This window comes from Triticum aestivum, chromosome 2D (genome assembly GCF_018294505.1).
Source record: "Triticum aestivum cultivar Chinese Spring chromosome 2D, IWGSC CS RefSeq v2.1, whole genome shotgun sequence".
Taxonomy (NCBI): Eukaryota; Viridiplantae; Streptophyta; class Magnoliopsida; order Poales; family Poaceae; genus Triticum; species Triticum aestivum.
In genome coordinates, this window is record NC_057799.1 from 653,407,676 (window position 1) to 653,551,854 (window position 144,179).

Consider the following 144,179-nt stretch of genomic DNA (forward strand, 5'->3'; position numbering starts at 1 on the left):
TGGCATAGATGGTATGTCTCATGAGTTTAATTTTGCTAATTTAGTAGACAACCTCGTGAAAGGGAACCACCTAGTAAGGATGAAATTATTGGTCTTGCTTCCATTGCTGTTCCTCCAACTGATCCGTTAGAACAATATTTGCTAGACCATGAAAACGATATGTTTATGAAGGAAAGGGAAGAAATAGATGAAGTGTTCCTTAAACAGGAACCTATGCTGAAACATAACCTTCCCGTTGAAATTCTTGGGGACCCCCCTCCACCCAAGGGAGATCCCATGTTTGAACTCAAACCATTACCTGATAATCTTAAGTATGCTTATCTTGATGAAAAAGAAATATATCCTATTATTATTAGTGCTAACCTTTCAGAGAAAGAAGAAGAAAGATTATTGAAAACTCTGAAGAAGCACCGAGCAGCTATTGGATATACTCTGGATGATCTTCAGGGCATTAGTCCCACATTATGTCAACACAAAATTTCAGTGGAGAAAGATGCCAAACCAATTAGAGATCCTCAAAGACGATTAAATTCCAAGATCAAGGAAGTGGTAAGAAAGGAGATACTAAAGCTCCTTGAGGCAGGTATTATTTATCCCGTTGCGGATAGTGAATGGGTAAGCCCTGTCCATTGTGTTCCTAAAAAGGGAGGTATTACCGTTGTTCCTAATGATAAAGATGAATTGATCCCGCAAAGAATTATTACAGGTTATAGGATGGTAATTGATTTCCGTAAGTTAAATAAAGCTACGAAGAAAGATCATTACCCTTTACCTTTTATTGATCAAATGCTAGAAAGGCTATCCAAACACACACATTTTTGCTTTCTAGATGGTTATTCTGGTTTCTCTCAGATACCTGTATCAGTGAAGGATCAATCTAAAACTACTTTTACTTGCCCTTTTGGTACTTTTGCTTATAGACGTATGCCTTTTGGTTTATGTAATGCACCTGCTACCTTTCAAAGATGCATGCTGGCTATATTCTCTGATTTTTGTGAAAAGATTTGTGAGGTATTAATGGATGACTTCTCCGTCTATGGATCCTCTTTTGATGATTGTTTGAGCAACCTTGATCGAGTTTTGCAGAGATGCGAAGACACTGGTCTCGTCCTGAATTGGGAAAAGTGTCACTTTATGGTTAATGAAGGCATTGTCTTGGGGCACAAGATCTCCGAGAGAGGTATTGAAGTTGATAAAGCCAAAGTTGATGCTATTGAAAAGATGCCATGTCCCAAGGACATAAAAGGTATAAGAAGTTTCCTTGGTCACTCCAGTTTTTATAGGAGGTTCATTAAGGACTTTTCTAAAATCTCTAGGCCTCTGACTAATTTATTGCAAAAAGATATTCCTTTTGTCTTTGATGATGATTGTGTAGAAGCATTTGAAGTACTTAAGAAAGCTTTGATCACTGCACCTATTGTTCAGCCGCCTGATTGGAATTTACCTTTTGAAATTATGTGCGATGCTAGTGATTATGCTGTAGGTGCTGTTTTAGGGCAAAGAGTCGATAAGAAATTGAATGTTATCCAGTATGCTAGTAAGACTCTTGATACTGCCCAGAGAAATTATGCTACTACTGAAAAAGATTTCTTAGCAGTTGTGTTTGCATGTGATAAGTTTAGACCTTATATTGTTGATTCCAAAGTTACTATTCACATTGATCATGCTGCTATTTAAATATCTTATGGAAAAGAAAGATGCTAAGCCTAGACTCATTAGATGGGTTCTCTTGCTCCAAGAATTTGATTTGCATATTATTGATAGAAAGGGAGCTGAGAACCCCGTTGTAGACAACTTGTCTAGGTTAGAGAATGTTCTTGATGACCCACTGCCTATTAATGATAGCTTTCCTGATGAACAATTAGCGGTTGTCAATGCTTCTCGTACTGCTCCTTGGTATGCTGATTATGCTAATTACATTGTTGCTAAATATATACCGCCTAGTTTCACATACCAGCAAAAGAAAAAGTTCTTTTATGATTTAAGACATTACTTCTGGGATGACCCACACCTTTATAAAGAGGGAGTAGATGGTGTTATTAGACATTGTGTTCCTGAGCATGAACAGGAACAGATCCTACACAAGTGTCACTCTGAATCCTATGGAGGACACCACGCGGGAGATAGAACTGCACACAAGGTACTACAATCTGGTTTTTATTGGCCTACTCTCTTCAAAGATGCTGGTAAGTTAGTCTTATCTTGTGATGAATGTCAAAGAATAGGTAACATTACTAGACGTCAAGAAATGCCTATGAATTATTCTGTTGTTATTGAACCGTTTGATGTTTGGGGCTTTGATTATATGGGACCTTTTCCTGCCTCCAATGGTTATACACATCTTTTAGTTGCTAGTTGATTACGTTACAAAGTGGGTAGAAGCTATTCCAACTAGTAGTGCTGATCATAACACTTCTATTAAAATGCTTAAAGGAGTTATTTTTTCGAGGTTTGGAGTCCCTAGATATCTTATGACTGATGGTGGTTCACATTTTATTCATGGTGCTTTCCGTAAGATGCTTGCTAAGTATGATGTAAATCATAGAATAGCATCTCCTTATCATCCGCAGTCTAGTGGTCAAGTAGAGTTGAGCAATAGAGAGCTCAAATTAATTTTGCAAAAGATTGTGAATAGATCTAGAAAGAATTGGTCCAAAAAACTTGATGATGCATTATGGGCCTATAGAACTGCATACAAAAATCCTATGGGTATGTCTCCATATAAGATGGTTTATGGAAAAGCGTGTCATTTACCTCTTGAACTTGAACACAAGGATAATTGGGCAATTAAAGAGCTCAATTATGACTTCAAACTTGCTGGTGAGAAGAGGTTGTTTGATATTAGCTCACTTGATGAATGGGGAACCCAAGCCTATCAGAATGCCAAGCTTTTCGAAGAAAAAGTCAAACGCTGGCATGATAAGAGGATACAGAAGCGTGAGTTTAACGTAGGAGATTATGTGTTATTATTCAACTCTCGTTTAAGATTTTTTGCAGGAAAACTTCTCTCAAAATGGGAAGTGATACGTCCATTTTACATCATGCTTTTATGTCAATATTTATTGCATTATGGGCTGTTATTTCACGTTATGTCACAATACTTATGGCTATTCTCTCTTATTTTACAAGGTTTACATGAAGAGGGAGAATGCCGGCAGCTGGAATTCTGGGCTGGAAAAGGAGCAAATATTGAAGGACTATTCTGCGCAACTCCAAAAGTCCTGAAACTCCACGGAATACCTTAAATAAATAAAGAAAAATCATCACCAAAGATGAAGGCCAGGGGGCCCACACCCTGCTCACGAGGGTGGGGGGCGCGCCCCCCTACCTCGTGGGCCCCCTGGTGGCTCTCCGACGTCCATCTTCTCCTATATGAAGTCTTTCAATGAGAAAAAATAGAAGAGAACCTTTCGGGACGAGACTCCGCCGCCACGAGGCGGAACCTTGGCGGAACCAATCTAGGGCTCCGGCAGAGCCGTTCTGCCGGGGACACTTCCCTCCGGGAGGGGGAAATCATCACCATCGTCATCACCAACGCTCCTCTCATTGGGAGAGGGCAATCTCCATCAACATCTTCACCAGCACCATCTCATCTCCAAACCCTAGTTCATCTCTTGTATCCAATTCTTTTCTCCAAGTCCGGGATTGGTGCTAGTAGGTTGCTAGTAGTGTTGATTACTCCTTGTAGTTGATGCTAGTTGGTTTATTTGGTGGAACATTATATGTTTAGATCCTTTATGCACATTATTACCCCTCTGATTATGAACATGAATATGCTTTGTGAGTAGTTACGTTTGTTCCTGAGGACAAGGGAGAAGTCTTGCTATTAGTAGTCATGTGAATTTGGTATTCGTTCGATATTTTGATAAGATGTATGTTGTCTAACCTCTAGTGGTGTTATGTGAACGTCGACTACATAACACTTCACCATTATTTGGGCCTAGAGGAAGGCATTGGGAAGTAATAAGTAGATGATGGGTTGCTAGAGTGACAGAAGCTTAAACCCTAGTTTATGCGTTGCTTCGTAAGGGGCTGATTTGGATCCATATGTTTCATGCTATGGTTAGGTTTACCTTAATACTTTTGTTGTAGTTGCGGATGCTTGCAATAGCGGTTAATCATAAGTGGGATGCTTGTCCAAGTAAGGGAAGTACCCAAGCACCGGTCCACCCACATATCAAATTATCAAAGTACCGAACGCGAATCATATGAGCGTGATGAAAACTAGCTTGACGATATTCCCATGTGTCCTCGGGAGCGCTTTTCCTATCATAAGAGTTTGTCCAGGCTTGTCCTTTGCTACAAAAAGGATTGGGCCACCTTGCTGCACTTTATTTACTTTTTTTACTTGTCGCTCGTTACAATTTATCCTATCACAAAACTATCTGTTACCACTCATTTCAGTACTTGCAGAGAATACCTTGCTGAAACCCGCTTATCATTTCCTTCTGCTCCTCGTTGGGTTCGACACTCTTACTTATCGAAAGGACTATGATAGATGCCCTATACTTGTGGGTCATCAAGACTCTTTTCTGGCGCCGTTGCCGGGGAGTGAAGCGCCTTTGCTAGGTGGAATTTGGTTAGGAAAATTTTATTTAGTGTGCTGAAATCTTCTGTCACTTGTTACTATGGAAAGTAATTTTCTGAGGGGCTTGTTCGGTGTATCTTCACCCCGTCCAGTTGAGCCAAGAGTTGCTCCTCAACCTACTGAACCTACTGAACCTATTGAAAATGAAACTCCTTTTGAAATTCCTTCGGGTATGATGGAAAAACTGCTAGCTAATACTTTTACAGGAGATGGAACAAAGCACCCTGACGAGCATCTACGCTATGTGGATGATATTTGTGGACTATTTAAGCTTGTAGGTATACCCGATGATGTTGTTAATAAGAAGGCTTTCCCTTTATCTTTGGAGGGAGACGCATTGACATGGTATAGGCTATGTGATGATACGAGATCATGGAACTATAAAAGAGTGAAATTGGAATTTCATCAAAAGTATTACCCTATGCATCTTGTTCATCGTGATCGCGCTTATATATATAATTTTTGGCCTTGCGAAGGAGAAAGCATCGCTCAAGCTTGGGGGAGGCTTAAATCAATGTTATATTCATGCCCCAATCATGAGCTCTCAAAAGTGACAATTCTCCAGAATTTTTATGCTCGGCTTTCTGATAACAATCGCACCATGCTCGATACTTCTTGTGCTGGCTGTTTTATGATGAAGCCTATCGAATTCAGATGGAATTTATTGGATAGAATTAAATGCAACTCTGAAGATTGGGACCTCGACGAAGGTAAGGAGTCAGGTATGACACCTAAGTTTGATTGTGTTAAATCTTTTATGGATACCGATATTTTCCGTAAGTTTAGCACTAAATATGGACTTGACTCTGAGATAGTAGCTTCTTTCTGTGAATCTTTTGCTACTTATGTTGATCTCCCCAAGGAGAAGTGGTTCAAATATCATCCTCCCATAGAAGTAAAAGTAGCTGCACCTATTAAAGTTGAAGAAAAGACCGTCACTTACAATGATCCTATTGTTCCCACTTCTTATGTTGAGAAACCACCTTTCCCTGTTAGAATGAAGGATCATGCTAAAGCTTCAACTGTTGTTCGTAAAAGCAATACTAGAACTTATACACCTCCTGAGCAAGTCAAAGTAGAACCCAATATTGCTATTGTTAAAGATCTCTTGTCTGATAATATTGACGGGCATGTTATTCAATTCTCTGGTGAAACTGCTAGAATCGCTAAACCCTGTGATAGAGATAAACATAGACCTGTGGTAGGCGTGCCCGTTATTTCTGTTAAAATAGGAGATCATTGTTATCATGGCTTATGTGATATGGGTGCTAGTGCTAGTGCAATACCTCATTCCTTATACAAAGAAATTATGCATGAGATTGCACCTGCTGAGTTAGAAGAAATTGATGTTACAATTAAACTTGCCAATAGAGATACTATTTCACCAGTGGGAATTGTTAGAGATGTTGAAGTCTTGTGTGGGAAAACCAAATATCCCGCTGATTTTCTTGTTCTTGGTTCTCCACAAGATAGCTTTTGTCCCATTATATTTGGTAGACCCTTCTTGAATACTGTTAATGCTACGATAGACTGCAAAAAGAATGTTGTTACTGTTGGCTTGGATGATATGGTTCATGAGTTTAATTTCTCTAAATTCAGTAAACAACATCGTGAGGAAGAATTGCCTAGTAAGGATGAAATTATTGGTCTTGCTTCTATCGCCGTACCTCCTAGTGATCCTTTAGAACACTATTTGCTAGACCATGAAAATGATATGTTCATGAATGAAAGAAGGGAAATAGATGAAGTATTCTTTAAACAGGAACCTATTCTGCAACACAATTTGCCTGTTGAAATCCTAGGGGATCCTCCTCCACCCAAGGGTGATCCCGTGGTTGAGCTTAAACCGTTGCCTGATAATCTTAAATATGCTTATCTTGATGAAAAGAAGATATATCCTGTCATTATTAGTGCTAACCTTTCAGAGCATGAAGAAGAAAGATTATTGAAAACTCTGAAGAAGCATCGTGCCGCTATTGGATATACTCTGGATGATCTTAAGGGCATCAGTCCCACTCTATGTCAACATAAAATAAATTTGGAAGCGGATGCTAAACCAGTTCGTGATCCTCAACGACGTTTGAATCCTAAAATGAAAGAAGTGGTAAGAAAGGAAATACTCAAGCTTCTGGAGGCAGGTATAATTTATCCCGTTGCTGATAGTCAGTGGGTAAGTCCTGTCCATTGTGTCCCTAAGAAGGGAGGTATTACTGTTGTCCCTAATGATAAAGATGAATTGATTCCGCAAAGAATTATCATAGGTTATAGGATGGTAATTGATTTCCGCAAATTAAATAAGGCTACTAAGAAAGATCATTACCCCTTACCTTTTATTGATCAAATGCTAGAAAGATTATGCAAACATACACATTATTGCTTTCTAGATGGTTATTCTGGTTTTTCTCAAATACCTGTGTCGGCTAAAGATCAATCAAAGACTACTTTTACATGCCCTTTTGGTACTTTTGCTTATAGACGTATGCCTTTCGGTTTATGTAATGCACCTGCTACCTTTCAAAGATGCATGATGGCTATATTCTCTGACTTTTGCGAGAAAATTTGTGAGGTTTTCATGGATGACTTTTCCGTCTATGGTTCCTCTTTTGATGATTGCTTGAGCAATCTTGCTCGAGTTTTGCAGAGATGTGAAGAAACTAATCTTGTCTTGAATTGGGAAAAGTGCCACTTTATGGTTAATGAAGGTATTGTCTTGGGGCACAAAGTTTCTGAAAGAGGTATTGAAGTTGATAAAGGCAAGGTTGATGCTATTGAAAAGATGCGATGTCCCAAGGACATCAAAGGTATAAGAAGTTTCCTTGGTCACGCCGGATTTTATAGGAGGTTCATTAAGGACTTCTCAAAAATCTCTCGGCCTCTGACTAATTTATTACAAAAAGATGTACCATTTGTTTTTGATGATGATTGTGTAGAAGCATTTGAAATACTTAAGAAAGTATTAGTCTCTGCACCTGTTGTTCAGCCACCTGATTGGAATTTACCCTTTGAAATTATGTGCGATGCTAGTGATTATGATGTAGGTGCTGTTCTAGGGAAAAGAGTTGATAAGAAATTGAATGTTATCCATTATGCTAGTAAGACTCTAGACAATGCTCAAAGAAATTATGCTACTACCGAAAAGGAACTTTTAGCAATTGTATTTGCTTGTGATAAATTCAGACCCTATATTGTTGATTCTAAAGTAACTATTCACACAGATCATGCTGCTATTAAATATCTTATGGAAAAGAAAGATGTGACACCTAGACTTATTAGATGGGTTCTCCTGTTGCAAGAATTTGATTTGCATATAGTTGATAGAAAAGGAGATGAGAACAACGTTGCAGACAACTTGTCTAGGTTAGAGAATGTTCTTGATGACCCACTACCTATTGATGATAGCTTTCCCGATGAACAATTAAATGTCATAAGTACTTCTCGTAGCACTCCGTGGTATGCTGATTATGCTAATTATATTGTTGCTAAATTTATACCACCTAGCTTCACATACCAACAAAAGAGAAAGTTTTTCTATGACTTGCGACATTACTTTTGGGATGACCCACATCTTTATAAAGAAGGAGTAGATGGTGTTATTAGACGTTGTGTACCTGAGCATGAACGGGAACAAATCCTACGCAAGTGTCACTCCGAAGCTTATGGAGGACACCACGCTGGAGATAGAACTGCACATAAGGTATTGCAATCCGGTTTTTATTGGCCTACTCTCTTCAAGGATGCCCGTAAGTTTGTTTTGTCTTGCGACGAATGTCAAAGAATTGGTAATATTAGTAGACGTCAAGAAATGCCTATGAATTATTCACTTGTTATTGAACCATTTGATGTTTGGGGCTTTGATTATATGGGACCTTTTCCTGCCTCTAATGGATATACACATATTTAGTTGCTGTTGATTACGTTACTAAGTGGGTAGAAGCTATTCCAACTAGTAGTGCTGATCATAACACTTCTATTAAAATGCTTAAGGAAGTTATTTTTCCGAGGTTTGGAGTCCCTAGATACTTAATGACTGATGGTGGTTCACACTTTATTCATGGTGCTTTCCGTAAGATGCTTGCTAAATACGACGTTAATCATAGAATTGCATCTCCATATCACCCGCAGTCTAGTGGTCAGGTAGAATTGAGCAATAGAGAGCTCAAATTAATTTTGCAAAAGACTGTCAATAGGTCTAGAAAGAATTGGTCCAAGAAACTTGATGATGCATTATGGGCCTATAGAACTGCATACAAAAATCCTATGGGTTTGTCTCCGTATAAAATGGTTTATGGAAAAGCATGTCACTTACCTCTCGAACTAGAACATAAGGCATATTGGGCTATTAAAGAGCTCAACTATGATTTCGAACTTGCCAGTGAGAAGAGGTTATTTGATATTAGCTCACTTGATGAATGGAGAACCCAAGCTTATGAAAATGCCAAGTTGTTTAAAGAAAAAGTTAAAAGATGGCATGACAAAAGGATACAAAAGCGGGAGTTTAATGTACGTGATTATGTATTGCTATACAACTCTCATTTAAGATTTTTTGCAGGAAAACTTATCTCCAAATGGGAAGGTCCCTACGTTATCGAGGAGGTCTATCGTTCCGGTGCCATAAAAATCAAAAACTTCGCAGGCACAAATCCGAAGGTGGTAAACGGTCAAAGGATCAAGCACTATATCTGAGGTAATCCTATAGATGTTGAAACTAATATTATTGAAACCGTAACCCCGGAGGAGTACATAAGGGACACTTTCCAGAACATTCTAGACCCCGAAAAGGAATAGGTATGTGGTACGCTAAGTAAACCGACTCCAAAACAATTTTTAAGGCAATATTTCTCCGTTTTGGAATATTTAGAAAAATAGAAAAATGAGTAGCAGTCCGGGGAGGACACGAGGCCTCCACGAGGGTGGAGGGCGCGCCCTGCCCCCCTGGGCGTGCCCCCCTACCTCGTGAGCACCTCGTGTGCCCTCCGGACTCCGTTTCCTTGCACGATACGTATTTTGGTCGGTAAAAATTCATTATATATAATCCCGAAGGTTTTGACTCTCGTATCACGCAAATCTCCCCTGTTCTTGTTTCGAGCTGTTTTTCTGACAGGTCTAGATCATCATGACGACCCCAAGTGCTTCCAAGGACAAGTTCTTCGAGAAGGTGATCAACCCTTACCTCGCGGAGGTGCTGCGACACCCTCAAACCATTGAGATGCGTGATGGGTTGCTGCACATCCGTGATGTTGAGGGACCAAAGGGAACCGGAAGCGTGGAGTTGAAGCTCGAAGCAATGGAGCAACAAGTTTTCAAGTGCCAGGGGATGGTGGAGCGTGGAATCAATGCTACCCACAAGATGCTCGCGGAGTTCACCAACAACTACGAGCCGGATGCCAAGAAGACCGAGGAAGCCATCTTCAAGCTACATGAGAAGATCGAGCACCTCCAAGCCCAAATCTATGATCTGCAAAACCAAAACTGTGAGTATGAATATAGATTCAAAAGGATGAGTTTGGCTGCAGATCTGAGGATTCCGGAGACTCGATCATCCTTCTATGATGGTGAGCCTATGCCATGGAAGGTGGACGACAAGCTTGCATCATCATCAACACCTCCACCGTCAACAACAAAGAAGGAGAAATAATCACATGGGTATGGGCACTCCCCTTGGCAACTGCCAAGCTTGGGGGAGGTGCCCTGGTATCGTATCACCATCACAACTCCTATCTTTACCGTTTTTCTTAGTTCGATCCTATTAGTAGTATCTTAATTTAGTAGAATAAAGTCATGGCATGATCTAGTTTTGAGTTTTGCTTTATGATCCTTCTTTGTAATTGAGTCCGTAAGCTATATAATAAAGATTAGTGTTGAGTCAAGGGCTTGAGTGTTTTGCCATGATCTTGGGTGATTAGAAGAAAAAGAAAAAAAAGAATCAAAGAGTTCATATTGATCTTATTGAAAGTAATGACTTCACATAAAAAGAGTATGATGATTTAAAGTTGTTGGGAGTTGGCAAATATAGCTTTGGTCATCGTTGCAATTAATAGGAGGTAATAAGGAAAGAGAGGTTTCACATATAGATATATTATCATTGACATCTTTTATGATTGGGAGCAGTCATTAAATATGACATGCTAAAGAGTTGAGGTTGGACAAGGAAGACAACATAATGAGTTATGTTTTCTTACATCTGAAATAAAGTATGTTGTCATGGATCCTCTACCGTGTCGAGCTTGCCTTTCCCCCTCATGCTAGCCAAATTCTCAGCACTAAGTAGAAATACTACTTGTGCTTCCAAATACCCTTAAACCAGTTTTGCCATGAGAGTCCACCATATCTACCTATGGATTGAGTAAGATCCTTCAAGTAAGTTGTCATCGGTGCAAGCAATAAAAATTGCTCTTTAAATATGCATGACTTATTAGTGTGGAGAAATAAGCTTTGTACGAACTTGTTGTGGACGCAATAAAAGCGACGGACTGCATAATAAAGGTCCACATGCAAGGGGCAATATAAAGTGACATTCTCTTGCATTAAGATTTTGTGCATCAACCCTAAACGCGCATGACAACCTCTGCTTCCCTCTGCGAAGGGCCTATATTTTATTATCATCCTCTACCTTATGCAAGAGTCATGGTGATCCTCACCTTTCCCTTTTTATTTTTTATCCTTTGGCAAGCTCAGCATGTTGGAAAGAACATGATATATATATCTAATTGGATGTGGGGGAGCATGAATTATTATTGTTGACATTACCCTTGAGGTAAGAGGTTGTGGGGAAAAACTATAAGCCCCTATCTTTCTCTGTGTCCGATTAAAACTCCGTAACCACAAGTATTGCGTGAGTGTTAGCAATTACGAAGGACTAAGTGATAGTTGAGTATGTGGACTTGCTTTTAAGCTCTGACATAGACTCTTTCCGATGTTATGATAAATTGCAATTGTTTCAATGAATAAGGGTATAATTTTTTGGTGCTCAATAAGGTTTCTAATTCATACTTTGGCTTTGTGAAAAGATCATCACTTGAACATGAGTAATCATATGACAAAATCTATATATGTTGCTGTTATGAAATAATCATGATGCCTTCATGTCCGTATTTTATTTTTACCAACGCCTCTACCTCTAAACATGAGGACATATTTATTGTTATCGGCTTTTCTCTTGAGGACAAGCGAGGTCTAAGCTTGGGGGAGTTGATACGTCCATTTTACATCATGCTTTTATGTCAATATTTATTGCATTATGGGCTGTTATTTCACGTTATGTCACAATACTTATGGCTATTCTCTCTTATTTTACAAGGTTTACATGAAGAGGGAGAATGCCGGCAGCTGGAATTCTGGGCTGGAAAAGGAGCAAATATTGAAGGACTATTCTGCGCAACTCCAAAAGTCCTGAAACTCCACGGAATACCTTAAAATAAATGAAGAAAATTCGTCGCTAAAGATGAAGGCCAGGGGGCCCACACCCTGCTCACGAGGGTGAGGGGCGCCCCCCCCTTGGCGCGCCCCCTACCTCATGGGCCCCCTGGTGGCTCTCCGACGTCCATGTTCTCCTATATGAAGTATTTCGATGAGAAAAAAATAGAAGAGAACCTTTCGGGACGAGACTCCGCCGCCACGAGGCGGAACCTTGGCGGAACCAATCTAGGGCTCCGGCAGAGCCGTTCTGCCGGGCACACTTCCCTCCGGGAGGGGGAAATCATCACCATCGTCATCACCAACGCTCCTCTCATTGGGAGAGGGCAATCTCCATCAACATCTTCACCAGCACCATCTCATCTCCAAACCCTAGTTCATCTCTTGTATACAATTCTTGTCTCCAAGTCCGGGATTGGTGCTAGTAGGTTGCTAGTAGTGTTGATTACTCCTTGTAGTTGATGCTAGTTGGTTTATTTGGTGGAAGATTATATGTTCAGATCCTTTATGCTCATTATTACCCCTCTGATTATGAACATGAATATGCTTTGTGAGTAGTTACGTTTGTTCCTGAGGACAAGGGAGAAGTCTTGCTATTAGTAGTCATGTGAATTTGGTATTCGTTCGATATTTTGATAAGATGTATGTTGTCTAACCTCTAGTGGTGTTATGTGAACGTCGACTACATAACACTTCACCATTATTTGGGCCTAGAGGAAGGCATTGGGAAGTGATAAGTAGATGATGGGTTGCTAGAGTGACAGAAGCTTAAACCCTAGTTTATGCGTTACTTCGTAAGGGGCTGATTTGGATCCACATGTTTCATGCTATGGTTAGGTTTACCTTAATACTTTTGTTGTAGTTGCAGATGCTTGCAATAGAGGTTAATCATAAGTGGGATGCTTATCCAAGTAAGGGCAGTACCCAAGCACCGGTCCACCCACATATCAAATTATCAAAGTACCGAACGCGAATCATATGAGCGTGATGAAAACTTGCTTAACGCTATTCCCATGTGTACTCGGGAGCGCTTTACCTATCATAAGAGTTTGTCCAGGCTTGTCCTTTGCTACAAAAAGGATTGGGCCACCTTGCTGCACTTTATTTACTTTTGTTACTTGTCGCTCGTTACAATTTATCCTATCACAAAACTATCTGTTACCACTCATTTCAGTACTTGCAGAGAATACCTTGCTGAAAACCGCTTATCATTTCCTACTGCTCCTCGTTGGGTTCGACACTCTTACTTATCGAAAGGACTACGATAGATCCCCTATACTTGTGGGTCATCAGGAAGGTCCCTACGTTATCGAGGAGGTTTCTCGTTCTGGTGCTATAAAAATCAACAACTTTGAAGGCACAAATCCGAGGGTGGTGAACGGTCAAAGAATTAAACACTATATTGCAGGTAATCCTATCAATGTTGAAACTAATATTATTGAAACCGTAACTCCTGAGGAATACATAAGGGACACTTTCCAGACTCCGAAAAGGCATAGGTATGTGGTACGATAAGTAAACCGACTCCAAAACAACTCCAATGGCAATTTTTATCAGTTTTGGATTATTTAAGAATTTTAGGAAGAAAGAAGTAGTCCGAAAGGGACACGAGGCTCCCACGAGAGAGGAGGCCCCCCCTGTAGGGCGCGCCCCCCTATCTCGTGGGCACCTTGTTGCCTCCCGGACTCCGTTTTCTTGTATGTTATGTATTTTGGTCGGAAAAAATTCATTATATATACTCCCGAAGGTTTTGACCACTGTATCACGCAAATATCCTCTGTTTTCGTTTTGAGCTGTTTCTGTTGCAGAATAAAGAAAGATGTCTTCTCAGGAGTCAGTCGGGGAGAGCCGGGTGTCGCACCCAACGCCAGGTCCAGGAGCAAATAGCGATGCCTATGTCTTTGGACCATCAACGGAGGATGATATGGAGGCTGATTTTAAAAGGATAGATGCCATGGAGGAAGATCAAGAAGTTACCTCTCGTCTTTGAGCAGAATTCACTATGGGGGAACTACCTAGCCTGGCTGTCCTTGCTTCGGTCATCCCTTCCAACTCTAGATTTCTTTCTTATGAAAATATGAAAAAGAGTTTCACTTGTTCTCCAGAAGCTATGCAGCATCCTTGGGTAAAAGGAGCTTTGGCCGTCACGGGCAAGCTCCGTAAAGAAATTATGGATCTCAAACAACAAGTCAATAAGCTCGAGGAGGAGAACCGCATACTGAAGGGCATCATCGCCAAGAAGATCATAACACCAACTGTGAAGAAGGAGAAATAATCACATGGGTATGGGCACTCCCCTTGGCAACTGCCAAGCTTGGGGGAGGTGCCCCGGTATCGTATCACCATCACACTCCTATCTTTACCGCTTTATTTAGTTCGATCCTTTTAGTACTTATCTTGATCTAGTAGTTTGAAGTTTTGATATCAAGTAGTTTCGAGTTTTGCTTTGTGATCTCTTTATGTAATCGAGTTCGTGTGCTATCTATAATAAAGATTAGTGCTGAGTCAAGGGCTTTGCTTTGTTGCTATGATCTTGAGAAAGTAGAAATAATAAAAGAGTTCATATTGATCTTATGGATACTGATAACTTCACACATAGAAAGTATGAGGCATAAAAATTGTTGAGAGTTGATGAACGTAGCCTTGGTCATCGTTGCAATTAATAGGAAGTGATAAGGAAAGAGGGGTTCACATATAAATATATTATCTTGGACATATTTTATGATTGTGAAGCACTCATTAAGTATGACATGCTAAAAGAGTTGATGTTGGACAAGTAAGACAACGTAATGGTTTATGTTTTTCGACATCTCAGTTCAAGTATATTGCCATTGACCTTCCAAACGTGTTGAGCTTGCCTTTCCCCCTCATGCTAGCCAAATTCCTTGCACCAAGTAGAAATACTACTTGTGCTTCCAAATATCCTTAAACCCAGTTTTGCCATGAGAGTCCACCATACCTACCTATAGATTGAGTAAGATCCTTCAAGTAAGTTGTCATCGGTGCAAGCAATAAAAATTGCTCTCTAAATATGTATGACTTATTAGTGCAGAGAAAATAAGCTTTGTACGAACTTGTTGTGGAAGTAATAAAAGCGACAGACTGCATAATAAAGGTCAACATACAAGGGGCAATATAAAGTGACGTTCTTTTGCATTAAGATTTCGTGCATCAACCCTAAATGCGCATGACAACCTCTGCTTCCCTCTGCGAAGGGCCTATCTTTTACTTCATGTTTTTACTTTATGCTTGAGTCACGGTGATCCTCACCTTTCCCTTTTTATTTTATCCTTTGGCAAGCTCCTCGTGCTTGAAAGATCATGATATATATATATATATATCCAATTGGATGTAAGTTAGCATGGGCTATTATTGTTGACATCACCTAAAGGTGAGTACGTTGGGAGGCAACACGATAAGCCCCTATCTTTCTCAGTGTCCGGCTGAAACTCCATAACCACAAGTATTGCGTGAGTGGTAGCAATTATAGGAGACTACGAGATAGTTGAGTATGTGAGCTTGCTGAAATGCTCTATTATTGACTCTTTCTGATGTTACAATAAATTGCAATTGCTTCAATGACTGAGATTATAGTTTGTTAGTTCCCAATGAAGTTTTTGAACCATACTTGACATTGTGAATTACTTATTACTTGAGCATAGGAAATCATATGACAAAATCTATATATGTTGCTGTTATTAGAATGATCATGATGCCCTCATGTCCGTATTTTATTTTTATCGACACCTCTATCTCTAAACATGTGGACATATTTTTTGATTTCGGCTTCCGCTTGAGGACAAGCGAGGTCTAAGCTTGGGGCAGTTGATACGTCCGTTTTGCATCATGCTTTTATATCAGTATTTATTGCATTATGGGCTGTTATTACACATTATATCTCAATACTTATGGCTATTCTCTCTTATTTTACAAGGTTTACCATGAAGAGGGGGAATGCCGGCAGCTGGAATTCTGGCTGGAAAAGGAGCAAACGTTGGAAACCTATTCTGCACAGCTCCAAAAGTCCTGAGACTCCACGAAACAACCTTTTGGATTTATTAAGAATTTCTGAGAAAAAGAAATAGGCCAGGGGGCCCACACTCTGCCTAGGAGATAGGGGGCGCGCCCCCTATAGGGCGCGCCCTCCTATCTCTTGGGCCCCCTGGTGGGCCTCCGGCGTCCATCTTCTGATATATCATCACCTTTACACTGGAAAAAATCGTGGGCAAGCTTACGGGACGAAACTCCGCCGCCACGAGGCGGAACTTTGGCGGAATCAATCTAGGGCTCTAGCAGAGCTGTTCTGCCGGGGACACTTCCCTCCGGGAGGGGGAAATCATCACCAACATCATCACCAACGATCCTCTCATCGGGAGGGGGTCAATCTCCATCAACATCTTCACCAGCACCATCTCCCCTCGAAACCCTAGTTCATCTCTTGTATCCAATCTTGTATCAAAACCACAAATTGGTACCTGTGGGTTGCTAGTAGTGTTGATTACTCCATGTAGTTGATGCTATTTGGTTTACTTGGTGGAAGATCATATGTTCAGATCCTTTATGCATATTATTACTCCTATGATTATGAACATGAATATGCTTTGTGAGTAGTTACGTTTGTTCCTGAGGACGTGGGTGAAGTCTTGCTATTAGTAGTCATGTGAATTTGGTATTCGTTTGATATTTTGATGAGATGTATGTTGTCTTTTCCTCTAGTGGTGTTATGTGAACGTCGACTACATGACACTTCACCATTATTTGGGCCTAGAGGAAGGCATGGGGAAGTAATAAGTAGATGACGGGTTGCTAGAGTGACAGAAGCTTAAACCCTAGTTTATGCGGTGCTTCGTTAGGGGCTGATATGGATCCATACGCTTAATGCTGTGGTTAGGTTTACCTTAATACTTCTTTTTGTAGTTGCGGATGCTTGCAATAGGGGTTAATCATAAGTGGGATGCTTGTCCAAGTTAGGGCAGTACCCAAGTATCGGTCCACCCACATATCAAATTATCAAAGTACCGTACGCGAATCATATGAACGTGATGAAAACTAGCTTGACGATAATTCTCAACGTGTCCTCGGGAGCTCCTTTATCATTATTAGAATTCGTCCAGGCTTATCCTTTGCTACATAAAGGATTGGGCCACCTTGCTGCACGTTACTTACTTTATTTACTTGTTACTCGTTACTATTTATCTTATCAAAAAACTATCTATTACCTACAATTTCAGTGCTTGCAGAGAAAACCTTACTGAAAACCGCTTATCATTTCCTTCTGCTCCTCGTTGGGTTCGACACTCTTACTTATCGAAAAGACTACGATAGATCCTCTACAGTATTGGGTCATCACATTCCTTATGTGTGGAGGCCGGGATTGCGCGATGGTTAACTCCTACCCACCATTCCCCTAGGAGCATGCGTGGTAGTACTTTGCTTCGAGGGCTAATAAACTTTTGCAATAAGTATATGAGTTCTTTATGACTAATGTGAGTCCATGGATTATACGAACTCTCACCCTTCCACCATTTCTAGCCTCTATTATGCAACGCAACTCTCGCCCGTATCATACACCCACCATTTACCTTCCTCAAAACGGCCACCATACCTACATATTATGGCATTTCCATAGCCATTCCGAGATATATTGCCATGCAAATTTCCACCATTCCATTTATTATGACACGCTCCATCATTGTCATATTGCTTTTGCATGATCATGTAGTTGACATCGCATTTGTGGCAAGGCCACCTTCATAAGTCTTTCATACATGTCACTCTTGATTCATTGCATATCCCGGTACACCGCCGGAGGCATTCACATAGAGTCATATTTTGTTCTAAGTATTGAGTTCTAATTCTTGAGTTGTAAATCAATAAAAGTGTGATGATCTTCATTATTAGAGCATTTTCCCAAGTGATAAAAGGATGATGGAGACTATGATTCCCCCACAAGTCGGGATGAGACTCCGGACTTTATAAAAATAAAAGAGGCCAAAGAAGCCCAAATAAAAAAGACGCCAAAGAAGCCCACCAAAAAAAAGATGAGAGAAAAGAGAGAAGGGACAATGTTACTATCTTTTTTCCACACTTGTGCTTCAAAGTAGCACCATGATCTTTATGATAGAGAGTCTCCTATGTTGTCACTTTCATATACTAGTGGGAATTTTTCATTATAGAACTTGGCTTGTATATTCCAATGATGGGCCTCCTCAAAATGCCCTAGGTCTTCGTGAGCAAGAAAGTTGGATGCACACCCACTTAGTTTGTTTTGTTGAGCTTTCATACATTTATAGCTCTAGTGCATCCATTGCATGGCAATCCCTACTCACTCACATTGATATCTATTAATGGGCATCTCCATAGCCCGTTGATATGCCTAGTTGATATGAGACTGTCTTCTCCCTTTTTGTCTTCTTCACAACCACCATCCTATTCCACATATAGTGCTATATCCATGGCTTGCGCTCATGTATTGCGTGAGAGTGGAAAAAGCTGAAGCGCGTTAAAAAGTATGAACCAATTGCTTGGCTTAAACCGGGGTTGTGCATGATGGGAGTATTTTGTGTGATGAAAATGAAGCATAGCCTAACTATATGATTTTGTATGGATAAGCTTTCTTTGGCTATGCTATTTTGATAAGACATGATTACTTGTTAGTATGCTTGAAGTATTACTATTTTTATGTTAATATGAACATTTATCTTGAATCATTTGGATCTGAACAATCATGACACAATAAAGAAAATTACATTGAGAAATATGCTAGGTAGCATTCTACATAAAAAATTCTATTTTTATCATTTACCTACTCGAGTACGAGCAGGAATTAAGCTTGAGGATGCCTGATACGTCTCCAACGTATCTATAATTTTTGATTGTTCCATGCTATTGTATTACCCGTTTTGGATGTTTATGGGCTTTACTTTACACTTTTATATCATTTTCGGGACTAACCTACTAACCGGAGGCCCAGCCTGAATTGTTGTTTTTTTTTCCTATTTCAGTATTTCGAAGAAAAGGAATATCAAACAGAGTCCAAATGGAATGAAACCTTCGGGAGCGATCTTTTTGGAACAAACGCAATCCATGAGACTTGGAGTGGACGTCCAGAAGGAGCCAAGGCGGCCACGATGGTGAAAGGCACGCCCTAGGGGGGTGGGCATGCCCCCACCCTCGTGGGGCCCTCGTGGCTCCCCTGACCGACTTCCTTCACCTATATATACTTACGTACCCCGAAAACATCCAGGAGCACCATGAAACCCTATTTCCACCGCCGCAACCTTCTGTATCCACGAGATCCCACCTTGGGGCCTTTTCCGATGCTCCGTCGGAGGGGGGATCGATCATGGAGGGCTTCTACATCATCGCCAAGGCCTCTTCGATGAGTTGTGAGTAGTTTACCACAGACCTTCGGGTCGATAGTTATTAGCTAGATGGCTTCTTCTCTCTCTTTGAATCTCAATAAAAAGTTCTCCTCGATCTTCTTGGAGATCTATTTGATGCAACTCTTTTTGCGGTGTGTTTGTCGAGATCTGATGAATTGTGGGTTTATGATCAAGTTTATCTATGAGAAATATTTGAATCTCCTCTGAATTCTTTTATGTATGATTAGTTATCTTTGGAAGTCTCTTCGAATTATCAGTTTGGTTTGGCCTACTAGATTGATCTTTCTTGCAATGAGAGAAGTGCTTAGCGTTGGATTCAATCTTGCGGTGTCCTTTCTCAGTGACAGCAGGGGCAGCAAGGCACGTATTGTATTGTTGCCAATGAGGGTAAAAAGATGGGGTTTATATCATATTGCTTGAGTTTATCCCTCTACATCATGTCACCTTGCCTAATGCGTTACTCTGTTCTTATGAACTTAATACTCTAGATGCATGCTGGATAGCGGTCAATGTGTGGAGTAATAGTAGTAGATGCAGAATCGTTTCGGTGTACTTGTCGCGGACGTGATGCCTATATACATGATTATGCCTAGATATTCTCATAACTATGCACTTTTCTATCAATTGCTCGACAGTAATTTGTTCACCCACCGTAATACTTATGATATCTTGAGAGAAGCCACTAGTGAAACCTATGGCCCCCGGGTCTATTTTCCATCATATAAGTTTCCAATCTATCTTTATTTTGCAGTCTTTACTTTCCAATCTATATCATAAAAATACCTAAAATATTTATCTTATCTTATTATCTCTATCAGATCTCACTTTCTCAAGTTCCCGTGAAGGGATTGACAACCCCTTTATCGTGTTGGTTGCGAGGTTCTTGTTTGTTTTTTGTAGGTACGAGGGACTTGCGTGGAGCCTCCTACTGGATTGATACCTTGGTTCTCAAAAACTGAGGGAAATACTTACGCTACTTTGCATCACCCGTTCCTCTTCAAGGGAAAACCAACGCGGTGCCCAAGAGGTAGCATAATGATAGAATGAAATACGACCCTGCTTTTTGCTACTTCACCTATCTGTGTTACTGATAAGGATTATGATTTCTCTGTCGATCCTGAGATAATTACTTTGGTTGAATCTGATCCTTTTTATGGCTATGAATCTGAAACTGTTGTGGCACATCTTACTAAGTTAAATGATATAGCCACCCTATTCACTAATGATGAGAAAACTCGCTACTACTATATCGTTAAGTTATTTCCATTCTCATTAAAGGGTTATGCTAAAACATGGTTTAATTCTCTTGATCCTGGTTGTGTGCGTAGTCCCCAGGATATGATTTATTACTTCTCTGCTAAATATTTCCCCACTCATAAGAAACAAGCTGCCTTAAGGGAAATATATAATTTTGTGCAAATTGAAGAAGAGAGTCTCCCACAAGCTTGGGGGAGGCTTCTCCAATTACTTAATGCTTTACCCGATCATCCTCTCAAGAAAAATGAAATACTTGACATCTTTTATAATGGACTAACCGATGCTTCCAGAGATCACCTGGAGAGTTGTGTTGGTTGTGTTTTCAGGTAAAGAACTGTTGATCAAGCTGAATTGTTATTGAATAATATGTTGACTAATGAAAATAATTGGACACTTCCTGAACCAACTCCTTAGCCAACTCCGAATAAAAGAGGTGTTCTATTTCTCAGTCCTGAAGATATGCAAGAGGCAAAGAAATCTACGAAAGAAAAAGGGTATTAAAGCTGAAGATGTTTAGAATTTACCACCTATTGAAGAAATACATGGTCTTGATAACCCGACACAGGTAGTAAAGGTAAATTCTCTCTATAGATTTGATGAAGGTGATATTCCTCGTTATAAGTCTGCTAGTCAATGCTTGGATGAGTTTGAGAATTTTATTGTTAAACAAGAAAACTTCAATGCTTATGTTGGTAGACAATTGAAACGTAATGCTTATATGATTGAACACTTGAGTGATTATATGTATAGAGTTAAAGGTGAAATTAAACTCATTAGTAAACATGCTTCTATGGTTACCACTCAAGTAGAACAAGTGCTTAAAGCTCAGAATGATTTGCTCAATGAATTAAATGATAAGAAAAATGATAATGCTGTTAAAGTTGTGACTAGAGGTGGTAGAATGAATCAGGAACCTTTGTACCCTGAGTGCCACCCTAAGAGAATTGAGAAAGATTCTCGGAGAAATAATGTCGATGCACCTAGTCCTTCTAAAAAGAAGAAGAAGAAAATGATAGGACTTTGCATGCTTCTAGTGAACCTGTTGTTGACACACCTAACAATCCCAATGATATTTCTATTTTTGATGCTGAAACACAATCTGGTGATGAACATGAACCTAGTGATAATATTAAAGATAATGTTCATGTCGATACTCAGCCTAGGAATAACAATGATGTAGAGATTGAACCTGTTGTTGATCTTGATAACCCACAACCAAAGAATCAATGTTATGATAAAAGAGACTTCGCTGCTAGGAAGCACGGTAAAGAAACAGAATCGTGGGTTCAGAAACCCATGCCTTTTCCTCCTAAACCATCCAAGAAAAAGGATGATGAGGATTTTGAGCGCTTTGCTGAAATGATTAGACCTATCTTTTTATGTATGCGTTTGACTGATATGCTTAAAATGAATCCTTATGCTAAGTACATGAAAGATATTGTTACAAATAAAAGAAAGATACCGGAAGCTGAAATTTCCACCATGCTTGCTAATTACACTTTTAAGGGTGGAATACCAAAGAAACTAGGAGATCCAGGAGTACCAATTATACCATGCTCCATTAAAAGAAACTATGTTAAAACTGCTTTATGTGATCTTGGAGCCGGTGTTAGTGTTATGCCTCTCTCTTTATATCATAGACTTGAATTGAATAAGTTGACACCTACTGAAATATATTTGCAAATGGCCGATAAATCAACCGCTATACCTGTTGGTATTTGTGACGATGTGCCTGTTGTGGTCACGAACGTTACTATCTTAACGGACTTTGTTATTCTTGATATTCCCGAGGATGATAGTATGTCGATTATCCTTGGTAGACCCTTTCTGAATACTGCAGGGGCTGTTATTGATTGCAACAAAGGCAATGTCACTTTTCATGTTAATGGTAATGAGCATACGGTACACTTCCCGAGGAAATAACCTCAAGTTCACAGTATCAATTCTATTGGAAAATTCCATTGATTATTATTGGAGGTTTTGAATTTCCTCTTCCTACTGTCAAGAAGAAATATGATATTCTTATTGTTGTGGACATACATATCAACGTTGAGGTAACATAGTCTTATTCGAAATTTCTCTGGTTCCATGTTATTCGAAAATAGTTTGTTAACAAGGTTTGATCAACCTTGTTAGTGGATTCCTTTTGATGAGCATGAGATGGATGAAGTTAGAAAGCACAACTCTCTGTACCCTCCTTTTACTTTCTGTTATTTAGATTAAATAAAGAAAAAAATAGTATTTTCTGTCTGTTTTCTGATTTATCCGTGTGATAACCCACAAGTATAGGGGATCGCAACAGTTTTCGAGGGTAGAGTATTCAACCCAAATTTATTGATTCGACAAAAGGGGAGCCAAAGAATATTCTCAAGTATTAGCAGTTGAGTTGTCAATTCAACCCCACCTGGATAACTTAGTATCTGCAGCAAAGTATTTAGTAGCAAAGTAGTATGATAGTAATGGTAACAGTGATAAAAGTAACGATAGCAGTTTTGTAGTAGTTGTAATAGTAGCAACGGAAAAGTAAATAAGCGAAGCACAATATATGAAAAGCTCGTAGGCATTGGATCAGTGATGGATAATTATGTCGGATGCAATTCATCATGTAATAGTTATAACATAGGGTGACACAGAACTAGCTCCAGTTCATCAATGTAATGTATGTATGTATTCCGAATATAGTCACACGTGCTTATGGAAAAGAACTTGCATGACATAATTTGTCCTACCCTCCCGTGGCAGCGGGGTCCTAGTGGAAACTAAGGGATATTAAGGCCTCCTTTTAATAGAGTACCAGACCAAAGCATTAACACATAGTGAATACATGAACTCCTCAAACTACGGTCATCACCGAGAAGTATCCCGATTATTTTCACTTCGGGGTTGTCAGACCATAACACATAAAGGTGACTATAGACTTGCAAGATAGGATCAAGAACTCACATATATTCATGAAAACATAATAGGTTCAGATCTGAAATCATGGCACTCGGGCCCTAGTGACAAGCATTAAGCATAGCAAAGTCATAGCAACATCAATCTCAGAACATAGTGGATACTAGGGATCAAACCCTAACAAAACTAACTTGATTACATGGTAAATCTCATCCAACCCATCACCGTCCAGCAAGCCTACGATGGAATTACTCACGCACGGCGGTGAGCATCATGAAATTGGTGATGGACGATGGTTGATGATGACGATAGCGATGAATCCCCCTCTCCGGAGCCCCGAACGGACTCCAGATCAGCCCTCCCGAGAGAGATTAGGGCTTGGCGGCACCTCCGTATCGTAAAATGCGATGAAACTTTCTCTCTGATTTTTTTCTCCGCGAAACAGAAGATATAGAGTTGGAGTTGAGGTCGGTGGAGCATCAGGGGGCCCACGAGACAGGGGGGCGCGCCAGGGGGAGGGGGCGCGCCCCCACCCTCGTGGACAGGGTGTGGGCCCCCTGGCCTTGATTCTTTCGCCAGTACTTTTTATATTTTCCAAAAGTTATCTCTGTGGATTTTCAGGTCATTCCGAGAGCTTTTGTTTTCTGCACAATAAACAACACCATGGCAGTTCTGCTGAAAACAGCGTCAGTCTGGGTTAGTTTCATTCAAATCATGCAAGTTAGAGTCCAAAACAAGGGCAAAAGTGTTTGGAAAAGTAGATACGTTGGAGACGTATCAACTCCCCCAAGCTTAAACCTTTGCTTTTCCTCAAGCAATTCAGTTGATAAACTGAAAGTGATAAAGAAAAACTTTTAGAAACTCTGTTTGCTCTTGTTCTTGTAAATATGTAAAGCCTGCATTCAAGTTTTCAGCAAAGATTATGAAGTAACCATATTCAGAATAACACTTAGGTCTCATATTTACTCATATCAATGGCATAATCGACTAGCGAGCAATAATAATAAATCTCGGATGACAACATTTCTCAAAACAATCATAATATGATATAACAAGATGGTATCTCGCTAGCCCTTTCCGAGACCGCAAAACATAAATGCAGAGCACCTTTAAAGATCAAGGACTGACTAAACATTGTAATTCATGGTAAAAGAGATCCAGTCAAGTCATACCCAATATAAACCAATAGTAATGCATGCAAATGACAGTGTGCTCTCCAGCGGGTGCTTTTTAATAAGAGGGTGATGACTCAACATAAAAGTAAATAGATAGGCCGTTCGCAGAGGGAAGCAGGGATTTGTAGAGGTGCCAGAGCTCGATTTTAAAATAGAGTTGAATAACATTTTGAGTGGTATACTTTCACTGTCAACACAACAACTATGAGATCTCGATATCTTCCATGCTACATACATTATAGGAGGTTCCCAAACATAATGGTAAAGTTTATACTCCCCCACCACCAACAACCACACTCCACTGCCATCCGAAACAACGGGGTATACCGTCCATACCAACAACAGTCCTGGGGGAGTTTTGTTTTAATTATTTTGATTTGCTTTGATCTTTTTGATCATGGGAGTGGGTGATAACCCGCAAGTATACGGGATAGTTGTAGCCTCTTTCGATAAGTAAGAGTGTCGAACCCAACGAGGAGCTAAAGGTAGAACAAATACTCTCTCGAGTCCTATCGGCCACTGATACGACTCTACGCATGCTTGACGTTCGTTTACCTAGAACAAGTATGAAACTAGAAGTACTTTGTAGGTGTTGTTGGATAGCTTTGCAAGATAATAAAGAACACGTAAATATAAACTATGGGCTGTTTAGATAAAGAAACAATAAAGTAAATATAGCGAGTGTGGAAAAGTGGTGGTAGGAGTTGTGAAATTGTCCCTAAGCAATTGACTATGTTACTAGACCGATAATCACTATTGCAATTATATTTGAGGGAGAGGCATAAGCTAACATAATTTCTCTTCTTCGATAATATGCACTTATGATTGGAACTCTAGCAAGCATCCGCAACTACTAAAGATCATTAAGGTAAAACCCAACCATAGCATTAAAGCATTAAGTCCCCTTTATCCCATATGCAAACAACCTACTTACTCGGGTCTGTGCTTCTGTTCACTCACGCCACCCACCATAAGCAAATCACCAACATATTGGAAACCCTACAGCAGGGATACCTCACGCTTGTGCGACACGGAGAGCACCATAGGACAGCACCAATAATAAAACATGCAACTCAAACCAATCATAGCAATTCATCAATCACCACTAGGACAACGAAAATCTACTCAGACATCATAGGATGGCAACACATCATTGGATAATAATATGAAGCATAAAGCACCATGTTCAAGTAGAGGGCACAGCGGGTTGTGGGAGAGTGGACCGCTGAATATAGATGGGGGAAGGTGATGGAGATGTTGGTGAAGATGGCGGAGGTGTTGGTGAAGATCGTGGTCATGGTGATGGCCCCCGGCAGCGTTCCGGCGCCACCGGAAGCAAGGGGGAGAGAGCCCCCTTCTTCTTCTTCTTCCTTGACCTTCTCCCTAGATGGGAGAAGGGTTTCCCCTCTGGTCCTTGGCTCCCATAGCATGGGAGTGGCGAGAGCCCCTCCGAGATTGGATCTATCTCTCTGTTTCCGCGTTCTTGATTCTGCCCCTTCACCGTTTCTTTTATATCCGGAGATCCGTAACTCCGATTGGGGTGAATCTTTCACCCAGATTTTTCTCATAAAATTAGCTTTCTTGCGGCAAAAGAAGAGCATCAACGGCCTTACGGGTGGCCCAGGAGAGTGCCAGGCGCGCCCAGGGGGGTGGGCGCCCCCTATCTCCTGGCCACCTCGGACACTGTTTCGCGTTGATTCTTCCTCCGAAAAATCCCAAATATTCCAAAATAATTCTCCGTCCGTTTTTATCCCGTTTGGATTCCGTTTGATATTGGTTTTCTGTGAAACATAAAACATGGAACAAACAAGAACTGGCACTGGGCACTGGATCAATATGTTAGTCCGAAAAAATAGTATAAAAATTTGCCAAAAGTATATGAAAGTTGTAGAATATTGGCATGGAACAATCAAAAATTATAGAGATGACGGAGATGTATCAGCATCCCCAAGCTTAATTCCTGCTCGTCCTCGAGTAGGTAAATGATAAAAAAAAGTTAATTTTTGATGTAGAATGCTACCTAGCATAATCTTGATCATATATCTAATCATGGAATGAATATTAAGACACGAGTGTTCAAAGCAATAGTCTATCATTTTACATAAAAAACGATAATACTTCAAGCGTACCGATAAAGCAATCATGTCTTTTCAAAACAACATGGCCAAAGCAAGCTCATCCCTACAAAATCATATAGTTTGGCCATGGTTCATTTTCGTCACACAAAATGCTCCCATCATGCACAACCCCGATGACAAGCCGAGCAATTGGTTCATACTTTTTAATGGGCTTCAGCTTTTTCAACCCTCACGCAATATATGAGCGCAAGCCATGGATATAGCACTATAGGTGGAATAGAATATGATGGTGGAGGTTTATATGGAGAAGAGAAAAAAGGGAGAAAGTCTCACATCGACGCGGCTAATCAATGAGCTATGGAGATGCCCATCAATTGATGTCAATGCGAGGAGTAGGGATTGCCATGCAATGGATGCACTTGAGCTATAAGTGTATGAAAGCTCAACGAAAGAAACTAAGTGGGTGTGCATCCAACTTGCTTGCTCATGAAGACCTAGGGCATTTGAGGAAGCCCATCGTTGGAATATACAAGCCAAGTTCTCTAATGAAAATTCCCACTAGTATATGAAAGTGACAACATAGGAGACTCTCTATATGAAGAACATGGTGCTACTTTGAAGCACAAGTGTGGAAAAAGGATAGTAACATTGCCCCTTTTCTTTTTCTTTTTTTCCTTTTCTTTTTTTTTTCTTTTTGGGTGGGCTTCTTTGGCCCCCCCTTTTTAACTTAGGCTTCTTTGGCCTTTCCTTTTTTTCTTTTTTTCTTTTTTTTTCAATGGGCAATGCTCTATAATGATGATCATCACACTTTTATTTACTTACAACCCAATATTACAACTCGATACTAGAACAAAGATATGACTCTATATGAATGCTTCCGGCGGTGTACCGGGATGTGCAATGATCTAGCGTAGCAATGACATCAAACGGACAAGCCAACATCATGCTAGCTATCTTACGATCATGCAAAGCAATATGACAATAAATGCTCAAGTCATGTATATGATGATGATGGAAGTTGCATGGCAATATATCTCGGAATGGCTATGGAAATGCCATGATAGGTAGGTATGGTGGCTGTTTTGAGGAAGATATAATGAGGCTTATGTGTGATAGAGCGTATCATATCACAGGGTTTGGATGTACCGGCAAAGTTTGCACCGACTCTCGAGGTGAGAAAGGGCAATGCACGGTACCGAAGAGGCTAGCAATGATGGAAAGGTAAAAGTGCGTATAATCCATGGACTCACATTAGTCATAAAGAACTCATATAATTATTGCAAAAGTTTATTAGCCCTCGAAGCAAAGTACTACTACGCATGCCCCTAGGGGGATAGATTGGTAGGAAAAGACCATCGCTCGTCCCCGACCGCCACTCATAAGGAAGACAATCAAAGAAACACCCCATGCTTCAAATTTGTCACACAACAGTTACCATATGTGCACGCTATGGGACTTGCAAACCTCAACACAAGTGTCTCTACAATCCACAACCACCTACTAGCATGACTCTAATATCACCATCTTTATATCGCAAAACTATTGCAAGGAATCAAACATATCATATTCAGCGATCTACAAGTTTATGTAGGATTTTATGACTAACCATGTGAATGACCAATTCCTGTCATCTCTCTAAATAGATATAAGTGAAGCAAGAGAGTTTAATTATTTCTACAAAAGATATTCCCATGCTCTAACAAATATAAGTGAAGTAAAAGAGCATTCTACAAATGGCAGTTTTCTATGTGAAGAGAAACAGGCAATCCAAACTTCAAATGATATAAGTGAAGCACATGAAGCATTCTATAAAGCCATACTCAAAAAATTGAAGTGAGGTGCAAAGAGAATTCTATAAATCAACCAAGGACTATCTCATACCAGCATGGTTCATAAAATAAAAATGAAAACTAAATGCAAAAGACGCTCCAAGGTTGCACATATCACATGAATGAAACGAATCCGAAAACATACCGATACTTGTTGAAGAAAGAGGGGATGCCTTCCGTGGCATCCCCAAGCTTAGACGCTTGAGTCTCCTTGAATATTTACTTGGGGTGCCTCGGGCATCCCCAAGATTGAGCTCTTGCCTCTCTTCCTTTTCCACATATCGAGACATCCTCGATTAGACACTTCATCCACACAAAACTACAACAGAAAACTCGGTAAGATCCGTATGTATAATAAAGCAAATCACCACTCTAAGTACTGTAGCAAACCAATTCATATTTTGTTTTTGCATTGTGTATACTGTAATATAACTTTTCCATGGCTTAATCCACTGATATAAATTGATAGATTCATCAAAACAAGCAGACTATGCATCAAAAACAGAATCTGTCAAAAACAGAACAGTCTGTAGCAATCTGAATATTCACCATAATTCTGTTACCCCAAAAATTCTACAAAAATTATGAAAAGTAAACAATTTGTACATAAAGACAGTGCAAAAGGAATCAGAACCAATTGATGTTCCAGCTAAAAATGTAAAATCGCGCACTACAGCCAAAGTTTCTGTCCTGCACCGTACAAACCAACAAGCATTGTAAACATCCTAAAGGCAAACCTTGGCACATTATTTTTATAATACAATGGAATTGTACAAGGGGATAATTATTTTTGATGAAAATTTTCTGTAATCAAGATTCACAAAGTTTCCATGAGCATGAACAAAGTTCAAGGAGCTCTCCCACTTCAACAATGCTTGTCTTTCTCACTTTCACTTTCCTTTTTGAAATTTTTTTGAGTTCCCCTCTTTATTTTTTTGTTTTTAAACTATATAAAATCACTCAACAGAAGTGAATGACTCTCTAAAACTTCCGGGTTGTCTCCCTGGCAGCGCTTTCTTTAAAGCCATTAAGCTAGGCATATAGTGCTCAAGTAATGGATCCACCCGGATCCCAAGGTATATCAAAGCCAATTTTAATTAACAATGATTTGTAATTTAGTAGTGAGCACAAACTAACATATATCATGAAACAACGAAGTCTAACTCTCTTCCTATGCATCGGCATATCATAAAAGAACAATTCATGCACACATAATAAAGGCCAATGCATAGTATAGGCAATTTCTTGCAATTTCATAGTATGGGAAACATAGAGAGGTGGAGAAATAGTTCCTCTCCCATAATAATTGCAAGTAGGAGCAGCAAGCACATGCATATATCTATCAAAATCATCATGTGTAGTAGTAAAACGCAACCCATCAATATAATCCTTAATAAGCACAAACTTCTCCGATATAGTGTAGTCGGGAGAATTCAAAAAGATAATAGGACTATCATGCGTGGGTGCAATAGCAACAATTTCATGTTTAACATAAGGAACTATAGCAAGTTCATCTCCATAAGCATAATTCATATTGGCATCTTGGCCACAAGCATAGCAAGCATCATCAAAAAGGGATATTTCAAGAGAATCAACGGGATCATAACAATCATTATAGCAATCATCCTTCGGTAAGCACGAAGGGGAATTAAACAATATATGAGTTGAAGAGTTACTCTCATTAGAAGGTGGGCACGGGTGATCAATCCGCTCTTCCTCCTTTTGTTCTTCGCTCTCCTCATCATCTTTTTCATCCAATGAGCTCACAGTTTCATCAATTTCTTCTTCCATAGCTTCCTGCAAAGTATTAGTCTCTTCTTGGACAGCGGAGGAGTCCTCAATATATAGTTAACATAGGCATTAGGAGCATAAATATCACAACAATATTCAAGTATGGCAAAATTTTCAGATTTGTAGAGAGTAGCATCATACTTTTCAATCAAAGAAGCAATTTCATAAGAACCCTTAAAGGCAACAAATTCTTCAATTTTTTGAACATCATAGTAATTATAAACACCCTTAGCATACGAAGATACAATTCCATTATCAATAAACTCACATTGGTAGGGAAGGTGTTTCTTATGGTTTTCAGAACAACAAGTAAAATCATAAATTTCACATAAATTCCAAGCATAGCATTGCAAACGATGAATTTGATCCAGTAAAATTTTCCCTTTTTAGGATATACGGTGTCGCACATAACAAGCATGCTCATCTAAAGATTTGCCCTCAACTAAGGTAGTTGGGGTTTCAGCACGAGCACAAAGGGATCGAAGATGATCCAAGTAAAAAGCTTCAGGGGTGTGATAGATTTTGAGTGGTTCTTCAACCACTGGTTCAGTAGGTACAACTAATTTTTTTGGTATTTGCGTCTCCTACCCATAACTAAAGATAGAAAACAACTAAGAGCAGCAAACAAGCACACACGAGAATATTCACCCCACGCTGTGACTCCCCGGCAACGGGGCCAGAAAAAGGTCTTGATAACCCGCAAGTATACGGGATAGTTGTAGCCTCTTTCGATAAGTAAGAGTATCGAACCCAACGAGGAGCTAAAGGTAGAACAAATACTCTCTCGAGTCCTATCGGCCACTGATACGACTCTACGCACGCTTGATGTTCGCTTTACCTAGAACAATTATGAAACTAGAAGTACTTTGTAGGTGTTGTTGGATAGCTTTGCAAGATAATAAAGAACACGTAAATATAAACTATGGGCTGTTTAGATAAAGAAACAATAAAGTAAATATAGCGAGTGTGGAAAAGTGGTGGTAGGAGTTGTGAAATTGTCCCTAAGCAATTGACTATGTTACTAGACCGATAATCACTATTGCAATTCTATTTGAGGGAGAGGCATAAGCTAACATACTTTCTCTTCATGGATCATATGCACTTATTATTGGAACTCTAGCAAGCATCCGCAACTACTAAAGATCATTAAGGTAAAACCCAACCATAGCATTAAAGCATCAAGCCCCCTTTATCCCATATGCAAACAACCTACTTACTCGGGTCTGTGCTTCTGTTCACTCACGCCACCCACCATAGGCAAATCATGAACATATTGCAAACCCTACAGCGGGGATCCCCCACTCTTGCGCGACACGGAGAGCACCATAGGACAGCACTAATAATAAAACATGCAACTCAAACCAATCATAGCAATTCATCAATCAGCGATAGGACAACGAAAATCTACTCAGACATCATAGGATGGCAACACATCATTGGATAATAATATGAAGCATAAAGCACCATCTTCAAGTAGAGGGTACAGCGGGTTGCGGGAGAGTGGACCGCTGAATATAGATGGGGGAAGGTGATGGAGATGTTGGTGAAGAGGGCGGAGGTGTTGGTGAAGATCGTGGTGATGATGATGGCCCCCGGCAGCGTTCCGGCATCACCGGAAGCAAGGGGGAGAGAGCCCCCCTTCTTCTTCTTCTTCCTTCACCTCCTCCATAGATGGGAGAAGGGTTTCCCCTCTGGTCCTTGGCTCCCATGGCGTGGGAGTGGCGAGAGCCCCTCCGAGATTGGATCTATCTCTCTGTTTCTACGTTCCTGATTCTGCCCCTTCACCGTTTCTTTTATATCCGGAGATCCGTAACTCCGATTGGGGTGAATCTTTCGCCTAGATTTTTCTCATAAAATTAGCTTTCTTGCGGAAAAAGAGGAGCGTCAACCGCCTTACGGGTGGCCCAGGAGAGTGCCAGGCGCGCCCAGGGGGGGTGGGCGCCCCCCTATCTCCTGGCCACCTCGGACACTGTTTCGCGTTGATTCTTCCTCCGAAAAATCCCAAATATTCCAAAATAATTCTCCGTCCATTTTTATCCCGTTTGGATTCCGTTTGATATTGGTTTTCTGCGAAACATAAAACATGGAACAAACAGGAACTGGCACTGGGCACTGGATCAATATGTTAGTCCCAAAAATAGTATAAAAAGTTGCCAAAAGTATATGAAAGTTGAATAATATTGGCATGGAACAATCAACAATTATAGATACGACGGAGACGTATCACTGGGCATCCCGGTTACCAGCCATTTTCTCGTGAATGAGGAGCGGAGTCCACTCCTCCTGAGAATAACCCACCTAGCATGGAAGATACAGACATCCCTAGTTGAAACATGAGCTGCTCGAGCATACAAAACAGAATTTCATTTGAAGGTTTGGAGTTTTGCACATACAAATTTACTTGGAACGGCAGGTAAATACCGCATATAGGAAGGTATGGTGGACTCATTGTAATAACTTTGGGGTTCTTTAGGTCAAATTCCTCCTGTTTGTGCTCATCCCACGTACGTACACCGGGCATGCATGTATCTTCTGTACCATGCGTTCAGATCCTTGTACGCACCGCGGTAGAGGATGCAGTCATTAGGGCATGCATGTATCTTCTGCACCTCCAATCCTAGAGGGCATACGACCTTCTTTGCTGCGTATGTACTGTCGGGCAATTCGTTGTCCTTTGGAAGCTTCTTCTTCAATATTTTCAGTAGCTTCTCAAATCCTTTGTCAGGCACAGCATTCTCTGCCTTCCACTGTAGCAATTCCAGTACGGTACCGAGCTTTATGTTGCCATCTTCGTAATTGGGGTACAACCCTTTTTTGTGGTCCTCTAACATGCGATCGAACTTCAGCTTCTCCTTTTGACTTTCGCATTGCGTCCTTGCATCGACAATGACCCGGCGGAGATCATCATCATCGGTCACATCGTCTGGTTCCTCTTGATCTTCAGCAGCTTCGCTCGTTGCAGCATCATCGTGCACATCGTCTGGTTCCTCTTGATCTTCAGTAGCATCACCGTATTCAGGGGGCACATAGTTGTCATCGTACTCTTCTTCTTCGCCGTCTTCCATCATAACCCCTATTTCTCCGTGCCTCGTCCAAACATTATAGTGTGACACGAAACCCTTGTAAAGCAGGTGGGTGTGAAGGATTTTCCGGTCAAAGTAAGACTTCGTATTCCCACATATAGGGCATGGACAACACATAAAACCATTCTGCTTGTTTGCCTCAGCCACTTCGAGAAAATCATGCACGCCCTTAATGTACTCGGAGGTGTGTCTTGAACCATACATCCATTGCTGGTTCATCTGCGTGCATTATATATAATTAAGTGTGTCAAAAATCATTACAGAACATCATGAATAGATAATTAAGTGACCAAATTAATAGAAGTTCATCATCACATTAAAACCAAAGTACATACATAGTTCTCATCTAACAACATAAAGCTCTGCAGAGCATCTAAATTAATTAAAATCATACATTGAAACTATGTAAAACATTTCAATGCGAAAACAAATGCGATCATAATCGCAACCAATGTAACAACTGATCCAACGGCATAATGATACCAAGCCTCGGTATGAATGGCATATTTTCTAATCTTTCTAATCTTCAAGCGCATTGCATCCATCTTGATCTTGTGATCATCGACGACATCCGCAACATGCAACTCCAATATCATCTTCTCCTCCTCAATTTTTCTTATTTTTTCATTCAACAAATTGTTTTCTTCTTCAACTAAATTTAACCTCTCGACAATAGGGTCTGTTGGAATTTCCGGTTCAACAACCTCCTAGATAAATAAAATCTATGTCACGTTGGTCGGCATAATTGTCATAAACAATAAATGAACCAATAGTTATGAAAAGATAATATATACCACATCCGAATCATAGACAGGACGAGGGCCGACGGGGGCGGATACCAAAACCATCGCACTATATAAGATGCAATAATAAAAGTAAGAAAATTATACAAGTATCTATATAAACATACAAGTAAGAATTTTTTTTCCTTTCAGAAAGAAGATAAGAACAAGAGGCTCACCACGGTGGTGCCGGCGACGAGATTGGCGCGGGCGATCGACGGCGGTGAAGACGGGGACGGGACGTGACGGACCACTAAACCTAGACAAATATTGAGGAAAATGGAGCTTGGAGGTCGAGCTTGGAGAGGAGAAAGCTTAAGTAGTGTGGCTCGGGCATTCCATCGAACACCTCGTGTGCATAGGAGGTGAGCTAGAGCACCACAAAACTCTCCCCTTGCCGGCCAGGAAAAACAAAGCAGTGGGAGTGCTCTGCTCGCGGGCGAGGGGTATATATAGGCAACTCATTGAACCGGGACTAAAGGGCAGCCTTTGGTCCCGGTTCATGCCACCAATCGGGACCAATGGTGGTGGGCCAGGAGCGAGGCCCATTGGTCCCGGTTCGTCCCACCAACCGGGACCGAAAGGTCCAGACGAACCGGGACCAATGGCCCACGTGGCCCGGCCGGCCCCCGGGGCTCACGAACCGGGTCCAATGCCCCCATGGGTCCCGGTTCTGGATTGAACCGGGACTAATGGGCTGGCCCGGCCTGGACCATTGCCCCCTTTTCTACTAGTGATGATTCGCTTATAGTGGGTTGGTGAGTGATTGAAACACAAACCCGAGTAAGGGGGTTGTTGCGTATGGGAATAAAGAGGACTTGATCCTTTAATGCTATGGTTGGGTTTTACCTTAATGATCTTTAGTAGTTGCGGACGCTTGCTAGAGTTCCAATCATAAGTGAATATGATCCAAGTAGAGAAAGTATGTTAGCTTATGCCTCTCCCTTGTATGAAATTGCAATGAAGACTATCAGTCTTGTTAACAATTGCCTAGGACAATTCCGCACACCGATCCACCATTATTCCACACTCGCTATTAATATTATTTAGTAATATATTCTAACTTTATTATAACAGCACCTACTTTTATATTTTAGCTCTCCGATATCATACAAAGATATCCTCTTTATACCCACAACACAGTTTTATTTCTTGTTTCTAGTTGGAAGCAAACGTTCGGTGCACGTAGAGTTGTATCAGTGGCAGATAGGGCTTTAGAGAGTATTGATCTTACCTTTGGCTCCTTGTGGGTTCGACACTCCATACTTATCACTTCCACCTTTGGGAATTGCTACGATGATTCCCTGCACTTGGGGATTATCAAGCTCTTTTCTGGCGCCGTTGCCGGGGAGCAATAGCATGGGGTTGATATTCTCGCGTGTGCTTGTTTGCTTTCTTCACTTAGTAGATTTTGTTTTTCCTTTTTGTTTCTGTTTAGTTGTGGGTGAAACATACAAAAACATTTAAAAGGAATGAAAATACCAAAAATTATTTACTTGCCTCTCATGCCTAAAAAAGTTTTTCAAAAAGAGAAGTGATTGGAAAGTTATGCATTGAAGAAGTGAGGGTCGACCTTGAGCAGTTGTGTTCATGCTCACGGAAACAATGTAGAATTTTTCATGGAAGTTTCTCTGTAAATAATTATCCCCTTTTACATATCCATTGTATTATAAAAATAATGTGCCTAGCTTTGGTTTTAGTATGATAAGGTTGCTTGCTTACTATGTGCAGAACAAAAACAGAAACTTTGGCTGTAGTGCATGAATTTACATTTTTTACTGGAAAGTCAAATGGGTCTGAAACTTTTTGCACATTACTTCTGTACAAATTATTCAAACTGTCAAATTTATTTAATAATTTTAGGAGTTACAGAAGTTTACAAAACATTCAGATTACTACAGACTGTCCTGTTCTTGACAGATTCTGTTTTTCGTGTGTTGTTTGTTTATTTTGATGCATCTATGGCTAATATGTAAGGGTATGAACCATAGAGAAGTTGGAATACAGTAGGTTTTACACCAATATAAACAAAGAATGACTTAATTACAGTACCTTAAAGTGGTAGTTTGCTTTATTACACTAACGGATCTTACAAGTTTTTGTTTAAGTTTTTGTGAATGAAGTGTTTGAAGAACGAGGAGTTACCGATGTGAGAAGAATAAAGAAAGACAAGAGTTCAAGCTTGGGGATGCCCAAGGCACCCCAAGTAAATATTTCAAAGGATACTCAAGCATCTAAGCTTGGGGATGCCCCAGTTGGCATCCCATCTTTCTTCTTCAACAAATATCGGTATACCTCGGTTTTTGTTTTGTTCACATGATTTGTGTCCTTTGTGTTTTTATTTTTCTTTAAGAATCATGCTAGTATGAGGTAGCTCTTCATTGATTTATCGAATACTTCATGTGCTTCACTTATATCTTTTAAGTATGATCTCATAGAATTGCTCTTTGTGCTTCACTTAAATCGTTTGAGTATGGTTTTATAGAATGCTTCGTGCCCTTCACTTATATATTTTGAGCTTGGATATTGGCTAGTCTATATTAATTGTAGAATGATCCAGGGACTTCACTTATATATTTTGGAGTATGAATAATACTATAATTTAAAGTGGGTTTGGAAGAGTGTCAACTTTAGGAATTAGTTATCCCACTATCTTGGAGGGTGTTGAATCTTCGTACGATATTTATGAAAGTGGATTTGGAAGAGTGTCAACTTTAGTTAGTATTCCACTATTTCGGAAGAGGTTCCAATTGAGTATGAGAACAAAGTTTCTATCCATGATGCTACTGAAAATTATTATGAGGGAGGAATATGTGCTTGTAGGAGTTGCAATAATATGAAATTTCCTCTCTATGTGCTTAAAGTTTTGAAGTTATACTTGTTTTGCCTTCCTATGCTAGTTGACTTTTGTTCCTATAAATTGTGTGCTCACAAAATCCCTAGGCATAGGAAGTGAGTTAGATTTAAATGTGCTAGTCATATTCTTCATGATGCTCTCTTTGTGTTTCAACTCTTTTCTTTTATGCGAGAATCATTGAAATCATCATGCCCAGCAAAAAGGCATTAAAGAAAAGCGCTTGTTGGGAGACAACCCAATATTTACCCTTACTGTTTTTGTGTGTCTAGATGATTAAGCTACTGTAGTAATCATGTTTTATAGCTTTTGTTTCAATAAAGTGCCAAGTAAGACCTTTGGGAAGACTTGGGTGAGAGTTAATGTGATCTTGCTGCAAAAAAGAGAAACTTTGCGCTCACGAGATTAGCTGTCATTTTTTACAGAAGAGTGCTTTTGAGTTGATTATTTTTGCAGAAGATTAATAGACAAATTACTCACGTACACCAATTTATTTCATAATTTCTGGAGTAGCAGAAGTATGGTTATTGTTCAGATCATTACAGACTGTTCTGTTTCTGACAGATTCTGTTTTCATCACATAGTTTGCTTGTTTTCTAGTTTCTATGGCTTATATTTCGCAATATAAATTGTCGAAATGATATGGTACAGTAGGCATTGTGTGAAAACAATTATGAACCTTGTCTTTTACAGCACCAAAGTGAATGGTTTACTCTTTATCATACTAACCTATCTCACGAAGTTCCATTAAGTTTTGTGTGGTTGAAGTTTTCAAGTTTTGGGTGAGATATCGATAGGAGGAGAATAAGGAGTGGGAAGACCCTAAGCTTGGGGATGTCCAAGGCACCCCAAGATAATATTCAAGGAAGACTCAAGCGCCTAAGCTTGGGGATGCCGCGGAAGGCATCCCCTCTTTCGTCTTCAAAACTATCGGTATACCTTACTCGGAGCTATATTTCTATTCATCACATGATATGTGTTTTGCTTGGAGTGTATTTTCAATTTTGCTTGATGCTTGAATAAAATCGTTGGATCTTAAATAAAAAAGGAACCCTCCCATGGCTAGTTAATTATTTGACTACTCAGTGTCCTTCACTAATATCTTTTGGAGTAGTTTGTCATTTACTCATGTGCTTCATGTATATCCTATGAGTAAATGGGGGAATGAATTGAATGTCATAAATCCGAATTTCTATATGTTTCATATGCTTATAACATGGATAGTAATTACTTCACATATAAAGAGTATGGGGCATAAAAGTTGTTGAGAGTTGGCAAACATAGTTTTGGTCTTCGTTGCAATTAATAGGAAGTAATAAGGAAAGAGAGGTTCACATACAAATATATTATCTTGGACATCTTTTATGATTGGGAGCACTCATTAAGTATGACATGCTAAAAGATTTGACGTTGGACAAGGAAGACAACGTAATGGTTTATGTTTTCTCACATCTCAGTTAAAGTATATTGTCATTGACCTTCCAAACATGTTAAGCTTGCCTTTCTCCCTCATGCTAGCCAAATTCCTTGCACCAAGTAGAGATACTACTTGTGCTTCCAAATATCCTTAAACCCAGTTTTGCCATGAGAGTCCACCATACCTACCTATGGATTGAGTAAGATCCTTCAAGTAAGTTGTCATGTTGCAGGCAATAAAAATTGCTATCTAAATATGTATGACTTATTAGTGCAGAGAAAATAAGCTTTGTACGATCTTGTTGTGGAAGCAATAAAAGCGACGGACTGCATAATAAAGGTCCACATACAAGGGGCAATATAAAGTGACGTTCTTTTGCATTAAGATTTTATGCATCCAACCCTAAACGCACATGACAACCTCTGCTTCCCTCTACGAAGGGCCTATCTTTTACTTTATGTTTTTACTTTATGTTTTTACTTTATGCTTGAGTCAAGGTGATCCTCACCTTTCCCTTTTTCATTTTATCCTTTGGCAAGCTCCTCGTGTTTGAAAGATCATGATATATATATATATCAAATTGGATGTAAGTTAGCATGGGATATTATCGTTGACATCACCTAAAGGTGAATACGTTGGGAGGCAACACAATAAGCCCCTATCTTTCTCAGTGTCCGGCTGAAACTCCATAACCACAAGTATTGCGTGAGTGTTAGCTTGTAGAAGACTACATGATAGTTGAGTATGTGGACTTGCTGAAAAGCTCTATTCTTGACTCTTTCTGGTGTTATGATAAATTGCAATTGCTTCAATGACTAAGATTATAGTTTGTTAGTTCTCAATGAAGTTTCTGAACCATACTTGACATTGTGAATAGATTGTTACTTGATCATGAAAAGTTTTATGAGATAAGCTACCATTATGACACATATTGATGCTAGAAAAGGTGATTGAAATTATCATTGATCAAACTTGTGCACCTGCTAGCATTCACACTTCATAAATTATTTCTTTTATCATTTACCTACTCGAGGACGAGCAGGAATTAAGCTAGGGGATGCTGATACGTCTCCAACGTATCTATAATTTTTGAAGTATTCATGCTATTATATTATCCATCTATGATGTTTTATATGCATTTATATGCCATTTTATACGATTTTTGGGACTAACCTATTAACCTAGAGCCCAGTGTCAGTTTCTGTTTTCTCCTTGTTTTTGAGTTTTACAGAAAAGGAATACCAAACGGAGTCCAATTGACGTGCCAATTTTTGACGATTTTTTATGGAGCATCGGAGTTGGGCCAGAAGAGTCCCGGGCTGCCCACGAGAGTGGGCCCCCCCTAGGGCGCGCCCCCTATCTCGTGGACAGCCCGGAGACCCCCCTGACGTGAAACCTACGCCAAAAATTCCTATAAATACAGAAACCTTCGGGAATTAACCTAGATCAGAAGTTCTGCCGCCGCAAGCCTCTGTAGCCACGAGAAATCAATCTAGGCCCTCTCCGGCAACCTGTCGGAGAGGGCCATCATCAGCGGAGGCCATGGAGGAGGATCTCGGAGGTGCCATCATCGCCATGAAGGCCAAGGACCAGAGGGGGAAAGCCATGACGGAGGAAGCACAAGGGGGAGAACCTCTCCTCTTCTCTCTTGGTGGCACCGGAGTGCCATCGGGAGGGGAATCATCGCCGCGGTGATCGTCTTCATCAACATCACCATCATCATCACCATCCTCATCTCTTTTACGCGGTCCACTCTCTCGCACCCCGCTGTAATGCCTACTTGAACATGGTGCTTTATGCCGCATATTATGCTTCAATGATGTGTTGCCATCCTATGATGTTTTGAGTAGATATCTTTTGTCCTTGGGTTGATTGATGGTCTTGATTGGTACGAGTTGTATGTTTTATTTTGGTGCTGTCCTATGGTGCCCTCCGTGTTGCGCAAGCGTGAGGAATTCCCGCTGTAGGGTGTTGCAATACGTTCATGATTCGCTTATAGTGGGTTGGTGAGTGACTGAAACACAAACCCGAGTAAGGGGGTTGTTGCGTATGGGAATAAAGAGGACTTGATGCTTTAATGCTATGGTTGGGTTTTACCTTAATGATCTTTAGTAGTTGTGGACGCTTGCTAGATTTCCAATCATAAGTGCATATGATCCAAGTAGAGAAAGTATGTTAGCTTATGCCTCTCCCTCATATGAAATTGCAATGACGACTATCGGTCTTGTTAACAATTGCCTAGGACAATTCCGCACACCGATCCACCATTATTCCACACTCGCTATTTATATTATTTAGTAATATATTCTAACTTTATGATAACAGCACCTACTTTTACATTTTAGCTCTCCGATATCATACAAAGTTATCCTCTTTATACCCACAACATAGTTTTATTTCTTGTTTCTAGTTGGAAGCAAATGTTCGGTGCACGTATAGTCGTATCAGTGGCAGATAGGGCTTGAGAGAATATTGATCTTACCTTTGGCTCCTTGTGGGTTCGACACTCCATACTTATCACTTCCACCTTTGGGAATTGCTACGATGATTCCCTGCACTTGGGGATTATCAGGAGGTCACGCCTGATCCGCTGTTGGGGCACTCGGATGCTTTGTTGTTGCCACTCGCTGCTGGCGTCGCGCCCATAGTGGACTGGTCCATGGAGCCTCTACATGCAATGGCCCACCTCGACCCGGCCAATGGCCAGTCCCACGCGGCCAGATGAGGCCGCCCAGGAGCCTCTTGAAGCACCCTCTCATGACATGCTGCACACGGAACCCACCTTGGATGCTGCTCCAGTCCCACAAGCCGCCACGACGCATCACACCGCCCGGCATTAAGCCCAGCATGAGGCCCAGCATGCGGCCCTGAGCGACGACGCAGGATCCGCCTACATCTCGTGCCCACCTGAGCGCTTTGCACCGTCCCCCCCCCCCCCCCCGATCACCATGCGCCGCTCACGGACACGCGTTGTGGCACCCATGGCCTGGACCCTGGGCGGTTTCGTCATCAACGCCACCCTGCCAGTTGATAACCCACAAGTGTAGGGGATCGCAACAGCTTTCGAGGGTAAAGTATTCAACCCAAATTTATTGATTTAATACAAGGGGAGCCAAAGAATATTCTTAAGTATTAGCAGTTGAGTTGTCAATTCAACCACACCTGGATAACTTAGTATCTGCAGCAAAGTATTTAGTAGCAAACTGGTATGATAATAATGGTAACAGTGGCAAAAGTAAAGATAGTAGTTTTCTAGTAATTGTAACAGTAGCAACGAAAAAGTAAATAAGCGAAGCACAATATGTGTAAAGCTCGTAGGCATTGGATCAGTGATGGATAATTATGTGGGATGCGATTCCTCATGTAATAGCTATAACATAGGGTGACACAGAACTAGCTCCAATTCATCAATGTAATGTAGGAATGTATTCCGAATATAGTCATACGTGCTCATGGAAAAGAACTTGCATGACATCTTTTGTCCTACCCTCCCGTGGCAGCGGGGTCCTACTGGAAACTAAGGGATATTAAGGCCTCCTTTTAATAGAGAACCGGAACAAAGCATTAGCACATAGTGAATACATGAACTCCTCAAAATATGGTCATCACCGAGAAGTATCCCGATTATTGTCACTTCGGGGTTGTCAGATCATAACACATAATAGGTGACTATAGACTTGCAAGATAGGATCAAGAACTCACATATATTCATGAAAACATAATAGGTTCAGATCTGAAATCATGGCACTCGGGCCCTAGTGACAAGCATTAAGCATAGCAAAGTGATAGCAACATCAATCTCAGAACATAGTGGATACTAGGGATCAAACCCTAACAAAACTAACTTGATTACATGGTAAATCTCATCCAACCCATCGCCGTCCAGCAAGCCTACGATGGAATTACTCACGCACGGTGGTGAGCATCATGAAATTGGTGGTGTAGGATGGTTGATGATGACGACGGCGACGAATCCCCCTCTCTGGAGCCCCGAACGGACTCCAGATCAGCCCTTCCGTGAGAGATTAGGGTTTGGCGGCGGCTCTGTATCGTAAAACGCGATGAAACTTTCTCTCTGATTTTTTTCTCCGTGAGACAGAATATATAGAGCTGGAGTTGACATCGGCGGAGCTCCAGGGGGCCCACATGAGAGGGCGGCGCACCCAGGGGGGAGGGCACGCCCCCCACCCTCTTGGACAGGGTGTGGGCCCCCTGGTCTTCATCTTTTGCCAGTATTTTTTATATTTTCCAAAACTAATCTCCGTTGATTTTTAGGTCATTCCGAGAAGTTTTGTTTTCTGCACAATAAACAACATCATGGCAGTTGTGCTGAAAAGAGCGTCAGTCCGGGTTAGTTTCATTCAAATCATGCAAGTTAGACTTCAAAACAAGGCAAAAGTGTTTGGAAAAGTAGATACGTTGGAGACGTATCAACTCCCCCAAGCTTAAACTTTTGCTTGTCCTCAAGCAATTCAGTTGATAAACTGAAAGTGATAAGAAAAAAATTTACAAACTCTATTTGCTCTTGCTGTTGTAAATATGTAAAGCCAACATTCAAGTTTCAGCAAGTATTATGAACTAACCATACTCACAATAACACTTAGGTCTCACAATTACTCATATCAATGGCATAATCAGCTAGCGAGCCATAATAATAAAACTCGGATGACAACACTCTCTCAAAACAATCATAATACGATCTAAGAAGATGGTATCTCGCTAGCCCTTTCTGAGACCGCAAAACATAAATGCAGAGCACCTTTAAAGATCAAGGACTGACTAAACATTGTAATTCATGGTAAAAGAGATCCAGTAAAGTCATACCCAATATAAACCAATAGTAATGAATGCAAATGATAGTGTGCTATCCAGTGGGTGATTTTTAATAAGGTGATGACTCAACATAAGTAAATAGATAGGCCCTTCGCAGAGGGAAGCAGGGATTTGTAGAGGTGCCAGAGCTCCATTTTAAAATAGAGATGAATAACATTTTGAGCGGCATACTTTCACTGTCAACGCAACAACTATGAGATGGCTATATCTTCCATACTACATGCATTATAGGCAGTTCCCAAACAGAATGGTAAAAGTTTATAGTCCCCCACCACCAACAAGCATCAATCCATGGCTTGCTCGAAACAACGAGTGCCTCCAACTAACAACAGCCCTAGGGGAGTTTTGTTTAATTATATTGATTTGCTTTGATCTTTTTGGATCATGGGACTGGGCATCCCGGTTACCGGCCCTTTCTCGTGAATGCGGAGCGGAGTCCACTCCTCTTGAGAATAACCCACCTAGCATGGAAGATACAGGCATCCCTAGTTGAAACATGAGCTGCTCGAGCATACAAAACATAATTTCATTTGAAGGTTTGGAATTTGGCACATACAAATTTACTGGAACGGCAGGTAGATACCGCATATAGGAAGGTATGGTGGACACATATGGAACAACTTTGGGGTTTATGGAGTTTGGATGCACAAGCAGTATTCCCGCTTAGTACAGGTGAAGGCTAGCAAAAGACTGGGAAGCGACCAACTGAGAGAGCGACAACAGTCATGAACATGCATTAAAATAAATTCACACCGAGTATAAACATGAGTTGGATATAATCTACCATGAACATAAATATCATGAAGGCTATGTTGATTTGTTTCAACTACATGCGTGAACATGTGCCAAGTCGAGTCACTCAATTTATTCAGAGGAGGATACCATCCCATCATACCACATCATAATCATTTTAATAGCATGTTGGCACGCAAGGTAAACCATTATAACTCATAGCTAATTAAGCATGGCACAAGCAGCTATAATCTCTAAATGTCATTGCAAATATGTTTACTTCATAATAAGCTGAATCAGGAACGATGAACTCATCATATTTACAAAAACAAGAGAGGTCGAGTTCATACCAGCTTCTCTCATCTCAATCCGTCCATCATATATCATCATTATTGCCTTTCACTTGCACGACCGAACGATGTGTATAATAATAATAGTGCACGTGCATTGGACTAAGCTGGAATCTGCAAGCATTCAACTCAAGAGAGAAGACAAAGTAATATGGGCTCTAAGTTAAACAAACAATCATGCATGTGAGAGCCACTAAACATTTTCAATATGGTCTTCTACTCTCGCCCCCCAAAGAAAGGAAAAGAAAATAAAACTATTTACACGGGAAAGCTCCCAACAAGTAAAAGAAGAACGCGAATTTTTTTTGGGGGTTAAGCTAATTTTTTAATTTCTATTACAAGGATGGAAATTAAGCTAACTAATTTTTTTTGGTTTTTCTTAAGGTTTATCAAACACACAAGAAGAAAGCTAGAAAAAGAAAATCAAACTAGCATGGATAATACAATGAAAGAGTATGAGCACCGACAGCTAGAATAGTGTGTTAACATGAATGTAAAGTCGGTGAGAAATACGTACTCCCCCAAGCTTAGGCTTTTGGCCTAAGTTGGTATAATGCCAAGGATAACCTGGCTGATATCCGTAGTTGTAAATGGGGTCGTACTGAGATGCAGCAGCAAATGCCTCCTGAGCTGCGGCGTGCTGGCGAGCCGCCTCCGCTCTCCCCTCGTGTTCAGCTGCCTCCTCCCTGGTAACAACATATCTTCGTTTTGCCTGGTAATCAAAAAGGAAAGGAGTAGGGAGAGTAACAGGGACAAAGCTACGTCTGTCAAAGATTAGTCGATAATGGAGGAACTGTTCATTGCTCAAAAGAAAACGATGTTTGACCATCATGTCATAATCTAAATAAGCAGGAGGCAACACCATATCCCCCTCTCATGGGGCTATACCAAGATAATTAGCAACACGGATCGCATAAATACCTCCAAATAAATCTCCAGACATACCATTATTATGCAACCTACGTGCGACTATTGCCCCCAAGTTGTAATCTTTATTACCTAACACAACACTCTTGAGGACACAAAGATCAGGGACGCACATATGACATGCTTCGTCTTTACCGTTGATGCATCTACCAATGAAGAGAGCAAAATAATGTATAGCAGGAAAATGAATGCTCCCTATGATAGCTTGTGCTATGTCCCTAGATTCTCCCACAGTAATACTAGCAAGAAAGTCTTTATATTCAGATTTGTGGGGTTCATGAACATTGCCCCACTGCGGGAGTTTGCAAGCAGTTGTAAAATCTTCTAATTCCATGGTATAAGATTTATCATAAATATCAAATAGGACACTCTGAGAATTACGCGAAGATTTATATTTAAACCTTCTCACAAATGAATCAGTCAATTGATAGTACTGAGGACACTTATCTTGTAAGAAGTCCTCAAGATCGGCATTACGCACATATGTGTCAAATTCATCCTTGATGCCTGCATTAACCATAAACTCATCTAATGGACACTCACAAGCTCACACTTCAGCATCCCTTTGTAGCTCATCGTCTTGCTCACGCATAGCAAGCCTAGGTCCTCTCTTTGTTGAGGAACCACCTTGGTACATTCTCCTAGACATATTTTTTCTAAAAAAAATCTGAAATTTTTAGTAACTTCAAAATAAGAGTAAATAAAACTAAACAATATTGGTAGCAACTACTCCTACAAGTGCCTAGAGCCTATATCAGGCATTAGAATTACTTGGGACCTCATAAATTTAACATGCAGGCTTAAGAACAGGGTCACCTATGCAGCAAAAATTTGCAATGAATAAAGCACTAGAACAAAAACTAATTGGATCAATGGAGGAGTCACATACCAAGCAACAATCTCCCAAAGCAGTTTTGTGAATGGAGCTCTGAGCAAGGAGATCGAAAATCGGAGCAAAACGAGCTAGAACTCGTGCTTGAGCTGGATGAAGATTTTTTTGGGAAGAAGATGGAGTGTGTGGGTGCAGGAATAAGTGGAGGGGGGCCACCGTGGGCCCACGAGACAAGGGGGCGCGCCCAGGGGGTGTGGTCGCGCCCTCCACCCTCGTGACCTAGTGCTTGCCCCTCCTGCTGTGTTTTCAGTGCCTAAAATTCTCAAATAATCCATAAAAAATCATACTAAATTTGCAGGAGCACTTTTATTTTTGGGATATTTTTTATTGCACGGATAATTCAGAAAACAAACAGATAATACTATTTTTGCTTTATTTATTCTAAATAACAGAAAGTAAAAAGAGGGTACAGAAGGTTGTGCCTTCTAGTTTCATCCATCTCATGATCATCAAAATGAATCCACTAACAAGGTTGATCAAGTCTTGTTAACAAATTCATTCCGAATAACACGGAACCGGAGAAATTTTGAATTACACTAGGTTACCTCAACGGGGATATGAACATCCCCAACAATAAGAATATCATACTTTTTCTTGACTGTAGGAAGAGGAAATTCAAAACTTCCAATAATAATAGTTGGAACTTTTCCAATAGAATTGATGCTATGAACTTGAGATTGTTTCCTCGGAAAGTGTACCGTATGCTCATTACCATTAACATGAAAAGTGACATTGCGTTTGTTGCAATCAATAACAGCCCCTGCAGTATTCAAAAAGGGTCTACCAAGGATAATCGACATACTATCGTCCTCGGGAATATCAAAAATAACAAAGTCCATTAAGATAGTGACATTTGCAACCACAATAGGCACATCCTCACAAATACCGACAGGTATAGCAGTTGATTTATCAGCCATTTGCAAAGATATTTCAGTAGGTGTCAACTTATTCAATTCAAGTCTACGATATAAAGAGAGAGTCATAACACTAACACCGGATCCAAGATCACATAAAGCAGTTTAACATAATTTCTTTTAATGGAGCATGGTATGGTTGGTACCCCTGGATCTCCAAGTTTCTTTGGTATTCCACCCTTAAAAGTGTAATTAGCAAGCATGGTGGAAATTTCAGCTTCCGGTATCTTTCTTTTATTTGTAATGATATCCTTCATATATTTAGCATACGGATTTACTTTAAGCATATCAGTCAAGCGCATACGTAAGAAGATAGGACTAATCATTTCAGCAAAGCGCTCAAAATCCTCATCATTCTTTGTCTTGGATGGTTTAGGAGGAAAGGGCATGGGTTTCTGAACCCATGGTTCTCTTTTCCTACCGTGCTTCCTAGCAACAAAGTCTCTCTTATCATAACGTTGATTCTTTGACAGTGGGTTATCAAGATTAACAGCAGGTACAAGTGTCGGTGTCAAAACCGGCGGATCTCGGGTAGGGGGTCCCGATCTGTGCGTCAAGGCTGATGGTAACAGGAAGCGAGGGACACAGATGTTTACCCAGGTTCGGGCCCTCTCGATGGAGGTAAAACCCTACTTCCTGCTTGATTAATATTGATGATATGGGTAGTACAAGAGTAGATCTACCACGAGATCGTAGAGGCTAAACCCTAAGAGCTAGCCTATGATGGTATGATTGTAAATGTGATCGGCCTTCTAAGGACCAACCTCTTCGGTTTATAGACACCGGAGAGGGCTAGGGTTTACATGGAGTCGGTTACAAGGAAGGAAACATAATATACGGATCGCCAAGCTTGCCTCCCACGCCAAGGAGAGTCCCATCCGGACACGGGCAGAAGTGTCGAGTCTTGTATCTTCACGCTTCAACAGTCCGGACGTTGTACACAGTCCGGTTTTCCGGATACCCCCTAATCCAGGACTCGCTCAGTAGCCCCTGAACCAGGCTTCAATGCCGATGAGTCCGGCGCGCAGTATTGTCTTCGGCATTGCAAGGCGGGTTCCTTTTCTGAATACTCCAAAGTAATCATCAAACACTTAGACCGTGTCCGGATCTGCGAGATGATCTTCATATGCCACCGTAGAGAGAATGATATTTCACAAATGCAATCTGCCACCGTAGAGAGATGATCTTCAATACGGGTATGGGTAATCTAACCACGCCGCTAAGCGCGGCGAGTGGGAGGTGGACGGGTTCCACCAGGCAAGTGGGGAGGCGCAAAAAGCACTTACCGCCTCTATAAAGAGGTCAGGTTTCTTTCTCTTTTACCCAAGCCTTCTCCTCCCGCTAGCTCATTCCCCTTAGTTCGATCCCTAACACCCAAGCACTCTTCTTCTCCATCGAAGAGAGGTTTTCCAAAGATGTCCGGATCCGGAGCAGGAGGCAGATGGATGGCCTCGATTGTCCAGGAGAAGGACATCAAGAAGCTCCGGGGAGCCGGGTATCTGGCCCAAAAGATCGGCCACCGTCTTCCACCGGCGGGACAGGTCGTCCCCACTCCGGAGTCTCACGAGAGAGTCGTGTTCCTTCCCCATTTCGTCCGTGGGCTCGGGTTTCCCCTACACCCATTCGTTCGGGGAGTCATGTATTACTACGGGATCAATTTTCATGATCTTTCCCCCAATTCCTTCCTCAATATCTTGACGTTCATCGTCGTGTGCGAGGCTTTTCTCCGGATCCCACTTCACTTCGGCCTATGGCTGAAAATCTTCAATGTGAAGCCCAAGGTGGTGAGTGGCGAACACGCCGAGTGCGGCGGCGCCATGGTAAGCAAGATGCCCAAGGCTGTTTGGCCGAAAGGTGCTTTCAACGACTCCGTCAAGGAGTGGCAGCAGCAGTGGTTCTATGTCACCGAACCACGCGGCAAAAAATGGGCAGCAGCTCCAGAGTTCAGATCCGAAGCTCCGCTGCGGCTCACATCCTGGCCCGAGAAGGGCCCGAATAGGTCCTCATCCGATGAGCTGTCGCTGCTCCAGACGCGCATTCAGGGTGTGGTCGATAGGGACGTCAAACTCGTCGACGTAGTCCAGGTGATGCTAGTTCGCCTGGTTCTCCCCTGTCAGCGCCGAGCTTGTACTCTGTGGGAGTTCGACCCAGCCGAGCACCAAACCCTTCGGGAGCTTTATGATTCCTCCCACAAGGATATCTGGAAGGTGCTCTTCAAGTCCGGCAAATCGTGGCCGGGCCCCGCCGAGGACCGCGGGTATCAGTTATCCCATTCTCCAAGCTCGGTAAGTCACAACCACACCCTGTCTATTCATGCTTCAACTGGCATGTCATGAGGGAGACATCCTAATCGTGTTTTATCGCGACCTCAGGGATGGATAAAGAAAGTGGAGCGGATACATTGTCCGGCCCCGTTGCCGGAGGAACCGGCCGGACCCCTTCTGTCGAAGATGCTGGTCCCCGCGCCTTACAAGGCGCCAAAGAAGGAGGCCTCCAAGAAGGTCAAGAAGACCCGGAGTGGCCTCCGTCGCCGCGAGGCTTCGGACGCAAAATCTGGAGGCTCAAGCGACGCTCCTTCTTCGGAGGACGAAGAGGACGAAGCAGAGAAAGACGAGCCTCACTCTGGAGGTAGGAGGAAGCGTGCAGCTTCCCCGTCCCTGGAAGCCGAATCGCCCAAGAGGGGGAAAGGTTCCCTTCCAGAGACATCCACCACGGCTGCCGACAGCAGCCCGGAGTGGGATCCCAGGGCCCAGCCCCTGGGGAAGTCGTAAGTATTCAGAATCCGAACTCACGAATGCGTCCGGGATTGTTTTCGGGTTTATCGGTTTTAACTGTTGCCGCGTTTTGCATAGCCCGGCGAGGTCTCACGCTGAACAGTTCTCGTCAGAGGATTCACTGGGCTCAGACGCCTTGGCGAGCGAGACGCCTCCGCGGACCCCTTCCCCAAAGTCCAAGCGCGACACCGAGGTGTCGTCCCGACAGGACCCCGACCGGGGGGGACATATCCCCGTTGCCAGACACGTGGGAGCGGATAAGGCCCCTGGGACCTCTAAGGTTCCAGAGTCGAGCGGACAGCCACCTTCGATGGTGGGGGGCCTGCCTACCCCGTCGGCATCCTCTGTTCGAGCAGAGCTGCCCGGCGGTCTATCGATAGCGTTGAAGAACGCATCTATCGTTGATGAGCACCGCACTCTCATGGGCGCGGTGGTTGAGAAGATTCAGTCCGCCGAGAGTGGGCTGAACGAGTCCTGCTTTGGTCTTATAAAGGCCTTTGAGGTATGTTTCCTAAGAAACCTTTGAGAAATTGTCACAATAGGAGTAGTAGCCCCTGATACGCTGTCCGGCGGAGAAGACGGAGCTGGGCAGGGGATCAAATCTTCCGCTTGCGCAGGAGCTTATGTGAATGACGTATACCCCTTTATGTGAAAACAGGCTTCCGCCAAGAGGACGGCCGCTTATGATGCGGAAGTGTCCGAATTGAAGCGTAAACTTGCACGGGCCAAGGAAGAACTCGGCCTTGTAAAGAAGCAGCTCGAAGGGAAGCAAGGTATGTTGAAGACATTTGTCTTGAAGTTGGCATGAACGAATAGTTGTGCATAAAAAAATATTTGTATTGTATGCTCTAGGAGCGGGTGCCGAATACGAGGCACTTAAAAAAGCTTTGGCGGATGCCAACAAGAAGGCTGAGGCCGAACAGGTGCTCCGTGAAAAACACGAGGCCAGGGTTACCGCAGCTGAGCGAGAGCTCCAGGAAGCTGTGAAGAAGAGCGAGGGCTTGGAGCAGAGTCTAAAAGGGAAAGAATCCGAACTAGCCCAAGCTCTCGAGGCTGCGGAAGGTGCTCGGGAAGAAGCCCGAGGTGCTGCGCGGGACATTCAGGAGGCCCGGAAAGTTGCGGCTGGTACGGCCTTCTGTATCTTAGATCTTTATATGTGATAATGGGAAGAATCCTAAGCGGCAAGCTGAATTCTTATTTTTCCAGGGGCTTTTGCGGATCTTCCTCGCAGCATATCAGATGCCGCCCAATTCTACCGCACTGAGGAGAAGAAGTCTACAGGGAGGGATTTCTGGTCGCAGTATCTGGCGCCGAACTATCTGGTGCCATTTATCGATCAGCTGAAACAGCTGGTCGAACTGGACCAGTCGGCCGAACTAGCCATGGACTTGGTTGCCCGGTTGTGGCCTGCGCAGCCAATTCCAAGCAGTTACTTCGGACTCGTCAAGCGGATTGTGGGCGTCTGTCCTCGGCTTGATGCTATCAAGCGATCAGTCTATATAGAAGGCGCGCGCATGGCATTTACCCGTGCAAAAGTGCATTGGGGAAGGCTTGACGCGGAGAAGCTGATGACTGAGGGACCGCCGGAGGATAAGGAGCACCGCAAGCCTGAGCTTTACTATGAAAGTGTACTGAAAGGGGACCGCCTTGTGGCGGACAAGTGTGCTAAAGACATTATATTTCCCTGAGGGCATTTGTGCTGCTTTTCGTAATATGGGATAATGGCATGTTTATTATATATTGCCTATTTTGTTTGAACATATGTTCTTCCTGTGCGGCTGTTTATTGTATGCAAGTCCTGAGAGTTGGCCAGTCATCGGCTTCTGCCCCCTCATAAAAAGAATACGGGGGTGTTCGGGATATATCTGAGCGCTCTTTGCCCCATAGTTGGGTCCTTTTAAGGAGGTATCTCTTTCCACGAACCAGGCAATCGGACTATAAGGCTTTATTACTCTCACTTAGCCATAGGAATTCGAGTATGGTCGGCGCAGCCCCTAGTGCTCGGAAGGCCGAACTAGGGGCTCTATTGGCGCCTGATCAATAGACCGATCCGTCGCACTCAGTATTTATAATGGCGTTGTGCGGAATAAAACTTTAAGGATTTTATAACCTCTCCAACAGCTGACCTGCTCTCGCTTTATCATGACGGTCGGTTTTCGGCTTTCTCTACTAAGGTGCTCGTCCGGCTGAACCGGGACACAATCGCAGTAGTTCTCCCACCGCTACCTTAGTCGACAGAACGGAACGTAAGGTACCAAAACATGGGAGCCGGGCAAACCCAACCAATGACCCAAGACATGATTCGGAGCTGATGCATATAGTGCTATAAGTTCGGGGTGCCGAGCGACTGCAAAGGTGGTCGGACTTTATTGCCATACTGTGAAGCCCCTGGTGTAACCGGGTGAACGCGAAGCGTGGCTGTCATTTTTTGGTAAAGAGGCATTGGCGATAAACGACGGCCGGTAAGTGGTATTTAAGTCTACGCATTGTAGTAGAATGATATGCCTATGCATATGAGTATGATGCATGAAAAAGAGGTGTTATTTGGCGGAACCTGTGGTGGCCGGACTGGAGGGGGTTGTGAGTGGATCAAGGGCGAATCCGAACTGCCTTCTACCTACATGGTCCTGCCATAGTTTGTCCGGGATGATTCCACGCCGCCAATCATGTTCTGCGTCAATCGTTAGTTTGTAAATGCGAATGCTTGAAGGCGGCTGGGTGTCCTCTTGTTGCTGGTCCCAGGGTCCCTAATCGGGCCCCGGTGTGCCCAGCCGTTATATCGTGAGGTAGTGCGGACTCCGCAATGGGTGTCCGGATAGCTGACCTGAGTGATTTACCACGTGGAATCTAGTCAACGTGGTTTTATCCCGCTAGCATACGGTAAATTACCGCATGGCGGGAAGGTGCCTTACATCTTTTAGGAGATGTTATTCGTGGCTTGATACCCGTGTGGGCTTTATGGAGCCTCCGGACTACTAGGTCTGGAGGTACTACAATTGACTTGCTGTGGTTGATGTGATTATGGGCGATCGGCCGCATTTTTATGCTCTGGGGGGGGGGGGGGGGTTCTCCATTGCCTCGTCGCCATTGGTTTCCTTTGGAGTGTCCACCATATATATATCGTATGAAGAGGTGGCCGTCCACCGCCCTATGAGCGATGGCTCCTTTAGTTCTCCTGCATCGTCGTCCATACCGTCGATGTCTTCGGAGTCGAAGTCAAGCACGTCGGTTGAATCATCGATCGTGGCTATGAAGTGGGTGTTGGGTGGGCAGCGAATTCCTTCGTCGCCTGCCTCCCACCTGAGCCAGACATAGTTCGGTCGGGAGCCTCCTGACAGAGAGAGAGAGAGAGAGACTTTAGTGAGTTCAGCATGTCGCCAAAGGGCGATTATTGAAAGACGTCCACAGCGGTGAACTCCGTTACCGAAGCCCAACCAGGCTCGGCGGGCTCGGGGACGCGCGTACTACAACCGGGTATGATTCCGGGGGTCCGGAGTCACAGGCTTCCTCAGAAGCGAGGCCTGTGTTCGGCTCCATCGCCGATGAGGGTACGCCCTGCGGGGCGGGGTCCAGCCTTCCGTCCTTGGGCAACGCAACCTGCCCCGGATTTAGATCTGAGGCTTCTGCCGGGGTGATATCCCGAGCATCGTCTGACAGCAGATCTAAGCCGTGCTCATCGCGACTGTTCGGCGCTCCTAACGCTGGCCCGAATCCGTCGAAGATCAAGTCCCCGCGAATATCCGTTGTGTAGTTCAAGTTTCCGGACCTGACCTGGTGGCCGGGGGCATAGCTATCGATCTGCTCCAGGTGGCCAAGCGAATTGGCCCGCAGTGCGAAGCCGCCAAACACGAAGATCTGTCCGGGGAGGAAAGTCTCGCCCTAGAGAGCGTCGTTGACGATGATTGAAGGAGGCAACGAGCCTGACAACGACGACAGAGAGGAACTCTCAATGAAAGCACCAATGTCGGTGTCAAAACCGGCGGATCTCGGGTAGGGGGTCCCGATCTGTGCGTCAAGGCTGATGGTAACAGGAAGCAAGGGACAGAGATGTTTACCCAGGTTCGGGCCCTCTCGATGGAGGTAAAACCCTACTTCCTGCTTGATTAATATTGATGATATGGGTAGTACAAGAGTAGATCTACCACGAGATCATAGAGGCTAAACCCTAAGAGCTAGCCTATGATGGTATGATTGTAATTGTGATCGGCCTTCTAAGGACCAACCTCTTCGGTTTATATAGACACCGGAGGGGGCTAGGGTTTACATGGAGTTGGTTACAAGGAAGGAAACATAATATCCGGATCTCCAAGCTTGCCTCCCACGCCAAGGAGAGTCCCATCCGGACACGGGCCGAAGTCTTGAGTCTTGTATCTTCACGCTTTAATAGTCCGGACGTTGTACACAGTCCGGCTGTCCGGATACCCCCTAATGCAGGACTCCCTCAACAAGCTCTACTTCATTAGTTTTGCTAGGTTGAGCATCAACATGAACATTATCATTAACATTATCACTAGGTTCATGTTCATCACCTGATTGTGTTTCAGCATCAGAAATAGAAATATCATTGGGATTCTCAGGTGTGTCTACAACAGGTTCACTAGAAGCATGCAAAGTCCTATCGTCTTTCTTTTTCTTCTTTTTAGAAGAACTAGGTGCCTCTAGATTATTTCTCTGAGAATCCTGCTCGATTCTCTTAGGGTGGCCTTCAGGATACAAAGGTTCCTGAGTCATTCTACCAGTTCTAGTAGCCACTCTAACAGCAAAATCATGTTTATTATTTAATTCATCTAGCAAATCACTTTGAGCTTTAAGTACTTGCTCAGCTTGAGTGGTAACCATAGAAGCATATTTTCTACCGAGTTTAAGTTCACCTGTAACTCTAGCCATATAATGACTCAAGCGTCCTATCTCGAAAGCATGATTCTTTAATTCTCTACCAACATAAGCATTAAAACCTTCTTGCCTAGCCATAAAGTCATCAAATTCATCTAAGCATGGGCTATGAAATTTAGTAGAGGGAATTTCAACTTTATCATATCTATAGAGAGAATTTACCTTTACTACCTGTGTCGGGTTATCAAGACAATGTGTTTCTTCAACAGGCGTTAGATTAAGACCATGTATTTCTTCAATAGGTGGTAAATTCTTAACATCTTTAGCTTTAATGCCTTTTTCTTTCATTGATTTCTTTGCCTCTTGCATATCTTCAGGACTGAGAAATAGAACACCTCTCTTCTTAGGAGTGGGTTTAGGAATAGGCTCAGGAGTTGGCTCAATCGGTTCAGGAATTGCCTCAGGAATTGGCTCAGGAAGAGTGCAATTATTTTCATTAGTCAACATATTATTCAATAGTAATTCAGCTTGGTCGACTATTCTTTCCCTGAAAACACAACCAGCACAACTATCCAAGTAGTCCTTGGAAGCATCGATTAGTCCATTTTAAAAGATATCAAGTGTTTCATTTTTCTTAAGAGGATGATCAGGCAAAGCATTAAGTAATCGGAGAAGCCTCCCCCAAGCTTGTGGGAGACTCTCTTCTTTGATTTGCACAAAATTATATATTTCCCGCAAGGCAGCTTGTTTCTTATGAGCAGGGAAATATTTAGCAGAGAAGTAATAAATCATATCCTGGGGACTATGCACACAACCAGGAGCAAGAGAATTAAACCAAGTCTTAGCATCACCCTTTAATGAGAACGGAAATATCTTAAGGATATAATAATAGCGAGACTTCTCATCATTAGTAAACAGGGTGGATATATTATTTAACTTGGTAAGATGTGCCACAACAGTTTCAGATTCATAGCCATAAAAAGGATCAGATTCAACCAGGGAAATTATTTCAGGATCAACAGAGAATTCATAATCCTTATCATTAATACAGATAGGTGAAGTAGCAAAAGCAGGGTCAGGTTTCATTCTAGCATTAAGGGATTGCTGCTTCCATTTAGCTAATAACTTCTTAAGATCATATATATCTTTGCAAGCAAAAATAGCTTTAGCAGCTTCCTCATTCATAACATAACCCTCAGGAACAACAGTTAATTCATAATCAGGGGGAGAACTTTCATCATCACTATCATCAGTAATAGCATCTTCAATAATTTCATTCTCTCTAACCCTAGCAAGTTGTTCATCAAGAAATTCACCTAATGGCACAGTAGTATCATGCACAGAAGTAGTTTCATCATAAGTATCATGCATAGCAGAAGTGGCATCATCAATAACATGCGACATATCAGAATTCATAGCAATAGCAGGTTTAGGTGTCGCAAGCTTACTCAAAACAGAAGGAGAATCTAGTGCAGAGCTAGATGGCAGTTCCTTACCTCCCCTCGTAGTTGAGGGAAAACTCTTGGCTCTTTCGTCTTTCAAGTTCCACATAGTGATCAGCAGATATAAATCCCAAGTGACTCAAAGAATAGAGCTAAGCTCCCTGGCAACGGCGCCAGAAATTAGTCTTGATAACACACAAGTGTAGGGGATCGCAACAGCTTTCGAGGGTAGAGTATTCAACCCAAATTTATTAATTCGACACAAGGGGAGCCAAAGAATATTCTTGAGTATTAGCAGTTGAGTTATCAATTCAACCACACCTGGATAACTTAGTATCTGTAGCAAAGTATTTAGTAGCAAAGTGGTATGATAGTATTGGTAACAGTGGCAAAAGTAAAGATACCAGTTTTGTAGTAATTGTAACAGTAGCAACGGATATGTAAATAAACGAAGCACAATATGTGAAAAGCTCGTAGGCATTGGATCAGTGATGGATAATTAGGTCGAATGTGATTCCTCATGTAATAGCTATAACATAGGGTTACACAGAACTAGCTCCAATTCATCAATGTAATGTAGGCATGTATTCGAATATAGTCATACGTGCTTATGGAAAAGAACTTGCATGACATCTTTTGTCCTACCCTCCCGTGGCAGCGGGGTCCTACTGGAAACTAAGGGATATTAAGGCCTCCTTTTAATAGAGAACCGGAACAAAGCATTAGCACATAGTGAATACATGAACTCCTCAAAATATGGTCATCACCGAGAAGTATCCCGATTATTGTCACTTCGGGGTTGTCAGATCATAACACATAATAGGTGACTATAGACTTGCAAGATAGTATCAAGAACTCACATATATTCATGAAAACATAATAGGTTCAGATCTGAAATCATGGCACTCGGGACCTAGTGACAAGCATTAAGCATAGCAAAGTCATAGCAACATCAATCTCAGAACATAGTGGATACTAGGGATCAAACCCTAACAAAACTAACTTGATTACATGGTAAATATCATCCAACCCATCACCGTCCAGCAAGCCTACGATGGAATTACTCACGCACAGCCGTGAGCATCATGAAATTGGTGATGGAGGATGGTTGATGATGACGACGGCGACGAATCCCCCTCTCCGGAGCCCCGAACGGACTCCAGATCAGCCCTCCCGGGAGAGATTAGGGCTTGGCGGTGGCTCCGTATCGTAAAACGCGATGAAACATTCTCTTTGATTTTTTTCTCCGTGAGACGGAATATATAGAGTTGGAGTTGAGGTCGGAGGAGCTCCAGGGGGCCCACGAGATAGGGGGGCGCGCCCAGGGGGGAGGGCGCGCCCCCCACCCTCGTGGACAGGGTGTGGGGCCCCTGGTCTTCATCTTTTGCCAGTATTTTTTATATTTTCCAAAACTTATTTCCATGGATTTTCAGGTCATTCCGAGAAGTTCTGTTTTCTGCACAATAAACAACATCAAGGCAGTTCTGCTGAAAACAGCGTCAATCCGGGTTAGTTTCATTGAAATCATGCAAGTTAGAGTCCAAAACAAGGGCAAAAGTGTTAGGAAAAGTAGATACGTTGGAGACGTATCATCATTCCATGGCCGACGCCAACGACGGGTCCTACCTCACTTCATCCCTTGGCGTGGGAGATCAGCCGCACCGCCATTCGCTCGCTCGTTGTAACCGCAAATGTATCCATTGTCTGCTGATGACCCACAAGTATAGGGGTTCTATTGTAGTCCTTTCGATAAGTAAGAGTGTCGAACCCAGCGAGGAGCAGAAGGAAATGACAAGCGGTTTTCAGTAAGGTATTCTCTGCAAGCACTGAAATTGTAGGTAACAGATGGTTATTTGATAATATAATTTGTAACAGGTAACAAGCAATGAAAGTAAATAAAGTGCAGAAAGGTGGCCCAATCCTTTTTGTAGCAAAGGACAAGCCTGGACAAGTTCTTATAATGAGGAAAGTGCTCCCGAGGACACATGGGAATTTTCGTCAAGCTAGTTTTCATCACGCTCATATGATTCGCGTTTGTTACTTTGATCATTTGATATGTGGGTGGACCGGTGCTTGGGTGCCGCCCTTTCTTGGACAAGCATCCCACTTATGATTAACCCCTATTCCAAGCATCCGCAACTACAAAAGAAGTATTAAGGTAAACCAAACCATAGCATGAAACAAGTGGATCCAAATCAGCCCCTTACGCAGCAACTTATAAACTAGGGTTTAAGCTTCTGTCACTCTAGCAACCCATCATCTACTTATTACTTCCCAATGCCTTCCTCTAGACCCAAATAATGGTGAAGTGTCATGTAGTCGACGTTCACATAACACCACTAGAGGAGAGACAACATACATCTCATCAAAATATCGAACGAATACCAAATTCACATGACTACTAATAGCAAGACTTCACCCATGTCCTCAGGAACAAACGTAACTACTCACAAAGCATATTCATGTTCATGATCAGAGGAGTATTAATATGCATTAAGGATCTGAACAAATGATCTTCCACCGGATAACCCAACTAGCATCTACTAAAAGGAGTAATCAACACTACTAGCAACCCACAGGTACCAATCTGAGGTTTTGGTACAAAGATTGGATACAAGAGATGAACTAGGGTTTGAGAGGAGATGGTGCTGGTGAAGATGTTGATGGAGATTGACCCCCTCCCGATGAGAGGATCGTTGGTGATGATTTCCCCCTCCCGGCGGGATGTTTCCCCGGGAGAACAGCTCCGCCGGATCCCTAGATTGGTTCCGCCAAGGCTCCGCCTCATGGCGGCGAAGTTTCGTCCCGAAAGCTTGCTTATGATTATTTTCCAGGGTAAAAGACTTCATATAGCAGAACATGGGCACCGGAGGGCTGCCAGGTGGCCCACAAGGCTGGGGGCGCGTCCTGTAAGGGTGGGCGCGCTCCCCACCCTCGTGGATGGTGGGTGGCCCCCCTCAGGTATTTCTTCCGCTGAATAATTATCATTAATTCCAAAAATGACTTTCTTGGAGTTTTAGGACTTTTGGAGCTGTGCCGAATAGGTCTCCAATATTTGCTCCTTTTCCAGCCCAGAATCCCACTGCCGGCATTCTCCCTCTTCATGTTAAACCTTGTAAAATAAGAGAGAATAGCCATAAGTATTGTGACATAACGTGTAATAATAGCCCATAATGCAATAAATATCGATATAAAAGCATGATGCTAAATGGACGTTGTCGGTGTCAAAACCGGCGGATCTCGGGTAGGGGGTCCCGATCTGTGCGTCTTAGGCTGATGGTAACAGGAAGCAAGGGACACAATGTTTACCCAGGTTCGGGCCCTCTCGATGGAGGTAAAACCCAACTTCCTGCTTGATTGATATTGATGATATGCGTAGTACAAGAGTAGATCTACCACGAGATCGTAGAGGCTAAACCCTAGAAGCTAGCCTATGATGATTATCATTGTGATCGTGATCGTGATCGGCCTTCTAAGGACCAACCTATCCGGTTTATATAGACACCGGAGAGGGCTAGGGTTTACACGGAGTCGGTTACAAGGAAGGAAATACAATATCCAGATTCGCCAAGCCTGTCTTCCACGCCGAGGAGAGTCCCATCCGGACACGGGACGGAGTCTTGAGTCTTGTATCTTCACGCTCCAATAGTCCGGACAAAGTGTATAGTCCGGCTGTCCAGATACCCCCTAATCCAGGAATCCCTCAGTAGCCCCTGAACTAGGCTTCAATGACGATGAGTCCTGCGCGCAGTCTTGTCTTCGACATTGCAAGGCGGGTTCCATCGCCGAATACTCCAAAGTAATTATCGAACACGTAGACCGTGTCCGAATCTGCAAAATGATCCTCACATGCCATCGTAGGGAACATAGAATAAATCTGATCTGCTGGCAATCTTCGTACGTCATGCCCTTGCATCGTGGCCCGGCCCAACACGAACCAGTGTTTCTTGGCCCACCTCGACTCGCGTTGCGAGGCGGTTTTATTTGCATGCCTTGCCAAAGCAGAGATCGTGTTCCTCTTATTACAGGATCTTCCATCAATACGGGCGTGCACAACCCCACGACGACCGTTGGTGTGAATCTGTGTGTTTTTAGATAAGTCTCAAGCGGTCACGCTGAGGACTCTTGATATTCACCCCCTTTATAAAGGGGCCGCGGCCTATACCTCTTTTCAACCGCCCTTGCGCCCTTTCACATCTTGAGTTCTAACACCCGAGACCCAAACTCAAACACCCCAGATCCTCCAATATGTCCGGATCCAACTCTAAGGGTCGGTGGGTGGCCTCCTCGATCAAAGAGGAGGACATTGCGAGGCTTACGGAGGTCGGATATCTGTCTGCCGACATCCAGCACAGGCTTCCAGCTCCAGGGCAGGTCATCCCAACTCCCGAGCCTAATGAGAGCGTCGGATTTGTCCCTCACTTCCTCCGCGGCTTGGGCCTCACCCTTGATCCCTTTGTGAGGGGACTCATGTTCTATTACGGGTTAGATTTTCACGATCTAGCCGCGGACGCTATCCTCCATATCTCGTCGTTCATCATTGTGTGCGAGGCTTTTCTCCACGTCACTCCACACTTTGGCTTATGGCTCAAGACCTTCAATGTGAAGCCGAAGATGATCGAGGGGCGACATGCGGAGTGCGGAGGTGCCATAATAAGTAGGAACGCCGATGCCCCATGGCCAGAGGGTTCTTTCCCAGAGGTATCCGATGTATGGCAGCGGAGGTGGTTTTACGTCACGGCTCCCCGAGGCACAAAGTGGGTGGCCGCCCCCGAGTTCCGCTCGGGTCCTCCGTCACAATTGGCGTCATGGACCGACATAGGATGGAATTGGGGGACCGTTGGTGATGTTCCAAGCAGAGCCGTATCAGGGAGCTTCTTGAGAAGAACATTAACCTTGTCAGCATAATTCAAGTAATGCTAATCCGACGGATGTTGCCGTGCAAATGCCGGCCTCTCCCGATGTGGGAGTTCAATCCAGAGGGTCCGCGGACTATTAAGCACTTCTTCGGCTTGAAGCTCGAAGGGATGTGTAAATTATTCTTCGGACCACAAGTAAAGTGTCCGGACACCACCGAGGATGCGGGCCTAAGCTGCAATCGCCTAGATACCCAAGTAAGTAACCTTAAAACCGGACACTTCCTTTATATTTGTCATAGTCATTATTCTGAAAACCCTCCGTGGCCAGGAATGGCTCAGCAAGGCGGGGAGAATCAGGTGTCCGGCACCACTTCCCGAAGGCTCGCCTAGTCCAACCGTTGCAAAGATGCTTGGCCGGGTGCTCAGCAAAATGCACTCAGGGAAAGATGAAGGGAAGAACAGAGAAACCAAACTTCACACACTGCGCATCCAAACCGGGGGAATTGCTACCTCCCCTAAGGAGGATAGTCGGGAAGGGGAGTCTAAAGCCCTCCCCGCGGGGGAGAAGAGGGCCGCCTCCGAAGACTTGGAGACGGAGGTGCCCAAGCAGGGGAAGAAAGCGTCACCAGGGGGCCCTGCCCCGAAGGGCGTCCTTACCACGTCATGCCCGCCAACGGGCCAACCCTCCACCGAGCTGTAAGCTACTCGCAAATTCGAAGGTACTACTTTTCTCCGAGTACACTAACCATGATCCATTCTTTGTAGTCCGGCTAGCAGCTCTTCTCAACAGAGTTCGTCTTCGGGGGATCTTCCTCCGGAGATGATGGAGAGTGAGACCCCACCAGCCTCTGTGCCTCATGAGGCGGGCGACACCGAGGTGTCGTCACGGAGGAGTCCGGATCTGCCGAAGCCAGAGGCTAATCCTTCAGTCGCCCTGTGCCCGGAGCGTTCGGCTCCCACGGGGGGCGATGAGAAGGGTCCGTCACAGTTCAGTGTCCTGTCGGACATACTGACGGGCCTTCTGGAGCGAGCTGCGCTCTCGGAGGAGCACCGCTCATTAATGAGCACGGTGCTCAAGAAGATTTCATCCGCCACAAGCGGTTTGAATGAAGCATTTACGAGCCTGCTCAGAGGCTTTGAGGTATGTTGTCAAAAATACACGATTTTTGGCTCTGAGGCACGCGCTAGGTGTGCATCATATGCATAGTAGCCCCTAAGACTCTGGTTGCCCGCCCTAGGCGGCAAACGGAGGATCATATTTCGTAAGTAATGATTGCGCTGAACATATGCGCAGGTATCTAAGGGTCCGGCAGCCGACCAGTCCGTTCAAGTTGCCGAACTAAGGAGGCAGATCAGATCTATTGATGTCGATATCACGCTGGTGAACGAGCGGCTGAACGAGTCACAAGGTATGTGCTCTGATTTTCCTTATTATGTTGTATAGGAAAATATGAGAGGGGCATGATATTAATGCAATATGTATGGACTGCAGACGGTGCTGCTGTCATGGAAGCCCTGAGGGCGGAACTTGCCGAGGCCAAGGAACAAGCTCGGGTTAGCAATGCGGCTGCCCTAAAGGCGGCCGAAGAGTTGAGAGCCGAACAGGCTGCTCATCACCGAAGCGAGGAAAAGATAGCCAAAATGGCTGTGGAGTTAAAAAATGCCACCGACCGTTATGAGCTTCTTGAGATGGAGAATCAGGTTAATTCGGCTGACTTGAACAAGGCACTTAATGCGACCAAGGAGATGCGGACCGAAGTCAGGGATGTGCGGGAGGAGCTTCGATAGGCTGGTAAAATCGCGGCTGGGGGCTCCTACTTGCTGCGGATGAAGTTTTTGGATCCGAAGTATACTCCACTGGATGGACGCTGGAGTCCTGCAGACGTGTATGCGGACTTGGCGCAGAGCACCGCTGATGCGGCCAAGTTTTTCGAGGATCAAGGTGATAAAGAAGTGGAGAAGCTGTTCTGGTCGCAATTCAATGCTCCTGCGTGCCCGCTGCCGTTGAGTGAGAAGATGGCTGTCGTGGCGGAACTTCATAGGCTGTCCAGGCTTGCCATGCGATCTGTAATAGACCATCTTTGGCCGAAGAAGCCGAAGCCGGACAGTTATTTTGGTTTGGTGCAACAGTTCCTCGGTGCCGTATCTCAAATTGATGCCATGAGGAGGTCGGCGTGTATAGAGGGTGCACGGATGGCACTTGCCCGCGTTAAAGCATATTGGACAGATATGGAGGCCACCCTCATTGCAACCCAGAATCCAGCGGGAGGCCAAGAACCGGCCGAGCACTACTTGGAGCAGGTAACAGAAGGTGCTCGCTTAATAGAGGCTCAGTGCTCGAAGAATGTCATGTTCGAGTGACAACTCATGTCATTGTAAAAACAATGTTAGTTTGATTATGAGGCTGTATTTATACTTATTGCCCAAAAGTATTATTTGTGCCTCCTGTGCGGCCGTTTTTATGTATATGTGTAATTCTGAAAGTTAGCAGTCGTTGGCTTCAGCCCCCACGCATACAATGCAGGGGTGTTCGCGAAAAATATGCATAATCACACTTGATCCAACGTCTTGGTCCATTAAGGAGGTGATCGCACGTTGAACTAGGCAACCGGACTATATAGCTGTAACACTTTCACTTAGCCATAGGAGTTTGACGGTGGGGCTACTATGTAGCCCCTAGTACTTTTGCGTGCATCTGAATACGGGTGCATGTGTACATGACTGGGAAACGGTCCTTCGTTAATGCGGAGGAATCCTAAAGATTCCGGTAAGTCTTCGAGTGGTTGAACAGTCTCTCGCTGTATCATGACAGTCAGTTTTTGGCTTTCTCTACTGAGGTGCTCATCCGGAATAACCAGGGCACAACCATAGTAGTTCTCCTTTGGCCGCCTTAGCCGATAAGAACGGAACGTAAGGCGGCAAACCCAGGAGCCGGGCAAACCGAACATTTGACCTAAGACATGATTCGGAGCTGATGCATATAAGGCCAAACTCGTGACGCCGAACACTCCCGAAGGTATTCGGACTTTGTAACAGAAAATGGGCTGAAGAGCGCGCTTTCATTATAAACCCTGTATTTCCAGGTACGTGCATCGGTCTGTCGTGGCGAAATGCCAATAACGGCAGTATCCTCTGTGGGTATGGTACCCATGGGATGTGTAAACAACAAGAGGCAATATAAAAGGTTTACACAGGGGCTTAATCTAAAGAGAAACCTTTGAGCAGGGCCCTGCTGCACGTCTGCGCCTTTGTCTCTGTTGTGCCGTTTCCTGGAAGGGTATCGCACGCATTGTGTCTGTAAAAAAGAAAAAACTCGTGTAAAAGAGTACGACGTAAGCGTGCGATGGATGGTAAAAGTGTAAGGCATTGGCCTGTAAATAAGGCCAGGCCAACGGTGGGATTTTATTAAATATTTATGGCCCCTGGTGTCCCCTATGGGATTACATATACGGCGCCCTGGCTCATTTTTATCCGGGCTGCCGGACTCGTCTAACCGTGTCCGTGGTCTTAACGACCAGTCATGCTTTTTGGTATCGGGGGCCGCTTAGAGTCCAGCTGCTAGAGCCGTCGCGTATTCCTCCGCGCGTGAAGAGCGATCTGTGTTTCCGTTAACGGTGATGACGGCACGTGGACCGGGCATCTTGAGTGTAAGGTAGGCATAGTGTGGGACTGCGTTGAAGCGGGCGAAGGCTGCTCTTCCAAGCAATGCGTGATAGCCCCTTTGGAAGGGTGCGATGGTGAAGAGTAGTTCTTCGCTTCTGGAGTTTCCTGGGGTGCCGAATATTAGCTCCAGTACGACGGAGCCCCTGCCGTAGGCTTCAATGCCTGTTATCACCCCTTCAAAGGTGGTGTTGCTTTGGATAATTCTGGATGGGTCTATCCCCATCATGCGGACAGTGTCCTGGTATATTAAATTGAGATTGCTGCCGCCGTCCATGAGGACGTGGGTGAGATGGTATCCGTCGATTATTGGGTCAAGCACCAAGGCCTCTGATCCTCCGCGCCAAATACTAGTCAGGCAGTCCGTGTGATCGAAGGTGATCGGACAAGCTAACCAGTAGTTAGGTGTGGGTACGATGGGCTCTATAGCGTACGCGTCTCTGAGCGCGCGTTCGTGCCTTCTCGTGGATGTGTTAGTCGCGTGGATCATGTTTACTGTTTTAACCTCTGGTGGGAATTTTTTCTGTCCCCCAGTGTTCGGCTGGCAAGGTTCATCCTCGTCTTCACTTGGTGTTTCCCTTCCCTTGTGTTCGGCATTTAATTATCCGGCCTGCTTGAAGACCCAGCACTCTCTCTGCGTGTGGTTTGCAGGTTTTTTCGGGGGTGCCATGAATTTGGCACAGTCTGTCCAGGACTCTATTCAGACCGGACGGTCCCTCTTTACTGCCTTTAAGTGGGTCAGGCAGTCCGTTGTGTTGTCCGGGCTCTCTTCCTTGTTGTGACGTTTGTTTTTATTACGCCATGGCTTCCCGTTGCCATCCCTTATTTCGGATGTGCTTGGGTCGCTGGTGCCTTTACGGGCCAACCAGCTATCTACACCCGCGCAAAAGCGGGTCATAAGGCTTGTTAAGGCCGCCATTGTCCTTGGCTTTTCTTGGCCGAGGTGCCTGGCGAGCCACTCGTCGCGAATGTTGTGTTCGAATGCCGCTAAGGCTTCGACATCCAAACAATCGACAATTTGATTCTTCTTAGTGAGGAATCTGTTCCAAAGCTTGCGGGCGGACTCTCCGGGCTGTTGGATTATGTGACTTAAATCGTCCGCATCCGAAGGCCGGACATAAGTCCCTTGAAAATTGGCCCTGAAAGCGTCCTCGAGTTCCTCCCAACTCCCGATTGAATTTTCGGGGAGGCTTTTCAACCAGTGTCGAGCTGGTCCCTTCAACTTGAGGGGAAGGTATTTGATGGCGTGGAGGTCATCCCCACGAGCCATGTGTATATGCAGGATAAAATCCTCGATCCAGACCCCTGGGTCTATCGTTCCGTCGTATGCCTCTATGTTCACAGGTTTAAAACCCTGTGGAAATTCATGGTCCATTACTTCTTCGGTGAAGCACAGGGGGTGAGCAGCCCCTCTGTATCTGGACGTGCTGTAGCATGCCGTCGGCTGTTGTTGTGTCCGATGTTTATTCCGAACTGATATTCGATCGGTATGATCGTTTTGGTGACCATAGTCCCGCGCCGAGGTGTGTCCTTTAGATCCGTAGATGGATCTAGCCGCGCCGGCTTTCTTATCCAGGTGCTCACGTAAATCGTGCGCGGCGTCGGTAGCTGCTCTGTTGCGGTTATGAAGTGGTTCGTCCGGCCTCCTGGTCGTGTTATTCTTTGGTGGAATGGCCTCGTCGTTGAATTCTGGCAGTAGCTTGCGTTTTTGATAGCTCTTTGTGTGGCGATCGTCGCCGTATCTTTCTTCAGTGTCTAGCACTTTATTCCATCTGCGATTGAGCGTTTCCTGTGCGGCCTTTAGCCGTTGCTTCTGCTTATTTAGACTTCTCGCGGTGGCCATAAGCCTTCTGTGGAGGTTATCTTGTTCCACGCGTTTTTACGGGATGATGAATGCATCATCATCCGGACTGTGTTGTTGTCTTGGGGCGGTTTGATGGACTCTTCCCTCAGGATTACTGTGATCGGGCGTCTGCTCCGAACTGTGTTCGGCATGACCTGGCTCGTCCTGCTCCATCGCTGGGTCCATATGGTCGTTGTTGCCTTGGGAGTTGACTGGGGTGTCAATCTTTCTGGCGCTTTTGTCGCTATTTTTACTGTTGCTGGACATGGAGCGGCGTCTGCGCCGTCGCTTTGGTTTTTGCCCGGGGGTTTTATCTTCCGGATTGTCGCCGTCGTCCTCCTTAGGCGTGTCCACCATATATATATCATACGACGGGGTGGCTGTCCACCGTCCTGTGAGCGGTGGTTCCTGTTCTTCTCCTGCATCGTCGTCCATACCGTCGATGTCATCGGAGTCAAAGTCAAGCACGTCGGTTAGATCATCGACCGTGGCAATGAAGTGGGTGGTGGGTGGGCAACGCATTCCTTCGACGCCTACTTCCCACTCGAGCCGGACATAGTTCGGCCAAGAGCCTTCTGACAAAGAGAGAGACTTTAACGAGTTCAGCATGTCGCCAAAGGGCGAGTGCTGGAAGATATCCGCAGCGGTAAACTCCATTACCGGGGCCCAACCAGGCTCGGCGGGCTCGGGAGTGCGCGGACTGGAACCTACAACCGGATACGAGTCCGGGGGTCCGGAGTCACAGGCTTCCTTGGAGGTGGGGCCTTTGTTCGGCTCTACCACTGATGAGTGTGCGGCCGGCAGGGCGGGGTCCATCCATCCGTCCTTGGGCCACGTAGTCTGCTCCGGATTTAGGTTCGGGGCTACTGCAGGGGTGATATCTCGAGGATTGTCCGACAGTAGGTCTAAGCCGTGCTCATCGTGACTGTCCGGCGCTCTTGGCGCAGGCCCGATTCCATCGAAGATCAAGTCTCCACCGATATCGGCCGTGTAGTTCAGGTTTCCGAACCTGACCTGGTGGCCAGGGGCGTAGCTGTCGATCTGCTCCAGTTGGCCAAGCGAATTGGCCTGCAGCGCGAAGCCGCCGAATACGAAGATCTGTCCGGGGAGAAAAGTCTCACCCTGGACCGTGTTGTTGACGATTGATGGAGCCATCAAGCCTTGCAGCGACGACACGGAGGAACTCTCAATGAAAGCACCAATGTCGGTGTCAAAACCGGCGGATCTCGGGTAGGGGGTCCCGATCTGTGTGTCTTAGGCTGATGGTAACAGGAAGCAAGGGACACAATGTTTACCCAGGTTCGGGCCCTCTCGATGGAGGTAAAACCCTACTTCCTGCTTGATTGATATTGATGATATGAGTAGTACAAGAGTAGATCCACCACGAGATCGTAGAGGCTAAACCCTAGAAGCTAGCCTATGATGATTATCATTCTGATCGTGATCGTGATCGGCCTTCTAAGGACCAACCTCTCCAGTTTATATAGACACCGGAGAGGGCTAGGGTTTACACGGAGTCGGTTACAAGGAAGGAAATACAATATCCGGATTCGCCAAGCTTTTCTTCCACGCCAAGGAGAGTCCCATCCGAACACGGGATGGAGTCTTGAGTCTTGTATCTTCACGCTCTAATAGTCCGGACAAAGTGTATAGTACGGCTGTCGGGATACCCCATAATCCAGGAATCCCTCAGACGTATCAACTCCCCCAAGCTGAGACCTCGCTTGTCCTCAAGCGAAAGCAGATATCGAAGAATATGTCCACATGTTTAGAGATAGAGGTGTCGATAAAAATAAAATACAGACATGAGGGCATCATGATCATTTTTATAATAGCAACATGTATATATTTTGTTATATGATTTCTTATGCTCAAGTAAAAATCTATTCACAATGTAAAGTATGAATCAAAAACTTCATTAAGAACTAACAAACTATAATCTCAGTCATTGAAGCAATTGCAATTTATCATAACATCAGAAAGAGTCAATAATAGAGCTTTTCAGCAAGTCCACATACTCAACTATCATTTAGTCTTCCACAATTGCTAACACTCACACAATACTTATGGTTATGGAGTTTTAATCGGACACAGAGAAAGATAGGAGCTTATTGTGTTGCCTCCCAACCTTTTACCTCGAGTTTAATGTCACCAATAATAGTTCATGCTAACTTACATCCAATTGGATATATATATCAGGATCTTTCCAACACGAGGTGCGTGCCAAAGGATAAAATGTAAAAGGGAAAGGTGAATATCACCTTGACTCTTGCATAATGTAAAAGACATAAGGCAAAAGATAGGCCCTTCGCAGAGGGAAGCAGAGGTTGTCATGTGCTTTTATGGTTGGATGCACGAAATCTTAATGCAAAAGAACGTCACTTTATATTGCCACTTGTGATATGAACCTTTATTATGCAGTCCGTCGCTTTCATTGCTTCCATATCACACGATCGTATAAAGATTATTTTCTCCAGATTAATAAGTCGTACATATTTAGAGAGCAATTTGTATTGCATGCAACATGGCAACTTACTTGAAGGATCTTACTCAATCCATAGGTAGGTATGGTGGACTCTCATGGCAAAACTGGGTTTAAGGATATTTGGAAGCACAAGTAGTATCTCTACTTGGTGCAAGGAATTTGGCTATCATGAGGGGGGAAAGGCAAGGTCAACATGTTGGATGATCCATGACAATATACTTTAACTGAGCTGTGAGAAAACATAAACCATTACGTTGTCTTCCTTGTTCAACGTCAACTCTTTAGCATGTCATACTTTAATGAGTGCTCACAATCATAAAAGATTTCCAAGATAGTATATTTATATCTGAAGCCCTCTCTTTCTTTATTACTTTCTATTAATTGCAACGATGACCAAAACTATGCTTGCCAACTCTCAACAACTTTTAAGCCTCATACTCTCTATATATGAAGTCATTACTATCCATAAGATCTATATGAACTCTTTTATTTCTTTTTTTCTTTTGTGCACTTAAGATCATAGCAAGATAGCAAAGCCCTTGCCTCAACACTAATCTTTATTATATATAGCTCACGGACTCGATTACATAGAGGGATCACAAAGCAAAACTCAAAACTAATTCATACCAAAACTTTATTCTACTAGATCAAGATATTATCAAAAGGATCGAACTAAGAAAAAGGTAAAGATAGGAGTGTGATGGTGATACGATACTGGAGCACCTCCCCCAAGCTTGGCAGTTGCCAAGGGGAGTGCCCATACCCATGTGATTATGTCCTCGGAGGTGGCGATGATGGAGTTGTTGATGATGTGGGCTTGTCATCCGTCTTCCAAGGCACAGGCTCACCATCATAGAAGGATGATCGAGTCTTCGGGATCCTCAAATCTGCAGCCAAACTCATCCTCTTGAATCTATATTAATACTCACAGTTTTGGTTTTGGAGGTCATAGATCTGGGCTTGGAGGTGCTCGATTTTCTCATGAAGCTTGAAGATGGTCTCCTCAATGTTCTTGGCGTCCATCTTGTGGTTGTTGGCGAACTCTGCGATCATCATCTTGTTGGCGTGAAGTCCATGCTCCACCATCCCTTGGCACTTGAAAACTTGTTGTTCCATTGCTTCGAGCTTTGTCTCCACGCTTCCGGTACTCCTTACACTACTAGAAAAAGGCTTACTAGTGGCGCACCAGTTTTGCCTACTAATGGCGCACTACTGGTGCGCCACTAGCATCACGCCACTAGTAATTTTTACTAATGGCGCACCGCTGGTGCGCCATTAGTATCTGGTACTCTAATGGCGCACCGGGCAGTGCGCCATTAGTATAGGCCACGGTGCGCCATTAGTATGCCTCCCAGAGGGCCATATATACCCATGTGCTTTGCCATACTAATGGCGCACTGCAGTGTGATGCGCCATTAGTATCCTTCGGCATACTAATGGCGCACTGCTGGGTGATGCGCCATTAGTACCCTCTGGCATACTAATGGCGCACTGCTCTGGGATGCGCCATTAGTATCCTTTGGCATACTAATGGCGCACGTTGGCGTGATGCGCCATTAGTATGTATATTAGGGATTATTTTTTTCTTTTCTGATTTTTGCACAGATTACAAAATATATTATTGGACAGAAAATAAGCAGCAGGACACAGCAACAGCAGATTCATCGAATACAATAGAAGATTAGTCTCCGAATACAATTCATCATATTAGTCTCCGAATTCAAAAGACCGAACGAAGATAGAACATTACAAGTCTCGAGACCGCGAGTAGCGAGTTTGTCTTCACATTACAAGTCGATATCGATCATCTAAACTACCATCACATAGAAGAGAGATGCGGTCATCACGATGAGCATCATCGCGATGAAACTGGTCTTCATCCGGTTCCTCCAACGCTCCCTCCTCTCTCCCGCTAGATAGCGCGCGTATCTAGATTCCGCCTCCGCCCTAGTGGTGTACCCTTTGTAACTGTTACCGCTGAAACGGTGAACCTGTCTCCGACACTCCTCCCAGTCGTCGTAGACTCCGGGAACCTTACCCTTGTACACGACATACGACGGCATCTCTATGCACTAGCCAAACAACAGACAATACATAAGCAATATATAAGTATGCAACAAAAGGATCGGAAGAGAAAAGCAAGACATTAATAGCACGATTCATGGTCCTACTAACAAATAGCATCGATTACATCTAAGTTGAACGACTGTCCAAACCAAAGAGACATACAAGTTCACTACAGTTTAATTACAACATGAGCTAATGAATGTTTCAGAACTACACATAGCATCACAACTTTCGACTCGACTCATGGGACCGGAGCGTGGATGAAGCCGCCGTCTGTCGTGATGGTCATGAAGTCGCGGGCGTTGTCAGCCTGCATTTGTAGCGTTGTGTCTATCTCGCTGTTGGACGGTTGAAATTTGAGGTAGAACTGCCCCGAGGTACGAAGGACATCTTGATGGATGATTTCTGCAAACTCCGACTGGATGCGAAAGAATTCTTGTCGGATGTCCGCGTCCTGGATTGCCCCCAAGCTTGCGGCCCAATCTTTGAGATTATTTGGTAGCAGAAGGTGATTATGGTCCCGCACGATCGCCCGCATGTGATGGAGGGCGTAGTAGGCATCCTTCTGACCGCCAGGCGGCTGCTTGACGCAGGGGAACGTCGTATTGTGGGTGAACACGTGCCTGCCGTACCTACGAACTGGCCTCTTAAAGGTGCCTCCAGATGCGGCGTAGCCGGGGAGAGCATCATCAAGAACTTTCTTGATATTTGTGTAGTCTATCTTGGAGTCACGGTCCGGGTCGAGATACGTGGCCATGGAATATTTCGGGCTTAAGAGGATGAGTGTGCAATGTGTGTCACTGCACAGAACACGGAATGTTAGAAAAAAAAGAACGATCGAAATCTAAGAAATCATATGTTACGGGGCGGTTAGGAGATGACTTACTCGGGAAAGTAAGGCACGAGGAAGTTATCCTTATCTGGGTTTGCCAGAATGACGCCTTCGAGGTGTGAACTCGCGACTTGCCGGTCCCCAGCGCTGCCCAAGATCTTGGCACGCATGTAGAAGGGGTCGACTATCACAATGTCCGGGGTCTTGTCTCTAATGATCCGCATCTCCATACTCAGCGAAAACAGCCGAACGAAGGTGTAGTGCAGCGGATGAAGGTTAAGCATAGCAAAGATGTCATCAAATCGCAGGACGATCGTACCCCCGACGGCGCTATCCACAAAGCCCTTGCCCTCTGGCACCTTGGCCACGAAAACCGGGTATGCCACATCATTCTCTCTGAGACGCCGCTTCTCCAAAGAAAGAACACTGTCATGCAGACTCCGCATAGCACCGGTTGCAGCATTGAGCATATTTGTCGGTAGCATCGGCCTACCCGCCACATGCACCCTCCTCGAGATATCCTTAGGTGAAGGTGGTCCGTCCTGAGCACGGATCGTACTCGGTGCCGGTTGGCTCGCACTGGCGCCCTTGTTAGTCTTTCGTTTCCGTCCCTTCTTCTTGATCTGCTGTAATGGGATCGAGTTCTGCTCACAGACCGCCTTCTTGAGCGTGTTGGGGCTGATAATATTTGGCACCTCAGCTATCTGAGGCTCGGTGAAGGCGGCAGCTGGAGGCGTCTCCTGAGAACTGAACGCCAGACGACGCCTGTTGCAATTGGGTTTCTCCGCCGTACCAGCTAGATCGCGGTCGTCTTTTTGAGGGTTGGGTTCTTGAGAAGGAGGCCCGCAGAACTCGTCACCGTACCCATGTTCGGCAAAGTACTTATCGACGTTGGTAAATGTACCGTCGTCGTTGTCGTCGTCGTCCGGATCCTGTGCCATATGCATGTTCGGATCCTGTGCCATAGGGATGTCCGGCAGGTCCGGTAGCGTTGCGGCGTTCTTGCCATGGCTTGGCGCTGGCACGACTGGCGGTCTTGTCTGTGGGGTGGTGTCCCCCGCCCCCAAACGAATCTGGCTCTTCGGCCAAAGCAGGGGCCAGCTTACACAGGCGCTGAGGGTCATCACATCATCTTCGTCGGCCCCAGCGGGTCGAATCGGAGGTAACAACTCGTCGCAGCCTGGCAGTACCCGAACCAGTTCAACCCTATAGAAGGTGGGTGGCATCGGATTACCGTGGAACACGCGGTTGCCCGGTTGAACGATTCTGCCCTTGGCGACATCGACCAACTCGCCGCCCACGAAGTGCAGGAGAGTGCAAGGAACATCGGTGGCGCCCTGCGAAAACATGTAGGGCGTCAGGGATGCCCAGTCAAAGGCAAGGAGATGAAGTCATCGGCCGAGAGGCTTAGTTACCGTGATGCCGTTGAGCTCGGCTAATGTCGAGGCACCGCCAACGGCGGGCGTGCGCGTGCAACTGACGGAGGGGCCGCTTGCTGGCGAGGTGCCGGCCGGCGTACACCCAGGTGCATTAAGCTCCAATGCCCGTGCCGGCGCCGGAGACACGAATACCGCCTCCGCCGGACACACCAATGGCGCCGCCTGCGCGTTGTGCGAGTTGCTGGCCGTGAAGTTGGGAACCGGGGGAGGCCCCTGTTGGCCGCCCGCAATCCACGTCGCCAGCCCCTGAATCAAGGTAGGCACAATGGCGGTGAGCGTCGTTCCCAGTTGTTGTTGCACTTGCTCTTGGACAATCTCCGGAATCCGCACCACAATAGTATGACGACCATTTCGTGGACAAGCCTTTGCCGGCCACACGACCAGCTGACGACGGCTTACTGAGCATATCCTTGTTTTTCATTATGTTCAACGCCCTATTTAAAGGGGTGTCAAAAGGGGAGCTCTGAGATGACCCCGCGCTACTGCTTTCAGCCTCCTGCGGAAGGAATGTGAACCATATAGAAATTTGGCTTCATTAACTAGAATGCAACCATATATGTAGCTAATTATGCGGGGGTATATTCCTTACCAGAACTTTCTCAAGCGCCTTGGTCTTCAGATCCGTGGTAAGCTCCTTTGTTACCGGGTCCTCCTTGTACCGGGCCCTGACAAAGTTCCTGGTCTGCTTGTCAGGGAATTTCTCGAAGCGGGGCGGTAGGCCTTGCTCGGCACGCTCCGCGTCCTCCTTGTCCCATATAGGCTCCGCCACTCTATAACCGCCGGGACCGAGTTGGTGGACCCCTAAGTTCAACTGCCGCATTTCTTTCCCCCACTGACTTGATTCGGAGGTTGCACTGCTCTCGCATTTGATCTTGAACTCCTTGTAGTCATCTTCGCTCATCAAAGGATATTTCGCCTTGATCTTCTCATAACTATCACGTTTTTCAATCATTGCCTTCACCGTGCTTCTCCATGTAGACAGGGCCGTGCTCATCCTTGTGAGGGCGGCACTGTTCACTTTATTCCCTGAGAGGCGTGTGTTTGCAAACTCATTGGGGAACTTGTATCGTTCGTGCAGCTTCGTGAAGAGGAGGCAGCGCAAATTCCCTCGGTCCTTATGCCTTAGGTTCTCGGTGTTGATCGAGACGGTGCTCCGGAGAATGCACCCGAGCTGAACCGAGTACCCCTTGACTACATGTTTGGGCGCCGTTGGATGCCCGTCGGAGTTCACTTCAGTAAATTCCTCCTTGACGGTGCCGAGCACGTTCGGGCGCCGGTCCTTCCGTTGCCTCTTCGGTTGGCTGCCATCTGTGCGTGCGCCGCCATCATCAGTGGTGGCATCCTCGGCGGCACCATCAGTGGTGTCATCCCCGACGCCACTAGGGGTTGTGTAGTCAGGATCGGTGTCTTCCGCGGCGTCCTCATAGCGGTGAGGTTCTTCCTCCATCTCCTGGGACAGCTCCCAGAATTGCTTGCCGCCCGAACCGCCGGCCTCATCGTTGTGGGCCATGTTTCGCTCTAAATAGGAAAAAAGTTTGGTCAAAAAGTTGGTTATTGTCAAGGAACAAGATCATGGTCTCATCATTTAGGGTTTGTCGACACCGAGGCATCCTAAAAGCTAAGCTTTTATCATTTAGGGTTTGTCGACGCCGAGGCACCCTAAAAGCCTAAGCGTACATCATTTAGGTTCTCATCGACACCGAGGCATCCTAAAAGCTAAGCTGGGAAGGAGAATTCTAAGTTGGGCCTAATCACTTGGCTCTATTGCCACCTATGGTTTAATGCAGCAAGAATAAAGGGGCACTAGATCCTATTTAATTAAGTACCAAGATACCCCGGCCCGTGCATTAGTCGCAAGTACCCCATATGTCCTATTTTTAGCAAAGTCATGCTAAAATTCACGGAAAATTTTAGCATGACCTTTGCTGAAAATAGGACATATGGAGTACCCGAATTTGCCGGAACGGAAGTTAATCGACATTCCAGCAAACTCAAGGGCCTCTCGGGGTACGTGCAAAATCATCACGACACGATGGTCGGAGACATGACCTTTGCAAAATGGTCGGAGACACGATGGTCTTTCTCAATGTGATCAATTGATGGATCAACACGTAAAACATGTCCAATAAGTATGATTTATAGAGTCAACATCAGTATGAATATATATAAAGTTTTTCTTCATCAGCCAGGCCCATGCAAGTAACTGCATCCAGCAACTATTTCTGCTACTCTGTAACTAACTACACTCTGTATTTATAGAGTCATTTTAGATGAGATCAGATTGAGCTCCAGCTGCAGCTGCAGCTGAGGTATCCATGAGCCATCATGCCAGCCAGCCAGGAAATAAACTTTACTTTCCAAAGGAAAAAAAATACAATGCATATATAGATAGATGAGCATGTTCAGTTTACAAGAATGAATATAAACAAGCAAAGAATGCATGCATGCATATCAAGAGTTGGCATCTACTGCTACTGCTACTGCTTGCCTCTGCTGCTATTGAATATTTATAATTAACTGAAATTGTTCCTTTAATTACAAGTAAATGCAACTTTTCCATTAATTAAAACTAAACTGTTCCTTCATGATATTCTCTCTTCATCTACCCCTGGCTACTTTCTCTCTTCTCTTCTTCAGTTAATTAAATGAATTTTACTGATGTTGTTGTTAACTGAATTTTACTGATGTTGTTGTTGACTTGCTGTTAATGAACAGTGGCTAAAGATATATAAAACTCCATTGCAAATGTGCCATGTCAATACAACAACTCTTAGAAGTGAAGAACAGGTTCTCCAAAATGAGTAGAAAGGGAGCATGCTGACATCTATACAAGCCAATAATGATTTACTACTCAATGGAACAGGGTAAGATAAACACCAGTCAATAAATTTACTACATCAAAAGGAGTAAAACTCAACAATGCAGCACTATCTCTGAACCTAACCTTTGTTTAGTATGGGTATGACAAATCAATGAGTTGGTCATCACAATGTCAAATGCCATTGGAAGACAAGAAATCAGGTCATCACATAACAACAATTGGATGGCCTCGTGAACAACCAAGACATCCTTGAATGGCTGCCAAGTTACTACTAGCAGGCTCAAAAGTCAAGTAAACTGAAGATTGACCTTCTGAAGGTCTAAGTATGGCTGTGCTGTCAGGTTACTACTAGCAGCAACATGGAAGTAGACTTGATGATAACTATTGCACAAATATGTAAGAAAGGAGCAAGTGCATCTACTTATTGGAACAAGCCTGACAGTGGGAAAGCTATAAACTTATAATGACCGCGTTCAGATAAAAGATTGCAACCAAGCAAATCTGGAAAATGTATTATCAACTATAAAATATGGGTTGCAAACCAAACAACTAAGCATACTTTGTCAGATGATAACTATTGCAAACCAAACAAGTAAGCAGAGCACATGTATATACCTGTATCACTGTCTTGGAGCCAACAAACGCCTCAATTTTTCTCCAACCGCGATCGAACCTGTTACGCAGAAACACAAACAGAGAGATACATGTAACTAACGAGGACAGACAGACAAGGTAACAAGAACTCCACAGCTCAATTAAGCCTATGCTTCTTCTTTCACTCTAGTGTACCATTGTGGCAAAGCCATATATGTATGTACAGAGGAACTTTGTTTTGGATGACTGTTTTTCAATGGTTTTTGAATGAAAACATTATGACAGCTTGCAAACACAGGACCATGTCATTATCATGGCAGTCCACTATATATTTTTATGACAAAATACATCATTATCAGGGCACATTATGGCCATTTTCTTACATGATGCCAAGCTAATGACTGACATCTGTTCTTGGCAAATGATGAGTCTCTGGTGCCCCTTGCAAATTGTTGATGCCACATTGTACTTGTACCCCATATGTTTAACCCCAAACACAAAAACATCACCACAAGGACTGAGATAAAAACTAATACTATCATGTACTTGAAGAAACCCTGTTCTTTTCTCTTTCCGTTTTGAACCTGACACACACTGCATCATCACATATTTTCCTAGAAATTCAGTACAGCATGTTGGGGGTGAGGGGCATCACCTCGAATCACCTAGAGGACGCCGGCGGGGAGAGAAACCTAGGGGGAAGGAGGGGAGGAGAGAGGAGGAATCACCTAGAGGACGCCGGCGTCGAGGAGGCTGCGGGCGGCGATCCGGAGGAAGGGGCCCGTGATGTCGTCGGCGTCCTTGGCCGCCTTCTTGACCTTCCGAGCAGAAGAAGGCACGGGTGGTGAGAGGAGGAGGAGGAGAAGCTAGGGGGATGGGGGAAGGGAGGGAGGGGACGTACGTGCTGGGGCGGGGCGGCGAAGGAGCGGCGGGCGCGGGGGCGGCGGCGCGAGGGAGCTGCAGTGGTGGGGGGCGGCGGGGGTGGAGTCCGGCGGGGGTCGGGGCGGCGGCGTCGAGGCAGCGCAAGACCACAGCGGCGGACGACGTGCAGGCGCGGCGGACGGAGGGGGCGGAGCAAGGGGGCGGCGGCGTACGGTTGGGGTCGAGTGGGGGATCTGGCGAGGGAGGGAGAGGGAGGCCACAGTGCGAGGGGAACAAGTACGTCGATTCTAATGGCGCACCTCCCCCTGGTGCGCCATAAGTACGTCGATTCTAATGGCGCACCTCCCCCTGGTGCGCCATTAGAATTTTGTTTTACTTACTAGCCCGACTGGTCAGGTTATATTCCACCTAACCCTATCTCCATCAGAACACGCCCACTAGCCCGACTGGTCAGCACGCAGCACACACACTAGGAGGTCCTGGGTTCGATTCCCAGGCTCCCCAATTTTTGTTTTTATGCATTTAAAATGTTGTTTGATATTTATTTGTGTTTAAATATGTTTTAAACTTGTTTAAATCATAACAGTAATATTTTTTATAAAAACAGTAATGATTTTTTAAAAAATATCATCAAATTTGTTATTTGAAAATATAATCAAATTTGCTTTTTTTGCAAATTTAGTTGCATTCATTTGTGACGGTGGAGCGGGCCGGGGAGGGTGCGGGGGAGAGGGTGCGGGGGTCGTCGGCGACGGCCGGTGGAGCGGGGGAGGGTGCGGTGGGTCGTCGGCGACGGTGGAGTGGGGGAGGGTGCGGGCCGGGGGTCGGCGGCGGCGGCCGGTGGAGCGGGGGAGGGTGCGGTGGGTCGTCGGCGGCGGTGGAGTGGGGGAGGGTGCGGGGGGTCGGCGGCGGCGGCCGGTGGAGCGGGGGAGATGGTGCCCATGAAATACAATCGAGAAATGAAGGCTACAATTTAAATACAATCGATCTTAGCTAGCTATCTGTTCACAATCTTCTTGCCCTTATTTTTCGTAAATGGAGTTCTTCTCTTGAACGGACGTCCTTTAGGTAGGGTGGTCCTGCTTCTTCTTGTGGTGTATGCTAATACTTCATCGTCGTCGTCATGTTCCATCTTCGGGTCGCCGTACTTGTCGAAGTCTTGCTCATTGGCGACTCCATCCATTCCGATGATCTTCCTTTTGCCTCTCCTCACGACAACACGACTGGGCTTTGATGGGTCGGTAATGAAGAAGCATTGGTCCACTTGGGAAGCCAGTACCCATGGCTCATTTTTCGCGGTGACGTTCGCGCCTGCGGTCTTGGATTTGGCTTCGGGTATAACCATGGTGGTGAAATACCGGTCTTCTTTTATGACGCTCTTGGCCCATCTGACACGGAACATCGGGACCTTCTCTCCAGCGTAGCTCAGCTCCCAGATCTCCTCGATCCTTCCGTAGTATCTATCCTTGTCGTTACCGGTGTAGGATTCCATCGTTACCCCGGAGTTCTGATAACCATCGCTCTTCATGTCCTTGTCCTCGGTGTAGAATGTGTAGCCGTTGATATCGTACGCCTCATACGTCATCAGGTTGTGCTCGGCGCCCTGTGACAAGGCGAATATGAGTTGTTCTTCCGCGGAAGAATCCTCATGTAAAGGGTACGACAGAAGCTTCTGCTTGAACCAACGCGTGAAACATGAGTTGTGCTCTTTGATTATATCTCCGTCTGTCCTCTGTTGGCCTCGGTCATTGTACGTCTTCTCAATAAACGTTTTGTGCTCTACCACCCAAGGATCGACCACGTCTATGTGTTGTAGCGCGACTAGGTTTGCTCTTTCAAAGTCGGCGAGTCGACCATCGAAGTCGACATGCATTTCGCGGCGACCCTCACGGTGACCCCATCCAGCGAGCCTGCCGAGGTGCCTGTTGACGGGCAGACCAACGGGGTTCTCGATGCCTAGATAATTCGTGCAGTAGGAGATGCACTCTTCGGTCAGAAAGCCCCTGGCTATGCTTCCCTCTGGACGTGACATGTTGCGAACGTATCCTTTGATGACACCATTCATCCTTTCGAACGGCATCATGCTGTGCAGGAACGTCGGCCCGAGTTGGATGATATCCTCCACGATATGGACCAGCAGATGCACCATAACGTCGAAGAATGCGGGAGGGAAGTACATCTCAAGCTCGCATAGTATCACCACGATCTCTTCCTGTAGCCTTCTGAGTTGCCTCACGCCAACCGACTTCCGAGAGATGACGTCGAAAAAGTTGCATAGGCCAAATAGCGTTTCACGGACGTGCGCGTCCATGATCCCACGGATTGCAACTGGAAGTATCTGCGTCATCAGCACGTGACAGTCGTGAGACTTCATCCCGCTGAACTTCTGCTTCACTGAGTCTAGGTATCTGCTTATCTTCCCCGCGTAACCGTAAGGAAGTTTTACTCCTACGAGGCAGGTGAAAAACTGATCGATCTCCTCCTGACTTAGAGTGAAGCACGCGGGAGGGAAGTCATTTCCGGTCTTCTTGGCCTTTTTGCCTTTGCGACGACTTTCCGTGTCCTGCTTCGCCTCATCATCATCATCATCATTAGCGTGAAGCTCCTCCCTGATGCCCATTGATTTCAAGTCTGCCCTTGCTTTCGGCCCATCTTTGGTCCTCTCTGGCATGTTGAGCAGGGTACCAAGCAGACTCTCGCACACGTTCTTCGTGATATGCATGACATCAAGGCTGTGAGGCACACGGTGGATCTTCCAGTACGGCAAGTCCCAGAAAACAGACCTCGTTTTCCATACCTTCAGCAGTGGCTCTGGCGCCTTTCGCTTCTTTCCCGGCTCTGGCGCCTTTTGCTTCTTTCCCGGCAGTGGGCAATCTTTCCAATTTTTCAACAGCTCGTCTATTTCCTCGCCGCTCCTCGTACGCGGGCGTCTTCGGGGTTCGGTTTCACCATCGAACAGATCCTTGCGTTTCCTCCACGGGTCATCGTCGCGAAGCCACCTTCGATGTCCCATGAACACGGTTTTCGAAGACCCGGGATCTCTATCTAGCTGGCGATACGTTGTGTCATCCATGCACCTGACACATCCAGAAAATCCGTGGACCACCTGCCCCGCGAGATATCCGAAACCGAGATAGTCGTGCACCGTCGTGAGCAGTGCGGCTCTCATAGGGAAATATTCTTTCTCTGCGGCGTCCCACGTATTGGCTGGCGTTTTCCACAGCGTGTCTAGCTCCTCTTCCAGCAGCCCCAGATACAGATTGATGTCGTTCCCTGGTTGTTTCGGCCCTTCAATTAGCATACTCATGTGAATGTACTTCCTCTTCATGCACAACCAGGGGGAAGGTTGTACATCCACACAAACACAGGCCAGGTGCTATGTGTGCTTCTCTGGCTGCCAAACGGATTGACTCCATCGGTGCTCGCGCCCAGCACGATGTTCCTTGGATCGTTCCCAAATTCTGGGTGTTCGAAGTTCAACGCTTGCCACTGGCTCCCATCCTTAGGGTGACTCAGCATCTTGTCTTTTTTATTTATCTCCGGATCATTTGCGTCATCTTCTCGCTTCTTCTCCTCCCTATCCGCGTGCCAACGCAGGAGCTTTGCTACCTTAGGGTCCGCAAAATACCGCTGCAGACGAGGAGTGATCGGAAAGTACCACACCACTTTTCGAGGAGCTTTCTTCCTCTTCTTGTATCGAGTGACGCCGCACACCGGACATATGGTAGACTCCGTGTGCTCGTCCCGATAAATGATGCAATTGTTCATGCACACATGGTATTTCACGTGCGGTAAATCCAGAGGACACACGATTTTCTTCGCCTCCTCGAAACTGGTCGGGCACTTGTTCCCCTTGGGAAGACGTTCGTGCCAGAATGACATGTTCTCGTCGAAGCATGCGTCGGTCATTTTGTGCTTTACCTTCATCTCCAGAGCCATGAGCGTTACTTTCAGGCGGGTATCCTCGGGCCTGCATCCTTCATACAATGGAGTAACCGCGTCTATCTCCAGTTGATCCAGCTTGGCTTTCTCTCGGGCGGCAGCTCTTGCGTTATCCGTCTGCTTGAGAAGCAGCTCTTGAATATGAGGGTCCTGCACCCAGCCCATCGATGGTCCATCGTCGTCTGCTCCGCCGGCATCTTCATCTTCATGATCATGCCCTTCGTCTGCTCCCGCATCTTCCTCATCATCATGTCCGGCATCTTCTACATGATGACTGTGTACAGCATCACCGTCGTGATCATGTCCTGGAGATTCTTCGTCTTCTCGCCCGCCCGAGCCGCGGTGGTTGTCTTGCTGCCCATCCTCATTTCTTGCCCGACCCCCATGGACGACTTCATAGTCATCTTCATCACCTTGCCACCGATAGCCATCCATGAAACCACGCAAGAGCAGGTGGTCCCGCACCTGCCCGGAATCCGGGTCCGCAATAAGGCTCTTCAGCTTGCATCTTCGACACGGACATCTTATCTCCGTCTCGTTCTTTTCAAGCATCTCGGCCTTCGCGGAGCTCAAAAACCTATTCACGATGCCTTCGGTCATCGTGCGGACCATGGTCACCTGCGGGGTAGAGCAAAACGATATTTTAGAACCAAGAAAAAATTTGGCATGACTTTCCCTAAAAATAGGACCAAAAAGAATGCATAGTGCCAAAATTCTCGCCGAAACGGAAATGAATCAACATTCCGGCAAAATATTGGCAACTATCGCATTTCAAATACCGGTACCTGCAAACACAAACATATATGCAACACCACAAACATATGCAACACCACAAACATACATAGATCTAGCTAGGACATAAAAAGTGCATGTGCACGTTGTTGGAGGGAGAACAACATAAAGATAGCTTCCCCCTTACTTACCTATCAAAAAAAGGGGCTTTAACCACGTAATTTGGATGAATTTATGGTGCAAATGAGGTGAGGAGGAGGAGGCAGCCGAGACAAGCTTGGAGGAGGGAGGAGAGAATGAAGTGGGGAAAGTGAGTGGGTAGGTGTGGCTGTCCAAAATATCTAGCTCGTCCCAGGTTACTAATGGCGCACCACCACATAATGCGCCATTAGTAACCCTGGTTACTAATGGCGCACCTGCTGGTGGTGCGCCATTAGTAGTTTTGCAAAAAAACACTAATGGCGCACGGGGGAGCAGTGCGCCATTACTAGCTTAAACTAGTAATGGCGCACTGCCCCAGGTGCGCCATTAGTAGTTTTGCAAAAAAGTAAAAAATAAAAAAATATTGTAGTGGCGCACTATGTTGCTGGTGCGCCATTACTAGTTACAACTAGTAATGGCGCACTATGTCCTGGTGCGCCATTAGTATGTCTGGCAAAATAAAAAAAAATTTGTTACTAATGGCGCACCGCGTGTCTGGTGCGCCATTAGTGTATTTCACACTAATGGCGCACCAGCACACGGTGCGCCACTGCTACATAGCAATGGCGCACCACATGTCTGGTGCGCCATTAGTGGCCATTCCATCTATAGCCCTTTTCCTAGTAGTGTTAGTCCCTCCACATCGCGGATGTGCAGCACCCCCTCATGCATATCAATGGTTTGAGGGTGATGCAGCCCCTCCACGAGGTAGGGGTTGATGACCCTCTCGAAAAACATGTCCTTGGGGGCGCTTGAAGACGTCATGGTGCTCTGGATCTGTCAAAAAAACAGCTCGAAACAAAGATAGTGGATATTTGCGTGATACGGTGGTCAAAACCTTCGGGAGATTATATAATGAATTTTTACCGACCAAAAGAAGTATCATGCAAGAAAACGGAGTCCGGAGAGCGCACGAGGTGCCCACGAGGTAGGGGGAGCGCCCAGTAAGGTAGGACGCGCCCTCCACCCTCGTAGACGCCTCGTGTCCTTCCCGGACTACTTCTTATTTTCCTAGTTTCTTAAATATTCCAAAACGCAGAAAAATTGTTGTTAGAACTGTTTTGGAGTCGGTTTACTTACCGTACCACATACCTATTCCTTTTCGGAGTCTGAAACGTTCTGGAAAGTGTCCCTTATGTATTCCTCCGAGGTTACGGTTTCAATAATATTAGTTTCAACATTTATAGGAATACCTGAGATATAATGTTTGATTCTTTGACCGTTCACCACCTTCGGATTTGTGCCTTCGAAATTGTTGATTTGTATGGCACCGGAAAAATAGACCTCCTCGATAACGTAAGGGACTTCCCATTTAGAGAGAAGTTTTCCTCCAAAAAATCTTAAACAAGAGTTGAATAGCAACACATAATCACCTACGTTAAACTCACGCTTTTGTATCCTTTATGTCATGCCATCTTTTAACTTTTTCTTTAAAAAGCTTGGCATTCTGATATGCTTGGGTTCTCCATTCATCAAGTGAGCTAATGTCAAATAACCTCTTCTCACCGGCAAGTTTGAAATCATAATTGAGCTCTTTAATAGCCCAATATGCCTTATGTTCAAGTTCGAGAGGTAAGTGACATGTTTTTCCATAAACCATTTTATATGGAGACATACCCATAGGATTCTTATATGCAGTTCTATAGGCCCATAATGCATCATCAAGTTTCTTGGACCAATTCTTTCTAGATCTATTAACAGCCTTTTGCAAAATTAATTTGAGCTCTCTATTACTCAATTCTACTTGACCACTAGACTGTGGGTGATATGGAGATGCAATTCTATGGTTAACATCATACTTAGCAAGCATTTTACGAAAAGCACCATGAATAAAATGTGAACCACCATCAGTCATTAAGTATCTAGGGACTCCAAACCTCGGAAAAATAACTTCTTTAAGCATCTTAATAGAGGTGTTATGATCAGCACCACTAGTTGGAATAGCTTCTACCCACTTAGTAACGCAATCAACATCAACTAAAATATGTGTATATCCATTAGAGGCAGGAAACGGTCCCATATACTCAAAACCCCAAACATCAAATGGTTTAATAACTAGAGAATAATTCATAGGCATTTCTTGACGTCTACTAATATTACTAATTCTTTGACATTCATCACAAGACAAGACAAACTTACGGGCATCTTTGAAGAGACTAGGCCAATAAAAACCGGATTGCAATACCTTATGTGCAGTTCTATCTCCAGCGTGGTGTCCTCCATATGCCTCGGAGTGACACTTGCGTAGGATTTGTTCCTGTTCATGCTCAGGTACACAATGTCTAATAACACCATCTACTCCTTTATAAAGGTGTGGATCATCCCAGAAGTAATGTCTTAAATCATAAAAGAACTTTTTCTTTTGTTGGTATGTGAAACTAGGTGGTATAAATTTAGCAACAATCTAATTAGCATAATCAGCAACCAGGGAGCAGTATGAGAATCATTTATGACAACTAATTGTTCATTAGGAAAGCTATCATCAATAGGTAGTGGGTCATCAAGAACATTCTCTAACCTAGACAAGTTGTCTGCAACGGGATTCTCAGCTCCCTTTCTATCAATAATATGCAAATCAAATTCTTGGAGAAAGAGAACCCATCTAATAAGTCTAGGTTTAGCATCTTTCTTTTCCATGAGATATTTAATAGCAGCATGATCAGTGTGAATAGTTAATTTAGAATCAACAATGTAAGGTCTGAACTTATCACAAGCAAATACGACTGCTAAGAATTCTTTTTCAGTAGTAGCATAATTTCTTTGTGCCGTGTCTAGAGTTTTACTAGCATATTGAATAACATTTAATTTCTTATCAACTCTTTGTCCGAGAACAGCACCTACAGCATAATCACTAGCATCACACATAATTTCAAATGGTAAATTCCAATCAGGTGGTTGAACAATAGGTGCGGTAATCAAATCCTTCTTATGTATTTCAAATGCTTCTACACAATCATCATCATAGACAAAAGGAATATCTTTTTGCAATAAATTAGTCAGAGGCCTAGAGATTTTAGAAAAGTCCTTAATGAACCTTCTATAAAAACCGGCATGACCAAGGAAACTTCTTATACCTTTAATGTCCTTGGGACATGACATCTTTTCAGTAGCATCAACTTTAGCTTTATCAACTTCAATACCTCTTTCAGAAATTTTATGCCCCAAGACAATGCCTTCATTAACCATAAAGTGGCACTTCTCCCAATTCAAAAAAAGACTAGTATCTTCGCATCTCTGCAAAACTCGTTCAAGGTTGCTCAAGCAATCATCAAAGGAGGATCCATAAACGGAAAAATCATCCATGAAAACCTCACAAATCTTTTCACAAAAGTCAGAGAATATAGCCATCATGCATCTTTGAAAGGTAGCGGGTGCATTACATAAACAAAAAGGCATATGTCTATAAGCAAAAGTACCGAAAGGGCAAGTAAAAGTAGTCTTTGCTTGACCGTCCGCTGACACAGGTATTTGAGAGAAACCAGAATAACCATCTAGAAAGCAGAAATGTGTATGTTTGGATAGTCTTTCTAGCATTTGATCAATAAAAGGTAATGGGTAATGATCTTTCTTAGTAGCTTTATTTAATTTGCGGAAATAAATTACCATCCTATAACCTGTAATAATTCTTTGCGGGATCAATTCATCTTTATCATTAGGAACGACAGTAATACCCCCCTTCTTAGGGACACAATGGACAGGACTTACCCACAGACTATCAGCAACGGGATAAATTATACCTGCCTCAAGGAGTATTAGTATTTCCTTTCTTACCTCTTCTTTCATCTTATGATTTAACCGTCATTGATGATCTCTAACTGGTTTGGCATCTTCTTCCAAATTTATTTTGTGTTGGCATAGAGTGGGACTAATGCCCTTAAGATCATAAAGAGTATATCCAATAGTAGCACGGTGCTTCTTCAGAGTTTTCAATAATCTTTCCTCTTCCTGCTCTGAAAGGTTAGCACTAATAATAACAGGATATATCTTCTTTCAATCAAGATAAGCATATTTAAGACTATCAGGTAAAGCTTTAAGATCAAACACAGGATCACCCTTGGGTGGAGGGGGATCCCCTAGGATTTCAACTCGCAAGTTTTGTTTCAAAATAGGACCATGTTTAAATAATACTCATCTATTTCCCTTCTTTCATTCATGAACATATCATTTTCATGGTCTAGGAAATATTGTTCTAACGGATCAGTAGGAGGCACGGCAATAGAAGCAAGACCAATTATTTCATCCTTATTAGGCAATTCTTTATCATGGGGTTGTCTACGAAATTTAGAAAATTAAACTCATGTTTCATATCCCCCAAGCCAATTGTAACAACATCCTTTTCACAATCAATCTTAGCATTAACAGTATTCAAGAAGGGTCTACCAAATATAATGGGACAAAAGCTATCTTGTGGGGAACCAACAACAAGAAAATCAGCAGGATATTTAACTTTCCCACACAAGACTTCAACATCTCTAACAATCCCAATTGGTGAAATAGTATCTCTATTGGCAAGCTTAATTGTAACATCAATTTCTTCTACCTCAGCAGGTGCAATATCATGCATAATTTCTTCATATAAGGAAAAAGGTATTGCACTGGCACTAGCACCCATATCACATAAGCCATGATAACAATGATCTCCTATTTTAACAGAAATAACAGGCGTGGCTACAACAGGTCTATGTATCTTAGCATCGGGTCTAGCAATATTAGTAGCTTCATCATAGAAATAAATAACATGCTCATCAATCTTATCAGTCAAGAGACCCTTAACCATAGCAATACTAGGTTCAACTTTAATTTGCTCAGGAGGTGTATATGTTCTAGTATTACTCTTACGAACAATAGTTGAAGCTTTAGCATGATCCTTTATCCTAACAGGGAAAGGTGGTTTCTCAACATAAGTAGTAGGAACAATAGGACCATTATAAGTGATAGTCTTTTCTTCAATTGTAACAGGTGCAACTACTTTTACTTCAGTGGGAGGATTATATTTAAACCACTTCTCCTTAGGAAGATCAACATGAGTAGCAAATGATTCACAGAAAGAAGCTACTATCTCACAGTCAAGTCCATATTTAGTGCTAAATCCATGAAAAGCATCGGTATCCATAAAAGATTTAACACAATCAAACTTAGGTGTCATACCTGACTCCTTACCATCATCGGAATCACAATCTTCAGAGTTGCGTTTAATTCTTTCCAATAAATCCCACATGAATTCAATAGTATTCATCATATAAGAGCCAGCACAAGAAGTATCGAGCATGGTGCGATCATTCAGAGAAAGCCGAGCATACAAATTTTGAATAATCATTTCTCTTGAGAGCTCATGATTGGGGCATGAATATAACTTTGACTTAAGCCTCCCCCAAGCTTGAGCGATACTTTCTCCTTCGTGAGGCCAAAAATTATATATATAATTACGATCACGATGAACAAGATGCATAGGATAAAACTTTTGGTGAAATTCCAATTTCAGTCATTTATAGTCCCAAGATCCCATATCATCACATAGCCTATACCATGTCAATGCGTCTCCCTTCAAAGATAAAGGGAAGACCTTCTTCTTAATAACATCATCGGGCATACCTGCAAGCTTAAATAATCCACAAACTTCATCCACATAGATAAGGTGTAAATCGGGATGCAATGTTCCATCTCCTGCAAAGGGATTAGCTAGCAGTTTCTCTATCATACCCGAAGGAATTTCAAAGTAAACATTTTCAGGAGGTTCGGTAGGTTGAGGAGCAACTCTTTGCTCTACTGGTCAGGGTGAAGATACCCCGAACAAGCCCCTCAAAGGATTAGTTTCCATAGTAACAAGTGACAGTAAATTTCAGCACACTATATAAATGTTTCCTTTCCAAGTTCCACTAACCAAAGGCGCTTCACTCCACGGCAACGGCGCCAGAAAAGAGTCTTGATGACCCACAAGTATAGGGGATCTATCGTAGTCCTTTCGATAAGTAAGAGTGTCAAACCCAACGAGGAGCACAAGGAAATGACAAGAGGTTTTCAGTAAGGTATCCTCTGCAAGCACTAAAATTGTAGGTAACAGATGGTTTTGTGATAAGATAATTTGTAACGGGTAACAAGCAATGAAAGTAAATAAAGTGCAGCAAGTTGACCCAATCCTTTTTGTAGCAAAGGAAAAGCCTGGACAAGTTATTATAATGAGAACAGCGTTCCTGAGGACACATGGGAATTATCGTCAAGCTAGTTTTCATCACGCTCATATGATTCGCGTTCGTTACTTTGATAATTTGATATGTTGGTGGACCGGTGCTTGGGTGCTGCCCTTTCTTGGACAAGCATCCCACTTATGATTAACCCCTATTGCAAGCATCCGCAACTACAAAACAAGTATTAAGGTAAACCTAACCATAGCATGAAACAAGTGGATCCAAATCAGCCTCTTACGAAGCAACTTATAAACTATGGTTTAAGCTTCTGTCACTCTAGCAACCCATCATCTACTTATTACTTCCCAATGCCTTCCTCTAGGCCCAAATAATGGTGAAGTGTCATGTAGTCGACGTTCACATAACACCACTAGAGGAGAGACAACATACATCTCATCAAAATATCGAACGAATACCAAATTCACATGACTACAAATAGCAAGACTTCACCCATGTCCTCAGGAACAAACGTAACCACTCACAAAGCGTATTCATGTTCATGATCAGAGGAGTATTAATATGCATTAAGGATCTGAACAAATAATCTTCCACCGGATAAACCAACTAGCATCAACTACAAGGAGTAATCAACACTACTAGCAACCCACAGGTACCAATCTGAGGTTTTGGTACAAAGATTGGATACAAGAGATGAACTAGGGCTTGAGAGGAGATGGTGCTGGTGAAGATGTTGATGGATATTGACCCCCTCCCGATAAGAGGATCGTTGGTGATGACGATGGTGATGATTTCCCCCTCCCGGAGGGAGGTTTCCCCGCGAGAACAGCTCCGTCGGAGCCCCAGATTGGTTTCGCCAAGGTTCCGCCTCGTGGCGGCGGAGTTTCATCCTGAAAGCTTGCTTATGATTTTTTTCCAGGGTAAAAGACTACATATAGTAGAATGTAGGATCGAAAGTATGTCTAGAGGGGGGGGGGTGATTAGACTACTTGACCAAATAAAAACTGTGGGACCCCGGCTCAGAGCGACCGGTTTACCTTGCATTGCCAGCCCAGAGACCTTGTCTTCTGGCAACACACAACAACATGGTACAGAAAAACAACCGCTTTATTCATGCTAGCGGAGCATAGTTTATATTACAACAGTTAGCGAGGCCAAGCGGCAGACACGGTGCGGCTGAACAATATGTACATTATTTAGTGAACATAAAGAGGTCTCGATCATGACAACTACTCGGTAGCGGAACAACGTCGTAGCGGGACTCCATAGCACAAGGACACCAACGTGGACACGGTCTAGACTCGGACAGCACTCCTTCCCAACGAGACTTTCCTGAAATCTGGCATGACACGCCAGGTCAGTACATTGAATGTACTTGCAAGCTCACAATAAGCATAAACATAATGACAAACAATATCATGATATTTAACCATTTAAGCAACAATGCAACCATACATCCAATATGCTGTGACTATGTTCAACTGGTACTTGTTCCACGGACGTGCTTACCGGACGTGAACATTTCCAGACCACAAACATGACAATTTCTACAACACACTTGTGATCCTTTCGGCAATCACCACCCGACCAATTCATGGCCTATGATCCTTACGGTGATCATAACCCGACCAACTCTTGGCCCGTGACCCTTACGGCGATCACAACCCGACCAACTCATGGCCAGACTCAACACCATGGCTTCACCGCCATCCTCAGTACAAAATTAGTGTGTATATTTTATCAAGTGTTGACCCATGGTGTACCCTACTTTCGAGCGTGTCTGTAACCGTGGACTCAGCTATCGATAGATTAAAAACACTCTGCAGAGGTTAGTACAATGTACCCACACTACGGAATCCATGGCCTCGCACTCCCATTCGGGTGGACCAACAGCATTCCGACGAAACCATTTCATTGTCATGACACTCTCCCGGCCATTCCGACTCAGACTCCAACGAGCTAGTCCTGGGTGGCCCCGTGTCTACCTCCAGACACCTCGACCACCGTCGTGGCCACGATCCACTCTGGGATCCGGTACCAAAACTTAACTTAACAACGGGCTCATAAGGTTATGCTTACCTACCGGGCCAGGGTACAGCACGCCCATAACCTTCCCTAAATGGAGGAACTGACCAGAGGCACGACAATGAAACGCATTAAGGTCGTCCCATACCGGCAAATGTGTTTGCACTGGGAAAGACTCGTTTCAGCGGCACCATGACTCGGTCAACAACATATTCAAGTTGAGTTATTAATCAGGTTCAACTTAATGTGAAAATAACCGGTGTCATAATTCCATACTATGCATCACTTAACATATGCATCACATAACCATGCAAACAACTGAATCAACCACGCTCCTACGGAGCCATCATCAACTCATGCTACTACTCTGGTTAAGATCACACCTCACTTATACCAGAATCATTTCTAGCAATCTCATCATTTTTCATCATGCAAAAATAATAATTAAACTAATTATCAAACTCTATGACCATATCATTTATTCATCACTTGCAACTAAGTTTTCCTTAGCTTTCCAACAATATTCACTTCAACTGTAGTTCAAGTATTTTAACATGACAAGCATTTAACATAATATAATCATTATATAACTAATTTAAATGCATAAATATTCATAAGTTCAAGTAGGAAAAATCACAAATATTGAAGTGGCACTATGAAAATGTTACTGTGGCTTGCCTTAGTGCTGATGAGGTTCACAAAGCTCCTGGTGATCCTCAAGACAAGCTGGCTCTTCTGAAAATATTCAAAACCACAAAAACAAAACATCAAGAAACCTTCTGGAAATTACCAGAAAATCTAGACAACAAGGAAAAATCCGCTCATACGGATTTTAAATGAATTTGAAATAATTAAACAGGGGGGTGACGTCAAAAGCGTAAACACCCGGGGCGCCACCACTCATACCGCTTCGCGCGCGTAATGAGTGGCTGACTATCGGGCCCCGCTAGTCAGGCCGGAGGGAGGGTAGAGGGAAACAGAGGGAGGCGGCGCTTCGCCGGAGCACACGCCGGCGGTGAGGCTTCTTGGAGTCAAACGAGAGGGAGGGATCGACGGAGAAGATGTTTGCGCACCTGCCTCTACCCATAGCGTAGCTAGCGGTGACCGGACGGCGTCGGATTTGACCTCTCCAGCAGAGGCAGAGGGTGGAGGTTGCCGGAGATGAAGAAAACGGCGACTTGGGGCGGCTCCAGGGGCTCCAAGGGGGTGGGTTGGCTTCACGGAGGAGAGGCAGAGGCCCTGGCGGGGTCGCCTTGGCTTGGGAGGGGCCGTAGCTGCGGGAACGATCCGGAGGGGATCGCCGGCGAGCTCGGCTCCGGGACGGCAGCCCGCGGCCTGCATGGCCGGGCTGTGGCTTCTACTGGCTCTAGGAGGGAGTGGGAGTGCCTGGGGGTGCTCCAAGAGGCTGCGGGTGGCTGCTTATATAGGCGGGCGGCGAGGAGGGCTCGGGCTTCGCCGGAGGACACCTGTCCATGGCGCCCGGCGACGAACGGCGCCAGAGAGAGTGGGAGAAGACGACGGAGGTCACGCAGGAACTGTGCACGGGTGCGGACGAGTACAGGAGCAAGGGGGAAAGCGACGAACACAGTGCGCGCGCACTGTGCCGTTGGCCGGACCGTGCCCGTGCTCGCTGCGGCGAGCTCCGGCGTCGGCGAGCGGCAGGGGGAGTTATGGAGGTGGAGACGAGGATGGTGGTGAGGTGTGGCATGCACTGGCCGGATGGGCAGCGAGCATGCGCTCAACAAAGGTGCTAGCGACGCGCAGAGCGCGCGTATTGCATGCCAACATGCTCGGACGAACGCGGTCACCGCGTGAACCGTGACATCAGGCCACCCTACGCACTAACAAAGATGTCTGGCGTGTAGTCCTTAGTAAACTGAGTTGTTACCACGGTTTGGTTAGGCTCCAGGTGCAGTAGAAGTAAACTTGTACTGCTGACAAGTTACTGGACAGTAACTTTGCAGAGTTACTGTGGTCAAACCACTGGGATTCAAGGGCTGAGCTTTGGGGTTTTACTATCTCTTACTAAGGTAAATAGGCATAGGGAAAACCAGCTACAATGGAGCTAGTAAAAAGGTAGTTGCTGTAGAAACTACCATTTCTGCCCATAAGTGACTTTATTTTCTGTAGCCAATATATTCCAAAGAGTGGTGAAATATTTTTGCTCAGAAAGGTGCCCTAGGGTCCAAAGAATAATTGGGATTTTTCTCAGGATTTTTGGGGGAAGAAAAATTAGGGTTGCTTTGGAGCTCAAAGGGTTAGCTAGGGTTTTGGAGGCCAAAATGAATATTTTTCATATAAGAAAAATATTCCAAACAATATTTTTGGGTTGGCCAGGGGTGAAATGATGGTTGTGAGGAGGAGAGGGAACACTTGGGTGAAAATCAAGGGGGTACTGTCGGTGTCAAAACCGGCGGATCTCGGGTAGGGGGTCCCGATCTGTGCGTCAAGGCTGATGGTAACAGGAAGCAAGGGACAGAGATGTTTACCCAGGTTCGGGCCCTCTTGATGGAGGTAAAACCCTACTTCCTGCTTGATTAATATTGATGATATGGGTAGTACAAGAGTAGATCTACCACGAGATCGTAGAGGCTAAACCCAAGGAGCTAGCCTATGATGGTATGATTGTAATTGTGATCGGCCTTCTAAGGACCAACCTCTCCGGTTTATATAGACACCGGAGAGGGCTAGGGTTTACATGGGGTCGGTTACAAGGAAGGAAACACAATATCCGGATCGCCAAGCTTGCCTTCCACACAAAGGAGAGTCCCATCCGGACACGGGCCGAAGTCTTGAGTCTTGTATCTTCACGCTTCAATAGTCCGGACGTTGTACACAGTCCGGCTGTCGGGATACCCCCTAATCCAGGACTCCCTCAGTAGCCCCTGAACCAGGCTTCAATGACGATGAGTCCGGCGCGCAGTATTGTCTTCGGCATTGCAAGGCGGGTTCCTTCTCCGAGTACTCCAAAGTAATTATCGAACACGTAGACCGTGTCCGGATCTGCAAGATGATCTTTACTCACCGCTGTAGAGAGAATGATATGTCACAAACGCAATCTGCTGACAACTTTTTCTGATGACGTGACATGTTATTACGGTCGGATCATCATTCGAACCGTTTTCCCACAACCAGCTACAGCGCATATTGCGAGGCGGTTTCTTTGATACGTCTTGTCAAAGCAGAGATCATGTCCCCTTATCACGGGATTCTCATTAATACAGGTATGGGTAATCCCACCACGCCACCAACCGTGGCGCTTGGGAAGCAAGCGATTCCCAACGGGCAAGTGGGGAGGCGCACCGCTTTCGGCGCCTCTATAAAGGGTTAGGATTTCCTCATTTTCGCCCACGCATTCTTCCTCCTTTGCCCACTCTTGCCCCCTCGAGCCCCAGCGCCCAAGCCCAAGTCTTCTCCGCACAGCTAAACATGTCCGGAGTAGGAGGCAAGTGGGTGGCTTCCACCGTCAAGGAGAAGCACATCACGAATCTTCGGGCGGCCGGATACTTGGCCGCGGACATAGCGCACCGGCTACCGGACGCCGGGCAGGTCATTCCGACCCCTGGACCCCACGAGAGGGTCGTATTCGTCGCCCACTTCGTCTGTGGACTGGGATTTCCACTCCATCCCTTCGTCCGCGGGCTCATGTTCTACTACGGGCTAGATTTCCATGATCTATCCCCGAACTTCGTCCTCAACATCTCGGCGTTCATCGTCGTATGCGAGGCCTTCCTCCGCATCCGGCCTCATTTCGGCCTATGGCTGCAAACCTTCTGCGTGAAGCCGAAGATTGTAAGCGGCCAACAAGCGGAGTGCGGAGGGACCATGGTGGGCAAGATGCCTAACGTCACTTGGCTGGACGGTTCCTTCGCAGAGACCGTAAAGGGATGGCAATCGGGGCGGTTCTACATCACCGAGCCGCGCGGCGCCAACTGGGCAGCGGCCCCCGAGTTCCGATCCGTAGCCCCCATGCGGCTCACCTCCTGGGAAAAGAAGGGCCTGTCCTGGGGCGATTCTACGGAGCTGACCGGACTCCAGACATGCATCAAAAGCATGAAGGACAAGAACATCAAGCTTGTCAACGTGATCCAGGTCATGCTCGTTCGCCGGATCCTACCCTGCCAAAGGCGGGCATTCTATCTGTAGGAGTTCGTCCCGGCCGAACACCAGACGCTCCGGAAGCTCTACGACATGACGTACAAAGGCGCATGGAAGGTGCTGTTCAAGGCCTCTGAAGTACCTCCTCCCACATCCGAGGACCGCTGGCTTCACGCCGCGCGGGCTCCTAGTCAGGTGAGTTCTCGGACTACAACCGGACCCAGTTCTTCCCAATATATTCATGGGAGAGCCTTAAGTAGTTATGCATGTTTGCTTCAGGATTATGTGGAGACAGCGGAGCAGGTTTACTGTCCGGCTCCGCTGCCAGAAGGCCCTGCTGATGCTCTCCTGACGGAGATGCTGGTCCCGGCACCATACAAGGTACCGGAGAAGAAGGCCAAAAAGAAGGCCCCGGGGACCCGGAAGGGTCTCCGGCGTAAGGTTATGCCAGAAGCCTCGTCCGAAGACGACGAGGCACACTCCTCCCACGAAGGGGAGGAGGAAGAGGAAGAAGACGCCCCATCCGGAAATGATGAGGGGCCGGGGAGGCGAACCAGGGGGGCGGAAAAGGCCCTCGGCGTAAGGCCATCATACCCCTGTCGTCTGATGACGACGAGACAGATTCCTCCCGCGGAGGCGGGGGGAATCAAGAAGAAATTCTACCTCCCCACACTAGGGGGGAGAAGAAGAGAAAAGTCGCCCCGGAGGGGGAGGCTGGGGCGTCCAAGAAGGGGAAAGTGTCCCTTCCAGACTACTCTGCCACGACCGCTCACAACGAGGAGGGGTGGCTACCCAGGGGGAAGCCCCCAGTGCGATCGTAAGTATCGGCCATCCACCATAACTTCACTCTATAGCTTTTGTTTAACGCCGAACATATGTGCAGTCTGGCCACGGATCACCCCGAGGTATCTTCCTCCGGGTCCCTGAGCGATTCAGAGATCAATTCGCTCCCGACAGCCACTACTCCTCAGCCCGTGGATGACACGGAGGTGCTGTCCCGAAGACTCCTAGAGCAGGGGGAGGTGACTCTGGAGACGCCCCGAGGCGGGGTCCAAGATGTCGGACACGCGGGGTTCAAGATCCTTGTGGATCGTGTCGATGAGAGCCACAGCAGGCCGGGCTCTCAGCCAAACACTGTCCCGGAACCTTCAATGGTTCCGAACTCAGGCGGACAGCCCCTCGTTAGGGAGGGCGAGCCGTCTGCATCAAGGACATCCGGTGCGCCCGAGGCGCCGGATTGACTGCTGGAAGCGCTTCGTGGCGCTTCCATAGATGAAGAGCACCGTACTCTTATGAGTTCGGTGATTCGGAAGGTTTCGTCCGCCAAGAGCGGACTAACCGAAGCTTGCACCAGCCTCTTGATAGGCTTTGAGGTAAGTAATAAATATGTGTAAAATTACCACCCGATAGGTAGTAGCCCCTGATACTTTGTTCGGTGTTCGGAAAGAAAAGCCAAACAGAGGGTCAATTATAATCCGCAAGAGTCTAACAATATATATTCGTGTGCATAAGCAGGCTATGCTGCTGCTGCCCGTACTGCCGAGGTTGCCGAACTGAAGCGGGACCTGGAGCAGGCACAGGGAGAGCTCGGCCTTACGAAGAGGCAGCTCGAGGAGAATAAAGGTAAGCGACTCCCCGCTCGCATGTATTTAAAGATAGGCAAAATTGGCTAGTCTAACGCCAAAGCGTCGTGACTGTGTAACAGGGGCCACCAACGAAGTGTCGTCCCTGAAGAAAGCGCTGTCCGAGGAGGAAGACAAAGCGGCCTTGGAATGCAAGGAGCGCGAAAAGCAAAGTGCTAGAGTGGGCGAGGTACAGCAAGAGCTCGAGGACCTCGGCAAGAAGTGCGAGTCCGTGGAGCATGATCTGAAGATGAAAGAGGCCGAGCTTGCGAAGGCCCTTGTGAATTTGAAAGACGCCAAGGCCGAAGCCGAGAAAGCACAGCAGGAGATCTAGGAGGCCAAAAAGATAGCAGCGGGTAAGAAGTTCTTTATGCACAGCAAACATGTGGAGGAGGCGTTTCTTTTACTTACTCGAATTCGGAGGTCTCCAGGGGCAATCACAGATCTGCCATGCAGCGTATCAGACGCTGCGGAGTTCTACCGTGCCCAGGAGGGGAGCTCAACGGAGAAGCTGTTCTGGTACCAACGCTGTCAGGACCCCGATTCCAAGTCACACCGATCTAGCCTATAACACCTCATATCACTTTGCGGCCTCACGCACGGTACTCCCACGGGTGTCGCCTTACCATGGCCCGGGACCGTTTGCGCCTTTTGGCTCACGTATATGACAATGTCGCTAGCATCCATATGACAGAGAACCCGGGCCGACATGGCTAGTCGTGAACCCAAAGCGGCACTAACGTATGGGGACAGGCATACATGAATCAACATCGAACGTGTCGGTCAGCAGCGTGCGAATCCGGGCTGTAGCACTGGGCTAACAGGACTCCGGGAACCCGGGCTGTAGCAGGCTAGGCAGGACTCCAGATGTCACCGCGTGACATTTCCCCGAAGGGACAGACACAGGAATGATATTAAACACATGTCGGCCAGTCAAGTGCCCAGAGCAGTAGTGCTGGGCTAGCAGGACTCCGGTGAACCGGGCTGTAGCAGACTACTATGGCTCAAGGAGGCACTAGACTACATTTCCCCATAAGAGAGGCTGCTAAGGATAGACAACTAGATTGTCGGATCCCACACATACCAAGCATTTCAATCATACACACAATATGCTCGATATGTGCAAATACAACATCGCATCACAACAAGACTCTACGACTCAGAGTATTTATTCATTAGGCTCCGAAGAGCGAGATATTACAAACATGGGTCTCATGACCCAACATTCAGAGCATACAAACCAAAGCACATGCGGAAGCTTAACATGTCTGAGTACAGACATCTACAAATGAAAAAGGCTGAGAAGCCTGACTATCTACCAGATCCTGCCGAGGGCACAAGATCGTAGCTGAGGTATCAAGCTAAACGTCGAAGTCCACACGGAACTACTAGCGAGACTGACATCTCTCTGCAAAACATAGAATAGGCAAACGTGAGTACAAATGTACCCAGCAAGACTTACATCAGAACTATCTACATATGCATCGGTATCAACAAAGGGGGTGGTGGAGTTTAACTGCAGCAAGCCAGCTTTGACTCGGTGGCTATCCTGAACTACGACTGCAAGTAACTCTTTTGAGGTGGCGCACACGAGTCCACATATTCACCATATCAATACACCACTATGGATCCGCTCCCGTCTCCCTACGAGAACGCCATCCATAGCACTCACGCTTATCTTGCGCACTTTAGAGTATCCACTTTCACTTGTCTATGAACTGTACAGGCAACCCAGAAGTCCTTTACCGCGGACACGGCTATTCGAACAGATCATATTAACCCTGCAGGGGTGTACTTCGTCACACACGCTCTCGCCACTTACCACCATGTACACGTCGTGTACCTCGGCAACCTTCAAGCGGAAGCCTGGCGAGGGAGTCGGCCACGACCTGACTAACCACACAAGTCTCTAGTCCAGGTTTATCGCCTATTCGGGTTCCATCCGCAAGGAGAACCGGCCGGGGTGTCGCTCACGGCCCCAAACGATGTGTGCAGGGTTCCCGAGGCCACCATCCGGGTGCCACTCGGTACACCAGGCCACGTGTGCCTAGTCTGTCCCAAGCCCACCTGTACCGGGTGCCACTTGGTAGACTACTAACACTACCTACAAACACCAGAAACTAATTGCAACTCCTGGACAGAGATCAGGTTGATTAATAAGTCGAGAGGGGCACTTAAGCATTCCAATGCGTGGTAGTAACTGTTCATGGATCACAAACACAGAACTCAGTTCCTGAGGACGGCTTCAATGAGACAACCCACCATGTACTCCTACATGGCCTCTCACCGCTACCTTTACCAAATCGTGTTCACACACTTAGCTCTCACACAGTAGGACATGTTCACCACTTTCCAATTCATTCCCGATGAATCAGACCTGACACAACTCTCAGCAATAGCAGGCATGACAAACAAGCAGGAATGAGTAGGCACATCAGGGCTCAGACAACTCCTACTCATGCTAGTGGGTTTCATCTATTTACTGTGGCAATGACAGGTCATGCAGAGGATAAAGGGGTTCAGCTACCGCAGCAACTAACAGATGAATCGTTGTTGTCCTAATGCAGTAAAAGAGAGCAGGAGCGAGAGAGTGGGATTGTATCGGAATGAACAAGGGGGTTTTGCTTGCCTGGCACTTCTGAAGATAGTATAGTTCTTCATCGGTGTCATCGAACTCATCGTCGGAACCACATCTATCGAGAGGGGGCAAACACTGGCAAACAAGGAAGAACACAATCAATGCAATGCACAATATGATGCATGAATGTGACATGGCAATATGCTGTGAATTGAGCTAATGCAGCTAGCAACAAGTGCAAGGGAGTCCATTTGAACCAAAGGTTCAAATGCAAACTCTAGTTTGAGCATTTAAAATGCCATTTGAATGTTTTCACTTATACAGCAGGTATAAGTTGGTTTTTCATGCATGAAAGTAGCATAAATGGATAGATTGGATTTTTCTAATAATTTTTCATATATAATTTATCTCATTTGGTGCTAGGGTTTAACAATCCCCAATTCAACTTTAAATGAAATTTAGACATGATGCAGCAACCAAGCTAGTCCAAGTGCATAGCAAGGCTAGGGACGTGACAACTCACCCCCACTAAACAAAAATCTCGTCCCGAGATTCAAGCGTAGGGTAAGATGAAAGGGGAACGCAAAGTAACATAATCTTCACGATCCCATTGTTCTTCTCGAAGATGTTGATTCATTGCATCATCTTGATCTTGACATCTTTTCTTTCGAGAGCTTCATCCAACTATGATGACGGAAGAGAGGGAAACTCTACATGATCGATCTTCTTGAAGATCGGGCACTCAAGCTCAACTCATGGAGTGAGACGTTGGAACAACTCTTGAGTTGAGGCAGTGGATGGAAAGAAAACAGATGACAAAGGTTTCAAGTAGCAAGGAGAAATTGACATGACTCCATAACGGGGCACCTTAGGAAAGGTGACTCGTAGAATTCTTCCCTTAAGCGGCAAAAAGAATTACTTTTGATACAAAGATCATTGAAACTCTCTAAACCGGCCCAAGGAAAATCGCAAACGATCATTTGAAGGAGTTCAGAGAAATGGCATACTTAGATCGGAAAGGAAACTATGGTTATGGAGCAACTCGGCAAACGGAAGGCACATTCCCGTTGATACCGGGGATATAACCTAGTGTCTGAGTATGCTCTCCAGAACTTGAGCATTTCCATAATCATCAAGGTTTTACCAACATCCGTGCCGAGGATCCTGGCAACACATCATACTACCATGATGAACGGTGATGGAGGACGCAGGTGCAAAGGAGGACAACACTTTCTCAGATTTCACCTTAGCGAAGCCAAGGGAGCAAAATCTGGATGATCGACCGAGAGACATTTAGCACCCCGCTTCTAATGTTCTCCTTGATGTTCTGGCGTAACCCATTAGATGTGGTTTGGTATCTTGAACATCAAGTAGTAGGTCGGACTACGGGTGCGCAGGAATCCATACGGGATAACTAGTGGAATAAATCCCAAGAAATCCTTATGGGGAGGTGGCCAACTTACTCAATCAAGATACTACCATAATAAGTCTTCCGGCTGGGTGTGTTGGCCACGACATCCACTTTACCATTTATCGAGAGACCAATATTATAATTCTTGGAAAATGTTCCAACCATCATATCTGCCCGAGATTCAGATCTGGTTGGTGTCAGGAATATTTCAGACAGCACGTCTGGAAAAGAAAGTTTGCAACACAAATCGACGAGAAGACGTTGCAAGATTCTCGGGAGATGGACTACGGTAGTAAGCTCCAAAACATGAGCTGGTTCTGCTACAAACATGTGAACACGTTGTCCCCGACAAGCATGCCCACATGGTAGTCTTACAATGAAACACTACCGAGTTCTGATTGGGAATCATCATCGCGGATAACGAAGTCCTTGCATAAGTCATATGATTAGCTCTTATGAAGGAACTTCTTCTCCTTGAACAAATCAGTTAGTGGCTTGATGTGCTAGGAAACACATATAGAATGGAGGCGGCCAACCTATCAAACCATAGAGTACTTTGCACATATGCGTGACTAACTTGGGATGATTCCAGAGGAAGCAAAAACAATCTTTCTCGAATTCACGGCGACAGCTTGCACCTAATGCACGTGAACTTGGAGGAAGTCACTTCTTACACCAAACATGTATTTCATGAACGGGACATGAAGATAATGCTTACAAAAGTTTCCAACGCTAACTTAGATGTTCAACCAAATCATGGAGGAGATAAGGATGTTGTCGATGGGCTCAACAACAAACCATCTAGGCTTCCATATAGATGGAATTCCACAATTAAGTGAACACGGTGATAGCATTGGTCAGACCAAAAAAATGTAATGGTGTATGCTCGAGGAATCAACCACGAGTAAGACAACATTACGAACATCGTTGGTTCTGATTTGATTTGATGATAGCCCATACTCAAATCAAAGTTTGGTTAAGATGATAGGTCCATTAATTGATCACGAGGACCAATCGATGAAGAAGTCATCTTTCTAGAACACACAACACAAGATATCCCTTTGGAAATGAACTAAGTTAGACAAGTTTTTATCTTCCAACTCTCCAAGTTGTTGTCTAGCTTGACCAACTAGCTCAGGGGTATCCAACACAGATTCTTGGAGAATGGGTGGTTTGGAAGAAAACCAACATGATCATGAACTCAACATAGCGGTTAGGTGACAACCTGGTAACACTTCCGAGAAGATATTCGAGAAATCACGAACCACCGATATGTTACTAAGCTCGAGAACAAACTTGCTTTTCAGGGCAAGGCGATGTGATCAAAAAGAGCGAGGAATTGATACAATCCTAACTCGTTGACCAAAGAGTGCACCAGGAAAAATGGACTAGGTAACACGATCAATCTCAGGATGATGATTGAATAACCAACACGCTAAGAATGAGATTGTTGTCCATTAACTACCAAGCAACGGGGTTGCTAGGAGTATTGATTTCACACATCACAGTCCACTTGTCAGCATTACGGTTACAACCAACACGGAGACCGAGAGATGAATAATGATGGCGAGAAGTATCACTACATCAAGAATTCATGAGAGATTGTGCAATTCTCACGTCATTCTTGATATGAAAGAGGGTGACATTCCAAGGTAGAACAGATCAAAGGCTGGATTTGCAATTTGATCTGCGGAATACAATTGCTTTGACCCAATCCTAGATATGGATGAGGTTCTGGAGTTAGTTTCTCCTAGTCATTCCGGATTAGAATGGCTTGACAGACCACAAGAATAATAGGCATCGATAACACAAATGCACAATTACTCCTGACTATCAATTGACAGACGATGGTCGGCATACCAATGAAGAGGGACAACTCAAGGGAACATATATGTTTCTGAGTTGTGGATGCATAGATTAATGTCGAACCAAGTTCAACAGGTTTCTTCCAGATAACCCATGCAGAAAGGTAGGACTGGCAGATTCACAATGTAGAATGGAGAACTCATCGAGATCACTCTTGTTGTGATCTTTTGGGTCAAAGGAACTTCTGCCATATTGGTTCATGGTATTGGAAGAATGATAAACCACGGACCTCGAGGACTATCGCAAAGGTTACTAATAGCCTAAAGGTACGAGCAACACTATCAACACGAGGTAAGTAGAGTGAATCTTGGGTCAGGAACCCAAGAAATAGAATGCCTACTAACTAAATTGCATCACGGGATGCTTTCGAGAATAATGGCCAGAATCATCACACTGGGGATGCAAGCATTGCTAGATTACTAAGTGGTCCTCTAAGACACCTAGGGTCATAATAGTAACTCCAACATATATGTCAAGGCAACAGAGTACCTCAACTCAATGATTAGTGTGGTTAATCTGGCCCAAAGGAACATCGAGAACGGAAAGAAGGGATTTGCAAATGCGTCAGATTATTTAGAAGCCTGGGATGACTCGGACAGCATAACGGCTGTAAATGCTCAAAGGATTTGAGACATCCTACAAAATGGTGGCATAACCACTCAACATCACAATATAAACTTCCGGGATCAACTGTCAACAAATGGAAGTAGTAGAAACTGAACTGAGGCTTCAGACCAACAATCCTACGAGTCTACGGATTAGTAACACGTGATCCTGATAGAAAGATGAGAAGCCTAGTTCTTAACCCCCGTAGAAGAGAAGAGGGTGACTCAGATCAGAGGACATAAGGTAAAGGAGTAAAAAGAGCCTTACGTTCCCTTCCACAATCAATTCCCTTATATAACTAAAGCATTTCTAGACTCAACTTCGACCAGATTGGCTTGGTAAACCTACAGGCAGTCAGGCTCTGATACCAACGCTGTCGGGACCCCGATTCCAAGTCACACCGATCTAGCCTGTAACACCTCATATCACTTTGCGGCCTCATGCACGGTACTCCCACGGGTGTCGCCTTACCATGGCCCGGGACCGTTTGCGCCTTTTGGCTCACGTATATGACAATGTCGCTAGCATCCATATGACAGAGAACCCGGGCCGACATGGCTAGTCGTGAACCCAAAGCGGCACTAACGTATGGGGACAGGCATACATGAATCAACATCGAACGTGTCGGTCAGCAGCGTGCGAATCCGGGCTGTAGCACTGGGCTAACAGGACTCCGGGAACCCGGGCTGTAGCAGGCTAGGCAGGACTCCGGATGTCACCGCGTGACATTTCCCCGAAGGGACAGACACAGGAATGATATTAAACACATGTCGGCCAGTCAAGTGCCCAGAGCAGTAGTGCTGGGCTAGCAGGACTCCGGTGAACCGGGCTGTAGCAGACTACTATGGCTCAAGGAGGCACTAGACTACATTTCCCCATAAGAGAGGCTGCTAAGGATAGACAACTAGATTGTCGGATCCCACACATACCAAGCATTTCAATCATACACACAATATGCTCGATATGTGCAAATACAACATCGCATCACAACAAGACTCTACGACTCAGAGTATTTATTCATTAGGCTCCGAAGAGCGAGATATTACAAACATGGGTCTCATGACCCAACATTCAGAGCATACAAACCAAAGCACATGCGGAAGCTTAACATGTCTGAGTACAGACATCTACAAATGAAAAAGGCTGAGAAGCCTGACTATCTACCAGATCCTGCCGAGGGCACAAGATCGTAGCTAGGTATCAAGCTAAACGTCGAAGTCCACACGGAACTACTAGCGAGACTGACATCTCTCTGCAAAACATAGAATAGGCAAACGTGAGTACAAATGTACCCAGCAAGACTTACATCAGAACTATCTACATATGCATCGGTATCAACAAAGGGGGTGGTGGAGTTTAACTGCAGCAAGCCAGCTTTGACTCGGTGGCTATCCTGAACTACGACTGCAAGTAACTCTTTTGAGGTGGCGCACACGAGTCCACATATTCACCATATCAATACACCACTATGGATCCGCTCCCGTCTCCCTACGAGAACGCCATCCATAGCACTCACGCTTATCTTGCGCACTTTAGAGTATCCACTTTCACTTGTCTATGAACTGTACAGGCAACCCAGAAGTCCTTTACCGCGGACACGGCTATTCGAATAGATCATATTAACCCTGCAGGGGTGTACTTCGTCACACACGCTCTCGCCACTTACCACCATGTACACGTCGTGTACCTCGGCAACCTTCAAGCGGAAGCCTGGCGAGGGAGTCGGCCACGACCTGACTAACCACACAAGTCTCTAGTCCAGGTTTATCGCCTATTCGGGTTCCATCCGCAAGGAGATCCGGCCAGGGTGTCGCTCACGGCCCCAAACGATGTGTGCAGGGTTCCCGAGCCCACCATCCGGGTACCACTCGGTACACCAGGTCACGTGTGCCTAGTCTGTCCCAAGCCCACCTGTACCGGGTGCCACTTGGTAGACTACTAACACTACCTACAAACACCAGAAACTAGTTGCAACTCCTGGACAGAGATCAGGTTGATTAATAAGTGGAGAGGGGCACTTAAGCATTCCAATGCGTGGTAGTAACTGTTCATGGATCACAAACACAGAACTCAGTTCCTGAGGACGGCTTCAATGAGACAACCCACCATGTACTCCTACCTGGCCTCTCACCGCTACCTTTACCAAATCGTGTTCACACACTTAGCTCTCACACAGTAGGACATGTTCACCACTTTCCAATTCATTCCCGATGAATCAGACCTGACACAACTCTAAGCAATAGCAGGCATGACAAACAAGCAGGAATGAGTAGGCACATCAGGGCTCAGACAACTCCTACTCATGCTAGTGGGTTTCATCTATTTACTGTGGCAATGACAGGTCATGCAGAGGATAAAGGGGTTCAGCTACCGCAGCAAGTAACAGATGAATCGTTGTTGTCCTAATGCAGTAAAAGAGAGCAGGAGCGAGAGAGTGGGATTGTATCAGAATGAACAAGGGGGTTTTGCTTGCCTGGCACTTCTGAAGATAGTATAGTTCTTCATCGGTGTCATCGAACTCATCGTCGGAACCACATCTATCGAGAGGGGGCAAACACCGGCAAACAAGGAAGAACACAATCAATGCAATGCACAATATGATGCATGAATGTGACATGGCAATATGCTGTGAATTGAGCTAATGCAGCTAGCAACAAGTGCAAGGGAGTCCATTTGAACCAACTGTTCAAATGCAAACTCTAGTTTGAGCATTTAAAATGCCATTTGAATGTTTTCACTTATACAGCAGGTATAAGTTGGTTTTTCATGCATGAAAGTAGCATAAATGGATAGATTGGATTTTCTGATAATTTTTCATATATAATTTATCTCATTTGGTGCTAGGGTTTAACAATCCCCAATTCATCTTTAAATGAAATTTAGACATGATGCAGCAACCAAGCTAGTCCAAGTGCATAGCAAGGCTAGGGACGTGACACCATTTTTGAATGAATTCACTTCTGTCATGTTTGTAATTTAAAGACGAAGTTACTTGCGCTATGTAGCACTTTTGTTATTTAAAATATTACCTTCTGCGCGGCTGTTTATAAAACTCTGAAAGTAGGCCAGTCGTCGGCTTCCACCCCCATGTAACTAGTACTGGGGTGTTCGTGGAAAACCCGGACACTCTTTATCCAAGTGTTTGGTCCCATAAGGAGGTGTCCGGCGCAAACAAGGCAATCCGACTATACGGCTTTATAACTTTCCCTTAGCCATAGAAGTCTACAATTTTAAATTTCGGTGAAGCCCCTAAAATCCGGACGGCCGAATTGGGGCGCTATACACGCCTATATCGGACGAAGCCGATTTATCGCCTAGAGCGGAAAATCTTTAAGGATTTTAAGACCTCTCGAACAGCGACCAGCTCTCGCCACATCATGCCGGTCAGTTTTCGGCTTTCTCTACTGAGGTGCTTGTCCGGAAGAACCGGGACACAATCGCAGTAGTTCTCCCTGCGCTACCTTAGCCGATATAACGGAACGTAAGGCACCAAAACAAGGGAGCCGGGCTATCCCAACTGTAGACCCAAGACATGATTCGGAGCTGATGCATATAGTGCTATAAGTTCGGGGTGCCACACTGTTGAAAGTGTTCGGACTTGACTTGCCATATTACGGGGCGTCGTGAGAAGCCCCTGGCAAACAGACCGTTCCAAGGTGTACGGATGCAATATCAAATAAACATTTATAAGAGAAAAAATGCTCAAATAAGAATAATAAGTTGATGCTATATATGATCTCCCATTGACGAATAATACGTTTAAGCGTATGTTTACAATTGATGCATTAAGCGGAGATAAATAGGACTATTTGACATGTCCTATCCAGGGGCAGGCTGTGGACAGATAGATAAAGCAGGTATAATGATCGTAAATAGATTCCACCTGGGTATTTCCTTCTGTGCACAACGTCTGTTGCCTCTTTGGATGTCTCTCCCATGTAAGTCCGGCAATTCGGCTCTTCTGAGGATGTTGCACTAAAGCGGTGTCCTCAAAGGTAAGAGGGAAAGATTGTGAAGGTATTTAGCGGTTACCCGCACTATTGACTGAGTCGTTGATGCGCCTCCGCCCATGCCCATGGTATCTTGAGTGCGTAATTGTGTACGCGTGGCACGAATGCTGCTTTGATGGGGCTTGAGTGGAGGCCGGACTGCTAAGCACGCTTTTGGCGTTCCTGATGATCCTGTTGCAGGGTGCTCTGGACTCGCTTGATGGTGCTTGAGGTTGTCGTCGCCGGATTGGAGGTTTGCCAGAGGAGGCCACATTGTACTTCTACCGCGAGGGCTGCAGTATGCTCTTCTGTACGGAGAGAGCGGTCCATGTTTTCGTTAATTGTTATGACCCCGCGCGGACCTGGCATCTTGAGCTTGAGGTATGCATAATGTGGTACCGCATTGAATCCAGCGAATGCGGTTCATCCGAGCAGTGCGTGGTAACCACTACGGAAAGGGACGATATCGAAGATTAACTCTTCGCTCCGGAAGTTGTCCGGGGATCCGAAGACCACTTCCAATGTTATAGAGCCTGTACAGCCGGCCTCTACTCCAGGAATGACACCTTTAAAGGTGGTTTTGGTTGGCTTGATCCTTGAAGGATCAATGCCCATTTTGCGCACTGTGTCCTGATAAAGTAGGTTTAGGCTGCTGCCGCCGTCCATAAGGACTCGCGTGAGGTGGAATCCGTCGATGATCGGGTCCAAGACCAATGCGGCTGAGCCGCCGTGACGGATGCTAGTAGGATGATCCCTACGATCAAAGGTGATCGGACAAGCTGACCATGGGTTGAATTTTGGGGCGACTGGCTCCATCGCATAGACGTCTCGTAGTGCTCGCTTCCGTTCCCTCTTGGGGATATGGGTGGCGTAGATCATATTGACCGTTTTCACCTGGGGGGAATTTCTTTTGACCCCCCGTGTTCGGACGCCGGGGTTCTTCGTCATCGTCGCTGTCCAGCCCCTTGTCCTTATTTTTGGCGTTTATTTTGCCGGCCAGTTTGAACACCCAATAGTCTCTATTGGTGTGGTTGGTTGGCTTGCCCGGGGTGCCATGAATTTGGCACGAGCGCTCCAGTATGCGGTCCAGACTTGATGGTCCATGATTATTTCTTTTGAACGGCTTTTTCCGCTGAATCCGGCGTTGACTACCGTGTCTTCAGTGCTGTCACCGTTGTTCCGTCTCTTATGTCTGTTACGCCGTGGCTTGCCACTAGCATCGCGGCCGTCCGAAGTGCCGGAATGTGGCGTGGTGCCGCTGCGGGCCAACCAGCTGTCCTCACCCGCGCAAAAGCGGGTCATTAGTGTTGTGAGAGCTGCCATGGACTTGGGTTTTTCCTGGCCGAGGTGTCGAGCAAGCCACTCGTCACGGATATTATGCTTAAAAGCCACCAGGGCTTCGGCGTCCGGACGGTTGACTATTTGGTTCTTTTTTAGTTAGGAACCGAGTCCAGAATTTCCTGGCTGACTCTCCAGGCTGTTGAGTAATGCGGCTCAAGTCATCAGCGTCCGGTGGTCGCACATATGTGCCCTGGAAGTTGTCGAGGAATGCATCTTCCAGGTTTTCCCAACTGCCAATGGAATTTGTTGGCAGGTTGTTTAACCAGTGCCGGGCTGGTCCTTTGAGCTTAAGGGGAAGATACTTGATGGCGTGTAGATCATCTCCGCAAGCCATGTTAATGTGGAGAAGGAAATATTCGATCCATACTGCGGGGTCTATTGTGCCATCGTACAATTCGATGTTTACGGGTTTTAACCCTTCTGGGAATTCATGATCCATCACTTCGTTAGTGAAGCAGAGGGGGTGTGCGGCGCCTCTGTGCCGGGCTATATGGCTACGCAGCTCGAATTGGTCCGGTTGCTGTGTTCGGCCCGGCCGGACTTGTTGATGATGTATCCGGCGCGACGATCATTGCCGCGCGCTGGGGCGCGCCCCCGCGATCCGTAGATCGATCTTGGTTGTCCTGCTTTGTTTTCCAGAATATCTTGCAGGTCTTGCCTGTTGCCCTGGGCCGTAGTGTATCGGCGTGGGGGTGCGGGCTGGTATTCGGACTGATATCCCGTTTTATCCCGGCCATGGGGTGGTCGGTCAGCCGTTTGGCGTTCGAGTCCATATTCCTCGGCTGCCAGGACTTTAGTCCATCTATCTGTGAGCAGGTCTTGATCAGCTTGGAGTTGCCGCTGCTTCTTCTTCAGGCTCCTCGCAGTGCCTATAAGCCTACGCTTGAAGCGCTCCTACTCCACGGGGTCCTCAGGCACGCCGAATTCATCGTCGCCGAGGCTAATCTCGTCTTCGGAGGGGGGCATGTAGTTTTCCTCCTCCGGGTATTCTTCCATCGCCTGTTCTTCTGGGCTGACCTGCTCATCTTCCTGTTCGGCCTGCTCGAAGGCGGGCTGGTCAGGTTCATATTCTTCTTCGGCGCCATCCGGATTACTTTCGTCTCCAGGGCCGGTATTGCTATGGCGGGACTTGGAGCGGCGTGGACGACGCCCATCCTTTGTTTTTCTTCCCGAGGGGTTATCGTCCGTTGCCTCGTCGCCTTAGTTTCCTTCGGAGTGTCCACCATATATATATTGTATGAAGAGGTGGCCGTCCACCGCCCTGTGAGCGGTGGCTCCTGTAATTCTCCTGCATCGTCATCCATATCGTCGATGTCTTCGGAGTCGAAGTCAAGCACGTCGGTTAAATCATCCATCGTGGCAATGAGGTGGGTGGTGGGTGGGCAGCGAATTCCCTCGTCGCCCGCCTCCCACTCGAGCCGGACATAGTTCGGCCGGGAGCAGAGAGAGAGAGAGACTTTAATGAGTTCAGCATGTCGCCCAAGGGCGAGTGTTGAAAGATGTCCGCAGCGGTGAACTCCATTACCGGAGCCCAACCAGGCTCGGCGAGCTCGGGAACGCGCGGACTGGATCCTACAACCGGATACGAATCCGGGGTCCGGAGTCACGGGCTTCCTCAGGAGCGAGGCCTGTGTTCGGCTCCACCGCCGATGAAGGTATGGCCTACGGGGCGGGGTCCATCCCTCCGTCCCTAGGCAACGCAGCCTACTCCGGGTTTGAGTCCGGGGCTGCTGCAGGGGTGATATTCTGAGCGTTGTCCGACAGCAGGTCCAGGCCATGCTCGTCGTGACTGTCCGGTGCTCCTGGCGCAGGCCCGAATCCATTGAAGATCAAGTCTCCGCGGATATCCGCCATGTAGTTCAGGTTTCCGAACCTGATTTGATGGCTAGGGGCGTAGCTGTCGATCTGCTCCAGATGGCCAAGCGAATTGGCCCGTAGCGTGAAGCCGCCGAACACGAAAATCTGTCCGGGAAGGAAAGTCTCTCCCTGGACCGTGTCATTGACGATGATTGAAGGAGCCATCGAGCCTTGCAGCGACGTCACAGAGGAACTCTCAATGAAAGCACCAATGTCGGTGTCAAAAACGGCGGATCTCGGGTAGGGGGTCCTGATCTGTGCGTCAAGGCTGATGGTAACAGGAAGTAAGGGACACAGATGTTTACCCAGGTTCGGGCCCTCTCGATGGAGGTAAAACCCTACTTCCTGCTTGATTAATATTGATGATATGGGTAGTACAAGATTAGATCTACCACGAGATCGTAGAGGCTAAACCCTAGGAGCTGGCCTATGATGGTATGATTGTAATTGTGATCGGCCTTCTAAGGACCAACCTCTCCTGTTTATATAGACATCGGAGAGGGCTAGGGTTTACATGGAGTCGGTTACAAGGAAGGAAACACAATATCCGGATCGCCAAGCTTGCCTTCCACGCAAAGGAGAGTCCCATCCGGACACGGGCCGAAGTCTTGAGTCTTGTATCTTCACGCTTCAATAGTCCGGACGTTGTACACAGTCCGGCTGTCCGGATACCCCCTAATCCAGGACTCCCTCAGGTACCCAAGTGGTTAAGTCAAAATGAAATGATTCAAAATTCCAAATTCAAACCCAACTCAACTGAAAATCAAGAAAAGAAGAAGAGGGCAAAACCAGGCTGTCACAAACCTCCCCCACTTAGAATGAATCTCGTCCTCGAGATTCGGTTGCTTGGGAAAACCATTCTGGATAACATGCCCTTCGAAATTCTTCTGATTACCAGGTTGATTCTAACTCGGTATGATGCATCCATTGGACCTTGTAAAACTTTCGTGATTTACTGCGAGTGACCCTTTCCATCTGATCCAAAATTTACACTGGCCTCTCTTCGTAGGTCAAGTCCTTTGCCAGCTCTATCTCTGCCAAATGGGTCTTTTTCTCGGGTGGTGATATGCACCATTGCAGTTGTGAAACGTGGAACACGTTGTGCACGTCTGACAGCTCAAGGGGCAACTCCAACTGATATGGCACAGCACCTACTCGTGTCATAACGGGAAATGGACCAATAAACCTGGGTGCCAATTTTCCACGGGTTTGAAACCTTTTGATTCCTTTCATAGGCGTGACTCCAAGGTAGACATGTCCTCCGGGTTCAAAACTGATCTGTCGGTGCTTTGCATCGTAATAACTTTTCTGTCGTGATTTGGCCAATTGCAATCTATCTTGGATCTCCTTGACTTTCTTTTCGGCTTCCAGCATGAGATATGTTCCGAAAATACGGCTATCTCCGGTTTGAGACCAATTTAATGGAGTGCGGCACTTACGGCCATACAAAGCTTCATATGGTGACATTTTTAAACTAGTCTGGAACCCATTGTTATACAAGAACTCGGCGTACGGCAAGCAATCTTCCCATTGTGGTCCTTGGGCCAAAACACAGGCTCGGAGCATATCTTCGAGTATCTGATTTACTCTTTCTGTCTGCCCATCCGTCTAAGGATGATAAGCGGTACTGTATTTCAACTCTGTTCCGAGGGCCTGATGGTGACGGGACCAAAAAGCGGAGGTGAAAAGCGATCCTCGGTCAGAAGTGATGATTCGGGGAACTCCGTGCAGACTGCCAATTCTAGATAAATACAGTCATGCGAGCTCGTCTGCTCGGTATGAGGTTTTGATTGGGAGAAAGTGGGCCACCTTGGTTAATGTGTCTACTATGACCCAGATCGCATTATTGCCTCGTCGGGTCATAGGTAGTCCTGTGATGAAATCCATACAGACATCGTCCCATTTCCATTGTGATACTGGCAGTGGTTGGAGAAGTCCGGCTGGTTTCTGATGTTCTTCCTTTACTTTGTTGCATATGTCGCAACAGGCTACGAAATAAGCAATGTCTTTCTTCATTCCATCCTACCATAATATTGGTCGAAGGTCTTCATACATTTTCATTCCTCCAGGGTGGATTGAATACGAGGATTCGTGGGCTTCTGACAAAATTTTCCGCTTCAGATCAGCTTGATTAGGCACACAAATCCTTCCCCTGAATCGGAGGGTACCGTACTGATCCTTCGAGAAATCGGAAAACTTGATATGTTTCTGCAGATCGGCATCGCCTGACTGGGCTTTGCGGATATCTTCCTCAAGAGTACGGGTAACCTTCAGAATATTGGCGAGGCCAGCCTCAACTATGATCAGGTTGAGCTGAGCTATCTCCTCTTTAAGTTCGGAAGGCAAATATTCCAACATGACGTTTAAACTGACGGGTTTTCGACTAAGTGCATCGGCAACCACGTTGGCCTTACCCGGATGGTAATTTATTCCAAGGTCATAATCCTTGACCAACTCAAGCCATCTTCGTTGACGGAGATTTAAATCCGGCTGAGTAAATATATATTTGAGACTTTTGTGATCGGTAAAAATTTGGCAGCTTTTTCCGATGAGGTAGTGTCTCCAAATTTTTAAAGCATGAACTACCGCGGCCAATTCCAAATCATGAGTGGGGTAATTTCCTTCGTGGGGTCGTAGCTGCCGTGAGGCATAAGCTACTACCTTGCCATCTTGCATAAGTACGCATCCTAGTCCTTGCCGGGAAGCGTCGCAGTATACGTCAAAACTGCGGTAGATATGAGGAAGTGTTAATACTGGCGCAGTTGTCAAGCGTTTCTTCAACTCGGTGAAACTTTTCTCACAGTCCGAAGTCCATTCAAACTTCTTATCCTTTTTGAGCAGCTCCGTCATCGGCTTAGCAATCTTGGAGAACCCTTCAATGAAATGGCGGTAATATCCGGCTAATCCAAGAAAACTCCGGATCTGAGATACGGTGGCGGGTGGCAACCAGTCGAGCACATCTTTCACCTTGCTTGGGTCCATGCTATACCTTCAACGGATAGCACATGCCCGAGGAATCCAAATTGCTTGAGCCAAAACTCGAATTTACTGAATTTGGCATACAACTGGTGCTCACGGAGTCGTTGTAACACTGCTCGGAGGTGTTCCTTATGCTCTTCTTCACTTCTTGAATAAATAAGTATATCATCGATGAAGACGACGATGAACTTATCGAGGAAATCCATGAATACTTTATTCATCATGTGCATGAAGAAAGCGGGGGCGTTGGTGAGGCCAAAGGACATGACTGTGTATTCATAGAGACCGTAGTGAGTGGTGAATGCGGTCTTGGGAATATCCTCCTTTTTAATTTTGAGCTGATAGTATCCAGTCCGCAAATCAATCTTTGAGAATACCTTAGCTCCACTGAGCTGATCAAACAAATCATCAATTCTTGGCAGAGGGTATTTGTTTTTGATCGTGACATCATTCAACTGTCGGTAGTCCACACACATACGGAGGCTGCCATCTTTCTTGTCCACAAAAATAGCAGGTGATCCCCATGGTGAGGAACTGGGGCGGACATACCCTTTTTGGAGCATTTCATCAAGCTATTTCTTTAGCTCCACTAATTCGGATGACGGCATTCGATAATATTTCTTGTGTATTGGTGTGGTTCCGGGCACAAGTTCTATTGCAAACTCAAGCTCTCGATCAGGTGGCATGCCTGGCAGTTCTTCTGGGAATACATCAGAAAACTCACTGACCACCGGAATTAATTCCATTTCAGTTATTGCTGTAAAGACCATTTCCTTGGAGGGCATGCTCCTACGAGCAATAAACTTTGTAGATTGTCCATCTTGGCCGGTCAAGTTGACTTCTCGGGTTGCACAATTTATGCATACTTGGTACTGATTCAGCCAATTCCTACCGAAGATAACATCCAATTTATCAGACTCAATAAGTATCAAAGATGTTGGAAAACGGATTCCGTTGATACTGACTTCCAGATTGCGGCAGACTAGATTGCTTCTGATAAGAGATCCCGGGGTTTGTACCAGCATATTCTTGCCCAAAAGCGAACAAGGAAATTTGTTTTGGGCAACAAAACTCCGAGAAATAAAAGAGTGGGAAGCCCAGAGTCAAATAAAATTACTCCAGGTATGTTATTAACAGGGAACATACCAATGACGACTACGGGATTTTCTTGCGCTTCGTCGGCGGAAATGTGATGAACGTATCCCGTGACGTCGTGCTGACTTGGACCTGCCTCCAAATAATGGACTTGTGGCTTGAACGTAACATTGGTCCGGTTGTTCTTGGGACACTGTTTAGCATAATGTCCGGTTTGTCCACAACTGTAACAGGAATTATTGCGCAGGCGATTCTCCAGAACTGGGTTGAGCACGTCATTCTTGACTTGGGTGGTGGACTTGTTAACATTTTGTTGCCAGTTAGGCTGGTATGCCACCGGAGTTGGCTGCCAGGTACGAACCTTCTGCACTGGTTGCATTTCATTTCTGGGCTCAAACTTGCGCTTGTGATCGTTATGGGCAGACTTATTATCTGATACAAGCTTGTGTTCCCTTTCAACAATGAAAGCCTTGTTCACCAGGGTTTGGAAATCTGGGAAATCGAACACACTGAGAGCACAGCGAAGTTGCGGGTTTAATCCACCAAGAAATTTGTCCATCTTCCTTTCTTTAGTGGCCACGTCATATTGAGAGTAACGTGACAGGTGATTGAATTTCTGCAAATATTCCCCCACTGACTGACTTCCTTGGAGGAGCGCGAGAAATTCACGCTGCTTAGTCTTCATGATTCCCGCAGGGATGTGATATTTCCGGAATTGCTCCTTGAATCTTGACCAGGTAATTGCTTCATTCTCAGTCCCTATGGCCTTTTCATTTTCCCACCATATGCCAGCAGCGCCTTCCAGATAATGTGTTACAAACGGAACCTTATCCTCTTCATCAGTTCGAGCAACCTCAAGCTTCTTTTCCATAGTTCTCAGCCAATCATCTGCATCCAAGGGATCAATGGCCTGACTGAAACTGGGAGGCTTAGTCCTTTGAAAATCAGATAACATGGAGTGAGGGACGGGCTGATTTCCATTCTGTCCAACCATTGCTTGAATACTTCTGAATATTTCCATCAGATCATTATTTGGTCATTCCTCGACCATACGCATAATTTGCTCGGTGGAGGGCGGATTTGGCGGTGGAGGCGGTGGTGGAATGTACGGCTCGGGTGATTGTCCGGCCTGTCGTGCGGAACGCCGAACAGGAGAACCCTCGCGAATGTTGCTACTGCAGCCTCCCTGCGTCACCCTAATATGATTTTTCCCAAGTCAACGCAACCGAGATGAGAAGCATTCAATATAAACAGGGGAGAAGCCAGCAACAAAATCCAAGTGAAACCGAAAAGGCGAAGAAAATACGGGGAATAAAATAAAGTCCAACATAATTACACATAGACTCATACGTGAAAGATAACAACATGCTAGGTCCAACTATCCTCATACATGAAACAGAACATCATGGCTCGTACGACTACATCCATACTCCATCCCGACGACTGAGAATACTCGAAAGCTCTACTGCTCTGCTGGTGCTGCGGGGTCCTCCTGAAGCGAACTCGGATCCAGAACTGACGGGGTTAACAGAGACCTCCGGGTTAAAAGTGACACGACGACGCTGCCTCAAGGGCTCTCCCTCTGGGGCAGGTGGAGGGTGGATCATCGGGGCTACAGGAATGGCGAGGAGTGAAACCCACTCAGCAGGAGCACTAAGTGGACTCATAGTCGCGGTGCCCGAGGTACTCGGAGGAGTAACCGGAGAGACAGGGGATCTAAAACTGGCAGGAATGTAGGGAGTAAATCCTATAGATGGAGAAGTAGTGGCTAAGCGAGCAGAGACTAAAGTAGAAGCTAAAGCAGTACGGGCACGACTCAGCTCATGGGCCAGCTCGTAGATCAGAAGATAGCTAGCAGTGATGTAGCGAGAAAGGTGGCTAGCTACACTATCAGACTCCGGATCAATGACAGGGAAACGGACACGACCATTATCATGGAGAGAAGGATAGTAATGGAAACCTGGGTGGTTCTGCATCCGGACATCGTTGTAGCGGAGCTCAACAAGTACCTCGAATGCAGCAAACTGGACAGCCTGAGAAGCGGTAGAAGCATAGCCGCTATGAGAGGTACGAGTGTAAGAGCTGGAATCGGAACTGGCGCGCAGAGTAACCACGACGTGATACTCATACACTGAGTCAGCTAGGCGCTTCCGGTACACACGATAGGCTGGATCGTCTCCGTGAGGGTACAGCCGACGCCACATGTTACGAAGGTGATGCGGCGATGTGTATGACATCAGCTGCAACTGGCACAAATACAACACCGGAGCCATCTACACTCACAACCATTAGCAAGTTAGCATAAAAGTAAAATCAGTGCATGTAATGCAACAACCAGCTACAATTATTACCAATAGTCAGCTACAACTCGTATCTAACGTCCAGTTAACTCGGCTTAGTCTAGCGTGGCCTACAGTTAACGCGGCTCTGATACCAAGTGTTGTGGCACCCCGGCTCAGAGCGACAGGTTTACCTTGCATTGCCAGCCCAGAGACCTTGTCTTCTAGCAACACACAACAACATGGTTACAGAAGAACAACCGCTTTATTCATGCTAGCAGAACATAGTTTATATTACAATAGTTAGCGAGGCCAAGCGGCACACACGTGCGGCTGAACAATATGTACATTATTTAGTGAACATAAAGGGGCCTCGATCATGACAACTACTCGGCATCGGAACAATGTCATAGCAGGACTCCATAGCACAAGGACACCGATGTGGACACGGTCTAGACTCGGACAGCACTCCTTCCCAACGAGACTTTCCTGAAATCTGGCATGACACGCCAGGTCAGTACATTGAATGTACTTGCAAGCTCACAATAAGCATAAACATAATGACAAACAATATCATGATATTTAACCATTTAAGCAACAATGCAACCATACATCCAATATGCTGTGACTATGTTCAACTGGTACTTGTTCCACGGACGTGCTTACCGGACGTGATCATTTCCAGACCACAAACATGACAATTTGTACAACACACTTGTGATCCTTTCGGCGATCACCACCGGACCAATTCATGGCCTATGATCCTTACGGCGATCATAACCCGACCAACTCTTGGCCCGTGATCCTTACGGCGATCACAACCCGACCAACTCATGGCCAGACTCAACACGATGGCCTCACTGCCATCTGCAGTACAAACTTAGTGTGCATATTTTATTAAGTGTTGACCCATGGTGTACCCTACTTTCGAGCGTGTCCGTAACCGTGGACTCGGCTATCGATAGATTAAAAACACTCTGCAGAGGTTAGTACACTGTACCCACACTACGGAACCCATGGCCTCGCACTCCCATTCGGGTGGACCAACAGCGTTCCGACGAAACCATTTCATTGTCATGACACTCTCCCGGCCATTCCGACTCAGACCCCATCGGGCTAGTCCTGGGTGGCCCCGTGTCTACCTCCAGACACCTCGACCACCGTCGTGGCCACGATCCACTCTGGGATCCGGTACCAAAACTTAACTTAACAACGGGCTCACAAGGTTATGCTTGCCTACCGGGCCAGGGTACAGCACGCCCATAACCTTCCCTAAATGGAGGCACCGACCAGAGGCACGACAATGAAATGCATTAAGGCCGTCCCATACCGGCAAATGTGGTTGCACTGGGAAAGACTCATTTCAGCGGCACCATGACCCGGTCAACAACATATTCAAGTTGAGTTATTAATCAGGTTCAACTTAATGTGAAAATAACCGGTGTCATGATGCCATACTTTGCATCACTTAACATATGCATCACATAACCATGCAAACAACTGAATCAACCACGCTCCTACGGAGCCATCATCAACTCATGCTACTACTCTGGTTAAGATCACACCTCACTTATACCAGAATCATTTCTAGCAATCTCATCATTTTCATCATGCAAAAATAATAATTAAACTAATTATCAAACTCTATGACCATATCATTTATTCATCACTTGCAACTAAGTTCTCCTTAGCTTACCAACAAGATTCACTTCAAACATTCTGTAGTTCAAGTATTTTAACATGACAAGCATTTAACAGAATATAATCATTATATAACTAATTTAAATGCATAAATATTCATAAGTTCAAGTAGGAAAAATCACAAATATTCAAGTGGCACTATGAAAATGTTACTGTGGCTTGCCTTAGTGCTGATGAGGTTCACAAAGCTCATGGTGATCCTCAAGACAAGCTGGCTCTTCTGAAAATATTCAAAACCACAAAAAGAAAAAATCAAGAAACCTTCTGGAAATTACCAGAAAATCTAGACAGCAAGGAAAAATCCCATCTTTTGGGTGCTGTTATATTTTTGGACACAGAACACAATGCAAAAAGAATCAATGCATTTGGACTTATAGATAAAAAGTTATGGCCATTTGAAGTTTCCTGGAATTTAAATGAATTGAAATAATTAAACAGGGGGGTTGACGTCGAAAGCGTAAATATCCGGGGCGCCACCACTCATACCGCTTCGCGCGCGTAATGAGTGGCTGACTAGTGGGCCCCGCTAGTCAGGCCGTAGGGAGGGGAGAGGGAAACAGAGGGAGGCGGCGCTTCGCCGGAGCACACGCCGGCGGTGAGGCTTCTTGGAGTCAAACGAGAGGGAGGGATCGACGGAGAAGATGTTTGCGCACCTGCCCGTACCTGTAGCATAGCTAGCGGTGACAGGACGGCGTCGGATTTAACCTCTCCAGCGAAAGGCAGAGGGCGGAGGTTGCCGGAGATGAAGAAGATGGTGGCTTGGGGCGGCTCCAGGGGCTCCAGGGGGATGGGTTGGCTTGACGGAGGAGAGGCGGAGGCCCTGGCGGGGATCACCTTGGCATGGGAGGGGCCAGAGCTGCGGGAACGATCCGGAGGGGATCGCCGGCGAGCTGGACTCCGGGATGGCAGCTCGCGGCTTGCCCGGCCGGGCTGCGGCTTCTATTGGCTCTAGGAGGGAGTGGGAGTGGCTGGGGTGCTCCAAGAGGCTACGGGTGGCTGCTTTATAGGCGGGCGTCAAGGAGGGCTCGGGCTCCACCGGAGGACACCTATCCATGGTGCCCGGCAACGAACGGCGCCAGAGAGAGAGGGAGAAGACGACGGAGTTAAGGCAGGAACTATGCGCGGGCGCGGACGAGCACAAGAGGAGGGGGAAAGCGACGAACACAGTGCACGCGCACTGTGCCGTTGGTCGGACCATGCCCATGTTCACTGCGGCCTGCTCCAGCGTCGGCGAGCGGCAGGGAGGAGTTATGGAGGTGGAGACGAGGATGGTGGCGAGGTGTGGCACGCTCAGCACGCGCTCAACAGAGGCGCTGGCGACGCGCAGAGCGCGCGTATTGCATGCCAACATGCTCGGACGAACGCGGTCACCGCGTGAACCGTGATATCAGGCCACCCTACGCACTAACAAAGATGTCTGGCGTGTAGTCCTTAGTAAACTGAGTTGTTACCACGGTTTGGTTAGGCTCCAGGTGCAGTAGAAGTAAACTTGTCACTAGTAGAAAACATGGCTTTCGTTCGGCCAGAAAAGAGCATTAATCCCGGTTGCATTACGAACCTTTAGTACTGGTTCGTGCCACGAACCGGTACTAATGGGGTTGAGACCTTTAGTACCGGTTCGTGCCACGAACCGGTACTAATGGTCCCATTTTCAAACTCTACCCCCCCCCAGTGTATCGCCATTTCAGTTTTGCAAAATACAAAGGAAAATAATAAAAATTTCAAAAAATAAAATTCTTCGAGATGTAGTTATATTACTACATCTACTAGTTAGGAAAATTAAAAAACTTAAATTTGGACATGTTTTGCAAAAAGTGTAGGGAAAATATAAAACGGCTATAACTTTTGCATACGATGTCGGAAAAAACGTATAATATATCAAAAAAATCCGCACGAAAATCCGCATCCAATTTTTACTGCCTATGGCCTGTTTGCAAATTTTTAGAATCATGAAATTCTAAAAGGAAAAAAAGTTATGCTCAAATTTCAGTTTTTTTTGAATTTTTGTTAAATCTGGTCAAACTATGGTCAAACTACTTATTCAAGAAGTATTAGTGTTACTAAATATTTATTTAAGAATATTAGTGTTACTAAATAATTATTTCAGTTTTTTTGAATTTTGGTCAAATCTGGTCAAACTGTGGTCAAACTATGGTCAAACAATGGTAAAACTACTTATTCAAGAAATATTAGTGTTACTAAATAACTATTTTAGTTTTTTTAAATTTTGGTCAAATCTGGTCAAACTATGGTCAAAGTATGGTCAAACTGTGGTCAAACTACTTATTCAAGAAATATTAGTGTTACTAAATAATTATTCTTTTTTAGAACAATAGTTTCAAACTCAAACAGTGAAATGTGTGACTTCATGTTCAAGCTAAATTCCTGAGGGTTAATAGGATTGACATCTTACTATTGTCAGGAAAACAACAAGTGCAGACTTGGAAACGAGGGAGAATAGAACCCGGAAGTTAAGCGTGCTCAGGCTGGAGTAGTGAGAGGATGGGTGACCGTCTGGGAAGTTAGATGATTTGGAATGATGAGGGGTGATTAGAGATTAGAGGTTAAATTGAGCAGTCATGAGGGGTGATTAGAGATTAGAGGTTAAATTAATTCAAAAAATAAAAAAAATCAAATAAAAAATTCAAAAAAATCATAAAATTTCCAGGCAGCGGCCACGTGGACGGCCTTTAGTCCCGGTTCGTGTAAGAACCGGGACTAAAGGGGGAGGCTTTAGTAACGACCGTTTAGTCCTGGTTTCAGAATCGGGACTAAAGGCCCTTATGAACCGGGACAATAGGCCCTTTTTCTACTAGTGTGTGCTGCTGACAAGTTACTGGACAGTAACTTTGGAGAGTTACTGTGGTCAAACCACTGGGATTCAAGGGCTGAGCTTTGGGGTTTTACTATCTCTTACTAAGGTAAATAGGCACAGGGAAAACCAGCTACAATGGAGCTAGTAAAAAGGTAGTTGCTGTAGAAACTACCATTTCTGCCCAGAAGTGACTTTATTTTCTGTAGCCAAAATATTCCAAAGAGTGGTGAAATATTTTTGCTCAGAAAGGTGCCCTAGGGTCCAAACAATAATTGGGATTTTTCTCAGGATTTTTGGGGCAAGAAAAATTAGGGTTGCTTTGGAGCTCAAAGGGTTAGCTAGGGTTTTGGAGGCCAAAATGAATATTTTTCATATAAGAAAAATATTCCAAACAATATTTTTGGGTTGGCCAGGGGTGAAATGATGGTTGTGAGGAGGAGAGGGAACACTTGGGTGAAAATTAAGGGGGTACCCAAGTGGTTAAGTCCAAATGAAATGATTCAAAATTCCAAATTCAAAACCAACTCAACTGAAAATCAAGCAAAGAAGAAGAGGGCAAAAACCAGGCTGTCACAAACTTATCCATTTCCCAATTTTAGTTCTTGGCAGATTTTAGCAACTTTGGACAAGTCAAGCAATCTTAACACAATTCAAGCAAGCATGCAAAGAGTATATGAGCAGCGGAAAATAAAGCATGCAACTTGCAAGAATGTAAAGGGAAGGGTTTGGAGAGTCCAAACGCAATAGGAGACACGGATGTTTTCGTCGTGGTTCCGGTAGGTGGTGCTATCGTACATCCACGTTGATGGAGACTTCAACCCATGAAGGGTAACGGCTGCGCGAGTCCACGGAGGGCTCAACCCACGAAGGGTCCACGAAGAAGCAACCTTGTCTATCCCACAATGGCCGTCGCCACGAAGGACTTGCCTCACTAGCGGTAGATCTTCACGAAGTAGGCGACCTCCTTGCCCGTACAAACTCATTGGTTCAACTCCACAATCCTGTCGGAGGCTCCCAAGTGACACCTAGCCAATCTAGGAGACACCAGTCTCCAAGAAGTAACAAATGGTGTGTTGACGATGAACTCCTTGCTCTTGTGCTTCAAATGATAGTCTCCCCAACACTCAACTATCTCTCACGGGATTTGGATTTGGTGGAAAGAAGATTTGAGTGGAAAGCAACTTGGGGAAGGCTAGAGATCAAGATTCATATGGTAGGAATGGAATATCTTGGCCTCAACACAAGTGTAGGTGGTTCTCTCTCAGAAAATGTAAGTTGGAAGTGTAGGTTCGTTCTGATAGCTCTCTCCACGAATGAAGAGGAGGTGGAGGGGTATATATAGCCTCCACACAAAATCTAACCGTTACACACAACTTGCCAATCTCGGTGGGATCGAATTGAGAAACTCGGTCGGACCGATTCAGCAAATCTAGTGACCGTTATGATTTTCGGTGGGACCGACATGCAACTCGGTAGGACCGATATGGTTAGGGTTAGGGCATAACGTAATCTGGGTGAGACCGATTACACAAACTCGGTGAGACCGATTTTGGTAATAAGCTAACCAGAGAGTTGGTCAGGTAAACTCGGTGGGACCGATTCGCTCATTTCGGTGAGACCGATATGTTACGAAAGGGAAACAGAGAGTTTACATTGCAATCTCGGTGGGACCGATCACTCATCTCGGTGGGACCGAAACGTTATGAAGGGAAACAGAGAGAGTACAATCCCATCTCGGTGAGACCGAGATCCCTATCGGTGAGACCGATTTGCCTAGGGTTTGTGGCAGTGGCTATGACATCTGAACTCGGTGGCGCCGGATAGAAAGAATCGGTGGGGCCAAGTTTGACTTTTGGTTTAGGTCATATGTGGATGTGAGAAAGTAGTTGAGGGCTTTGGAGCATATTACTAAGCATTTTGAGCAAGAACCTCATTAAGCAAGACCTCATCCATCCTTGATAGTATTGGCTTTTCCTATAGACTCAATGTGATCTTGGATCACTAAAATAGATAATGTAGAGTCTTGAGCTTTGAGCTTGAGCCAATCCTTTTGTCCTTAGCATTTTGAGGGGTCCACTTTTCTCATCCATGCCATGCGGATCATTGAGCTTTCCTGAAGTATTTATCTTGAAATAGCATTAGCTCAATGAGCTATATGTTGTTAGGAATTACCAAAACCACCTAGGGATAGTTGCACTTTCACAGAAGATGGGCACCGGAGGGCTGCCAGGTGGCCCACGAGGCAGGGGGCGCGTCCTGTAAGGGTGGGTGGGCCCCCCACCCTCGCGGACGGTGGGTGGCCCCCCTCAGATATTTCTTCCGCTGAATAATTATCATTAATTCCAAAAATGACTGTCGTGGAGTTTCAGGACTTTTGGAGCTGTGCAGGATAGGTCTCCAATATTTGCTCCTTTTCCAGCCCAGAATCCCAGCTGCCGGCATTCTCCCTCTTCATGTTAAACCTTGTAAAATGAGAGAGAATAGCCATAAGTATTGTGACATAACGTGTAATAACAGCCCATAATACAATAAATATCGATATAAGAGCATGATGCAAAATGAACGTATCATCTGCCTCCAAGAAATAAAGATGGCTTTGGTTTGCTTGTCGACTAGCCTGGAGACCCTTGGCTTGGAAGTCTATGACTACGTGTAGCTCCCTGCGCTCGGTACTTGTGGTGGAATCATGCTTGCTTGGAAGAGTCGTGAGGTGTCCATCACCGATCCTCTTTTCACGGCAAACGCCCTTACAGCCCAGGTTTCCCACCCCTCTGGCGCTCGCACGCCGTGGTAGCTCACCGTGGTCTACAGGCCCCAGCTGGACGCCGACAAGATTGCATTTTTGCAAGAGCTATGCGACATTCTCGCAGATTGCCCTGGACCATGGATGGTCTGTGGTGATTTCAACCTCATATATCACGATGAAGTCAATAACAACGGCCACATGGTGGGATGCATGATGGGACGCTTCCAGCGCGTCCTCAACGACCTCGCGCTCAAAGAGATCTATCTCAACGAGCGCCGATACACTTGGTACAACGAGCAATCGCCCCCGACCCTCGTCCACCTGGACCGCATCCTATGCACCGTGGACTAGGAGGAGCTTCATGGGGAGTGCCATCTTCGTTGCCTCGCCTCCGCCTTGTTTGACCACAGCCCCTTGCTGCTCGACTGCTCCTTGATGCCACGAACCCATCAACGATTCCACTTCGAGGAATTTGAGGATCTGGTTGGACGGCTTCCAGGACGTTGTCACGGTGGCTTGGCACTCCGTCTATGACCCCGACCCCTTCAGGTAGCTCTATGCTCCGCATGAAGGCTACCGCGTGCAAGCTTACGAGCTGGAGCTCGAGGACGGTTGGCAATGTACGACTAAAACTCGTGATCTCCAGAGAACTTCTCCGGCTAGATACCGCGCATTAGCACCGAGACCTGTCCCCGCATGAAGACTGGCTGCGCCGACAAATCAAGGCGTCATACCTCGGCCTTGCCTCCCTCGAGCGCACCATTGCTGGCAACGTGCCCGTCTCGCAACCCTCAAGGACGGCGACGCCAACACGTCATTCTTTCATCGACAATGCACGTACCGGCGCCAAAAACAGGACCCACAACATCCTTGTCGGCAAGGACGTGATCACCGACCCCTCAAAGATAGCTGTCGCGGCCTATGCTCACTTCGACGCGCTCCTGGGCTCGGAGGCGCCCCGAGATTGTGCCCTCGACCTCTCGGACCTCATCACTCCCACCAGCCTGGAGGACCTGGACGCCCCCTTTGATGCCGAGGAGATTTGGCAGGCGGTCAATGGCTCCCCGCGCACAAAGCCCTTGGCCCCGACGACTTCATGGCCGAATCCTTACGCGCGTGCTGGCCCATCGTCTGGCAAGACTTCGTCAATGTCTTCAGTCAGCTCTACGCATTGTGAGGTCGCGGCTTCAACTACCTTAACCAGGCGCCACTCACCCTGCTTCCCAAGCGGGCAGACGCCCACGCCCTCGGCGACTTCAGGCCCATAAGCCTCAGGTCGCCAAGATATTCGCCAAAGTCCTGTCGCTGTGCTTTGCACCCAAGCTCAACTCCCTCGTCAGCATGAGCCAGAATGCCTTCATCCCCGAGCGCAGCCTACATGACAATTTCATTCTCGTGCGCCAGTCGGCCCATCTGCTACATCAGCTTGGCGCCCCACGCATACTTCTGAAACTGGACTTGGCGCGCGCCTTTGACTCGGTCCGGTGGCCATTCTTGTTCGATGCCCTTCGCCGATATGGCTTTGGCACCAGGTTCCTTGACTGGCTAACCATCTTATTCTCCTCGGCAAGCACCAGGGTGCTCGTCAACGAAGAACCAGGCCCAGCAATTTGGCATAGATGTGGGTTTCGCTATGGTGACCCTCTATCTCCCCACCTTTTCGTGCTCGCCGTCGACATGCTAGGCCGTCTTCTCCATCGTGCCTTTGAGCTGGGCGTACTGTAGCGGCTACACCTCTGATGCCGGATGTCATCGGTATCCCTCTACGTGGATGACATGATCCTCTTCTGCCACCCCACCACAAGCGATGTCACCTCCGTCAAGAGCATCTTGCAGCTTTTTGGGCGCGCTTCGGGCTCCAGGTCAACTTCACAAAGAGCACGCCCACCTTGATCCACACCAGCACAGATGAGGGCCGCGCCTGTCGTCGACTTGCTTGGTTGCCCCATCGTCCAGCTGCCTGTTACCTACCTGGGCATCCCTCTGACACTGCGGCCTAGCTCCAGCTCGTCATCGACAAAACTGCCCTCATGCTCCCATGTTGGAAGGCACACCTCATAAACAAGGCTCGATGCCTCGCATTCCTGAAGGCCATCCTCAGTGCGATCCCGAGCCACTGGTTGCTTTCTTTGGCGCCCTCCAAGAAGACCATCAAGGCGCTCGAGAAGATCAAGCGTGGCTTTCTCTGGGCCGGGCGCGCAGAGGTAAACAGCCGACACTGCCACGTCAACTGGCAGCGGGTAGCCCGCCCGATCCCCCTAGGTGGCCTAGGCGTTCGTGACCTCACGCACACTAGCCTCGCGTTGCACGCACGGTGGCTCTGGTTCAGCCGCACGGACACAACCAAAGCCTGGGCGGGCCTAGACCTACAATTCTCTGTCGAGGAGCGCACATTCTTCTTCGTCTCCACCATCATGCAGCTTGGGAACGGCATGGAGGCCCTCTTCTGGGAGGACTGATGGATCGCCGGACGGTTCATCCCGTGAGATCGCTCTGCTCCTATACGCGTGCATACCCAAACGCCGTCGCAAGCTTAGGACAGTTGCTGAAGGTTGGTGGACAACCGTTGGGCGCGGGACATCCAAGGCACCTTCGGCATCCACGAGATTGGGCAATACCTCCAGCTTTGGCACAGGATTGAGGGCACGGCCCTCTCTACCGAGCCTGATCGTCTCATCTGGAGATGGACCGCGAACAGCGTCTACTCCGCTAAGTCGGCCTACACAGCCACCTTCGTCGGCTTCATAACCTGCGCCGCCTCGAAGCTCTGGGCGCTGCCGCGCGTCCGTTTCTTCCACTGGCTCGCCCACCTCGACAAGTTTGACTGCGGACCTCCTCGTTCGCTGCGGGCTGCAACACCCCGCACGATGCCCCCTCTTCGACCAGGCACCTAAACCATGCACCATCTCATCCTCCCATGCCCCTTCGCTCGACAGGCCTGGCACGAGGCACTATGCTGGTTGCAGATCCCGTGTGCCCCGCCAGACAATGAGCCCTCACTCCTGGACTGGTGGCAATCGGCACGACAATCCGCCCCAATGCCCATGCGCAAGGGCCTGGGTACCATGACCCTCCTCGTCCCCTGGATGATATGGAAGCACCGCAACGGCTGCGTCTTCAACGGAGCGCGCCCATCGTTGAACACCCTGTTAGCGAAGATCAAGGAAGAGGCCTCCCTTTGGGCGCGCCGGGCTCAGAGCCATTACTCGCCAGACATGGGATGTCCATTAATTCGAAAACTGTATCCGCCTCCTAGAGGAATGTAACTACAACTCTCTCTTTACAATGAAATGAAACGCACGCTGTCATGCGTTTTATCGAAATAAAATAAAATTAGAATTGATGTTATGTCCAGAGGCTGTGTTGCACTTAGGTGCCGTTTGGTGGATTTAATAGGACGTGCCCTGTTGTTGTGACATACATGCGCATGCTATACGTTAATAGTATCCTTGTTGTTGTGTCAGTGGTGTTTTAGTTTTATTTCTAGCGATAAACCCAATTGAGTACTAAGAGCATTTTTCCTGTGCACATAGATTCACAAAAGAAAAGTGGTTATCCATGGGTTGTGATAGTTTAGATTGGTAATATCCCACTAGTTCTTGATAATTTATATTCGTGTGGTGTGATTTCCAGAATTCATGGTCCATGGTCCCTAAAGTCTGATCCATGCTGTCAAAATCATATCTAGGCCGTGACTGATTGTGCAACAGAATCTTTGCTGTGAAAATTGGTATTTATATCATGCTTAATGCTCAGGTCTTTCACCTGAAAATGAAGCTTTGTTATTTGTATTGTCCTGTATTCTTCCTCCTTTTTGCTCTTCTATGAGTTTTTTTTACTCACTATACATAGCACAATCATGTGCTGCTTCTGTGAGCTTATTCACTAAGCTTCTAGACCACAAGAGACTCTTTCGATGCATATAGATTAAAAGTCTTCTAATTTGCATCCAGTTAAGCAGCTTGGTTCCTGTTTCTGATTCATATTGGCGTGCACCTAATATTTGTTCCTAATGATTTACATGTTAATACTAATGAGAATTCAATTATCAAGGTTTGAATAAGGGCCAGCAGCGCCGGAAGCTTGAGGCTCTGGTTCCCCTTCCGGCAGCGCTGGGCTGTCATCCCGAAGTAGCACCGGTTGAGCTCCCAACCCCGACCACTAGTGCAGAACCGGGCTATAGCACCGGTTCGTAAGGGCCTTTAGTCCCGGTTCTGTAACCGGCACTAAAGGGTGGGAATCAAAGGTCCCCCCCTTTAGTACCAGTTCTGCACGAACCGGGGCTAAAGGCCCACCAGTTTTTTTAATTTTATTTAATTTTTCGAAAAAATGAATTTTTTTTCCGATTTTCAAATTTCTGAATTATTAGACGATTTTGTCTCTAATCACCGCTCATCATTGCTCTAATCACCCCTCATCCCGGCCGGTCACCCATCTTTCTCACTACTCCAGCCTGAGCACGCTTAACTTCCGAGTTCTATTTCCCCTAGTTTCCAAGTCTGCACATGTTGTTTACCTGACAATAGTAAGCTGTCAATCCTATTAACCCTCAGGAATATATATTATGCATGAAGTCACATGTTTCACCGTTTTAGTTTGAAACTATTATTCTAAAAAATAATTATTATTTAGTAACTGAAATATTTCTTGAATAAATAGTTTGACCAGATTTGACCATGACCAAAAGTCAAAAAAACTAAATTAATTATTTATTAACACTAATATTTCTTGAATAATTAGTTTGACCATAGTTTGACCACAATTTGACCAGATTTAATGAAAATTTAAAAAAATCTGAAATTTGAGCATATCTTTTTTTCTTTTTAGCATTTGAGAATTCTAAAAAATTGCAAACAGGCCGTGCACTGTCGCTCGCCCAGTAGTTTCGGTCGTGTATAGCAGCATTGATCAATAAAAAAAGAAATTGATATGATAGGCGTTGGTGGGTAGTGTAGTAGTAGCCGCGCCCTTTTGTTTCTAGTAGCTCAAACCACGAGAAACGAGCAAGCGAGAGGCGGAACTGTATCTGGGAGAGTCTGTATCTGGGGAGGGAGGGAGGGAGAGAGGCTTTATTTTTGGTTGGCTGGCGCGTCCTCGGTAATCCTTGGAACAGTAATTGATTCAATTCACGACTTTCCATGTCTCTGTAGTAGTAATTGATGGACGCGTCAGTTTCCAAGTGCGGTGCATCATGACGCGGTTGTCGCATGTGTGAACGTAGATGGGATCTAATCAATCACATTAGACTTCCTCCTCTCCTCATCTGCACATCCAGCCGCCTCCATCACATCGCATCACAGCATAGCATGGAAAATATGGCCGGCGACACGAATCCCTCTTTCGCCGGTGACGGTGCTGGATGGTTCACCGGCATGGTGTTGTGGCGGGCATTCCAAGCGAGAGGATCTTCAAGCAGACGGCAAGTTTAGTGCACGTCGACACGACAACTATCCGTCCGGCCGGCCTTCACACCGGCCGGCGACCACACCATGTCCGTCGACCGCCCATCGCTCGCATGCTTGCCAGTGGCAATTTTTTTTCTCTTCTTCAGGCTCCTTGTTTTTTTTCTTTTCGAATTCAGGCTCCCATCATGCTCCTCGGCAGGCTTCAGGGAGTCTCTGTGGGCTGGAAATGTCGACGGCCGTCAAGGCCTGGCCCGGACCAGGTTGATGGGAGGGTTGTGCCGATTCGGCCCATGCCACGCGCTCCACTACTTATTCCTCCTGCCCTAGCCGCCACTCAGAGCAGGTCCAATGTATTTTTGGGCCTGGGGTGATATAAAACAATTGTTTTTCATATTAAACTTTTATCATATTACAGTTGTAATTAATATTTTTTTATTACTTAGCCACATAAAATGTTTTCAAATAACAGTTATATTATTCATTGGTATGCAGCTGTAATGTATATAATTGAAAATTTTAATTCTACAAAATGAAAAAATTTATGATGTTCCAAAAAATTTCTTTATTGTTAAGACAATATTTCATATTTATTTTTGTAATATTGCATAAATGATGTAGTGTATGCACATTTGCATGTAAATGCGTGCGTTCATATGTCTTTTAACATTATATTGAATGTATGATAAAGATTTATAGATTATAGACACACTAACAAATATTTTTATAGTGATTTCTAGTGTATATTACGCAGTCATATTCATGGAAACTTCTAGGGCATAGAAAATGTGGTTTGCATGTTGGGTTTAGTAATTTGAGGAACCAAAAAATTTTATTATTATACTTCTACGCATGATTCGATTACCTAACATGCTCGTCCAGATTCACTTGGTTTGATTTGGTGCAAATGAGATGCCTACTCGTTTATCGAATTAAAAATTCTGCATTGGTTTAAACATTAAAATTCAGATGTCATAATTTTCATTATGATACTAAGACATGCATTGTAAAGAGAAACTAATGTATTTGAACTCAACTTCGCCAGTCGGATTGGTTTGCCTATGTGTGGTATAACTTATCAGTATGTGATGTGAACTCATGCTTCTGCAAACTGAGGCTCTATTTTTTACAGTAAATAATCTTTTAGATGTAATGTATACTTGTATAGTTCTTACTAGTGTAAGTTTTAGTTGGGCCCCTCCCCTCTTGGGGCCCGGGGTGGCTGCCCCTTTTTCCCGGCCTATGAGCCGGCCCTGCCGCCACTCCTCTCGAGGAGAGAAGAGGAGAAACCCGCGTTGCGCCGTCATTTCCGCACGGCGGCGTGCCCGTCTCCCGCACGGCCTCGACGCCGTCTCCTCCCCTCCAAGCTCCATCGAATCCAAGCAGCTAAGGTGAGCTGCATCCCTTCCCGTTTGCTCTGTATCACGGGCGATTCCTCTGCTCTCCTGCATTGGGCTTGCCATGAAGCGACCTAGACTAGATCTTGAAGCTTGTTTCCCCTGTTTTTTTTCTCTCGGTGCATGGCAGTGACCCACTTGTCGTCTGAGCTTCCGTTGTTGCTTGCCCCTCATTAGATCTACCTGTTTAGTTTCGTTTGTTAGTTGTAGCGAGTGGGGTTTGTACCACTGATGTAGAACTTGTTTCACACAAAAATCCACTACTTTATCTTTCTGGAGTGAGCATACTTTCCCCTCCAATTGCAGGTAGCACAACAACAGCCCCCCTCTGAGCTCCTTCTTGGAAGATTGCTCTTCTTTGTTTGCTCTGAGGTGCATCTGCAGGGATGGACCGACAATAACAGTAAGCTTATTACTCACTGCACTCCCTGCTCTTGTTTTGTACTTGCTTTACCTAGCTTTTTACATATGAAAGCCCCATTGCTGCTGCTCTAAGTCTGTTTGTGCTTTTTGCTGGACAACTTATACCACCTTCTAATTTAATTTTTGTTTGGATGTTGGGTCACTATTATTTCCCTCAGTATTTTACATGGCGACCACATTATATTATGTCCCATTCCTCTTGAGGTCTCCTCATATCCACGCTTCTGCTGCTTGTTACAACTTCTTAGTGTTTGTTCTTCCAAATGCCTGAGCATATTGTTCTACCCATATATTATTCACCTTTTCCCCTGATTTGTCCATGCTCTTTTGAGAGGACAACCTGTCACTTTCTTTGAGACTTGGTTTCTTCTGAATCACTTTTCATTCCCATGGATGTGGATATGGTTGTAGATTTGAGTAGGCTAACTAATGTAAGATTGTTTTTTTGTGCCAACTTTAACACTGTTGTTTTTGTTGGATCAATTTGAATAAATTCCTCCAAAATGCCCTGCAATAAAGAGTAGAATATAATAGTAAGACCATGAATTATTTATCTTGATTTATAGTATTTTCCATTGCATAGCTGTTCCTCTCATTGCTTTCAGTCTTTGTTTCTGTACACAATGTTTGAATGCAGCTGCTCCATGAATGAATATGCTTGCTGTAATCCAATCTCTTGTATTTTAAAATTTCTAGGGTCGTGCCGTTAGGATCGAGTTTGTTAGCTTGCATCAGTTAGGACTGCTGTTATCTTGCAGTCAATTGTTTTTGTATGTGATGACCAGTTGCAGCAAATTTGTGAATCAATATGTTTCCTGTAATTCATCCTTTTGTATGTTATATTTCTAGAGCAGTACATCTCATTAGCTTTCATCTTTCTTTTGCTTGGATGCAGGAGCAGCGGCACAGAATGCATTGTATTGTTTTCTAGCTAGTAGCTAGCTTAAATGGCTGGAGGCAAAAAGAAACATGAAGTTATTCATATATTTTGTTTCAATGTTTTTATTTCAAATTGTTGAATGTGAGTGTAACACCTGCTAATCTTTGTTGCATATTTGTTTCATAGTATCTCAAACAAAATGCATACAATGCAAAGGAAGCTGCAAATGATTTTGCTAGGGAAAAAGTGGCGCATTTGGTGCAGTTGTCATATGAAGTAATCTGAAATTAAGATTGTGTCTTTGTTGCATGCTTTTGAAAATTCCTGATGTTATTGCACTTGCCTATTTCAGGACATACCAGTTTTTCCGTACGAGTATGGAGGAACAAAGAGACCTCCTGGGTTACTGCTCCAGCTCGATTGAATCGTGAAAGCTTCATCAGAGATTTTCTTTCAAATGATTTTCTTCCAGCAAGAGCAACTAAAGAGCAGTTAGAGAACCTATATGGGCAGCTTCATGAGTATCATCTATCTATTTCTCCTCACTCATTGGAGAGCAAAAACAAGTGCAACATTAGGCCAGAGATTGTGGTTGATGGGAAAGTTATCCCCGAGGAAAAGCATGATGGGACTCCAGTAACTTCCTATCTGGATCAAAATATGAAAGTAAGATACTTGTATCATGTTCTAGTTCCTTTTCTGTGTGTCGGTAGTTCGGTAGCTATATCATTGTTACTTCTGATGGTACCACATGCTGTGCATCTATCCTAATGACTAATTCTTTACTATGTAGAATACATATCACATCATCCGTGTGTGGGATGCTAGGTTGAGAGGACGTTTCTTCTGGGTATGTTTTGGCTTGGAGAGTGTATGCGCTTCTAGCTTTGTTCAAATCTGCAAAATGGTGCTACTTTTGTGACGAGACTGCTATTGTGAAAGATTTGGGACATATTTGGACATTCAACCGGTCTAAACAACATTCAAAATATTCTGCTGTGTAAGTTCATAATTTTGCTTGTTTGTGTCCTTGAGATATATTTGCTTTCAAGTGCTAGATACTAAATAGTGTTGAGTTTGGATGTAGGGAGGATACCAAATTTGGAACGGATTCAATGGAGAAGTGGGTTGACACTCTTGACGCATTTTATCAAAGCCCTACCATGGATGAGGATGATGAAACCGTGGCTGCCGTCCACTTCTTTCTGTTGCTTTTTGGTGAAGCGCCACTGTTTGAAATTTTCAAGAGAATTATCTTTAGCACAATAACAACAAAAACAATCAAGCAATGTGAGCCAATTGGTCTTGTCTATGAAAGAGTTGCTAAGAACTGGAATAAGGTGTGCAAATGTGCCTGTCTTCTATGGCTGATGCTTCTAGAGATTCCCATGGAAGCAAAATTGAGGGCTGAGAGACCAAATCCCCGCAATCAATCTGAACCTCATCACACCTTGGTTGATTTGTGCAAGGAAATGGCAATACACAAGAGAATGGCCCAGCACAGTTGTAACAATATTGTAATGGATAATTGCAATCTCCAGAAAGTCTATGGATTATTCAAGGAAAGAGGTGGTGATGGCAAGTTTATTTACAGTGAATTTGCCTACAAACAGATCATGGATGAGTGCTTATCTTTGATACGATACTGATATATGGTTATTGGGGTGATGGTCAGAGAGAAGCCATATACATATCCCATGTTCCTTTTTGACACGGAAGACACGTCTATGAAACACATTTCCGCTGAAAGCTCATTCTGGATTGAATATAAATCTTTCAGGGAAGCTCATAAGGAACACGTCAAAAGTTAAAGCTGAACGTGAGGTACTGTTCAACACATGTTACTTCACTGTTGATAAGTCTTTTCAATCTATGAATTGATGTCTTTTTGAAAACTTGCAGTGCCAAAGTTGCCTCGTTATGAGATTTCTTCATCATACTACTCCATTTCTATGACAGTGGGGTTATTCGGACCATGTTCCATCACCGTTAAGCCTTGATGAAATTAACTTGTGGTGCGACACGTTTAAATCAAAGACTCCTAGGTAAATTTTCTAATATGTTGTGATAATGTTTTGTTTGTGCATTGAATGATAGTTCCTTTAGCTAATGGTGAATTGTTTGGTATTAGCAGCATGGGTGAAGTACGAGCCGGAAAGTTTGTTATGACGCAGTGGAGGAGCTCGACTTTTCAACTGAATGAGAGGTTGAAGGCACTGGTGGACTTCATTGGGCATAATTATCTAGGTGACTGAGGTAATTGTTCTCATTTCCTTTTCAGTTTGGTAGTATGGTGAGCATCTTTGTTACATTCTAGTATATATATTTATTTCCCCGTTTTCAGTTAAAGCAATCCTGTGTCCCATCCCTTTTGTTTTTGAATGAGTTACATATCTGATGGTCAATTTGTGATTTTTTCCTATGTTTAGAAGTGTCTGCTGATATGTTGTTGGCTTTTGATATTTTAGAAGTGTCTATGTAGAATTTTTCCTTTAGTGAATATATTTTCCTTGGTTAAGTTATTTTCTTGTACCCATGCCTGTCTATTCCATTTCTAATATATTTATACTTTAAGAACTATTTTAAGACAAAGATTTATACAAAACATTTATACCTTTTTAAATTAATTCTTATTATATTATTCTCATAATTAATGTCCTTTGCATTACATAGTTGGCATAATAAACCATGTAATAACATTGTTGAATAATATTTACTAATATTTTTAATATAGCTCTGATGTATATATTGACAAAAAAAATTCCACAAATCTTAATTTTTTGTTGTACTAAAAAATTTGTTTGAATGAATTTTGACGATTGCATAAATCATGTAGTGCATATGAATGTATTTGTGTGTATATACATGTGTCCCTATATATTTAAATATCAATACAGTTTATAGCTCTAAAGCATATCGTCCATCAAGTATCTTAATAGTGGTTTCTAGTGTACTACTATTAGGTAATTATTTTTACATAAACTTTTGGGGTATAAATTGTGCCATTGGTAAATAGGTCTTGGGATTTGGGTTCAGTGAAATGTTGAAATTAGCATGTTTTTTCTGGGAATTAAATACATTGCGTCTAATAATTAACAACTAACATAAAAATGGTCGCAAATTTACTTTCACGTACATTAAATTGATTGTTTATAGGCTCCATACAGAAGCTCTTGATAGTCTCTCACAACCAAACTATCACGGTCAAATTGGTTTGTTTTTCGTTAGTACATGTTATTGGTATGTGGAGTGGACTTGCCCTTACAACATGTACTTGATATTAAGAAAGTTGTAGCAATAAACTGAACGATCATATGCTATGCTAAAGGTTGGGTCTTCGCATCACATCATTCTACTAATGATGTGATCCCGTTATCAAGTGACAACACATGTCTATGGTTAGGAAACCTTAACCATCTTTTGATCAACGAACTAGTCTAGTAGAGACTCACTAGGGACAATGTATTTGTTTATGTATCCACACATGTATTTAACTTTCTGGTCAATACAATTATAGCATGAATAATAAACCTTTATCATGAATAAGGAAATATGATAATAACAACTTATTATTGCCTCTAGGGCATATTTCCATCATTGGATCCCATAAAACCCTACAAGGCCCCTAAGGAATGGGTGTATGGGAAAGCCAATTCCTCGGATGAGAAAGGGAATGAAACAGATTCGCTCTGCCCCATGGGGTCTGGGACACCTATCGTCGAGTACCCTTCTATCTATGGCCACCAGCCCAGGGCACACTGTGCGCAAACTCTAGATCAGGCAGATACCCTTGTGTTGCGAGTTGATTTAGTTGCCCTTGGTTAACTGAGCAACTCCTCCAATCTCCATCGAGGGGACTATTGGAGCGATTCAATGAGCCAGGAGCGTTCACTATTGTTGGAGCTCTAGAAGTGATGATGGGGAGTTGCGTGGGTGCGAGAAAGAAGCAGATAGGGGGAACTCCTCCTTAGTCTTATATCGGCAATAATGGGACATGCAGCGATAGGATGCTTGAATCCCTGATAGTTAATCCGCATGTTCCCACGCATTATGCTTTATTTGGACACACAAAGTGAGGAAAAAGAATTAAAACTACCGCTAAAAAGGGATCTTGGGGCCCACTACAACCCCTTTAGTGGGTATATCGAGATGTGGGACCACAAAATCACCAAGGGTCGTCGGGAATCCTCGGTGAGTAACACTTCGCCTATAAGAAATCGACCTCGGAGTAACGAAACTTCAAACATGGGGTCTTCGATCAGGAGTCTTTGGACTCAATAAAACCACATTATCTTCATGAAGAGCCTTGTTAGAAAACCGGCCCGGTTACTCAGAGTATATCATTGCTCGGGTTTACATATGAGTGCGGTGCAAGAAGAAGCTGAAAATAGAAGGGATTTTGAGCCAAATAAGTCCTCTAATCTAGAAGCCGACGTGGAAGGATGGAAGTCGCCTATGAAGCCGAAGACTATAAAGTTGAAGCTATTCCAAAGAAGGAGCCAATGTCCTCGGCTCGAATAATACTAGTTCAAGGGAAACTGGCGGTGTACTGGATTAGGGGGTGCTCACCGCGTCGGCCCATCATTCACGGGCCGGGCCGAGGACCCATCGACGACTGAAGAATGGGTCACTAGTTGTGGCCCTCGGCTTACTCAAGAAGGAAACCTTCATAGACTTGGCGTACACTTCAAGGAGTATTCACATAGTCGGCATGTTTATCCCTAGCTGTAACTGGCCATGTGTAAACCCTAGGTACCCTAGGTACCTATATAAGACAAGGGGTTTAGTCTATAGAGGCAAGGTGTTTAGACTAGATCCATTCATATGATCGCGACGTAGAGCATCTTGTACTCTGTATCCCATCACAATCAATATAACAAAAGCAGGACGTAGCATTTTGCCTCTTAGAGAGGGCTCAAATCTGGGTAAAGCATCGTGTCTTTCTCTACTTCCTGTTACCTCCTACCCGAGATCCACCAGTTTTAGTATGACCAGCTCAGGACCCCCTACCCGAGATCCGCCAGTTTTAGTATCGACACACCGGGGCACATAGAAAACGTGAATCGCCCAACAATGCCTCCAATGAGGTAACGACACCTGCGGGCTTCGTCGTTGACAGTTCTGGCCAAGGCCGAACCAAGCTTTCACTGGTAAATTCATGCCCATCCCCGATTGGACCACCAAACATACTTCCTCCGTCATCCAGAACGCCAATGGATGAGGTCTTTAGCCGGGAAACCGCACGACTGGGTCAGAAGCACCTCCCGGAATCGCCTCCCCGCCTGGGTGAGGCATCGACGGTGAAGGGGCCCTCACCGCAGTGCCGCCGCTGATGGACGACTCACATGTCTAGGACACCCACACGGATCTCCACTGGAACCGCATCCCGGAGCCGTGGCGGACGAAGGCCATGCAACCACCATCATCCCTCGCCTAAGATCCACTGCGCGGAGCTCCGATGGCGGCGAGGAGAGGGGCAATGGCGGCTCGAAGTCCTAAATCGGATCGGGACGAAGGGCATCGGGCGGAGGGGATCTAGAGGGAGGGGGTTGAGGATAGGGGCGGCGGCGACTAGGGGTCTAGGAAGCCCACTCTAACTAACTGAAATGAAATCCAGCGTCTTTGTTTGGGCTAATCTTGTTGTGCTACCCAGTGTGCGTGCACATAGCTCTTACAAGTCTTGGTGTAGTGATTTTGTGTGAGCTCCTTCTATGTTCTGTTGTATCTCAAGCAACGCGGCTCGGTTAGAAAAAGGACTAGAAGTTTCTTTACTAACATCATTCAAAAGATTCGTCATTTGTTCTATTGGTTTCATTATATGTGGTAAAACTATATTTAAATTAGTAATAAATCAGTAGATAAGCATTAATTATAATGGGATTCTACGAAGTTTATGGGGTACATCTGAACCCAATCTCTATATCCTGGCTTTGCCTCTGAATTCTAGCTAGAGAACACCCCTTGGATATTAATCATAGCCACCACAAGATCAATATAATCTCCCCTTTGGCTCTGACTGTTGCTTTGGTGTTGTGAGGTAGAGGGAAGGGATTCTCGTCTCTCATCCTTTGCGTAGTAGGTTTTAGAATCGCGGCGACAATAATGCTGGTGTCATGTCAAAATAAAACCATCCAGTTCAAATCCCTTCTCGGTGACGCTTGATGTCTACAAATAGCCAAAACCCTGCTAGTTTATTAGAAGATGAGGAACTTGTGTTGACCCATATTTATCATAATATTCAACTATCTACCCCTCACTCAATTCGGTTCGGCAAAAGTTATGTCCTAGGTCAAAAAGAAACTGAAAGCACGGATGCATAGATCTATATATCTATATATCCAACACGAAATATGCCAAAGATCCAAGTATTATGCCGGCAAGACTTGACCACGGTCGCGTCAATTGAAACTACATTAGCCACCTGCCACTCTCAAAAAGCTAGGGTTCCTCCGCCTCTCGCCGTCGCCGTCGCCGGTGGCCTTAGGGTCATGGGGGCGGAGTGGATCCCGGCCCATGCTGGTGGGATGTCTCTGTTTTTAGATATTTTTCGAGTTTTATTAGGGTTTGTGTCCTGCTCAGGAAGGCGAGACGGCGGCGGCTCCCTGAAGATGGAATAAATGCCTTCCCGCCTAGTCCCCGTTCCGTTGATGCGTGTAGCATTGTCGGTGGAGGTGTGGATGTGTTGTTGTTGTCGAGACACGTGATCAAGCTAAGGTAGATCAGAGAGAGAGCGATGAACACGAGCGAGAGAGAGGTTTTTGTGCTACCACCAACTGCGCAATTTTTCTGTTTCTCATTCCACTCTTTATCTGTTGCTACAAACTAGCTAGCTACCTCCCGGTGGGCGCGCCATGATCCGTGATGGCCGCGCCATCCCGCGGCCACGACTCACAGCGCATGTGCCCACCAGGAGAACAAAACGGGAAAGGGAGAAGTGGTCAGTGCATGCTACGGCACTTGATCCACGTCCTAGCTACGTGCATGTCCGGGTCACATCATCCCGCATGCATGCATTATTACAAACAGAAAAATAGAAGCTACGTTGCAAGCATGAGATTAGTGTAGGCATAACATTTCACCCCTCTAATCTCACTGCTCCATGCCGATCACTCCAAGCCTCGGTCTCATCTCGATGAAATGAACCCGTTCGAGTGCTTTTGTCAGTGCATCAGCCAGTTGGTCTTGCGTCCCTACATGATCGATCTCCACTTCACCTTTGTCCGTGCAATCTCTGACAAAATGAAATTTCACATCTATGTGTTTGCTTCGATCATGATGGACAGGGTTCTTGCTCAAGGCTCTAGCTGACTTGTTGTTCACCAACAATCTGAATTTCGCTGGTGCAGTTCCTGTCATGCTTTCAAGCAGCCGACTCAGGCACAGACCTTGACAGGTTGCAGATGCCATGGCCACGTATTCTGCCTCACAAGAAGAAAGAGCGACTATCTTTTGCTTCTGAGAGCTCTAGGTGATTAGATTCTTAACCAAGTAGGAGACATGCCCGGAGGTGCTCTTGCGATCGCCGGTGTTGCCGGTGTGGTCGCTATCACTGAACCCGAGCAAGTCAGCTTTTCCCTGGCCTCTCTTGTAGTTGCATCCATAGTGTATAGTGCCCTTCATGTACCTCAGGATTTGCTTGACCGCTGCCCAGTGTTGTGCGCTAGGCTTCTCAATGAACCGGCAGACGATGCTGACTGAATGCGCGATGTTTGGTCGCGTGTTCACCAGATAGCGCAGGCTTCCGATCACCCTGCGATACAGAGTAGCATCGAAGGGCTCCTCACCATCTTCTTTCTTCTGCTTGAGGCGGAAGTCCATGGGCGTGTGACAGCTGTTGCAGCTGCTCATGTTTGCCAATTCCAACACTTTGCCAACATAGTTCTTCTGACTGAGAGTGATGCCGCTCCTCCCTTGTTTCACTTCTATGTCCAGATAGTAACTCAGCTGCCCAAGGTCGCTTATTTTGAAGAGCGGCAGCATCTGCTCCTTGAAGGAAACCATGCCTGCTGCACTTGTGCCTGTCATGATCAGATCGTCCACATACACCCCCACAAGCAGATATGAGCGCTCATCACCTCGCCGGTAGACTGCAAGCTCCAAGGGGCTGCGCGTGAAGCCAAGAGTGGTCGGTGACTCATCCAGTTTTGCGTACCACGCTCGTGGAGCCTGATGCAGTCCATACAGAGCCTTGCGAAGCCGTAGTACCCTTTCCTCCTCTCTGGCGATCTCATATCCCGGCGGCTGAGTGACATAAACCTCTTTAGTGAGATCACCGTTCAGAAAAGCAGATTTTACATCCATATTGTGAACCTCCCAGCCTGAATGTGCAGCAAGAGCCAGCAGCATCCATACCATCTCCATGCGAGCTACGGGAGCGAATACTTCCTCAAAATCCACACCCTAACGCTGGACATATCCCTTTGCAACGAGGCGAGCCTTGTGCTTAACAATGTTGCCTGCCGGATCACGCTTAACGCGATAAACCCACTTCAGCCCAATCGCTTTGTGTCCAGCAGGGAGCTGAGCGAGCTCCCAAGTTTTGTTGTCGATGATGGACTGCATCTCGACGTCCATGGCACCATTCCACACCTTACTAGCGAGCGCCTCGTCCACTCCCTGCGGCTCCTTGGCACTGAACAGACAGCGCACGAGCAACCACAGCTCGAACTGCTCGTGCACCGCCTGGTCTTCAATTTCCTCCAGCACGCTCGTGAAACTCCGATACCGGACTGGCTGCCCCGTAGGCACATCGTGCCTAGAGTCGTGTGGCGGAGGTGTGCTCTCGCTGCCCTTTGGCGAGTCCGTGGGCGTCACCAGCACGGCCAGCGATGAGTCAGGCGTGCTCACAAAGGGTGTAGCGACTGCAGTCGATCGCGGCGTCCCCAAGGTTGGTGTAGAGGGTGTCTCCGCTCCTCGAGGAGTGACCGCCGGGGTGGAAGACCCGCTATCGACCTTCTGGACACCATTCTCCGTGGTGTAGAACACGGTGAATGTTGCTGGTGCAGTAGTGACCGCGCTCGTGCCTGGAGCACTCCAAGTCCAGGGCCTCCTCTCTTCAAAAACGATATCTGGACCTTCTTGGTTGCTGGATTGTATGCTCGGCACGCATGGAGCCCTCCTCATAGCCGACAAACACCATAGGTGTTGATCGATCGCTGAGCTTGGTGATGCCGGTGCCGACGCGTTTCACGTGAACCATGCACCCAAACATGCGCAGGTGCTGCACGTTGGGTTTACGGCCGTGCCACACCTCATAGGGCGTGACACCCTCCAAGCTTCTGGTTGGCGCGCGGTTCAGCAGGTACACTACCGTTCTCACCGCCTCCGCCCAGAAGAACGCCGGCATGCCCATGGTTTTCATCATGCACTGGGCCATCTCCACCATTGTTTGATTGCGTCGTTTGATGACGCCGTTTTGCTGTGGCGTGTATGGCGCGGTGGTGAAGTTCTTGATGCCGCTCTGCTCGCAGTATTCTCTGAACTCGATTGAGTTGAATTCGCCGCCGCGATCTGACCTGAACGCGCGCAGCTTGCCGTTGCCGTCGACCTCGGCCATCATTTTGATTTTCTTGAAATGAGAGTACGCCTCATCCTTGGACCTTAGGAGTTCTAACCACATATAATGTATGTAATCATCTACCACAAGCAAGAAAAACTTGTTACCTCCCGGAGTTGTTGGAGTGATCGGCCCGCACAAGTCCGTGTGCACGAGCTCTAGACCGCGATCAGCTCGGTACGCCGTGGCCTACGGGAACGGTGCTCGATGTTGCTTGCCCAGAGCACAGCCGTCGCAGTATTCCGCCACGCGATCGATCACCGGCATGTCGCGCATGAGCTGCTTCGTGGACATGGTCCAGAGGCGCACGCAAATGAAGATGCCCCATGCGAGCATGCCATCTCCACATTGCGTCATCGCCCTGCGCCATCAGACACGCCGGCGCATCAATGGTGAGCACTCCGGTGTACATGCGATATCCAGAGCGCTTGATGCGCGCCAGCACACGCCGCGGCGGGTCCAGGACGACCATGACGCCATCTCCGATATTGATGATGCAGCCGGTCTCGTCCAGCTGTCCCACAGAGACGATATTCGTCCGCAGGCTGGGGATGAAGAAGATGTCGGTGAGCGCACACTGATCGCTGCCCTTACAGCGAAACACCACGCTGCCCCGCCCGCGGATGGCCACGACCGAGCCGTCGCCGAATCTCACCGGTCCATCCACTGTCTCGTCGAGTGAGGAGAAGACGTGTCAGATCACCCGTCATGTGGCTGCTTGCCCCTGTGTCGAAGAACCATACCCCGTCCGGCGAAGGTACGGGCATGACCTTCTCCTCGTTGAGGTACACTTGCTGGGGCGCCGCGAGCTGTGTTGTGTCCACAGTGGTGATCACGGCCATGTACAGACCCTGATCGTGCTCGGCGCCGGCTTGGGAAAGATTCGCTTGCTCCTGCTTGCCCTTCTGATCCTCATCCTTGAGCCTGGTGCGGCACTCCTTCTTCCAGTGGCCTAGTTTGTTACAGTAATGACAGTTGCCTTTCTTTTTCCCGCCGGAGCCGCTGGATCCGCCAGCGCCCGTGCTCGGCGGCGCGGCCTTGCCACCGCCCTGGAACTTGTTCTTCTTGTTGTTGTTGCCGCCTGATGACGATCCGCCGGAGCCGAGCTGCCGCTCGTGCGCGTCCCACTCTGCGGAAGTGTACATGAGGCGCGCACCGGACTGCGCCGTGTCATCCAGATCATAGTGATCCTCACACGCGGACATGCGCCTAGTGAGCTCTTCGATCGTCATGGTTTTGAGGTCGATGAGGGACTCGATCGCCATCGCCGTCTGTCGGTACTTGCGCGGCACGACTCGGAGAAACTTCTGCACGGCGTTGTGCTCGTCACTGGGTCGCCGTACAGCTCGAGATCGGCGACGAGGCCGGAGAGCCGCAGCCCAAAGTCTTCGAAGGACTCGCCGTCCTTGAAGTGGAGATCCTCGAATTCCCGGCGCCGCACCTGGGCCTTAGCCTTGCGCGCACGCTCGCTGCCCATCCGGATAGTTTTGATCGTCTCCCAGGCCTTCTTGGCCGTGTCCTTGGCGGCCAGTACACGGATCATATCCTGCGGCACGCCGGTGAGGATGATCTGCAAAGCGCGCCGGTCGTCGTGCTCATCGGCGGAGGCGTCAGTAACCGCGGACCATACGCGGGCAACCTGCAGCTTGACCTGCATGACGAGGGACCACTCCATGTAGTTTGTGCGGGTGAGGACCATGGATGACGAAGAGTTCTCGCTTTCCCGCACAACTCGCTCGACGATGCAGAGCTCGTCGCTGCCGTCGCCCGTCAGACGCGTCGTGGTCAGTGGCGTCTTCGGCGGCGATTTCGTCCCGCCCTTGTTCTTCCCCTTCTCAGAATCAGAGTCTGACATGGTACGCCGCAGATCAGACACCGCCGGCCACCGGAGAGTGGATCGAACACCACGTAGCTCTGATGCCAAATGTTGTTGTCGAGACACGCGATCAAGCTAAGGTAGATTAGAGAGAGAGCGATGAACACGAGAGAGAGAGTGGTTTTTGTGCTGCCACCAACTGCGCAGCGTTTTCTGTTTTTCATTCCACTCTTTATCTGTTGCTACAAGCTAGCTAGCTACCTCCCGGCGGGCGCGCCATGATCCGCGATGGCCGCGCCATCCCGCGGCCATGACTCACAGCACATGCGCCCACCAGGAGAAGAAAACGGGAGAGGGAGAAGTGGTCAGTGCATGCTACGGCACTTGATCCACGTCGTAGCTACGTGCATGTCCGGGTCACATCATCCCGTATGCATGCATTATTACAAACAGAAAAACAGAACCTACGTTGCAAGCATGAGATTAGTCTAGGCATAGCATGTGTCTGCGGCGGATCTGTCTTTGGTGGATTTGCTTGGATTTGTTCGTCGTTCGTCTATGGTCTTGTGTCTTCAGTGTTGAGATATGTATTTACCATATGTATTCTTGTACTCCAAGTCTTTCTCCTTGTGTATAGTGGAGGATATGACTTGCCCCATGTACTATATATACATGTGCATATGCACCCAATCAATACATTGCGGTTTGCATCCTATTCTTCTACATGGTATCAGCCTAAACCCTCGATCCTCTCCTAGCCGCGCCACGTCGCCTCCCCTGGCCGCCGCCGCTAACCCTACCGCGCGCCGCCGCACTACTGCGGCCGTGCCTCCTCCCTCTCACCCCTCCCACCGCACCTCCTACCTCCCTGTCGCGCCCCGCTGCTCCACCCCAAGCCGTCGCCTTCCCAAACCCTAAAACCCTACCGAACCCCTCCAGCACCGCCGTCTCCC